Source organism: Leptodactylus fuscus, chromosome 5 (genome assembly GCF_031893055.1).
Source record: "Leptodactylus fuscus isolate aLepFus1 chromosome 5, aLepFus1.hap2, whole genome shotgun sequence".
NCBI classification, from domain to species: Eukaryota; Metazoa; Chordata; class Amphibia; order Anura; family Leptodactylidae; genus Leptodactylus; species Leptodactylus fuscus.
Window position 1 is genome coordinate 80,119,603 of NC_134269.1, and position 113,257 is coordinate 80,232,859.

Sequence of the window (113,257 nt, forward strand, 5' to 3'; positions counted from 1 at the left end):
AAATAAACTTAATTTCTTCCTGCTGTAATATTCTCATGTAAGAGAATAAGAAATATAAATATCTCACTGAGATTAATGCACATTGCTACATAAGACAATTGTCATTTTTTATGACATTCCGCATTGTTTTCTTAATATAATGAAGTTTATAATTTTTTTGTTTTTCTTTTTTTCTGGGGCAAAATAGTTGCATTTATCCAAAAAGAGGTGCCGTGCCACAGGTTCAAAAGAAGTTTAGTGCAAGAAGTGAACCTGAGAACTTCTTTGTAATGAATCCTCCTCTTTTCAGGAACTGTTCCTCTAGGGACAGGATGCATGAAACCTCTTTTTAAGTAGTTTACAGGCAATACGAACAGGCACTGCTCCGAGAAAATGCCTTCCAGCAAAATGGAAAGAGTTTGCTGCAATACTGTACATATAACGCACTGCCAAATTTTACTTATTTTTAATAGTATCTCAAGTTTAGCAAATTGAGCTTTCACCGCAACAACAGCCTACCTTACGTATTCGGCAAACAGTGCAAAATGGTCAAGCGGTAACTAGATCAGAAAGCATTTTTTTAAAATATTTTTTATTATAGAATAAACAGTAAATTACTAGCTATGGTCCAAATGCCCTTGACGATTTTCAATTCACAAGTTGCCTTAGAAATGGCTGCTTAGACCAAAAGAATTCAAATTACCCTTTGGGTTATTTTCTTCCACTTTTTTTTTTGTCTTTTAATACTTTGGTACGCAATAGTGCTCCATCTCAATGTACAATAGTGAAAAGTACTGAGAGCAGGTACTGAAAAAAAAATTTAAAATACCAGCAAACACATATAGAACAGCCAAGTAAACTCACTATCACAATCAGGTTTACAGAGCTCTGAGTTGGCCGTAGCACCTTTTGGTAAAATGATATACAACGTTAATTGTCTATTTTGCATTTTTTTCTAGTTTTTTTCTTTATATATTTATATATAAATTTTTTTTTTTAAAACAACGAAAGCTGGCGAAGATAAAACACAATCAATATTTAATATTCTATACAACTACAACTTCCATTAGACTATGAATTGGGCCAACACTGTAGTCAGTGGGAGTTTTGCAATTTACTCTGCAAAAAAAGTATATTTATGAAGTGCTGCCAAAGATAAAACAATAGTTTTGGAAATGTGAGCATATCCAAGCTTGTACACTGAGCTAAAACGCCTTAACATGCAAAAAGAGGAAAAAAAAAAAAAAAAAAAAAAAAAAAAAAAAAAGAAAAACAGCTTACTCTCAAATGGCATGTTTGGTTATAAAATCCATAGAAGAAAGCTTCTCAAGCATACAGCAATCTTGGATAATTAAGAAAGTGACTAATGCAAAATAAAAGAAAAAAAATCCTCATAGGAAATACACTTTCCTATGTCTTGTATCTGATGTTCAGGAATAACCTCCTTACTCCCCAATTATCAATGTAGGTTAGCCACTGCTCGGCATGCAAGCATCTTTAAGTAAAACGGAGTAAGAAATGAAATGTCATTTGTAGTCCATAGTAACTTTTCTGGGAAATTGAACACATGCGACAAAGACACAGTTTCTAATATGTACAAATATTAGAAATCTCAAAGCTTAACATTGGTTCCAGTTCAGAAGAGTGTGCCCCAAGAAGCACCTTCTCGGACGAGACTGGCATTTCCCAGAAACTCGCACTACACACCATTTATACCGTCACCAGATATTTCTTTTTTTTTTTTTCTCCACTCTAGTTTTCTTTGTTATATATTTTTTTTGCTTACTGTATGTGGACAGATCAATAAAAAAAAAAGTGTAAAAGGTCATGTGAGGTCATGTGTTAAAATAATAAAAATGAAAAATGTACATCTTAGTGCATTTTTTTTTCTTAATTTACAGCTGTCCAAAATGAGTTGTCCTCAATGAAATAAATAACTTTTTTTTTTCCATTAAAATACATATGCCACAAGTGATATGGTATTTTCATAGGCATTCAGGTCACCATATTTCTACAAATCGGGCAGTTGTTGTTCCTTGCCTTTAACCTATGTGTAAGCAGTAGCATGTTCAAAGTTTATCTAAAAATTTTTAATTAGTGTAGCAAAAAAAACAAAACAAAAACCCCAAACAAACATAAAATGGACTTAATACTGGCTCATCAACTGCCCAATGCACTGCAGATTAGATGATGGTCATGTTAAGAACAGATGAAATCGAGAACCTGTGCAGCAAACTTTTTGAAAACCTCATAATTATAAATGTTTCTGCTGCGGGAGGCACTTCCAATAAGACAAATACAACGTCTGCCTTTTGTTTGATACAGTGTGCTACATTATAGTACAAGTTTAACCCAACATTTCGACTGTAGGATGGTCTTTACTTTCTATCCATTCAAATCCAGTTGAGGTCATAGAGTTAATAGATTCATTACAGATCTGCTGGAACAAAGGATCATTGTTCAGCTCCTCCAGTGTAGCTTCATCGTCCTGTACATGCTGCCGTCCTGGATCAAACAACAAGTTTGGATCTAAAGTGTTCAGATCATTGATGCTGCCTGAGAGATCAGAAGACAACCGGATGTCGCTGGAGAAATCAGAGGCATTGTTCAAATCTGAAGCCACTTGAACGACAAGTTGCTGGTTGGTTTGGAGACTTTCCCCATCTAATAGGTCTTTAACAGTGCTGTTGAAATCAAGTTGCTGCTCTCCAATTTCGGATTGTGCTTGGTTGTCTCCAGTAGTAAAACCAATTGGATCAGTACTGCTGTTCTTTGTGAGGTAAGCTGGCGTTTGGAATTCATAAGCTGAAGTGCTGGAATTCATCATATTTTGTTGATTGGCACCAGAAAACACGGGAGATGTTTCCAAAATCTGAGTGAGATTCATTCTTGCAGTATAGTTAGAAGGCATATTATTTATTCCTAACCCTCGCACTGCATCATCACGGTCAGAATCCAGTTTGTTTAATAAAACGTGAGTGATGTTCTGGGTGTTAGTTTGTTTTTGTAGTGACGGGAAAGCAGTCTGCATCATTACGGTTAAAGGGACTGACTGACTTCTTTGCGCTATGCTGTTGGCACTGCTGTCTGTTTGGACATTTGCAAGTATGTTTTGAACTTCCGGGGTTACTATGGATCCAAAAGTAGTTGCGTTAGATCGAGAAGCATTCGTAATGGGGCAATTTGTATTCCCACTTAAGTTACGTTGGCGGTGAACAGCTGGACTTACACTACGACACCTAAAATTGCTATTTCCGGCTGAACCTGTTCCTTTGTTATCTAGAGGAGCAGGAACTGCAAAGCCCTCCTGTTTGCTGGTACTGCTTATCGAAGGAAGCTGATGCTGAACCGGAGACACAGGAGTCAAACGTCCAAAATGATTGTCATGATGTCTCGACTGAGACTGATATGACTGACCAGGCACAGCAAAAGCATGTGGCTTTCTGAAACTGTCTTCAACCAGTTCTTTATAACTTGGAAGAATACCGTGAGAAGAAACGGAAGAATTACCAACAGAGCTATATCCATTATTCATCCATTCCAGCTTCGTCTTATCTGGATGAGTAGCCATGGGCCTCTGCATTGGTTTAACAGGGCTACTTGAAACAATGCTAGCATCGTGGTAGGAGATACTGGAGTTTATAGGGGTAAAAGCAAAAGGATTCCTGCATTCAACTGGGCTTGGAGGAACACTACTGCTGCAGTTAGAATGTGGGGTCCCCACTGGTGTATGCCGACTACTTCCCAAAGCACTATCTACAGGTGTTGTCTGAGCTAGTCGAGAGCACGGACTCTCTCTTGACAAACTCTGAGTTCCAGAAATCATCTCTGAAGTAGGTGTTGGAGTCAAAGTTGGAGTGGGTGTTGGAGTCGGTGTGTGAACTGGAGTTCCACTGCTATGTACTGAATGATAGAAGTGGGCACTATTTGAATGTGTGGGTACTGGGGTACCATGGGCAGCTGACGCTTGGCTTTGGAGCACCATTCCCAAACTACCATAGTTCTGAGAGTTATTGTTCATTGACATTTGCTCCTCCATAAGTACTAACTCCTCGACAATGCTGTCCTGCGTGAGATCATCATCAAATGAAAAGAAACTGTCAGTGGTAGGAGGGTCTGTGAGATCAGAGCGCTGAGGTAACTGGTTAGAAGAATGTGCTTGAAGCTGATTCAAAGATGAATCCTCAAGTTGCTGGCTGTAAGCGTCTTGTGGTAGTCCTTCAAAGTCTACAGGTTCCCACACAGTTTTTTGCAGGTTATCAGCACCAGAAGTTCCTGGCATGTCCAGGACGCCAATAGTTTGAGCCTGCTCACAATTACCAGATGTGAAGTTTGAACTTTCAGCAATCTCCTGCCAAGTATTTTGATCAAAAGGGATCTCAGCCTTTGAATCATTCACAAACTTAAACACACTTCCTTCTAGTTTCACCTTGACGTCCTGGGATGTGGCTATTAACTCTTGGGGAGGATCAGTGGTCTTTTCAACACAGCTCAAGGAATAATTCGTTACCATCTCTGTACTACTTCCTTGCTGTGGACCATCACTAGGTACTAAAGCAACAGTTACTGCATTATCAATTTTCGATGTCAGTGCTTTTTGTACTTTCTTAACGCCGCTAGCTACTACTGGTCTCTGACATTCTGCACTGGCTGAAGACAGCTGACCAATAAGTGATTTTTTCGCTGGTGGTAGCTGAGAGTCCTGCACTGCTGCAGTCAAGCGTTTTCTGGGACTCTTATTGGACAATCTGATGTCTTTTCCAGCTGGATCGTTACTAATGTTTGGACTGGGGCCATTGCTGAATAAACTGTGGGATGCAACACATAAAGTCACAGTACCTTGACTGCTGCTGGCTGAGGAAACAGAAGTGCCTTCCACAGAGCGACTTTTACATTTGGTCCTTGTTCCCTCCACCCTTTGATCAAGGACCTTAACAATTTGAGTGTCACAAACGACATCTGGAGATTGTTTATCTTGAATGACTTTGGGTGTAAATAACATGACAGGAGTAGCTTTCCTAGATTTAGAACCATCTGTGTTCTCTTGGCACTGCACTTGGTTTTCTTCTGTCAGTGTTTCAGGCTCAGTTTTTACCTCCACTGAAGAAGCCACAGGAGTACCCATCCGAGGTACAGGAGATTGCAAAGAGACTACAGAGCCATTCTTAATTTGTGGCACAGTCCTGCTGTCTTCTGTTGAGCTCCCACAACTGTTAACAGGCTGAGTTTGTTTCACAGAAGTACTAGCATTACTAGGAGCAAGCGATATTGTGGTCATTTTCACAACATTCAGAGCGCTGACATGTGATGCTGGCACCACATTTTTAATTGGGCTACTGGTGATAACCACAGTGGTGGGTGAACGGATCGTCAAAGGATTAGAACTGGCTGGCTTAGGCAAAATCTGAGCATAGCGATGTCTAGCAGATCGATCACCAACAGGACTTGCTGGAACATTTTGGGGAGTCTTTGGTGACTGCTTTACAGACTGCATGTGCTGTGTGACTACTTGAACATTAAGCGGTAAGACCTTCCCCTCCGAGGATCCAATGGGACTAGGCGAGGTCACAAGTGGCCGTGTCCTTTGAACCTATTAGAAAGAAATGTTGCAGTTTAGTACAAAGAATCTACAATAAATATTGAAATACAGGGCTGTGAAGTCAGAACCAATTTTGGGCAAAGTCTCAGTCAGAAAAAATTTACACTCTAGATCAGGGGTGGGCATTTAATTTTCCCATGGGGCCACATAAGAAATTGAACCTATGCTAGAGGGCCACATCATGGCTAATTTAGCTCTACCCACTTCTACATTGACTCCGCCCATCCCCAATCATCTTTCCATGTGCCCCCACAAAGTATAATCCTCCTACAGTCACCGGTACATTATATGTCCCCACATTATAATGTTCCCTTCCAACTGCCCCACAGTATTAAGTCCCTCTCCTGGTGCCCCAGTATAAACTGGGTGAAACTAGAGGGGACATGAAACTGGAGCAGCTGGAGGGGGACATTAAACAGTGGGGGTAGTTGGAGGGGGGCAATAAATTGACAGCTGGAGCGGGACATGAAACTGGGGGCAACTAGAAGGGGACATTAAAATCGGGAAGCTGGAAGCAGACATTAAACTGTAGGGGTAGCTGGAGGGTGACATTAAACTGGGGGCAACTAGAGGCAGACAGGTTCCCCTACAGCTACCTCCATGGTTTAATGCTCCTCCAGTTGTCCCCAGTTTAATGTCCCCCCAGTTTAAGTGCCCTCTTCATCTACCCCCAGTTTCATGTCCCCCATCCATTTCTACCTCAGTTTCATATCCCCCTTCATTTGCCCCATTTCATGTCCCCTCTCCATCTCTCCCCCAGTTTCATGCCCCCCGCCATCTGCCATCTCTGCCCTAGTATAACATTCCCCTTCCATCTCTGCCCCTAGGTTACTGAGACACACACACACAGACGTACAGACAGACAGACACATACAGACACACACACAGAGACAGACAGACACACACATACAGACAGACACACACTCCACCCTGCATCTCACATTCCCCTCTCAGTACCTTATGACACACACCACATGTCTCCATCTTCTTGCACTGTCCTGCCGGCACTAAAACACGCCTCCCTAGACACGCCTCCCTAGACACGCCTCCCTAGACACGCCTCCCTAGACAAGCTGTGCGGGCCAGTCTGAATCAGTCAGAGGGCCGGATATGGCCCGCGGGCCGGGCTTTGCCCAGGTCTGCTCTAGATGAAAAATAAAATGATTCAGGGTTTTTAATTATATTACACTATTTTTAATATTGTGTGTTGAAACGTATAGTTGATTGTATATTTGCTTTAAAGGTAATCCAATCACTGGCTTTTTAATGGATTAGACAACCTACACTGCAGCAGACTGACCATGGATGCCAGTTGTGAAAAAATAAAGAAATCTTGAGTCCGTGTTTGGCCTACCGACTCCACAGCTCTGTTAAACAGCACTAAAACAACTCACATCTGACTGTTTACTATATCAATTCATGAATATCATTTCTGTATTAAAGGGGTTTTGCCATGAACACAACCATATTTAAAATGGTGGACTATGAAAAGTTAAACAATTTTGTATTTTGAGTATTAAAGATGTTCTCCAACCATCTTAGTGATGACAGTCTTGTCTCTTGCCAATGGATACAACCATGTCTGTAGGAACTTTCTGGAACTTGTCAGAAACCCTGCCATGATTTCCTTATTGTGGACAGGATATCTTCTCATACATTTAGTGTCCCGGCCTCATAACCTATTCACATTAAGAAAATCATGCCTGGATTCCTGACAAGTTCCTGTATTTATGATCGTATCTACTGGCAACTGATCAAGACATCAGACTGGTACCACTAAGATCTTTAAAGGGGCTCTATCATTGGGAAAAATCATTTTTAACTAAGCACATCCTTGCATAGCCCTTAGAAAGTCTATTCCACATATACCTTTTGTATGTAAATCGCCTCAGTAGTTTTTGAATGAGACTGCTTTTATCCATATGCTAATTAGGCAACAGCGTGCACAGCAAGTTCTAAGCGAACACTCCTTTCTCTCTGCTGTGTGCTATATATGAGAGCAGGGAGAGGAGTCAGCAGCAGCAGCCTGTGCTATACACACAGGAGAAAGAGTGCACAATGAGACTTACGGTGCTCGCTGGAAGCTAATTGTCATATGAATAAAAACGGTCTCATTCAAAAACTACTGAGGCGCTTCACATACAGTGGTATAGCCTTTCTAAAGGCTATGCATGTATGTGCTTAGTTACAAATGACTTTTCACAATGATAGAGTCCCTTTAACTCCTTCCCGACATGCGCCGTAATAGTACGGCGCATGTCGGGTCTGTAACTATGGCGACCGCCCGGGAGTAGACAAGCGGCTCTAATACCTCCAATTGGTCCCCGGACCGATCGGAGGCATTAACCCCTCCGGCGCTACGGTCAAAGGCACCGGAGGCGCAATTTTCCCGGCGGCGCATGGGCGCCGCCATTTGGCCGGTGATCGCCGGCTCCTGCAGCATGCTCCAGGGCCGACGTCACGTTGCCATGACAGCCGGGAGCCTTTACAAGGCTCCCAGGCTTGTCTGCAAATTCTCTCTTTTGCAGGCTGGTCTATGCAGCCTGCAAAAGAAAGGATGATTTTTTGCAATGCATTGCAATGCATTAGCATTGTAATGCATTGCATTAGTTATCAGACCCCCTGGGGTTCAACACCCCTAGGGGGTCTAATAAATGCAAAAAAAAAAAAAAAAAAAAGTAACAAAAAAAAAAAATATATAAAAAAAAATATAGTAAGTATTAAAAGTTCAAATCACCCCCCTTTCCCTAGAACACATATAAAAGTAGTTAAAAACTGTGAAACATATACATGTTAGGTATCCCCGCGTCTGAAATCGTCCGCTCTACAAATCTATAAAAATATTTTTCCTGTTCGGTAAACGCCGTAGCGGGAAAAATAGTCAAAAGTGCCAAACCACTGTTTTTTCACTGTTTTGATTCTGATAAAAATTTGAATAAAAAGTGATCAAAGCAATAACATTTCCCGAAAATGGTAGAACTAAAAAGTACACCCGGCCCCGCAAAAAAAAGACGCCCTATGCATCCCCGTACACTTAGGTATAAAAAAGTTACGGCCGTCGGAATATGGCGACTTTTAGAAAAAAAAAACGTTAACACAGTTTTGGATTTTTTTTAAGGGGTCAAAATGTAAATAAAACCATATAAATTTGGTATCCCTGGAACCGTACCGAAACACAGAATACAGGGGACATGTCATTTTGGCTGCACAGTGAACGCCGGAAAACCAAAGCCCGTAAGAAAGTCGCAGAAATGCATTTTTTCTTCAAATCCACCCCATTCTGAATTTTTTTTCCAGCTTCCCAGTACCGTATTTTACGGACTATAAGGCGCACTGGACTATAAGCCGCATTGCCCATGAGCGCCTTATAGTCCGTCTCGGTTCATATATAAGGCGCACCGGACTATAAGCCGAAGTCCGGTGCGCATTATATGTTATTGAAAGCGGCGGCAGGCAGACTTTGCCAGCGGCCGCTTAACCCCCCGCGTGCCAGCCGCTTCTATTGGAAGTGCTCGGCAGGCGAGGAGGGGCTCTATCAGCAAAATCATGCTGATAGAGCCCAACTGTAAAAGTTAGATTAAACTACCCCCCCCCCCCCCCTTTTTTAAAATAAAAGCCTGAAACAGAATGTGAAACTTACCGAGCGGTGCAGGGTGGGCGGGCATTCAGGCCTCCTCTTCCTCCGATGTTCCGTCCTCCTCCTCCGCCGCTCGCTAGCTGATAATGGCCTGGGCGCATGCGCAGTAGTAGAAGTATTATGATATTGCGCATGTGCCCAGGCCATTAGTTCGCGAGCGCCGGAGGTAGTGGTCAGGACATCGGAGTAAGAGGAGGCCTGAATGCCCGCCCTGCACCGCTCGGTAAGTTTCACGTTCTGTTTCAGGCCGGCGTGACAGCAGGGCTGCCGGACACTTCCCATTCATTTCTATGGGAGCCGGCATGCGAGCGCTCCCCATAGAAATGAATGGGAAGTGTCTGTCCATTCATTTCTATGGGGAGCGCTTGCATGCCGGCTCCCATAGAAATGAATAGGAAGTGTCCGGCAGCCCTGCTGTAACGCCGGAGTGTACGGCTGTGATACACGCCGGCGTTCCGTATTGTGAATGCACCCTTACGGTGCCTTTTATGTATGTATGGAAGCGGCACGCAGACTTTGCCGCCGCTTCCATCCATATATAAGGCGCACCGGACTATAAGCCGCACTTACGATTTCTGAGGAAATCGTAGGTTTTTATGTGCGCCTTATAGTCCGGAAAATACGGTACATTATATAGAATAATTAATGGTGGTATCATGAAGAAAAATTTGTCCTGCAAAAATTAAGACCTCATATGGCTCTGGGAGCAGAGAAATAAAAAAGTTATGGGATTTAGAAGGAGGGGAGTAAAAAACGAAAATCAAACAATGCCATGGGCGGGAAGGGGTTAAAAGTATGCAAAATGATTCACTCTTTACATTTGCAAAAACATATAAATATCTACAAATCTAAATATGTTTAGGTTCATGGGAAAACCCCTTTACTTTCCACACCCACTCAAATATTTAGTGGGGGGGAAATGCAGCGTTATGGGTGCCAGAATATAGCGACTCCAAGAAATGCCATTTTGGCTGGACAGTGAATGCTGTAAAAATAAGACCCATAAAAAATAGGCACAAATGCAGTTTTTCCTAAAACATCCCCCCAGTAGGTTCCCAGTACATCATCCTAAATATTAAACGGTATCAATAACATTCTGTTCTGCAAAAAAGAAGCTCTGAAACTCTGAATGAAAGAAAAAAAAAATCATGGCTCTTGAAAAAAAAAAAAAAAAAATGGCTGCGTTGGGAAGGGTTAAAATTGCAACATGCTTGCACTTCTATGTGCTTCAAACAGGGATCTATCAGCAGGTAAAGACAGAATTGAGAATGGGAGCTGAAGATACAACTCTCATTCCTGTGACACTGACTGCCTGTATCTGCGTATCTGTAGCATGTAGAAGTCTGAGCCCGATGCAGTTTAGAAGCCAAGATTCAGAAGCATGGTTCTAAGTGCTACAAAGCCCAACATATCAGTATCTGAAATTATCACCTATCAGATACCTCTTTTACTTAGTAAATAGGTCAGGGTGAGTTCTCTACCTACATACAGCTTCTGACGTGATTTTTAATAAGTAAATGAACAATCTGTATCTTAACAGAAAAAGCTCTAACAAAAAACTGATGTAAGACATGCTACCTTGATGTAAGTATATATAAAAAAACGAAAAATAATTATAATTTGTAAGCAATAGACGTTACCGGAATCGGGCTAGGAACAGCCGCCACAACAATTCCAATAGGCTGAGGAGAAAGGATCGCAGGGCTTCCATTACAAATGCTAGTTATTCCATTGGGTGCAGGCCCATCTTGTTTTTTCATTTGCAATTCTCCTGGTAAAGGCGACTGTAGCTTTTGTTCTTGCTGCTTTTTCTGGATTTTCCTCTGTAACTGTTGTTTGGCATCTACAGGGGAAGCAAGAGTCTTCACTTGAGGGTGGAAAGCATTGCTTTCAGACATAGGCACAAATGCAGATGTCTGTGTTATTCCTTTCAATCCTGCAAGAAAATATGGACACTGTTATTAAACTATAGACAGGAAGAGACAGAAAACGGGTTCCCTGGAACTAAAATATTGATGAACTATACTTAGGATAAGTCATAGATATTAGATCGGCAGAGATCTGACACCAGGGACACATGCAGTGTGACATCATGTCCATTGGTTGCATAGGCTGTTTTCAGATCAGTCCCACTTAAGCTCAGACACTAAACCTGAATGGTGCTGTCCTCAGTAAATAGTGAAAAGGCAGCCGAACACTTCAATCTCTTCTTAAAGCTAAGGGGTAACAATTCCAGGTGTTAGAACCCCATTGATCTGGTACTGACAACCAATCCTAAGGATAGCTCATCAATATTTCAGTGCCGGAAAACTACTTTAGGTTGAAGCCCTAAGCGGTATAAATGCCACTGTTTGGCAACAACATTTTACAGTCCCTGCAACCCCATCCATAACTCCCAGAAAAATATCTGCAGCAGCAATGTTGCGATTTCCAAAACTGTTGCGTTTTTGGAAATTGCAGCATGTCAATTATAGCTACAGAAACACTGGCAGTTTCCATATAGGTATAATAGAAGCAGAAAATCCACAGAGGAAAACTTGGCGGACTTTCTGTGAAAAGCGCTGGAGGAAAAAAAACCACAATGTGATTCTGCTGCGTTTTTTTCCCCTGCGGCTTGCTCCGTGGGGAGTTAGTCTTAATAAGGGGTTGTCAGAAGTGGAGATTTAAAGGGAAAAAAAAAAGCTCAGAAATGTTTAAAACCTAAAAGAAGCAGTGATGATCACACCATTTCTCTGACTCTCTTCCCAATACTGTCTTGTTCCGAATGTGCCTCTATCTCCTAGTCCAAATCCTTTAAGGTACATGGTTAATAGTAACAACCTCATATTGCACATGGTAACAAAATTCACCTATACACTAAAATATTGAAACATAACCTTTAATTGTGAATAATGAAAGAGAAAAATATAAATTCAGATTAGACCCTGAATTTAGCAGCCCAAGAATTGTTAGTGATGCCTACCCCTTTACCTATTCGGCTGGGGAAGAAAGTTTGTTCAGACAAAACCTTTTAATGGCTTTAAAGACAAAATCTGTGAGGTTGTTTGGAGACTAGATAAACTTTCCCACTAGAAGTACAAGTATATATTATGGTAATATAGCATAGGAATCTGAATAGAGTGGCGGACAAGCATGAGTCTAAGTGCTAAATTCAAGCTCTTCCTTATTGCATGACTACAGAGGACTATGGATTCCAGTTCTTGTGATTGTGGTGATGCGGTGGAGCTCCCAGGAAACTTACTTCTATCATATTTAAAGTGGATTTTTTTTCCCCCTTTTGTTGTTTGTACAGTGCACTGAACCTTTTGTTTTTTCTTTGAAAAAATTTAAAAAGCAGTCATATCATGTTTTACAGAGAAAAAAAACACAAAAAACCCACAATAGTGCAGATTTATGAAAGCTCAGAATACTTAAAAGTAACAAAATAAAATAAATTAAAAAGAATGATTCAAATATTTTTTGTATTGTACGACAATTTTGGTTAAAAGGTAACTTTTGATTTTCTAGCAGCATTTTGACATTGATAAATACTGTAATATACTTTAGTAACAGAATTTAAGTACCTACTCTTAAATCTCAAACTGAAATACACATTCTTACATTACTTCTCTGTTGGTAGCTGAAACCTGTAGCATGCTTCTTACGCTGGGTATACACCAGCGTCTGCACTCCGTTCTCAGGTTTCCGTCTTCTGCATGCAGAAGACAGAAACCTGTCATGCCGAGTCCGGCCATGAGCGCCGGTGAGCGGTTTTATCTCTCCACGGCGAAACCGGTTTTTTTAAACCGGACACAGAGTGCTGCATGTCCGACTCTTCAAATGAATGGGCTTGAAAGATGCTGGCAGGTTTCCGTCTCCTGCCCTGTTTTGTGCAGGAAACGGAAACCTGCAGAACGGAGTGCCGGGCGCAGATGTGAACGAGCCCTTACTGTGTACAGATATGCAGGGTTATGTTTAATGCAGGAAAGCTGAGGCTAGAGGGAAAGTTCACATCAAACATATGCCTCGAGCATTTTATCACCCAAAGAACTGAAATATAAGATTCCTGGCTTCCATAGGACACCAAGATTGCAGACCTACCAGTATTATTTCTAGAAATATCATGAGTGAGGACTGGGAGCAGCTGCATACACATACGCCAATCCTGACCGTTTTTTCAACTGGTGATATCTCTAGACTTAAGAGATAGAACTACTATCTTGGTGTCACATGAAAGGTGAAAATCTCATCTTTCATATGACAAATGCCAATATTGTAGGTTTTAAAATGCCCCAGATACATCTGTTTGAAGTGCCCTCCCTGCATGATACATATGCCCATTCAACTGTACTCCAATGAGAAGCATTCTACAGATTTCAACAAGCAATAGAAAAACAGGGAAGGACTCTGTCAATACTTCTGTCAATAAAGAATATTACAATATTTATTAACATTACAAATGCTGCCAGGAGATCGAAAGCTATCCAAAAGTTTAGTTACACTTTTTTTTTTTCTTTTTAAGCAAAATGGATGAAATAATGTCACAGCGGACAAGAATGCAAAAGATTACCTGCAGAATCACCTGCCATTACAGTTAATGCTGCCATTGATTTAGTACCAATGTAGTGGCTTTTAACCAGAAAACGAGCCAAGTCCAAGACTGAATCAAATGGCTGACTTAGGACCTTGTGAGCCCATTCACAAACAAGGCGACAGGCTGCAGACACAACCTCTTCATCGGCATTCTGCAGCTGAGCCGATACTTCCATTCCATCCAGCTGAAAACAAGAACAATGGATGAGCACACTAGTAGAAGCAACCTGAAAACCAACACAAATGGGCTGTTAAAAGCCTTGTCCAGTTGTTAAATATATATGTGCATGTGTGTGTGTTTTACTAAAAACTATGTAAATTCATTACTTATTTCGGTAACTAAAATTCCTAAAACATAAACCACTGGAACCAACCAGCAAAAAATACTGAAACCAGCAGAATAGTGCATGCAGCCCTGGCCATTCACATAGGCTATAAATAAAGGGGTATTGATATCTGTACGTTCACACTCAAAATGATAGCTGAAGCGAACTGAAGTGTTTTCCCCAATACACTGTTATCTATCTTGCAGTGTTTGCCGATACTGCTCATCATGCCTCCCCAGTGTCTACAGCTCATTGGCTAGGATACAGGTTGCCACTTTGGTTGGGTTGGTGACAGAGTCCCTGTTACCAGCAGACTATATTCTCTTCTATTTCTCTGCAAAGTACTTTTGAAAAAAAAACCAGGGTACACACTCCTGGACAGAACTGAAAGTTACAAAGCCGAAGGGAGAAGAAACATTAAGGCAGTTGAAACCCCGAGATGGGAAGACTTCAAGGTAAGTAATACAGAACGTCAAACTTTTGCAAGTTATTGGTCTTGCTTTCTGGTCTGATTATTGTTACATTTGGATATATATTTTTTCATTCTATGCTCTGTATGTGATTATAGGGTGGCCACCTTGCCTGAGCTTCTATTAACAGCATTTAGAGATATGCTTTAGGCTGTGGAGAAGATGCTTTTTTGTTGCAGATTTTGCTGCAGATTTTTTGAGTCAAAGTCAAGAGTGGCTTGAGAAGTCATGGGAAATATATAGGAATTTTCAAAAACCGCAGCAAAATATGCAATAGAAAAAGCAGCTTTCCGCAATGTGGCGCCTTACAGCTGACACATCAACCATAAAAACGTGTAGGGGAGGATTTATCAAAAGTGGGGTTTCATATGCCAGTGCTTATCTCCTCTGTGCTGGAGTGAGATGTCCCTAATTTATGAAGAGCCATAGCTTTTTAATACATTAGATACACTGCTTGCTGCTAGGAGATACAGTGGATTTGAGTTATAAATGACACCAGCTCACAACATAAATTAATTCCAGCCCAGACCAATATTTATTAAAGTGGCAGGGGCAATGAAATACAAAACTGACAATTTTTTGTACAGAAATGGACTTGCGCAAAAAATTTATTTCGTAGCTTCAGTCAGACTTGGTAACTTTTTCCCTGCACAGACTTCGCCCAAAACTGGCCCTGTCTCCATCTCCACAACCCTGGCTGTGACCATAACATATCTGATATGTGATTTGTATGTTCCTCAATTATCTGTATATAGGTGTTACCTTTCAGTGTAATCAGTCTATTGTAAGTGCTAAGTGGCTAGTAGAAAAACTGAACACGTTCAATACTTTTACTAAATGCAGATATGGATATTTTGTAAACCATCCCAATAAAAATCTCGATTCAAACACTAGAGTAATTTTCTGTCAATGCAAATCGAGATCTGTTCCCTCATCTGCAGCAAGAGGGTGTAATTTTAATAAAGCTCATTCACATGTATGGTGATGGCCCTCAGTTGAAGAAATTTCTGAAATTATTTAGCCATATTTTTTTTCTTTCAGTGTGGCTTTTCAACCATAAACAAATAATCCTAAATAAAAGAAAAACGGAAATTACCCCATCTCCTGTTTTGTTAAAATCCAGATTAGGCAGTGATGGCATGTGCACAAAAGCTTTCTTCCTCAATCCACTGTAGCAATACGTAATTTAGTTAAGGTTAACTTCCCAAAGTCCACAGAGCACACAAAATACAAAAAAAGGTTAACAAATCAAAGAAGTACATTACTCGTAATACATATAAATACATTATGTCATACAGTGAATTACATGGTAGATTATTGCCTCAATTTTCTTCTCAAAAATTGTGTCCCTCCTGTATGAACCAGAACAGACAACAGCTCTTTATGAGTGAATTTTCTGCTGATGATTCAACTGCTCAATAAACTCTATGGTTGGTTATTCAGCTTAATGGAGTTTGTTCCCTGTTCACCCCTCAAAACTCATGAGTAAAAGTGAAACAGCTTTTATGACCAAGAAATCCACATTTTTAATATGTCAGTGGTGTCCCCATGGGCAGTGCACAAAGCTCTCCTTGAATACTTCCTAGCGATCCTCTCTAACCTAAATGACAGCTCTATTGTCCGATCAGGAGACCACTAGAGTTGTCAATCATAGCAAACACGTGGGCCATGGAGCGTTCAGTGTAGGGAGCTCTGTGAACTGCACATGAAGGGGGCCAAGTCCTAGGCAACTGCAAAGATGGTGTCCGGAGGGCATTACAATGTGAAATTTCTCAGTCATGCAACTTGGGTAATCACCCCCATGGCTATGTGTCCGCTGCTTTTCCATCCTCAATATAACCCTAACAGTAGTTTTGAGAGTCTCCATATAATAGAAAAGGTGGTAATGGGCACACTGGACCAAAGGATTATCTTTATTTATCACACAACACGTTTCGGGAATACAGATCCCCTTCTCAAGTAGATAATCCTTTGGACCAGCGCACCCATTGCCTTTTTTTTCTACTATATGGATGTTCCTGACACCGAATCGTGGTTTGAAGCGTTCCTGAGGCCGTCTGCTGCCCATCATTTTACAGATTTTATTCTGTTACATGCCTAAATAGTGGCTGTGAACTAATTTTCACAACCGCACAAGGTGAGCATTCTACCTTTGTTTTTTGCATTATTCACCGTTCCACCCACAGTATTACGCTATTAGCACTTGGAGCTGTTTTGTATGTTTTTTTTCTTCTCAGTACTCAGTTTTGAGGTCACAGATATAAATAATCCTGCAAGGGTATAGATAAACTACTCCTATTCTTTGCCAAAATGGAAGGACTAATACCTTGACAAAGGTGATTTCATACAGAAGAAAGCTGAAGAATTAACTCTTATGTGGCTTATGGCCATTATCCCAATCCTTTCATACACATGTTCAGTTTGGATAATCACTCATGTGTTCAAAAGACTTGGCCATGTTGAAATCCAATATGTTCAACTCTCCTCTATACTGATTTCTGCCATGAAGGAAACGTGAGAGGCCCCCATAAATGGTTGCCCAGTCCTGTTGAAATGGTGGGGTTCAGCGGACATGCATATAATCAATATCACCAATCTAAAAGTATATGGAAAACCTGATCTTGGTCTTTATTCTTATCTATATTGCTAGCACGCTAGGATATAAAACAGAGACTAAAGGAAAATAAATAGTATAGTTCACTTTGAGGAATAACTTATCCTTGAAGAGTCCTGTAAGGCCCGGTTCACATCAGCGTTCGGGTTTCTGTTCGAGGAGTCCACTTGGGGACCCCCCAAACAGAAACCAATACACATTAAAAAGCAGTTACCCAAGAAACCACATGGACCCCTTGAACTATAATGAGGTCCGCGTGGTTTCCACACGAAACATGCGGAGAGAAAAGTGCTGCTTGCAGGACTTTTCTCTCCGCATGTTTTGTATGGAAACCAAATGGACCTCATTAGTCTATAGGGTCTGTGTGGTTTCTTAGTTAACGGCTTTTTAATGCATATAAGTTTCCGTTCGGGGGTCCCCAAGCCGACTCCTCCAACGGAAACCCAAACGCTGATGTGAACCGGGCCTAAGAAATACTGCCTTCAGATATCATTCTCTATATTTAGTTGCAAGTTAAATTACAACATAAAATACTTAGTGAAGGAACCTGTGCACTTTTGGACACACTTAAAGTAAAGGATATTTTGATTTCCCTCTTGTGCCCAGGCGACGTGCCTTCATGTTTGGAAATACATTTTTCATTATCTTTCCAAAGTCAGCAGCACTTAGTGGGTGATAGCCAAGATTGTCACAATAGCTCCTGAAAGACAAAGATGATAACACTGATGGGACCCTTCAACTCAAAGAGGACCCCTCACTATCTCCATTGACTCCAGATATTTTCATCCTGTAATATTTGATGATCAACTGATTTCAGCATAGTTGGAACTATCTCTCTAGTCCCCTCCATTCCTCAGCAATCAGTGCAGTTAGTTTTGATGCCCAATATTATGTTGAGGATTGGATTTCTACTGTTGTGTGGGTGGTCTTGGGCCTGAGCAGATAATGGGGTAGGATTCTGAGCTGTGACACTAGCCACTTCTGATTGGTCAGTGTCAAAGAGCCTGCTCCTACCAAAACCACCCATTTGACAATACAGAGATTGATTAACGTATTAGTCATCAGTACTAAACAGAACTTATTGCTGGGGTACAGTGGAGCCAAAGAAAAAAAAAAATCAATTGCATAGGAATCAGAGGAGATGACCTATTAAAGAATGCAAAGAACTGGCGAAGATGGTAAAAGGTCCTCTTTAAAGTAAACGTGTCAGTTTGATGTAACCCCCAAACCACCATCAACACCTTACAAGGCATCTGGTGTCTTTTCCAGTGATGTCATTATAATGCCCAAGTGCTGCCTCTATCATTCAACAATTTAAGGGATTGTCTAGTTTCACAAATACACTTTGTTGATTGTACAATAAAAAGTTATACAATTTTCCAATATACTTTATTAATTCCACACAGTTTTCTAGATCTCTGCTTGCTAACATTTAATGTTTACTTCTAGTAGATAAAAATGAGTCCACGGTCATGGGATGGACACCGATGCACCGCTGTCCTGTAATGACCTGTGTACCTGTATGTCCATCCCATGACCATGCACTGATTTTTATCCACTGGAAGTTCAAAACAAAAAGTATGACAGTAAGCAGAGATCTAGAAAACTGCAAGAAGTTAGCAGACACAGTATATTGGAAAACTGTATAACTTTTCTTTATATTTGCTGAACCACACAACCTCTTTAAAGTGGAATTAAACTTTTTATTTTTTCTAGCGGCATTTTGTATATGCTTTATTAGCAAACTTTGGCTCCTTTCTCCTCTCCCTTGCTTCACTATAGAGATCTGAACACTGCTTTCACCAGGCACATGGGGAAGGTCAATTCAAACAGTTAAAGGGGTTGGCCACTTTCAGACCAATATTAAGAGACCAATGTTATTGTTTGTATAATAAAAGTTATACAATTTTCAAATATACTTTGTGTATCAATACCTCACAGGGTTCTAGATCTTTTCTTGCTGTCATTCATTCTGCTTACTCCCAGTGGAAAAAATTCAGTCCATGGTCATGTGATTTACGGTCCATGGTCATGTGATAGACATACAGGTGCACAGCTGGTTACCAGGCAGGTGTCTGATTACTATGCTGTGACTGTAACAAGCTGTGCACCTGTGTGAGCATCACATGACCATGGACTGTATATAACATGACCATGGACTACATCACATGACCATGGACTGTTTTTATCCACTGCGAGTAAGCAGAATGAATGAAAGCAAACAGAGATTTAGAAAATTGCAAGGAATTGATACAAAAAGTAAATTAGAAAAATGTACAACTTTTTATTATAAATACAATAAGATTTGTCTCTCAATATTGGTCTATAAGTGGGCAGACCCTTTAAGTATTGGGCGTTATAAAATGTATTTCCAGAAATGTTATCATTTGAGAACCCAGTTGGGATTGGGCTACTGATATGCTGTTGCTTCCTATCCCTTCTGAAAGCAGAAAAAAGTTTCTGCATTTTTATAATGCCTGAGATATAACTGTTTGTAGTAACCCTCCCCCACCCTCATTTTCTCTACATTACACAGAAGCCTATGCACTGTAGACAGTAAGGGTATGTTCACATGGAGCTTTTTGGCAGCGGATTTTGACACGGAATCCGCCTCAAAATCCACTTCCAGAATCAGCTCCCATTGACTTCAACGGAAGCTGCACATTTCTTTTTTCTGCTAGCTAGTAGCAGAAAAAAGAAACAACATGCCCTATCTTGCCGTGGATTCCACGGCTGACTCAGCCACTGTCTCTGCGGCGGGACACTCCCTCCCGATTAGGCGCATTCATTCGGGCCTAATCCGGAGCGGAATGCCACAACGGGATGCCGGTGTACTGCATCTGCATTCCGTCGTCACGAGCCGCAGGGTATGTTCATACGTGGAATCCATTTTCCGCCATGTGAACATACCCTTAGAAGCAGAATATACAGCTCTCCGTAGAGAAACAAGGGAAGGAATACGTAAATTCAGGATTTTACAGAAAGGAGCCAACATTTGTTAATAAAGTAGATTAGAAAATTTACTAATATCAAAAATTCTGTCAGAAAATGAAAAGTTGTTCAATTTAACCCTTTCTTTTATACCCAAATTTCAAGTAAACGGGGTAGAAAGCTAATGCAACAAGTCTAAAAATGGTCACAGCTCCTATGAGTTAGCAGGCCAAAATTATTTCAATCGCTGCATAGAGGATGTGCTGGGATGTGGAGGGCTTGGCTTGTTCCATTATTTCTGCACACGTCATTTGAATATGAAAGAAAACATACCATAATTTTCAGAGGATCGAGGTGGCATTCAGCCATTCTAAGGACACCAGAGGAAAGCATGAGATGCACAGTGAGGTAATGAAGGCGGGTTTTGTGGGTTAAATTCAGCTGACAAGTTCCCTTTAAAACCATCAAATGACAAACTCTACTGAGCAGCAAAGGCAGTCAGAGTCTCAAGTCACAACAAGATTAACAGTTGCAGTTTTGATGCACAGCTCAAACTAATAACTAGGCAAATCTTCCTTTGCATCTTCTTACATTTTCTAAACGAGGTTTTAGTTAAAGGGTATGCCATTAATTTCAAGAAATAAAAAAAAAAAAAAAAAGAAAAATGGAAAAAAAAAGAAAAAAACAAAACAAAACAGCAGTGAAAGGAGCCCCCCAAGGGGCCTGCAGTCATAAAAATCTCTAGTACTGCTAGTAATGTTAAAATAGAGGATCTGAATCTCATTTAAAAAAAAAAAAAAAACAAACCCAAAAACAACAACTTTATTTTGGTATAGATACTGTCACACTACTGCTGTTAGTGTCCACTGTTAGCATTCGTCTGAAAATGTTAACAATGGACAATAACAGATCCATCTTATCAGACTAATTCCACTGGGATTTGTTATGTTAATGCCCGTTTTCATCAAATCCATCACCGAGCTATTATTTTGATATAGAAAATAACGCAGGGTGGATGTTAAGTGTCCATTACTTTTTTAAACATTAAAGTCTATGGCTAAAAGACGTTATACCATCCGTTACTTCTGTCCATTTTTCTGTGCATGTGCAGAAAGCAGGGGAAAAAAAACAAAAAACAAAACGCAAAGAAGAGATTCGGGGAGCGTTCACACTTGCACCTGCTGTCTGCCCATCGAAATTGCAGAAAAACAGATTGGGGACTTGCATATAGACAGTTTAAATACCCCTTAATGTCAATGGGTTTTTAAAGTAATCCGCAAGGATCCGTATGGAACCTCTCCGCCATGAAACCCTTTTTTTTTTCACAAACACAAAGTCCTGCATGTCCAACTTTGTGTCCATGCAAAAAAAACAGTTTCACATGATTGCCCTAGGGATATGGGTAACTATAAATTTTTGATAATCAATGTAATGTCGAACGTGGGAGGGGGAGAGAGTGTTTAGATTACTGTAGGGATTTTAGGTTATCCCGGCCAATCCCTTTAAGTTAAAATTCCTGACTCAGTTTTTAACGATACCTTCTATAATAATTCTGTTACAGCTATTTCGTAAATCTCATCTTTTTTATGATACCAGAACCATTTTTCTAGATGGTAAAAAAAAAAACGAAGATACAGCCATTGGAAGAAACATCCCCATTTGGAAATGCTTCACTTCTGTATATTAACAATATAACTGTGTAGAGACTTTTCCTAGCAACAACACAGTTAGAGGGTTGCTAAGTAGAAGGTTACCATATTTTTATATATATATATATATATATATATATATATATATATATATATATATATATATTAATTTATTTTTTAATAATATTTTTGAAAGCAACTTAGATAGGGTAATAAAGAATATTACAAAAATGGTCACCAATCTCTCCCTGACACAATAGCGATAGATAGATAGATAGATAGATAGATAGATAGATAGATAGATAGATGTTACACTTTAAGTACCAGTATGATTGATAACTACACCTCAATGTGTAGCGTACAGTGAGCATTTTGACACCATTGATGTGTCACAGAATTTATTACCAGTGGTCTGTGAAAACAAAAAATAATTTTGCAATAAATCATTGCTTTGGGAACCAAATTTTTCATTTTCACAAAGGGTTTAAAAATAAAATGCACCTATAATGTTTTAAGCAATAACTTCAGGGAAGTATGCCACATAACAGGGCACAAAATGGCAAGAGAGCCAGTAGACTTTTGGTGGACAGATTTTGGAGGAATCCTTCTCCAAATGCCATGAACAGAGCCAGTGCAGTAAAAGGTACAAAAAAGTGTTACCTCATTTTGAAATGTATAAATAAAAGAATAGGGTGAACTTTTTGACCCCAGAGATGCCTTTCAAAAATGCAAGTGCCAAAATAGTCCAATTTTCAGTGACATGATTTTGGAGTAAATATACATTACAGACTACATTTTATCAACTCTAGATTCACCCTACTGCTCAGCTTCCATTCTTCGGGTCTGTTTGGGAACCAAAAATCGGAACCCCCTATCTGCTTAAAAAGTTGCTACCCACGGAACACAGTATAATGGAGTCTGCCATGATTCCGCCTGAAATCGGCAGAGAGAATACACTGTTATCTATCTTGCAGTGTTTGCCGATACTGCTCATCACTGCTCCCCAGTGTCTACAGTTCATTGCCTAATATACAGGCCGCCACTCTGGTTGGGTTGGTGACAGAGTCCCTGTTACCAGCCGACTATATTCTCTTCTATTTCTCTGCAATGTGCTTTCAAACTCTGATAAAGGCTAGAACAGTGCCATGAACAGATTCTTTGTTATCTCTAGCTGTAATTCGAAAGATAACTGAGCAATTTTGAAAATACTCAGAGTACACACTACAGGACAGAACTGAAAGTTAGAAAGCCAAAGGGAGAAGAAACATTAAGGCAGTTGAAACCCTGAGATGGGAGAACCTCTTCAAGGTAAGTAATACAGAACTTCAAACTTTGCAAGTTATTGGTCTTGCTTTCTGTTCTGATTATTATGTTACATTTCATTCTATGCTCTGTATGTGATTATGGGGTGGCCATCTTGCCTGGGCTTCTATTAACAGCATTTAGAGATATGCTTTAGGCTAAGCCCCACATTGTGGAAACGATGATTTTCACACTAGTGTGACCGCAGCCTCACCCTTTCTGAGGAGGAGGATTTAAAGAGGACCTTTCATGTCCTCTAGGAACATGCGGTGTGATACACCGCTAGAAAGTAGACAGAGCTCTCAATTCAGCACACAATTGGCTTTCCCATTCTGTGCCCCCGCTGAAGAGCTATCGGTGCCAGTGCCGTAGCTCTTCACTGTCAGAAGGGGGTGTCAGTCAGGAATGCCCTTCCTCACAGCAGCGTCCATTGCACTGTACTGTGAGAGGGGGCGTTCCTTACCGCCCAGGGATGACACTGAACGGTGAGGAACAGGAGTAGGGGGGGGATGTTCCTTATCACTCAGACTGTCAGAAACGCCATTCTGACACTGAACAGCTACAGTAATGGCACCGATAGCTCTTGCATTAGCACAACTACAGCATAGCTAATTTACATATATATGTTTTATGTTTTAATTATTTTTCTGAACGAAAACCCATTTTAGAAAAAAATGTATTGTTTTTTTCATCACTATCTTGAGGCGCACAATATTTAAATTTTTCACTGGATAACTTTTGCAAGATGTGCTGTAAAACACAACTTTTGGATTATTTTTTATTCCATTTTGTGTTAGGCAAGGTAAAAAAAATAAATAAAAAAAATTAACAGCATTCACTCTGATGCTTCAATAATGTTTAAGTTTAATTGTATGGGTTGTCACAGGTCACAATGCTAAATATGTATAGATTTTTATTATTTTTAAGGTTATAAAGAATTTTATATGATAAAGGGGCATTTTGGGGATTTTTATTTAAATTATACTTATGAGTTATTGTTACTTTTTTTTTCCGGTCCAACTATGGGACATCAGTGAGCCATCACCTGATTGCTTTGGTCTTATACACTGTAGTACTTACAAAGTAGAGTGTATAATGTCTGCACAGTCTATCTAGCAGGAAATGAATGAAGGCACTTTTATTAGAACCCAGGCTGCAGCCTGAATGGAGCACAATGTGTAAAACCCCTTGTACGTTGCAGTATCTATGGGCTTAACACCTACACTCACAGTGCTGACACCTGCTGTCTATGGCACTTGCTCGGTTACTGAGCCAGCTCCATGTCAGCACTGTACATGTACAGAACAGAATGGGAATTAGCTAAAAGGTATTAAAACATAAAAACAATATAACTTTGCTATGACTGTGACTGCACTGACTCACAGAATAAAGGTGTATTATTTTTAACAAACAGCAAACCTCAAAAAAAAAAAACAAAAAAAAAAAAATGCTACCACTGAGTTTCCTTTCCAATTTCACCCCATTATGAAATTTCTCCAGGTTCCCAGGACATGATATAAAAAAATTAAATGGTTCCATTTGTTCTACAAAAAAAGCCCTCATATGACTATGTGAATGGAAAAAAAAAGTTATGGGTTTTGGATGGCAGGGGCGAAAAAAATTAAATCACAAAAAGTGAAAAAAAGCTCTGCATGTTAAAAATCAGATTTAGAAAAGTTGGATACAGGAATCAAGCAGCAAACACGATGGTCTGCTGCAAAATATGACAGCCCTATGGTACAATAAAATAAGAACCCCACAAGAGTAATACATATTCAGTGTACTTACTTATACTCATCATAAACCTCCTGCTTTGGCAGAGAAGTCTCTGGGTGCTCCTCTAAGGTATTCCGAATCCAGGAAAATGCGTGCGTTTGCTGAGCTCGACTAGATGATAATGAGCTCTGATCACTGAGAATAGCAAAAAGGAAAAAGAAGAAAAATCATCAAACTTTTTTTTTTCCCTTTGGCCAAATCCAAATATTGGTCAACTCATTCACTCCTAAAGTCAGTTTAGGCAAACAATGCAATCCCTCTAGCAGTCTGGCTAGTCCTAGGACTTGCTTATTAAAATGCTGGAAATAATACTGGAGTTGACTGCTGCCAAGATATCGTTCTCAATAACTTTGCCAGTGACTTTAAAATAACAAAGAAAGACTTTCAGATGTGCTTCTTACATTTTAATACAGGTGATTTGGAAGGCTGCTTCACATGCACCAATAATTTTTTGGGGAGAAAAATAAACCTATTTTTGGCACATAACCATTAAGTGTAGCCAAGTCGACAGGCCGGATATTTAAAAAATATAATAACGCATCCGTCTGCTTCAGGGGAAAACGCCACGTTCAAACCACATTCATAGAGGAGGGAGATGCCTATAGGCTTTGAATATGAAGAGGCAAAAGTAGAAGATGTGAAGTCAAAAACTAGAATCTACAACTGTGACAGCATTTACAAAATCGCTTTATAGCAAATGCCAGAGGTGTAACTTACATTTCCAGGGCCCCAATACAAAATCTATAATGGGCACCCACTTGTCATATCCCATCTAAAATACTGAAGTCTTCTTAAATAAAGGAGAGGCTTTTAAGTCCTCCCATGTTCTTCCAGGGCCATTAGGGATTGCAGCCACTACAGCTATACCCCTGGCATATGCAATACAGAAAACTGCCAAACAAGGCATGATAAATCAAACCCATTATTCTCTTCTTGAATTAGGCTGCTTATGTGAGGGTGACATTTCAAGCCGAATTCACACGGCCATAATACGCCCATATTATAGCTGAAAATCATGCCATGACTGTCGGTCTAATGACCTGAACTTAGAGTACTGTAAGAACCCTATAAAGCTGCAAGTTGGGGTGATTAAACCTGTGACCAAGACTGAATTTACGGCTGAGAAACAGCCCAGTCATATTAGGCTGTCTGAATACAGCCTTACAGCTATGGGTCCATAGTGCTACTAGTTAAAATAGAACAAAATTTTTGCTATGTGACTTTTCGTAACACGAAAATAAAAAAAAAAATACTTGACCGTCCAGCTGCATTATACAAGCAGAGCATTCAGCCCCCTCCCCTGCTAAACATATTAGGCATCCCAGCAATGCCTAAACTATCAATAGACTCACTGAAAAGACACCAAGATAGAAACACCAGAGTGCTGCAGTACTCAGCACCCAGTTACATCCCAGGCAGATATGTAGAGGATTACAGGTGTGGTCTGATTAAGCACTGGGTATTGTCACAACAGGGTGTAAAAGTGCTTCCGCTGCTGCGCAATGAAAAGTCCCTCAGAGGCTACTTTTGGGTAGTAATTCTCTTGGTGAGAGATTGTTGATGGCTATATATGCCTCTGTGGCACATTCAAAGACATTTCACCAAGTTAGCAGACATTTAGATATTTTACAGTGAGTGAAATAGGCAGGATGGTTGTTATAATGAATAGTCTACAATCTAGGCCAGGAGTCAGCAACCTTTTTGTTTAGTCTTGGGTGCCAATTTGGGGGGGGGGGGGGGGGGGGAATCTAAAGATGAAGTACTCCATGTGCCATGTAACAGTTGTAAGAGTGTTGCCATCCTACATTGGTGATTACCAACAGGGAGCCTCAACGCTCTAGAAGTAGTTAGAAGGATGATCCCATGCCTTTATGCAATGTTTTCTGCATCCTTAGGATTTTTATTGAGTTATAGTAAATATTATTTGGTAGGGGTGCTCCAAGGAAAATTTTTTTTCCAGGTGGACCCCCGAGTCTGCAAAGGTTGGGAAACACTGTCTTACATGAAAGTCAGATAACACAAACCATAACTGCAACCAGTTAGTTAGTCAATTGAGCTTAGATTTCAATGTGATTCTTTAGCAATATGATACATATGTGAACTGGACATGGGACTAAGTGTAATCTGCAGTAACTCTGCCTTGTGGGGAAAGAGGGTGCCAATCACAGAGCCTAGTCTTTTTGTTGTCTTTTTACATTTTTACAGTCTTATTGAAATGAATGAAGGCAAATTTAGCTGCAATATTATACTTTGCACAGGTAACTGCTGACCTATGGCTAGGTTACTGGCCTGGACACTTAGACATTGTGCCTCATGTTCCCACCACCTCCCAGTGCATCCTCCGATCCATCTGCATTTATAGGGACGATTAGAGAAAGTTGCCACCTGGAGCAGCACTGCCATTTGTTTAAAACAGGAGAGTGTCCTGTGCCAGGTAGATATGTCTTGGGTGCTGACTCCAGCACCAGTGCTGACCCCTGATCTAGGCTATTGTGACCTAGCTGCTAGGAAGCATTGGAAGCAGTGGTTACACATAGCAAACAGGCTCCAGATGCCTAAAACAGACCACCGGGAGTGAAGACAGTTTGATCCACCAACGAGCATAAGCAGCTCACATAGTTTCTTTGTAGATCATCCAGACAACTGGCATCTTCATTATTTTTAGTCAATTTTTGGGGCGATTCCCTCCTTATAGTGTTTACTCTATGGGATAAATGTAGAGGATATATTGAAATGGATATATACCTTTTCTCCACATTGCTAGGACCAGAAGGCAGTTGGAGGTAGAGGTAGAGTTTCTCAAGATCTGTAAACTTCTCAACTTCTTGCTATAAAATATAAAAAGTAAGAGTTCAAAACAAAATCAAAAACCTAGATTGTACACCAAATACAAAGACACACATTCATAATTAATTAATTCATACTATTAAAAAGAACATCAAAACTTGGAAACCATTATTATTCTGTACAATGTACTGTGAAGATATAAAAAAAATTCAGAATGTGGTGGAATTGGAGAAAAAGTGCATTTGTGTGACTGTCTTAGTGCCAGGTCTATTTAAATATCCGATATCCGCCGGCAGATGTTGAGGAAGGCAATAAATGCCTATCTATTAAAGAAAAAATAAAGATAGGTTCAATATGTGCCCATTTTGATGATTCCAAAAATGGACAATCGAATACTCCCAGAGAGTTTCACGGTTTTTAAAATGGCAGTGTGTTGGCTGTTCTGTAAAAAACGTCCTGTAACATCTGGGCCAGATGTCCAGGAAAAATCAAACTGCTGTGTGAATAAGGCCTAAGGCTAATCATACACTTTAGTCATACTCTAAAGGAGTAGAAGTCTACACCTGCCAAACATCTTTAGAGGTGGATTATTTCCCTGAGAAAAGAAGGATACTATGCTCATCTTTCTTGCGAAAACATCTGCCTTTGTGTTGAAATCAGAAATCCCATTGAAGTCAGTGGTTTTGGTAAGCACCATTCTAATGTATGGTCAATGGGAGCTCAGTTGCAGCAATGGCTTTCTACTCCTCTATAGGGCACAAAGCTATCTTTGCACTGTATAATACAGAAAACAGACAGACATATTCCTGAACAACTAATTCGTATGTATTCCAGCAGTCGATCTTCCATTGATCAGCTTTTTATGGTCTATCCTTAAGATAGGCCATAAATAAAAATAAATAATCCTGAAAAAACTCTTTAATATGAAATCTGGTGATGCAATCAAAGGGTTAACATACACAATTATCCAATCAACACAATCCACCATGCCCATGCCACTAACACACTGACAAGCAAAAGGGTAACAATGTTTTGAACTTTTGACTTTCAGGCTCAATATCTCACCATACAGCTTCAATCGTGACTTCCATCATTTTATCATCATAACTAATCACCTTGGCTATCACATATATAGATTTGACCTGTAGCTATTTTTATTATTATTATTATTTATATAGCACCATTAATTCCATAGTGCTTTACATTTGGGGGTTACATACAATACACAAAATATACTAACAGATATAAAACTAAAAGCGACCCACTGGCACAGTGCGGTAGAGGGCCCTGCCCGCGAGGGCTTCCAATCTATGAGGGGAGAGGGGTAGAGACAGAAGGAGAGGGGGAGAATGTTCAGATGGTGTGGTGATAGTGTTATTGGAGGTTGTAGGCCTTCCTGAATAGGTGAGTCTTCAGGGCCTTCTTGAAGCCTGTGATTGTGGGATCAGTCTTCTGTGTCTTGGTAATGAGTTCCAGAGTATGGGAGATGTACGGGAGAAATCTTTGGAGACGGTTGTGTGAGGAGCAGATGAGAGCAGAGCAGAGTAGGAGGTCATTGGAGAATCTGAGGTTGCGTGTGGGCAGGTAGCGGGAGATTAGTTCAGAGGTATATGGAGGGACAGGTTGTGGATGGCTTTGTATGTTAACGTTAGTAGCTTGAACTCAATTCGCTGAGCTATGGGTAGCCAGTGGAGGGACTGGCAGAGGGGAGTAGCCGATGAAGATCGAGGGGTGAGGTGAATTAAGCGAGCAGCACAGTTTAAGGTGGACTGGAGGGGGGCGCAAGGGTGTTTGCTGGGAGTCCATGGAGAAGGGTGTTGCAGTAATCTAGGCGGGAGATTATGAGGGCCTGGACGAGCATCTTTGTAACATATTGAAAAATGCCTGCGACTTTGTCTGCGTGTTGTTGGTATCGATGATCCGCCTGCTCTGGCGTTTCGACAGCTATCAAAAGCTGGCCTGCCATTGAACTTGTTCATCATGCCGTGCCTGTGATTGTTCCGGCAAATCACCAGCTCGCTGGGACACCATATAATGAGCGTGCTGTTGGTGTCCATGATCCGCCTGCTCCGGCGTTTCGGATGCTCTAAGAGTCACTTGACGCCTAGCTTGCTCAATCCTCCTCAGCTCCAATTGAGGAGAAGTGTGTTGACCTCTGGCTAACTTTTCACAGTACAAAATAGTTTTCACTAGTGTCCTACTATTCAAATATCATTCACTGAAGAGATTGATCAGACCTCACAAATAGGACTAAAAAGATAAAATGTAACTTTTATTTAACTATGCTATTAAAACTTTTTCAGCACAAACAACACACACCCAATCGTGAGAATTTTACACTTAGTGCCTGGGAGACTGTCTGAAACAATGTGTCTTGTCTATATCACACTGACTCCCTAAACACTTTCAACCGGTATTACTCTTAGTGCAGATACTGAATAGGACTCAAATATGCTCAGCATAGCGTTCCCCAGCCTTCTGGAGTGCCGGCCTCATGCCACGCCAACCGCCGCTGGCGGTCAGAATATCAACCGCTGATGAGAATAGCGGCGGTCCTGCTGGCGGTCAGAATATCAACCGCCCTTGTTCTCAATAATGAAAGCAGTTTTTACTGCTATTAGTCTGAGAATTTTTTGAATGACCCCTGATGAGTCTAACGAAACGCGTAGGGTCTAAAAATACGCATTTTTTACGGTAGTCTGCTTAAGTATGTCTGAACTTGGACCTAGCCAGCATTTGATCTTTCCCCCCCCTGGTTGGCGTGGCATAAGGCCGGCACTCCAGAAGGCTGGGGAACGCTATGCTGAGCATATTTGAGTCCTATTCAGTATCTGCACTAAGAGTAATACCGGTTGAAAGTGTTAGGGAGTCAGTGTGATATAGACAAGACACATTGTTTCAGACAGTCTCCCAGGCACTAAGTGTAAAATTCTCACGATTGGGTGTGTGTTGTTTGTGCTGAAAAAGTTTTAATAGCATAATTAAATAAAAGTTACATTTTATCTTTTTAGTCCTATTTGTGAGGTTTGACCTCTGGCTACCTTCATAGCTCTCGTTTTTTGAGAATTTTGCGACAAATTAGACTTTCATTTTCCCAGCATGTTTAAAATTGGGAAACTGCCTATTAGGATTAAAGCGGTTTTGCCATTTCAGTGCTTCAGCACTCTGCCTGCAGTGTCTGTTCTCACTTCCTGTATTTCTCTCCCCTCTCCTCCCTCTGACTGAACAGGATACAAAACACTTATGCAGTTGAGTCAATATGCAGATGCTTGTACAGAATGGACTCAGTGTTATCTGTGTATTTACATAGAGAAACAACAGACCAGGCTTTATCAGCAAACTGCAATTCGCTGAACAATTGTCCTACCGGCAACAGCAGTTTAATATTAGCAGGATACATAAATTGATAAGTCGTGTAGCCATGTCATTTATAGGGATAACAAGTATCCTATGTGTTAATCCAGTTTACAAACTATGTGCCAAATTTCATCCAAATCCGTTCAGCCATTTTTGCATTACTGAGTGACAAACATCCAAACTTTCACCTTTATAATATTAGTAGGATCAAGCGGATCCTTGACCTCATCAACCTTAAACTTCCAGTACATCTGACCATCAGAGTGAAGCCATCTAACTATAGGCATTGGCCTCAAATATCATAACTGTTTAAGAGAAAAAAGTGACAGACTTCAAGCAAACATACAGATGAGATACTGGTTTGCTAAAGATTCATAACGTCTAAGGCCCCACGTCACGGAACACAGCAGAAATGCAATGTGTTATTTCCTGCAGTGTTTTCCTTGCATTTTTGCTGAGTTTTTATCTGCCTTTTTTCTTCCCTTAAGAAATCTATAGGGAAAATGTGAGCATTTCCACAGATATAACTGACATGCTCTGTCTTTCTAAGACGTATTTGTTTTTGAAAATGCAACATTTTCGCATTTTATTTTTTTTTTTTTTTTGGGGGGGGGGGTTAATGTGTGGAAGGGATAAGATAGAATCTCATTCACTATGCTGGTAACATAAAACGTAGTATTTTTTTTTTTCAGCTGCATTTCCACAACATGGAACCTTGGCCTAAGTCTATCTGAATATGCGTGATTATTTTAATAGGGAGAGGTGAAGAAGCTCTGCCAAACACCACTTGCAGCAGCTCATATCACAGGAAACAAAAGGCTGCTTATGTTTTATAACTTTTTATAGTTTCTTTTTTATATAGTTATCAAAATAGAAAACTAAGACATATGTTATAGGTGTCATTAACCCAACATTCACAATTTCATGAGTAAGGCAGCATAAAGAGACTTCAGAATGCTTCATTGCGCAAAGATTGGTTAAGTTAAAATCCAATATAACTGGCCCTTGTTTCCTGTAATGTCTGCAGGGCTTGTTTGCAGTCTGTAACCATGAAGACACATTGCTTTGTGGTTAAATTTGTGGGCTCTAGAAATTTGTAGAGATGCTTCATTTTTTTATTGATATGTTAGATACACTAGAGAAGGGGAAGAAGGTAGTAAGCAAAATTTGCAAGAATTGTTTTAGATAATTTTATAACTTGTACAAGAGACTTTTTTGGGGGAAGTGGCTTTTTCTTTTTTGTGGAAAGTAGGTGTGTCCAAAGTTGCAAAAGTTAAAAACAGGTCAGTCTAAATCCGGTTGCACACGACCGTGTGCTAACCGTCTGCCATGAACGAACAACACGGGTGCAGCATGGGGGATATATGGATTTCATCCATGTGTCATCCGCGCACCAGCGGAAGAATAGGAGCTGCAGAAGAAGGGCCGCAAAATCAGACAGGAATAGGACCTGTTTCATATTTTGCAGCCTAGACTATCTGCCCGCACACATGACTGTGTAATTCACAATCAGGTGTACGGGCCCATAGAAATGAATGGGTCATTGTGCTATCCAGGAAAAATCCAGATAGCACAATGACCATTCATATGGTTATGTGCAAGGGGGCTAAGGCCCCATGCAGACATTGGAAAATTAAGATGAATTTCTGAGCAGTCAGTTCTCACCAATCTGCAAATTATCCTCTATTTTTCATGCTGAGAGGGGAGCGGAATCCCCGAGCGCAGCGCAAGCACTGGTGTAAACCCAGCGTAAGTCACTAAGCACGCCCCTGTGACTAGATACATTTCTAGGCATTGAAACTGCAAAGATATAAATGAAAAAGTGACAATCTATACTGAATCTTTTCCTACAAAACTTGATAGAAATCTGCTCAGCTGTTTTATAACATGACTACAGATTGGAGTGCTTTTTCCATGTGACAGGATAATTTTTAAAAACCTACCAAAATGTATATGAAAATGGACAAAGACCTTACAATTCCCAAGGTCCAGGTGTGTATATACCCTGACTTAATGTGCAGGAATAAACATTACATCTGAAAAACACTAGCTAAAACACTAGTTGTAGTTCTATTCTGTTTAAACAACTGCAATACTTTTTTTTTTTTTAGATAATAAGCTTTCAGTCATTGCAAACTATCTGGTAACAGATTTATTACACTGCTGACTGTTTATGTATTTGGCAGGAAGACATCAAATATTGTCCAAATCCAATGAATGGGATGTTCAAGTATAACAAAGCAGCACGTCCTACACAGGCTTTATTTTCCTGAAATGCATATTCATAATGTCTTCTTATTTGCAGAAAACAAGACACTGACTTGCTCTTAAATTTCCGCTCTCCAAAGCTAAATGAAGTCACAGATAATGCACAATGAAGGCTGAAAGACTCAAGATAAACCAAATCTTGCTTGGAAAAAAGGATTTTTTTTCAGGTGGAGGAAAGCAGAAAAAAATGTGTTTGTATGGGGGGATATATGTACATTATTTACTCAGACATAAGGCAGCGATTCCTCCAATAATAGTGTCACAACTTGCGCCCCCATTGCTCTGTTGTGCACCTCACAGAAGAGTCATACAAACCCTATATGATACACATGTCTGTACAGACCATTTACTGTACTGCAGCCATTCATGTGAAAGCTTCTGCTTTACTGGCATATTAGAAATGCGATACTCATAATTACAATTAAAAACGGCATGTGTTATTTCAGGGGGAAAAAACAAACAAACGGTATACTAACATATTGGCAGCCACATGTGGAAGAAACTCACCTGCATGCCAACAATTGCAGAATAAAAACCTGTATTATAATCCTGCGACTATCAGTAGCCACATGCCAGAGGAGCTTAGACTGCTGAGACTTTAAAACACAGCCTTATCTTGTTGCCACACACCTAAGAACCTTACTGTGTTCAGGGCCTGTTTGTCAATGTTTGCAAGGCTCTAGCCAAGCCCATTGCTGACTAGCTAATAGAGAATACTTTGTTACGCTCTACTTCACGGGCTACTTTGCTATATAGCTGGTCTAACTCTTACATGCCTGGCCCAGCTACATCAAAGAATACGCTGCTATACTGCTGGTTCAACTCTGATGCTTTCAGAGGCTACTCTGCTCTAGCACTAGGCCAGACCTACTCCATCAGTCAGGGGTGTAGCAGAAGAAAAAGAAAATAGGGCATGTGCAAGCCAATTTTATGTATTTGGTTACAGAGTAAGGATAGTCATTGCCTGTGCATAACCTGTATATGATTCCAAGGGGAAGGGTAGCATGAAATTCTGTCCATGTTATTCCTTCTCCTATCAATCACAGAGCATACTATATTTTTGCTCTCCGATTGTCATAGAAGGACAATGTAATACCCCTCTGAGCCTAATCAGAGGGGTATTCTTCTGTAATACCCCTCTGAACATAAACAGGACATGTCTTGGCACTGTAATCCAGATGTTTACCATCATCTAGGTCACAGCGCCAAAACAGTTACAGTTATTATAGGGGTATAGAAAATTATATTCTAAGCCCATATTTAATTTGCATACACAAAATTTGCCGCATTTCTGGAATTTTGGTGCTTCTGTAACACTGCATCTGTAAATATTTAAGTATATGGTATGTATGAATACCTCACATCTTGTAGTTTTTTGGAAAGTATGTTTTGTTTGCAGAAAGGGATTGCTTGAGTGGCAAATTTGAATTTGTCTGCAATTTCTGCTTGTAATCTCTGTTTGTTGCAAAGATACAAAAAGGTGGTTGTATATATGAAATACTAAGTTTTGCTTTTATATATGGTGTGCTGTGCAATCTCAAGTTAGATTTTGGCATCACAGTCTGCTATGTACAGTATATATTTTTAACAAATTAGTGAATGACAGCCAAATATTGCTTGTGTTCTGTATCAGTGTATTTGAGAGTACAAGCTCTTTCTGTAGTTGATGTTTACAGTATAAATTGTGAATGCATTGATCTATTATTTAATATATGTTTTGTGTGTGTGACTGTAGAATTGAATATGAGTTTTAGGTGCAGATGTACCGTATATACTCGAGTATAAGCCGACTTTTTCAGCACATTTTTCATGCTGAAAAAGCTCTCCTCGGCTTATACACGAGTCAGAGTACACGGAGCACAGAAAACTGGAAGGACCTGGAAGGGGGAGGTCCTTTAGTGCTACTGCTCTGTGATTGGCTTGTCATGAGGTCACGTGGCTGTGAGGTCATCAAAGGTCCTGTAGCCACTGGTATGTAACATCTGCAGATAAGGTTGAGTCTAAATCCTAGTAGCTCCGCTCACACCAGAGTCCGATCACATGGTCATGACGTCATCAGAGGTCCTTTAGCACACTAGGATTTAGCATCTACCCTGCAGATGAGTGGCCAGGATTCATTGTGTCTTATGGAAGATGTCTGTTGTATGGAGGAGAGGAAGCTACAGTAAAGTGACACACACAGGGACCTTCCTTTAGTTACTCTGCCTAGTAACGTCAGGCATTTGGGGTTATTAATTTAGTTTCAGTAACTCCATGTACCTCACATTAATAGCAGTTAACCCCATCATGTCCCTCATATGAACCCTTGTGTGCCCCATATAAGGGTTACTAATATGTGAGACACATGGGGGTACTAATGAAGGACCTTAGTTATGAAGATACCTAATTATTACCTCCATATGTCCCACATATCAGTAACTCTTATGTGAGGCACACAGGGGGTTAATGTGAGGGACATAATGGGGTTAACTGCTATTACTATGATCCCCATGGAGTTACTAACCTGCAATGCACATGACCAGACATTTTATCTGCAATGGTGGATTTCCCCCCCTCGGTTTATACTCGAGTCAATAAATTTTCCCAGTTTTTTGTGGTAAAATTAGGGGTCTCGGCTTATATTTGGGTCAGCTTATACTCGAGTATATATGGTAAATTTTAATTCAATTTTTTCAAAAACTAATTTGTGTTTGTCACAAAGTTACATGAAGGTGGATGTGGCTACTGATAACTCAGACACATGTAATCTTCAGGTTGTCTATTTTCAAGGGATATATAAGGTTCATTGTAGTCCAGTATATAGTGTTTAAATGTAAGCCATACATTTTATAGGATGATACATTTTAACATTTCCAAATTCAAAGCAGATTTTTGTTATACAGTTCTGGTGATTTTATGAAGATATGTGCATGCAGGTGTAGGTCTTAGTGATATGAATGAACTCTGCACATGTTGATCTCTTATTTTTAGGAGGTTTGGTGCATATAACTTTTGTTTGGTTTCCACTTTTAGCAACTAATATAAATTTGCATTAAAAAAAAAAAAAAAAAAAAGAAACATACAATTTAAGGGCTCGTTCACATCTGCGCCTGGGGCCTCCATTCTGCAGGCTTCCGTTTCCTGCACGAAACTGGGCAGGAAACGGAAACCTGCAGGCATCTTTCAAACCCATTCATTTGAATAGGTTTGAAAAGTGTCCGGCCGTGAGCGCCAGTGAGTGTTTAATGCTCTCCGCGGCAAAACCGTTTTTTTTTTAACTGGACACAGAGTCAAACATGCAGGACTTTGTGTCCGGTTTTAAAAAACTGGTTTCGCCGCGGAGAGCATAAAACGCTCACCCGCGCTCACGGCTGGGCTCGATCTGACAGGTTTCCGTCTTCTACATGCAGAAAACGGAAACCTCAGAACGGAGATCCGAACGCTGGTGTGAACCCAGCGTAAAGAGGACCTTTCACATCCTCAGGGCATTTGCTCACCGCTAGAAAGCCGAGAGTGCGCTGAGGAACGCCACCCCCCCTTCCCAACTCCTGACAGTATTCATCCATAGACGAGTAGTGGGGGTGTTCATCACTGCTCAGCGTCATGGCTGGGTGGTAAGTAACATCCCCTCTCACAGCACAGCGCAATAGGCTTTGCTGTGAGGAAGGGCTTTTCTGACAGACTGTCAGAAATGCCCTTCTGACACTGAAGAGCTACGGTACCGGCACCGATAGCTCTTCAGCGCGGGCTCAGAACGAGAAAGCCGATAGTGCTCTGAATTCAGAGCACTGTCGGCTTTCTAGCGGTGTATAACACCGCATGTGCCCTGAGGACGTGAAAAGTCCTCTTTAAATCAAAATTGCATGAAGGTGCCTTTTCGTATAAAGTACCAAGTGGCATTTTGACAATGTTGCAGGTGTCTACTTAATTATTTAATGTTGCAATTTAAGTTTTATTTGCCCATCATAAAACTGTGAAAACTGACCTAGCAGCCAGAGGAGCAAAATATCTGAAAACCCCCTAGCAGCGAGAGGGTTAGCATAAGGAAAAATAAATGCTGTTTATTTTTTAACAAATATTTCTTTAAATAAAAACATTCTAATCATGAAAGAAAAAAGTACATAAAACGCAACAAAAAGCTGTTTTTACATAGGTTTGCTGAAACAACTGTATCACTATTTTCATGCAAAGCTGTTGTGTGTTCAAAGATTTACAGATTGGTTTAAATAAAGAAGTTTTCAGTATGTACCTTTTCTTCCAACCAATTAGATTTCATCTGCTGAGAATCTTCAGTTAGACTGCTCAGCACATTACAAGTTACAGGCACTACGTTATTATAAAATAGAAGGTTTATAATCTAACTGGATAATCCTGCATACATGTAGGATAGCTTAATCTCTGTCTAGACTGAGATTATGGTGGTTAAAGCCAGTGTTAGAGAAATTAGAAATATAGGCAGGGTAAATAAATATACTAATATGACATTGATAACAAAACATATAATAATGCTGAAAGGGGTTTAATAATATGGGAAACCACACACAAATATGGTGTGATCTTTTCCATTAGAACCTACAAACATCAACTTCTCAAGCGTACAGGTACAGTGTTGAAGTCGTATATGGTTACGTTCTGCATCCCCTGCCACTCCAGGGTTAACGCTGCTACTTGCCACTGCATGTTCATGAGCTGGGGAAGTGCCATCACACGACTGCTTCAGCCCATCTCTTCACTGGCCTTTAGGGTACGATCACACAGCAGAAAATGAAGAGTAATTCCTCTTCATTTTTCACCACAATATATTTGGCTACGGTCTAGCCATGATGGGATGCTGATGCAAGTCATTGGCAATCCGTTGCGATTTCTGCGGCTGAGCAGCATAGAGTCTTGAGACGCGAAATCCACAGAAAGATCAAGCAGGACGCTTACTTTTTCAATGTCCTGCTTCGATCTCTGCCTTTCATTGTTTTCAATGGAAAGAAGAGATTGAAGCAGGACACAGAAAAATCAGCATCCTGCTCGATCTTGCCACAAATTCTGTAGCTAGAGACTCCCTCCTGATTAGGCCCATTCATCCAGGCCTAAGCAGTAGAGGAAAGCCGCAAAGAAGTGCCAATATCTTGCATCGGCAATACATCACGGCAATCTTGCAGACGAATATGGCAGTGGAAAATAAAGAGGAATTTCTCTTCATTTTCCACCATGTGAGCCTAGCCTAACAGTACAATAGTAAAGCCAGTTATTGGCTGAAGCCCCATCAACAAACACTGGTGGAGAAGAGACTAAGAACATAACTTAGGTGCTGTTCTGGAGGTAAGCACTGTTTGTTTGCTTTTGGGTTTTTTCACCTCTCCCATGCCTGTGGCTGCTTTTTGACTGAAACTGGAAAACCCCTTCATTTGACAGAAAGGGGTTATTTATTTTGCTTATTTGTCTTATATCCCAAATCTTAACAGTATAAAGGAACAAGGAATGACAACACAAACCATGTGTGACTTTCACAGCATACAGAAAACACTGAACACCATAAAGGAACAATAATTATTAGCAAAGACTTTGTTACTACTAGATGGATTATCATGGCAAAGGATTTTACTCACCAAAATGCAGTCCACTTTTGACTGTATGGATTTACTACAGGAAAGAAAAAAAAAACCTAAATGTTAGACAATAATCACAGCAAACTTTATAAACCCAACTAAAAATATTTCATCATATGAAATGTGAGATCTATGGCAAGCACATAAAATGAGGAAAACACCACCATAAACATTAGGGGCTGTTCACACTTAGGAATTTAGGGTGAGCCTTAGCTTCCTGCTACTGATTCCATTAATAAAATGTGTGTTTACCCAAAGCACTGAAAATGTATGTCTTTTGAAAAACATGGCCTGATAAACATAATCTGAACTTATCTTTAATAGAAAAAATACATAGTTGTCATCAATTTTTTTCATGCACCTATAGTTTCATTGATGTAATGCATCATTATCCATAAAAAGAACGCAAAAAAATTAATGTACCACTGCAAAAGAAGCCTGGACATCTGAATAAACACACTGAAATGAATTGGGCACGTATGTCGTCCGTGAAAAAATGCAACAACCATAACAATATTCAGTATAACAAAGACTGCAATAGCGATCATTGTTCCCCAAATAAGATCTGATGAACGTCTTACAGCTGTGATCGAAGATGAAAAAATGCAACAACCATACATATGGTGAAATATGGACTAACACAATAGTTAGTCTAATAAAGAGAGGCATGTTGTCACCATCACTGACTGTTTTACAACATACGTATTCTGATAATACACATGAGAAGAGAGAAGATATAGAGAGAAATTCATCTCTTCCAAGCTTTCCTGTGAGGCAGTTCATTAGCATATTATTACGACATCTAGCATGTGTCCTCTGGATACCTCTATTCTAATTATAGGAGGTGATAGTTACAATATGTGCATGCGTGGGTTGCTTTCATATACATACATACATACATACATACATACATACAATGAACTAAAACAACATTTGGAGATTCTATGCTTCACCTACAAACTAAAGGGAACTCAGGCTTTCCACATTCTTTTTTGCCTTGGGTATACAACTGGTTTCCTTCAGACTTGCTGACCTCTTTTCACTGCAAAAAACAGCCCGAGGACGGCTGTGACGGGATACTGAGGCCAATTCAAAGATGGCCAAGTCTACATAAGCTGATCACATTGCAACCTCTACTTTTCTGCATCTATTTAATCTGACTTGTTAACGTATATTCATGGCAAAATTAGATATCAAACATGACACTAGAATTTCTATGTAAAAATCAGAAGCTACCATATATTTGTGCCCACCTCCCTTTCTATTCATTTCTGACTGCAACAGCTGCAGCTAGAACCCATGCATCTAAAAACAGACACAGACAATAATATGTACAGCACGTGATTCGACAACTAGACATGTTATAAACAGCTTTATTGTGCAATAACGTTCCTTGATTTCAGGAACAGAAGTATGTATGGAAGCAAATGTATACGGGAAATTTCCCAAAATAAAAGTAACAGAATTATGCTGTGACTTGTCATGTCTGACACACTTAAATCTACCCTTATGGCATGTGTTAGACATTTTAGACATCTCAGTCGACAAGAAGGGGTGACTTAGCAGGAATGTTGTGGCTCAAGATGCTCTAATATATGGATATATTTTGGAACAAAGTAAAGGCCTCTTTACACGGCCCTATTAGGACGTCACTTACTTGAAACCAATGTTTATATGAAAGATGCTCCTAACAACTGCCCCCTTCACATCAGCAGAATGTTACCCCGTATACATAGGGATGTGCTACCAATATTCAGTACAACAAAGACTGCAATAGCGATCATTGTTCCCCAAATAAGAGCTGATGAACGTCTTACATCTGTGATCTGCTTAAGTGCATAGTCAGGCAAACGTGCTATGCACTAGGCCGCGTGTAAAGTACTTTTGTCACTGCAGAGTGTACATGTGAGGGTTATCGCTTCACACAGATCCCTCATACACCGGAGTCTATTGAAAGATCTGTCAAAGCTGCTCAGGAAATGGCAGATTCTAATTTTTCTCAAATCAGTCATAGGGTCCATTAAGACAACGGTGGTGTAAATTGATCCATTAATATCTATGGGATCATGTGTTCGCTTTTAATATAAAAGCAAGCACATGGCCGTTGAATTCGGTCATGTGAATGGACACTTAGCTGTCAAACACAATTTATTCTGTTAGCCCTAATTTCTTACAGAGCAGAGTAATAATACTACCTTATAATACCTAAATACAGAATATCATTTTCATAGCAGCTTGAAAAGCACCTCCTATAACACTTGGCATGAACTCAGAGGGGGTTTGGGGTGATGAACAGGTAGAGTTTGGGTGAAGATAGATGCCAGATGGGTAATTCACCTGTAGTTATAGCTTGTCCGTTTAATAACGGAATACAGACAGCAGGACCCAGTCTCTTCTAAGAGATTCCAAGAACACATTGATTGTAGCAAATACTACATGACGCACATACCTATTATAAAGGAACCACCAGCCTACATCACATCCAATGCCAGCATCACTACTTTTCCTCTTGGCAAATCATTATTAAGGGGGGGGGGGGGGGGGCGGAGAGGAATATTTACACCACAGGCAACTATGCTGGAGTAAAAGTATGGGAGCTGATAAAGTGCACACAGGGGTTTTATAATACACACAATGTATCTAACTAGAAGTCTAATGTGTGAAAGCTATCAGGAAGTCTCTGATGTAGCGACACCTGCTGGTTGCAGATCAGTACTACAGTAAATAGTAGCTCGACAAACTAGAAAATCCACCACTTTATTATTCAAATAAAGAGTGTCAAAATGTAAGTTCATCGTACGCTTCTTCACACTTTATACATCATCTATACAAGTTTATTCATTTTGTATCTCGGGAAAATTAGTTATTTTTAGCTGCATTCTGACACATGGCCCATGTGCTTCAAAAAGATGCACAAAATGTCAATTCCTCACTTAATTTGCTACTGGTCTGAAACAAAAAAATAAAACAAAAAAACACCACAAAGTAAAGGCACCTTAAAAGGGGATGTCCAATTTCCACAAATAAATGTTACTGTTAGTATAATAAAAAAAAGTTATACAATTTTCCAATAAACGTATGTTTCCTAGATCTCTGCTGGCTATCATTCGGTTTACTTCCAGTGGATAATCCTCAGTCCATGGTCATGTGATGGACACAAAGGTGCACCGCTCGTTTCAGTCGCACCACAGTAATCAGACGTGTTCAGACGAGCTGTGCACCTGTGTGTCCATCACATGACCATGGACTGATTTTTGTCGATGAAGTAAGCAGAATGAATGACAGCAAGCAGAGATCTAGAAAACTTTGAGGAATTGATAGAGAAAGTATATTGGAAAATTGTATAACTTTTCATTATACAAAGAACATTTAGTAGCAGAAACTGGACATACCCTTTAAAGGGAGTCTCATCAGAAGGCTAAGTAACAAACTTGCCACATTGGACTGTAGGGAACAGTATGCAAAGTACCATAGCTGTACCATTATCTTGTTTTGTAAATATGCAAATCAGTCTCAAGTGCAATGGTGCAAGCATTAAAACACTGGACCCATTGTATTTGAACCTCATTCACACAGACCTTAAGGCTAAGGCCCTACGGGACGATCCGCAGCAGAACCGCTGAAGGAACATATTGTGATTCTTTCCGCAGCGCTTTAAAAAGAACGCTCTCGGAGTTTTACGAGGAAGCCACCGGCGTTTCCCTGGATAACTGACATGCTGTGATTTCCAAAACTGTGCTGGTTTTGGAAATCGCAGCGTGTCCGCGCTGCAGTTTCTACCGCAAAGTGGGCATGGGATTCACAATAATCCCATCCACTTTGCAATTACTGTAAAATGGTGCAATTTTTCCTGCGGCATTTCCAACCCGTGGGGCTCCAGCTTAGAGACTTTTTTTTTTTTTTTTTTTAATGGTGCATTTATTGGACGATCTAAAGTTATTATGGTATGTTACTCAGTTTAATGTCCTCTACAATGCAATGAAAGTCCAGAGGAGAATTTGCTGCTGTAAACTCATGCCTGTGTGAATTTGGCCCTCGTTTTGTGTAAGATTACTTTTGATTCTCCACATTGGAACTAACACAAGACATGTTACAAGATATGCACAAAGCTCAGTGAAGGCCTACGAAAAGTTGTGCCCAAACCAGGCCTGAGCTGGTGTGTATTAAGACAAAAAGAGGATAAAATCCATCAACGATAGATATCAAATGATAATTATCTGCTTGCAATTAATGAGAAAGGGCATGCAACCATTTATTGTTTAAGGGAGCAGTTTCGTCATGGGCGATATGTGCTTTATATGACCTTCACCTAACAATTCATAACCCATCAACTGGGTTAGATCAATGCTATCTCATATGTGGCAATTCATTTGACTTCTAAAGATCATCATCTGTTTTTAAAAGCAGCCCACTATGGAGAATGTATGTGTTGGAAAGTGTGCACATTCCCTGTTCCAGATTCTGCTATTTCCCATCTGATGCTTAATAATGAGTGCCCTGCAGTCATCACCATCACAGACATTGTTATTATTCAACCAGAAAGCCTTTGGCGATGGTACTGACTTTACTCAACATGTCTAGACATGTGTCTCCTGTATGTAAGCATTAGATTTGGTCTTTATTTTGGTAAAAAGTAGAATTATCCTCGAAAGATACTCTTGTCCTGGGTTTTCTTTTTACAGCGTTCACTGTGCAGCCAAAATGATATTATCTTTATTCTACTATTGGTCCGCAAGCATTTTCACACACAGTGATGCATAGTGTGTTTTTGTTATTCTTATGATTTTTTCTCTTTTTTTTAAACTACGAAAAAAAAAAGTTATAACATTTTTCCTTTCTGCCCCTAGCGGAGGCTTGAACCTGCAACCATTAGATCACTTATCCCTGCAATACAACTGTTATAGCGTAATGAATAGCATGTTATGAAGGAGCCACGGGATAAGTCAAGGTCACTAGAGCAGTTGCAAATAATTGACATTTTGAGTATATGATGGCTATCCTCCACCCCACATATCCTGGTTTTAGGAATTTTTAAAATAGAGGACAACCCCTTAAAGAACATGGTGACATTGCCCACTTTTCTCATATGCAAAAACCCATTTTTTATTATTATATATTTTTTTTCTTGGCGGGGGGGGGGGGGGGGGGGGGGGGGCGGGGGGGGCAAGACAAGGTGTATTTTTTATTACCTCTTTTTTGGAGACATAAAAAAAAAAAAAAAAAAAGACAAAAAAACCCCCCAAACACTGGATGCAATGGAGGGAAAAAGAGGAGGGCGTCACGGTGGTGGCCATGTTCAGTTTCAATGGCGAGAAGGCTATTGGTAGCTTGAGTTGAGGGTGGCTGGAACAGGTGTCGGATACCATGGGATTTTGAGACTACATTAGGACATTCTTAATCTTCCTTTACCAAAATCCCAAAACAAGTGTTTGTACAACACAATCATTTTCAATTGAAAAGGTGAAATTGAGGGGATTTCCCTGGCCCCCTTCACTTTTTGATTTGACCCAAGAGCCACTACCAAGACTGTTGTGCGCTTAGCAATTGTTTCAGGGAACAGAGTGTACATACTGTGCTGCATAGAAGCCTTTTTACGGGCTATATTTTTTTCCCATGTCCTAGCTCAAAGTGTTTGTCAGGGCTTTTCCATCAGTTGGGTGACATTCGGTGAGATTTCTCCATTTCAGATGAACATGGCATAATTTGAGGAAAAGAGGTCACAACATGGAATTGGTAGATCATCTCAACTATCCTCTGCTTTTTGCCAAGAGAGTTCAGGAACGCCAACGTTGGCACAATTTAATTTCATCTCTTTTGGGAAGATGATGAACATGTTCAAACTATTGTATTCCCCTACAGATAACACCTTTAATGTTGAATCATGAAGATGTCATGTGGCTTACTAAGGCTTCACACAAAAAACTCACAGCTAGCAGGGAGACAGGAGGCATCAATTTACCAAACATCAGGAGGTGCCATCTGTGGTACTTAGCATGATAAACTAATGAATGAGTAAAGCAGATTAGCTTTAACTAAGATTATGACCTACTGTCCAGCGTCTGATCTAGCAAGGACCCTTTTTTGTTGCCACTTTCCTTTCTGGCACTTTTTACATACTAGTTGCTTAATAATAAGTAGAGACAATATTATGGATTAGAGGGGAATCAAAAAAAAAAATAGGGGGTATTCTTTCAAATCTCCTAGTATCCCTTTGTGGTCATATCCTTGTTTCTCTGAGCAGAGGAAACATTTAAAAATGAGGCTGTCAGCAGGAAAATCCGTAGTACCTTGTAGAGCATCCACGACACTTACCAAAAATGGTCTTTTTTTATTCGGCATTGCAGCTCCAATAAGAAATGCATTTTTGGACCATGTAGAAGCATCTCTGCAAGGTACGGTCATCCGTTTACTCCTGACAGACTCTCTTTAATGTATGATGGGATTGTGAAGATCAGTTAGTCACATACTATGCAAAATGTCTCACTTCGGAGAAACTCATATCCAGTTTTGAACTCCATCCTTTTCAGCATGCTCAAATTAGGGACTTTTAGATGTAAGGAGAGGTAGCCTAATGAGTTGGACAAAGTTAGGTCTTAGAGTGTATCAGTCACCTCAATTTCTTATCTATACAGGGATTTGCAAAATAACTTCATCACAGTTCCCCATAGCAATTCCTCAATGCTTGAGAGAGACAATTGGAGGATGAAAGGGTGGGAGACAAGCAACAATGTGGCTGGGTCTCTATTGGGAAAACATAATCCCGGAATCTTGGGAGAGATGCTCATATCGAAATATTACAAGGGGCTTGTTGCTATCCAGTGAATAAAAATGAGTCCATGGTCTGCACTACTTGTTACAAATCAAGTTCAGTTGTGTATCCATCACATGACTAAAGACTGATTTTTATCCACTGGAAGTAAACAATGGATGATAGCAAGCAGAGATCTCGAAACCATGAGGTATTGGTATGAAAAGTAGACTGGAAAATATAACTTTACACTAGACAAACAATAACATTTATTTGCTGAAACACATCGTCTTTATTGTACAAAGATGTGGCACTAATATCCATGTGTAATATACTTTATAGTGAGGGCATTTTATAGCAGATCGTGACTAGCTTCAGTTACTGAGAATTTTATAGTGGCATGTCTGTGCCACTTTCCTGGCGCTAGTTCCAGATCACTACAGCTGCCCAGAGATTCTGTCAGCACAGTGTGCCGCCTGAGGCTGAAAGATTTCACTCCATCGTGTTTCAGGAATGATGTGGCAATGGTCTCAGTATCCTGCTTGTTATGTACATTCAACACCATAAATAAACTCCTCTCATAAACATGGAAAAGGATTTTAAAAGTATGTATAAAAATATTAAAATGCATAGCATCCACTTGGTTCCTTGATCTTCATTCTGCAAAGAAGTTCTTCTAGACGTATTCTTCTTCCAACATTGGCGCTGTTCTGGCATCAGCATCAATTTGTTGCCTTTTGCAATTCACAGTAAGACGATTAAGTACATCTTCACAATTGATAATGTCTTTACTTCAGGTTGTTGTAGTATTTTACCACAATGGTTAGAATGGTGGCGTAGTGGAAAACACTTCCTTGCAGCGCTAAAGATCTGATCCAGCCAAGGACAGCAGCAGCATGAAGTTGGTATGTTCTCAGTGTGTTTGTGTGGGTTTCCTCTTATTCTCAAAAGACATACTGACAGGGATTTTAGGTTGTGAACTCTATGTGGGACAGGGATCAATGACAATATCTACAGCACAGTACTGTGGAATATGTTGGCACTAAATAAAATAATGATCAGATATCTAATAAAACAAAATGTAAAATAAATTAAGTGTCCAAATCTTTCTTCTGATGCAGCAAGTATGAACTATCAACAGCTTATTCCCTTCTCCTTACAGAGAGTGAACCTTAAAAGAGGACCTTGCATGTCCTCGGGCACCTGCGGTTTTATATTCTGCTAGAAAGCAGACAGCGCGTTGAATTCAACTGTCAGCTTCCCCGTTGTGTGCCCCGGGGGACGAGACATCGGTGCCATTACCAATATCTCTTCACCGTCAGAAGAGTGTTCTTAACAATTTAGCTGGGCTTTGAGGAACACCGCCCCTGACAGTACTGTCCATAGCACTGTACTGTCAGAGGGGGGCATTCCTTAGCACCCAGCCATGACTTTGAGCGGTGAGGCGTCCCCTGTGCTGCCTGAAGACTCTCCAGCAACACCCTTCTTCTACAGCAGCACATGTCCTCCTGCGTCTTCTTCTGGCGAGACTGTATTCACTTGTGTAGCTGCCACAGAAAAAGAACTACACGAGCATAGTATGCATGCTCAGTAGCTCTGTACCTGTATCACTTATGCGTTGGATGTTGATACATAGCACCTGAGCATGCTAAGTACTGTAGCGGCCACAGAAAAATGTCTGACAAGATATGCACTCTCTGCTCTGCCCGATGGCAGAGCCATGTCTTGTCGGCCATTTTTCTGCAGATGTTACAAAGAGTGAACACAGTCTCCCTGGAAGAAGATGCAGGAGGGCGCATGCAGCTGTAGAAGAAGGGTGTCGCAGGAGAGTCTTCAGGAGGCACAGGGGACACCCAGGGTGCTGTCTGGAGACTCATTTATATACAGAGAAAATCAGGAATATCACCGAAATGGTGGCGCGGAGAAGAATTCTAAAGGTAGGGGAAGAATAGCCTTTCTTAGAGCTATTCTGATAGGGTAGTACGGAAAAAAAGGGATTCTAATGATATAATCCCTTTAAGCCTGATTATGTTGTTAAATAAATTAAAGTTTTGGGCTCCAGGAGTGAGTCTCCATTCAGTTTCTGTTCTTTGCTTATGGTTTAAACAGAACATCAGCACCCACCCACCGACTGACTGAATCTCTTGTGAGGGTCAAACGTCAGGGAGATTCTCTGCTGGTTCCCTGACCAAATGAACTAGAAAGTATTTTCTATTTTAAACCTAGCTAGGTCATAAAAATATTAACTAGATCACCCCTTTAAGCTCACTGAAGAGTTTTAAACACCACATTGCTTTATCTAGCTTGGTTCCACGTATAAACTCCTGTGGTACAGCTCACTGCCTCGGTACCAGTCCACCTCTCTAATCTAGCTGGAGTGTTCACTCTGATGACTCAGTCCGTGTTCATTTATATTTTCTCTTTCTGCAAAGTGCAGTTGTTGAGCCCTGATAAGGGCTAGTATGCCATGATCTGTGCCTATATTCCATCTTCATGTAATTCCAGAGATAACTGTGCAATTCGCAAGCACAAACACCCTACTGGCTTGAGCCGAAATGTATTAAGTAGGAGAATAGACAGTGGAGCAGCTAAAACCCACAGTAAGAGCGAGTTCACACTGAGTATACGCCAGCTTATTCTGAACGTAAAACACGTTCAGAATCAGCGGCGTATAAAGCAGTTCCCATTCATTTCTATGGGAGCCGGCCTACAAACTATCCCCATAGAAATGAATGGGCTGGTTTTTTTCACTACGAGCACGCCCATTGAAGTGAATGGAAAGTGCCCGCGTGTACGGCTCGGCATGAGCAGAGCTAGCTGTACACATGGGCACTTTCCATTCACTTCAATGGGACTGCTCGTAGTGAAAAAAAACAGCCCATTCATTTCTATGGGGATCGTTTGTATGCCGGCTCCCATAGAAATGAATGGGAACTGCTTTATACGCCGCTGATTCTGAACGTGTTTTACGTTCAGAATAAGCTGGCGTATACTCAGTGTGAACTCACCCTAAATATAGTATGGGGCAGGATGTCACTAAGAGGCAGGGACTTCTGGCATCATACATAAACTATTATGCAATGAGTCACTTTCACTGCAGGCAGTGAAATACAACAATCACACGGACCGTTTCACTGGTGAAACTAAGTCGTGTGAATCTAGACTTAGCCTTACAAAGTTACCAGATTTCAGATTATCACTAGATTTCACGTATTGGAAATTCCACAGCATGTTCACAATTTGTTCCCAGCCTAACAGCATATCCCTTTGATTCTTTTTGTTTGTTGCATTATATTGTGACTGGGGATTGCTAGCTTCACAACAGAGCTAACCTTTACAGGACAGTTGACTTTTTTTTATCCGCTCCTGGATTTGGCTTCAAAAACTTCATTAAAAAAAAACCCATCAACATGTGTCCTTACCCTTAGACCACTTTTTCATGGTAAGTATTTCAACAGTATCTTGCATCAGTATTTGCAAGTCAAAACCGGGAATGAAAAAAAAAAAAAAACACACCACACACACCACTATGTTGGAAAGATCTGTACCTCTTCTATGTTCATTTCCCACTCCTGGTTTAGCATCCAAATACTGATGCAGGATACTGACCAAAAGAAAGTGGCTAAAAGATATCGACTGAATCAGCCAAAGAGCAATCCACTGTGATATAAAAGGACATAAAACTAAACAATACTATATAAAAACACACACGGGCCGATTTTTATAAGACATTTGTCAGTCCTAATAAAGGGCCTGAGTGGTGCATAAACCAAGCAATTTGTGAAGAGGTTGTGCCAAAATGGAAGTTATGCCAGAAAACTGGCATGAGTTATAATTAGAGATGAGCGAACACTAAAATGTTCAAGGTTCGAAATTCGATTCGAACAGCCGCTCACTGTTCGAGTGTTCGAATGGGTTTCGAACCCCATTATAGTCTATGGAGAACATATACTCGTTAAGGGGGAAACCCAAATCCGTGTCTGGAGGGTCACCAAGTCCACTATGACACCCCAGGAAATGATACCAACACCCTGGAATGACACTAGGACAGCAGGGGAAGCATGTCTGGGGGCATAAAAGTCACTTTATTTCATGGAAATCCCTGTCAGCTTGCGATTTTCGCAAGCTAACTTTTTCCCATAGGAATGCATTGGACAGCGCTGATTGGTCGAATTCCGTACTCTGGCCAATCAGCGCTGGCTCTGCTGGAGGAGGCGGAGTCTAAGATCGCTCCACACCAGTCTCCATTCAGGTCCGACCTTAGACTCCGCCTCCTCCGGCAGAGCCAGCGCTGATTGGCCGAAGGCTGGCCAATGCATTCCTATGGGTATGCAGAGACTTAGCAGTGCTGAGCCAGTTCTGCTCAACTACACCGTGTGCCGGTCAGCCCATCTGATATAGCAGAGCCGAGGGTGCACTAGAACCCTTATGCACACTCGGCTCTGCTACATCAGATGTAGCAGAGCCGAGTGTGCATAAGGGTTCTAGTGCACCCTCGGCCCTGCTACATCTGATGGGCTGACCGGCACACGGTGTAGTTGAGCAGAACTGGCTCAACACTGCTAAGTCTCTGCATTCCCATAGGAATGCATTGGCCAGCCTTCGGCCAATCAGCGCTGGCTCTGCCGGAGGAGGAGGAGGCGGAGTCTAAGGTCGGACCTGAATGGAGACTGGTGTGGAGCGATCTTAGACTTCGCCTCCTCCAGCAGAGCCAGCGCTGATTGGTCGAATTCCGTTCTCTGGCCAATCAGCACTGGCCAATGCATTTTATTAGCCCGATGAAGTAGAGCTGAATGTGTGTGCTTAGCTCAACTACGCCGGTGGAGTAGTTGAGCTAAGCACACACATTCAGCTCTGCTTCATCAGGCTAATAGAATGCATTGGCCAATCAGCGCTGGCCAATGCATTCTATTAGCGTGAGCTGAGTGTGCACAGGGGTTCCAGTGCACCCTCGGCTCTGCTACATCTGATGTAGCAGAGCCGAGTGTGCATAAGGGTTCTAGTGCACCCTCGGCTCTGCTACATCTGATGGGCTGACCGGCACACGGTGTAGTTGAGCAGAACTGGCTCAACACTGCTAAGTCTCTGCATTTCCATAGAAATGCATTGGCCAGCCTTCGGCCAATCAGCGCTGGCTCTGCCGGAGGAGGTGGAGTCTAAGGTCGGACCTGAATGGAGACTGGTGTGGAGCGATCTTAGACTCCGCCTCCTCCAGCAGAGCCAGCGCTGATTGGCCAGAGTACGGAATTCGACCAATCAGCGCTGTCCAATGCATTCCTATGGGAAAAAGTTTATCTCACAAAAATCACAATTACACACCCGATAGAGCCCCAAAAAGTTATTTTTAATAACATTCCTACCTAAATAAAGGTTATCCCTAGCTATCCCTGCCTGTACAGCTATCCCTGTCTCATAGTCACAAAGTTCACATTCTCATATGACTCGGATTTGAAATCCACTATTCATCTAAAATGGAGGTCACCTGATTTCGGCAGCCAATGACTTTTTCCGATTTTTTTCAATGCCTCCGGTGTCGTAGTTCCTGTCCCACCTCCCCTGCGCTGTTATTGGTGCAAAAAAAAGAGCCAGGGAAGGTGGGAGGGGAATCAAATTTTTTGGGAGTTTGCCACGTGATGTTCGATTCAAACACATCGAACAGCCTGATATCCGATCGAACATGTGTTCGATAGTTATAATGAATTTGGTGGCCCGAGGCACCCCCCAAACAATGCACCCTGATTCCTGCCCTTCCACATTTGCACAATATGGAAAAAAACTGGAGTGGAGAAATTGATGAATTCCCCCCAAAGTGTCTGTTTTGAACCCGGAGCAGGTCACTTCTGACTCCTTTTCAAATCTATCTGGAACAATAAACCACCCACAGGGATAGGACCAACCTTTGTATGGGTAATAAAAGTTAGTCTGGGAGATGATGAATTTCAGACTTGAAATGTCACATTCCTCAGATACGGATTATCTGCAACTCATTTATATTTAAGTGAATGGGATTTACACTAAGTTCATACTAGTGTTTGACTCTCAGTGCACAACTCTGTCCCCCATTACACTTAAATAGACGAAATAGAGAAAAGTCCTGCAAGCAAGTACAGTGAAAACTGGCAGCAACCCATTATACTCTATGGGGTCTGCAGGTTAATGCTTTTTAATCAGATAGGGTTTCCATAGTTTGTTTTTTTTTGTCCCCAAGTGGACCCGAAGGACAGAAACCAGTAACATAAGTGTGAGCCTAGTGTCAGATGAAACACCAGGCACTATTTTCAACTGTTCTCACTGCACATTAAGACTGGCCAATCTTTGTAAGAGGGTAGCACTGGATGGCAATCACAGGTGGGAACAGGTGCTCCGGCACACTGTTACATTCTAGGTGCACCAAACAGCTAATTTCCATACAGATTAAAAATGTATTTTATCCAGAGCTGTTAAATTGGAATTATAAAAAAAATTATCAACTCCAGCTATTAAATTAAATGATACAGTTAATGGCATTGTATACCTACGATATGTATAACTGGATACATAGTTTGTTGCTTACTAACTTTAGCACTTTAAATCACAATCACTAGCTTTTAAAATGTATTGGAAGAATTTTACAGCTTCTGACTGACCATTTATGAAGGAGTCAGAGCAGATGGAGGTGGGGTGTTGTAGAAGTCCACAAAAAATTATTATTATGTTCACCACCCCTACAACAGCATATACCCTGTTTCCACGAAAATAAGACACCCCCCCTCTCCTTCACCACCTACAACCGGCAGTCATGCCGATGCTCCGCTAAGAAAACACCAGCATGACTGCCGATTATCCCCAGCCGCTGCATAAGACATCCCCCGAAAATAAGATAGGTCATATATTTCGGAAAAGAATTTAATATAAGACAGTCTTATTTTCGGGGAAACAGGGTAGGTATAGATGACATCTTGGGTGTGGTGTAACCCTTTTTTTGTTGCAGATTTTGCTGCATTTTTTGGGGTCAAAGTTAGGAGTGGAATGAGCAGAAGGGACGCTGCTTTCTATACAAGCGCTTTCTATATATTCCCCATTCCTTTTATAGCCATTCTTGGCTTTGACTAAAAAAAAACAAAAAAAAAAAACCCACTGCATTTCCACAACGTAGGGTCTTAGCCTGAAAGATGCCACCCCACACACGGTATGACTTTTAGCATACTCAATGCAACTTCACAATTCTGCTATTTTCAATGTGCTTATTTAAAATGGGCCTTCATGTCTCGCATATCAATGCATAAAAAGTTCAGAGGTCTTAAACACTCTCCATTTGGAATATATCATTCCATCACTCCTCCAAATGCAGTCAAAGGTCACATGAGTGAAAGGTAGGGGTTATTAGCCAGAATAACTCCCAAAGGTTATTCATTCATTTTAGTCATCAACATATGATACAAAGGATCCTTTATGACCCTGGTAGCAAGTGCTCATGACTAGTATTTCATTACACAAAGGCATTCTTCTCAGTGGGATGGTAAAATAAAAATGAAAGTCTGCTTAATACTGATTTAAAGTCGATTTGCAATGCCAATGTGTTCAGCTCTTTGTCTCAATGTGTCTTCTCTGTAAGACTTTGTGTTGCTGCCTTTTCACTTGCTTTAAAAGTGTAGCGAAAGAACATTGTGGGGGATAAGAAAGCTCCACATGATGGAGTGCAGCTCTATTACAGCCTAAATATAGCATAGCAACATGTAGACAGGCCACAACTTAACCCAGACAGACATTGGAGATGCTGCATTTCATAAAAAGGGTCATACAAAAGAAGGGGAATACTAAATTTCTTTAACCTCGTCAGACCTTGCGTACACTGTAGTGTACAACGGATTTAAACGATATCATTTCATTGTGGATCTCTTTTATCCGAGTAGGACCCACTGTGCACTATGGTACGGCTACATACCTAGTACATGGCTTCCAACAGTTGAAAGAGATGATCAGGACAGGTTCTGGATGTCAGTTTATAACAATGTAAATGAAAAGCATTAGGAGGAGAGTGGGTTGATTTACTGTTACTTCTACGCCAGAACACTGATGTAGAAGGGAATAGTTGTGGAGTATAGATGCCCTGACTCAACAAACTTACTAAGACTCAAGTCAGAAAACTGGTGTGAATTATATAGGAGTCATACGCTGGTTCCTGACTCTGAGTTCACACCAGCGTATGGACTCAGTTATCAGGTTTCTGCATGCAGAAGAAGGAAACCTGTCATGCAGAGTCTGGCCGTGAGCGCCGGTGAGCATTTTATGCTTTCCACGGCAAAACAGTCTTTTTTTTTTTTTTTAAACTGGACACAGAGTACTGCATGTCCGAGACCGTGTCACGGCCGAACACTTTTCAAACCCATTTGAATGAATGGATTTGAAAGATGCCGGCAGGAAATGGAAACCTGCATAACGGAGACTCTGGGGCGCAGATGTGAACGAGCCCCGACTCGTACTGAATGTAATGTTTATTGGTGGAATAACCATTTACATTACACAAATATATACATAGTCTCATTCTTCATACCGAAAGGAACTAAATATACCCAATTCTCATACAATCATGACTGTAAGTGTTGGCAACCCTCAAATATGTCAAGAAAATGAAGTATTTTGTATTTCCACAGAAAATTATTGCAATTACATGTTTTGTTATGTGCATTCATTTCCTTTGTGTGTATTGAAACAAAAAAAAAAAAAAAAAAAAATTGCATATAAACTTCACATAAAATTCCAAAAATAGGACAGACAAAATCTTGACACCCTTTCAAAATCGTGGATAAATAACGGTGTTTTAACTTTGTTTTTGATACTTGTTCAAACTCAACTGTGGCAAGTAACAGGTGTGGGAAATCTAAAAAGGAAAGAAGTTGATGCAGTCTTTGCATTGTGCGTCTGTGTGCCACACTAAGCATGGAGAACAGAAAGAGGAAAAGAACTGCCGGAGGACTTGAGAACCAAAATAGTGGAAAAATAGCAACAATCTCCAGAGATCTTTATTTCCCTTTGTCCACAGTGTGCAACATAATTTAAGAAGTTTACAATCAATGGCATAGTAGCTAATCTCCCTGGATGTGGATGGAAGACAAAAAAATGCTGAAAGGTTGCAACGCAGGATAATCCAGACAGTAGATAAGCAGCCCAACCCAAGTTCCAAAGAGATTCAATCTGTCCTGCAGGCTTAAGGTGTATCAGTGCCAGCAAAAACGGTTGACATTTGAATGAAGTAAACGCTATGGCAGGAGACCTAGAAGGACCCCACTGCTGATAAAGATATGAAAAAGGTAGACTGCAGTGAGTAAAAATGTACACTAGTAACCCAAAATCATTCTGGGAAAAAGTCTTGTGGACAGATGAGACCAAGATAGAGCTTTTTGGTAAAGCACCTCATTCTACTGTTTGCCCAAAACGGAATGGGGCCTACAAAGAAAAGAAAGAACACAGTACCAACAGTCAAATGCGGTGGAGGTTCAAAAACGTTTAGGGGGGGGCACACGGTGGCTCAGTGGTTAGCACTGCAGCCTTGCAGCACTGGAGTCCTGGTGTTCAAATCCCACCAAGGGCAAAAAACCATCTGCAAGGAGTTTGTATGTTCTCCCCGTGTTTGCATGGATTTCCATCCCATATTCCAAAAAAATACATACTGATAGGGAAAAAAATGTACATTGTGAGCTCTATGTGGGACTCACAATCTACATTAAAAAAAAAAAAAAAGTTTAGGGGTTGTTTTTATGCCTCCCAGATCTGAGGGCCTGCCTGTTCAAAAAGGAAACCTTGTGTGCATCAGATAAAGAGAGGTGCTCCACAGCTGAGCATATAACTGGACAATAAAACTGTCATCAAGTTATTCAGTAACGTTATTCTGCACATAAAGAAATTTGGAAAAAAGTGAAAGGGGGTATTTCTTTTAAACGCGCACTCAAATAAAAAAATGTAGATTAATGTGACTTTATTAGAGCCTTCTTCCAGTTGTCAGATTTCTGTTTTCTCATAAAGAAGAATGGACTGCCAGGAAAATAATATTTTCCAGAAAGGAACTAAAATATAAAGTGAAATACTCACACTAAGTTTACACCTGCGCTGGGCTCTCTGTTGTTCGGGTCAGCCAGGGAAACTGAACGATAGAGAGCCCGCTCACTAAAACAGCAGTTATTCATGGACCCCAATGAGTATAATGCGGTTCACCAGCTGTCTGTTGGGTTTCTGCCATTTCTATATTGAAACCTCTGTGCAGGACTTTTCTCCCCAACAGGGACTCCGGCGCGGATGTGAACCTATCCTCAGATGTACAAAAAAAAAAAAAAAAAATTTTTTTTTTTTTTTTTTTTTTTTTACAAACAATAGCTAAAATGCAAATGTTATAACCAAAATCAAAATGCAGTGTCATGCTATTGTATATATAAAAAAAATATCCATGTCACACAAAAGCAGAAGTGTCCCAAGATATTTGTTCATTAATCACAAACTAGGTAAAATGTTTAATTAATCTTGATATTAACTTTGGTTATAACCGTATAGCCCTAGATCAAACAAGAATCATCATAGTATAACCCCACCCCCCAATAAGTTGTAGCTTTACTTTTGGAGGACAACTCTCTTGAGATTTACTAACTTCCAAGTGTTACAGTTTGGCCCCTGAAGAAAAGAAGTCTCTTGAACGCTGTCGTTGAACACACAATATCCTTAATTCTGAGTTAAGCAGATCGTTAACGCTGGCCATGAAAAACCAAGAGGAATAAGAGGGTAATTTGTAAATGCAGCCCAAGTGACACTAATCAAGAAATCTTTAGCACAGTGACGGGTTTTTCCAAGTATACACTGGTAATCCATCCATGGGTAAAGACGTCTGGAGTTATTCCTGTATTTATTTATTTATTTTTTTGTCATCAAGGCTGAGGGATTGCATCCAAGTGTCAAGCAAGATATATTTGGACTTAGACAAATAAACAAAGTTTATAACTGACAATAAACTGCCCAGATTAGATCATGATCCAAATTTACTGCAAAAAAATAAAATGGGAACAAGCTGATAGCTGTCATGTGAGCTCTATATTCAATCACAACCCGGTTTTCCAGCACAATTCAACATTCATATCAATATATCATGCTGGTCAGTCTAATCTGAGAATGCACGCATCACACACATAATGAACGCTAAGGCAGAGCGTCACATTGTGGAAAAGCTGCAATTTTTGTTGCAGATTCTACTGTTTTTTTTGAGTAAAAGCTAGTAGAGAATTGAAAAAGTTGGAGAAAGTGTAGTCGATTGCTTTAGATTTCCATCCCTTTGTAATTACTCTTGGCTTTGGCTCAAAACAAAAAAAATAAGAAAAAAAAAATAAAAAATTCAGCTTTCTGCTTCTATCACCTCCAACAAGTTCAACTCTTAACATCATTTAATAGCTGCTTCTTCACTGACTCAGTAAAAGTTGGAGTGTTTTCTAGCTACCACAGTTCCTTAAAGAGGACCTTTCACCATTTTGCTCACAGGCAGTTCTATATACTGCCAGAAAGCTGACAGTGCGCTAAATTTAGCGCACTGTTGGCTTTCCCGATCTGGGTCCAGTGTGAAGAGCTTACGGTCCCGGTACCGTAGTTCTTCTATAGTCAGAAGAGCGTTTCTGACAGTTAGCCAGAGACGTCCTTCTTCACAGCACAGCCAATCGCGCTGTGCTGTGAGAGCCGGGAGGAACTGTGGAACGTTTGGCTGTGCTGTGAAGAAGGACGTCTCTGACTGAGTGTCAGAAACGCCCTTCTGACCATAGAAGAGCTGCGGTACCGGGACCGTAAGCTCTTCACACTGGGCCCAGATCGGGAAAGCCGTCAGCTTTCTGGCAGTATATAGAACTGCCTATGGGCAAAATGGTGAAAGGTCCTCTTTAAAGGGGTATTCCCATAACCCTTGTTCACCAACCTTCAGGCTCTGTACTCTGTTCACTTCCTGGTTTTCTGGGCACATTGGTGGACGGGGTTTCACTTGCTCTGCTATCTTTGCAGTTAGTAATGAGGGATTGGTTGTAAATGCATTACCAAAGTATGAAGCTGATGTAGATGCTGATGTAGCAGAGCTGGATTTGAGTCAGCTTGCATTACATACAGAGGTACGGGACTCCCTCTCTCAGCCCTTATCAGCCAAATTCAATTAAACCAGCTGATAAGTGGAATAGCTGAAGATAGCACAGTAATCCTGGAGCTCTCACCTCCCCCTCACCTATCTGAGGAGCTCCGTTACTTGTCAGACATAAGCAGCACTCAGCCCCTCCCTCCCTCCCTGAGAGCAGGCAGCTACATCACTTGAGAAATGAGCAGATAAGCCCAGTGGCCACAGAAACAGTGTCAACAATGAAGTGAACAAATTAAGATAGCGGCCAAACAAAGCAGTTTTGATAAAGCAATGTATTTAGGAAAAGTCTTAAATCCACATAAGCTAGCAGTATAGATAGGATCCTTGTTATGGGACAACCCCTTTAATGCTGACAGGCAAGAAGTGCAATTTTGAGCTCTGACATTGTCTGCCTCGGATTGAAGCTCTGAATCACAATCCCCTGACTGTTTCTGACCTTTGGACTTAAATAGCACATCTAGCATCAAAACTACCTGTGCTTATTGGTCAGGAATGGTGGGGGCTAGAGAGAAAATTTCAACTGCGCTGGAACCAATGGAGCAGCACCTATTAACTGATGCTAAAAACTTAAATTGGAGGAGGTGGTGAAAGGTTCTCTAAGTGATTCAATCAAAGAAAAATGCCATGGCAAGTTGGCAGCAGGTATGTTGCTACTTCGTAACAATCTGCCAGCTCACAAGTCTCAAGCTCCATCAGAAATTGCAGCTTCATGGAGCTTAACCATCCGTCCTACAGTCCAGACCTGGGTCCCAGTGATTACTTTCTCTTTCATAACCTGAAGAAATTTCTGCGTGGGCAACAATTTTCTGATGATAATGCAGTCAAAGAGGCAGTAACAGGGTTCCTGCAGCAGGAACAATGTGTAGAAAGACCGGTGGATGTAAAGGACACTATGCTACTCCATAGACGTTGAAAACACGCACACTTTATTGAGGTTTCTCAATAAAGTGCGTGTGTTTTCAACGTCTATGGAGTAGCGCAGTGTCCTTTCCATCCACCGGTCTTCCTACACATTTGCTTCTCCCCTTGGGGGTGTTGGATATTTCCGCTGCTGCTGTTTGTCTCCATTTTACAAGCTTCCGGACTGCCAATCTATTTTAGACCTTAAAAAGGTGACAGGAGTGTGTTGCTCGGTACTCCATTTATTGTATCATTTGCAGCAGCAAGAAGTCTCCTTTTATTCTGAGGGCATCTAATCACTAAAGGTGAAGAGGAATAAGTGTGTTGAAGTCAAGGTGGAATAAACTGAAAAGTAGTAAGTTCTCATTCAATTTTGTTCTCATATTCAGGTAAATAACTTATTGAACAATTACAGGAACATTAGTGATAAAAATTCTAGATAGGAGTTAGGGAGCACATCTGTGCTGCTGTATACAATGTTTTAATAAACTTTTTAGTGACAGACAGTCCCGCAGTTCGTGCTGTTTTTTTGGGAAGAGTTGACAATTTTTTCATTACATACATACACACTGCTATTCTGTTATAGAAATATGTTATTGGAGCATTTTGTACTTGTCTAAGAGCCTGCATTAATCTAAAATAAAAAAAAAATATATATATATATATATATATATATATAGCTAATTTTTTTGAAATTTAAAAAAAAAAAAAAAAAAAAAAAACACACAAGAATGTGGGTGGCAAAAGCAAAATCACTTCTGGTCTTCATAGTACCGCCAGTAGCCAGAAGATTGTTGCACGTACTGAGAATGAAGATGAATTTTTTTTTTTTTTTTATTTATTTATTTTTTTTTATTCCTTAGCTCATTCAGCTCAGTCACAGGAGGCTATTGCTTCCAAGAGTGATGGGATCTTGAGTCAGGCTTCTATGTGTTCCTCCTCTACATAACTTACCGCAGGGCCTTTCTGGACTGCCAACCATGACTTCTTCATAGCCTTCACTGACACAGATCCTTGCTAGCAATGTGGCACCTGTGAGAAATCTATTTCTCCTAGACAGAGCAGTTTTACTCCTCTTTTTGATGAGCTGGATGAGAACAGACATTGCATGCAGGCAGAGTAGAAAGACATGACTGTTGGAGGTGGTGGTAGTAGTGACATGGTGTAGTACTACTACTGGTAGTCGTTCTGGTAGGGGAACCAGGAGAAATCTGGGAGGTAGAAATTCTAAGGGTGTGTAGGAATCCCAGGGCCATGAAATGTCGGGGGGGAGGGGGGGTAAGAGGAGAAGACGATGACAATGCCAATGATGATTCTTTTAGAACCTGACATCAGATGAGGAAGGTAATGGCAGCAGTTATAGTAAAGATTCCAGTCATTAAGCAGGTCCAACATCTAAAAAAGCCTGGTAGACCTCTGGTAAGCTCACACAGTGGGTTTGGTGACCCTGATGGTGGTAGTGGCAGAAACATTTTTGCTGTTGCTTGTGTTGGCAGCAGCAACTACACAGTCATCTCCTGTGTGGGAATTTTATCTTGCACATTGCACAATGAGAAATCCATGGTAATTTGCAAGATCTGCAAGCAGAAACCTAGCCATCCCAATGCAGAAACTTTCACAACCCACTGGGTTAATGTTTTGAGCGACTGTGGCCACAATTCATGAACGTAAGAAGGTCATGTGCTAGTTCCACCAAGTTTGTGCAGGGCCAGATTCAACACCATTCAGGGCCAATCCATCTGCTCTGGATCCTCCAGTCTGAGCCAGTTCCCACCACCATCTTCAAAAGGGCAGGCAAGCCATCCGATCCTCCTCCTCCTCCCCCCCTCCCTTGTTTTACTGTTATGAGGTAAAGCGCTGCCATGCAGTTTTACATTTAATGAGCTTAGATTCAGAAAAACCACACAGTGGAAGAGCTGCTTTTCTGTTTACTGCTGGTTAGCTCCTCACAAACTCCAACTGGGCAATGTTGCCAGCAATAATGGCACCAATATTGTTGCTGCACTGCAGTTAGTATAAATGATGCATTGTCCCTGTATGGCGCAAGTTCTTTAATTTTTTTTTTACCTTTTCTCCAGTCTCACAAGGATACTTGACCTTGGAATCGGTCGATCCCCACTGCAATGTACTACGATATATTGTATTACAGTACATTGCACATAGGTTACTGAAGTGCAATAGGGATAGGCAAACAATGCTGCCATGGAAACCCCTCAGATCCCACAATTTCATGGCAGGAAATCCAAGATATGGCAATCTTGCCTCAAACCACCAAGATGCTGCAATCATTACTGATCACTGATGTGTTAAGCCGTCAGAGTCTGGTTATTTCACAACTACGGTGGTTAGTCTATGCAGCATGAATTCTTAGAATGTGGTATGCCCCAAGTGAATACCCAAACACTCAGTGAAGCCCTTAACTACTGGTATTCCAAAAAGTGGTAATAGTTGACCAGGGACCCCAGTATAAGATCTCATATTGAGAATAATTCAATCTACACCCAAAAAATCTCCCAAAGGTTTCCTGCTTTCCTTAACTGACATGCAATAAAGTTTCTAATAATTTTATACAGAGTTTTAAATTTGACCAAAAATATCATTTGACATCAACATTTGTTGCTTTTAGAGCCAAAGGAGACGAAAGGGGTATTCATAACTTCATATTACCGTATTTTTCGGACTATAAATAAAAATTTTGGGGGAAAAGAAGGGTGCGTCTTATAGTCTGAAGGTGGTGCCTGGCATCCGCTGTAATAGAGAGGCGGAAGCCGGCAAGTGATAGACGCCATTACAGGTGCCGGGGCCTGAGACATTGCTGCGCTCCTCTGCCCCGCATGAAGCCAGCAGCGGCAGGGGCTCCTCCGTCCCCCCGCCGCTGGCTTCATGCATGGCAGAGGATCGTAGCGATGTCTCAGGCCCCGGCGTCTATCCCTCCCCGGCATCTGCCTCTCTAGTACAGCGGATGCCGGGTCAGTATCCGTGGCCCCTTCTCCCCCGGGGCCGGTCCCCACCGGCCCCATACCTGTGAGGTTGCAGGCCGGCTCCTGCGCGGCGATATCGCAGGAGCCGACCTGTTCGGGTGACAGCCGGGAGCCTAATGAGGCTCCCAGGCCTGTCACTGCTGTATTAGTATTGCGGCTGGTCTCTATGACCAGCCGTAATACTAATAGACAGAATGTCCCATAGATGGCAATACAGTTGTATTGCCGTCTATGGGACTTGCGATCAAGTGACCGCAGGTTCAAGCCCCCGGGGGGGAATAAAATAGTAAAAAAAAAAAAAAAAAAGAGCTTTAAAAATATGAAATAAATAAAAGTTCTAAATCACCTCCTGTTTTTTTTCAATACAAGGTGATCTAAGCAATAGATATCCCCCAAAATGGTATAACTAAAAATTACAGCTGGCCCCGCAAAAAAAACGCTCTATGCATCCCCGTACAGCTGCAGGGTCACCTGTCAATGTGGCCTTGCAGCTGTTGCAAAACTACAACTCCCATATATTAAATATTTTTCCAGTTTTTGCTTCAAAATTTTTTTCCCCTATTTTCCTCCCCATTATCAGTTCGCGAGCACCGGAGGAAGTGGTCAGGACATCGGAGGAAGAGGAGGCCTGAATGCTCGCCCACCCTGCACCGTTCGGTAAGTTTCACGTTCTGTTTCAGGGTTTTATTTTAAAACGGGGGGGGGGGCAGCACGCAGACTTTGCCGCCGCTTCCATCCATATATAAGGCGCACCGGACTATAAGGCGCATTTACGATTTCTGAGGAAATCGTAGGTTTTTATGTGCGCCTTATAGTCCAGAAAATACGGTACTTGCAACAATCTATGGTTAAATCTGAAAAATCAGGCTACCTCCTATGCACTCTGAGGGTAATCAGCTGGAGTTCAGGATTTTGAACCCCTGCAAATTCCATATTGATGGTTTATCAAACGAATAGCATAATACCCCTAGAGTCTTGGAAAAACCCTTTAGAGGGGAAGGGGAAAAAAAGCCACACACACCTCAATCATCTATGAATGCTTCCTATTCCACTGCCACTCCTGTCATCGCCTGACCAGAAGCTGCAATGCTCCATTGGTTGTGATGTACCCACTGTATTACCGATATGGTCAGATAGATACAGCTATGTAATTGCCTCAGCAGTCACAGAGAACAGAGGATACGGGAGTGGCAGCACGGAAACAGGGAACAACAGAAGGTTGAGTAAAGTTTTCTTCAAGGTAATCCACCAACTCCTTCATATAAGGCAGACAGCCATGACACGATGGTCAGTTAGAAGCTGTAAAGATCCTCTAATTCTTTAAAGAGGACCTTTCACCACTTTTGGGCACATGCAGTGTTATATACTGCTGGAAAGCTGACAGTGCGCTGAATTCAGCGCACTGTCGGCTTTCCCGATCTGTGCCCGGTGTAAAGAGCTTACGGTGCCGGTACCGTAGTGCTTTATGGTCAGAAGGGCGTTTCTGACCATTAGCCAGAGACGTCCTTCTGTCTCGCGGCGCCTATCATGCTGTGCTGTGGAGCGGGGAGGAACTCCCCCCTCCCCCTCCTGATAATACTCGTCTATGGACGAGCGCTGTGAGCAGAGGGAGGGGGGCGTTCCTCCTCGCTCCACAGTACAGCGCGATAGGCGCCGCGAGGCAGAAGGACGTCTCTGGCTAATGGTCAGAAACGCCCTTCTGACCATAGAGCACTACGGTACCGGCACCGTAAGCTCTTTACACCGGGCACAGATCGGGAAAGCCGACAGTGCGCTGAATTCAGCGCAATGTCAGCTTTCCAGCAGTATATAACACTGCCTGTGCCCAAAAGTGGTGAAAGGTCCTCTTTAAGAGCTAGTGATTGAATTCCTTTGGACTGTAAATATGCAACACTATGCATCTAATCATACAGTAATAACCGTGTAATACAAATTATTTTGAAACTGGAATTAAAAGTAGGCTCCACCCAAAATTATTCCCAACTCCATAGCACTGTAGACAACCTTCTATAGCTCCTCCCCCAGAGACAACAGTGGAAAAGGAGATATGCTTTAGGCAGTGTTTACAGGATGTATTTATTACTTTTTTAAAATTTGAGAGGCTACCCTCACCAAATTCCTGAAAGGTGGAAGTGGCATGCAACGGGTGGAGTCATTAGGAATTCCAGATCTATTAACCCCTTCCCGCCGATGGCATTTTTTGATTTTCGTTTTTGACTCCCCTCCTTCTAAACCCCATAACCTTTTTATTTCTCCGCTCTCAGAGCCATATGAGGTCTTAATCTTTGCGGGACAAATTTCTCTTCGTGATGCCGCCATTAATTATTCTGTATAATGTACTGGGAAGCTGGAAAAAAAATTCAGAATGGGGTGAATTTGAAGAAAAAGTGCATTTCTGCAAATTTCTTACGGGCTTTGGTTTTACGGCGTTCACTGTGCAGCCAAAATGACATGTCCCCTGTATTCTGTTTCGGTACGATTCCGGGGATGCCAAATTTATACGGTTTTATTTACATTTTAACCCCCTTAAAAAAAAAATAAATCCAAAACTCTTAAAAAAAAAATTTTTTTTCCTAAAAGTCGACATATTCTGATAGTCGTAACTTTTTTATACGTCCATGTACGGGGATGCATAGGGCGTCTTTTTTTTGCGGGGCCGAGTGTACTTTTTAGTTCTACCATTTTCGGGAAATGCTATTGCTTTGATCACTTCTTATTCAAATTTTTATCAGAATCAAAACAGTGAAAAAACGGCAGCTTGGCACTTTTGACTATTTTTCTTGCTACGGTGTTTACGGTACAGGAAAAATATTTTTATAGATTTGTAGAGTGGGTGATTTTGGACACAGGGATACCTAACATGTATGTGTTTCACAGTATTTAACTACTTTTACATGTGTTCTATGGAAAGGGGGGTGTGATTTGAATTTTTAATACTTTTAAAAAATACATATATTTTTTTTTTTACTTTTTTTTTTTTTTTTTTTTTAATTTTGCATTTATTAAACCGCCTAGGGGTCTTGAACCCCAGTGGGTCTGATCACTAATGCAATGCTAATGCATTTCAAAAAATCATAATTTCTTTTGCAGGCTGCATAGACCAGCCTGCAAAAGCATATCACAGCAGACAAGGCTCCCGGCTGTCATGCCAACGTGACGTCGGCCCTGGAGCTTGCTCCAGGCGCCAGTGATCACTGGCAAAATGGCGGCGCCCATGCACCGCCAGGAAAATGGCTCCTCCAGCGCCTTTGATCGTGGCGCCGGAGGAGTTAATGTCTCCGATCAGTCCGGGGACCGATCTGAGACATAAGTGCGGGTTGTCTACTGCGGTCGCAATAGTTACACACCCGGCATGCGCCGTAATAGTACGGCGGATGTCGGGAAGGGGTTAAGAACAAAATCATTATATACCACGAACACAGACAATACAATAACGCTGAGCTATAAGGAACGGCCTTCGGACAGTGGGAAGATATTGGTGCTGAAACTAACGTACCGATATCTCCAGCCCTAGGGGCATATAACGGCAAAGCCAACAGTGCACTGAATTCAGCGCACAGTCAGTTTTCTAGCAATATATAAACACATACACCCCCCCACACACACACCACCACCACCTCAAATCGCCAATCTCCCCCTGCACACTCACTTTTTATTTTTTTTTTAAATGTAGATTGTGAGCCCCATATAGGGATGTCAATGTACAATTTTTATCCTTTCAGTATGTCTGTAGAATGGGAGGAAATCCACGCAAACATGGGGAGAACATACAAACTCCTTGCAGATGTTGTTCCTGGCAGAATTTGAACGTAGGACTCCAGCGCTGCAAGGCTGCAGTGCTAACCACTGAGCCATTTACATACTAAAGGTAGGTGTGGAATAGCCTAACGCCTATACAAGGATGTGTTTAGTTAAAAAAATGACTTCTCAATGATAGAGCCCCTTTAACCACTTCAGTACCGGGCCAATTTGTGGTCCAGGACCAGACACATTTTAGGTTTTTTTTGTATGTGCGGTTTTGAGGTCTGTAAAATTTTTCTCGTATCACTCAGTCAACTAATTTTTGCGTCTCTTTTCCGGGACACATAGGGCTTTATTTTTATGTTTATGTTTTATATTTTATTTTCGAATGTGTTTATATTTTCCTGGATATAAAAAAAATTAAAACAAAATAGGAGGGAAATTGTGTCTGGTTTTCAATTGCTGCTTGAGTGCAGGGGAATACCCCCAGTGCGGCGAAAAAACAAACAAAACTTAGTATATGGATGAAAACCAGGATATCTAAGGAACAGCAGCACGGAGAAGACATCTAAGGCAGCTTTCACACAGAGTTTACGCTCCGCTCATTCTGACACGTAAACTCGTTCAGAGTGAGCGGCGTAAAAAAGGCTATTTTGATGTGGGTTTAGTTAAAATGGGATTCTAATGATAGAGTCCCTTTAAATGGTTCCATCATGAAGTACAATCTGACCCACAAAAAATAAGCTTTCCTACAGTAAAGTGAACAATAAAAAAAAAAAGTTATGGTTTCAGCAGAAATGGGTTAAACATAATGGGTATTTTAAGCAGCAGAGGGGTAATACCTGCGATCAGAGCAGTCTCTGATCACAGGCATTAATTTCTCTGGTCTGTGTTCACCTCCCCCACCAACTGATTGAATTGTTTGTCACTCCCCAATATGGAATACAGAAATAAAAGTCCAATGAGCCTGATCGGACTTCTCTAGTGCTCCCAACGCCCGTGCTGTTCTTCACTGTGCAAGTGCCAGAGGAAAAGGGCATTCATACTGAAATAGAGGCGCACTCCTACGGCTTCATGAATGAACTGCGCTGGCGCAAGGAGCACAGCGGAGGAGTGAATATAAAGTTGGTTGGGTTTTTTGGGGGGTTTTTAATGCAGCCATAGACTGCATTATAACAGGGCAATTTGGGACACTAAACCCCAGGTCCATAAGGTGAGTGGTTTAGGGTCCCAAATTGCCCTGACAGATTCCCTTTAAGGGTATGTTCACAAAGTTTTTTTGCAGGCGGATTTTGACACGGAATCCACCTGCAAAAATGTCTCCAATTCATTTCAATTGGAGTCACTCGCTTATTTTTCTGCTAGCGATTTTTTTCAGCTAGTGATGGAAAAAAGCAGCATGCCCCATCTTCATGTGGATTCCGCGGCTGAGTCACCCTCCTGCTTAGGCCCACTCATTCGGGCCTAGTCAGGAGCAGGATGCCATCCCGTCGCAGCTAGCCACGCAAAAAAGTGACACGGCAGAAAAGGTTTCCGCCGTGTACGCTTACCCCAAGTGTGTAAACCCATCTCACTGAAATAAAAGGTAACAGCCCATCTGGACAACAAAAGCCAATTTACATATAACCTACAAGACATATCTTTTAAATGGGTGCTGCTGTGCCACATCAATAAAGCATTGGTAGGTAGTGTGAAACAGCACTTGGGTACATAAAATCTTCAAGGGAGATGAAGTAGGGACCCAACCCATCAACATAGCAATGACAGGGAGTTCAAACTCCAATAGCAATTTCAATTATAGATCCTTTATTTATCAACGATCCAGTGTAAAGAAAGTGATATGTACAAACAATATACATCCAATTAGAGTATAGATATGTATAATTGGATGTGTATTGTTTATACATATCACTTCCTTTACACTGGAATGGTAATAAAGGATCTATCATTGAAATTGCTATTGGAGTTTGAAGTCTCTGTCATTGCTACATCAATAAAGTAGGTTACTTACAGTGTTGGCCAAAAGTATTGGCCCCCCCTGCAATTCTGTCAAATAATTTTCTTCCAGAAAATCATTGCAAGCACAAACTCTTTGGTATTAATATCTTCATTTAATTTGTCTTCAATGGAAAACCACAAAAAGAATTGTCAAAAAGCCAAATTGGATATAATTCCACAGCAAACATAAAAAAGGGGGTGGACAAAAGTATTGGCACTGTTTGAAAAATCATGCGATACTTCTCTAATTTGTGTAATTAACAGCACCTGTTACTTACCTGAGGCACCTAACAGGTGGTGGCAATAACTAAATCACACTTGCAGCCAGTGGAAATGGATTAAAGTTGACTCAACCTCTGTCCTGTGTCCTTGTGTGTACCAGATTGAGCATGGAGAAAAGAAAGAAGACCAAAGAACTGTCTGAGGACTTGAGAAGCAAAATTGTGAGGAAGCATGAGCAATCTCAAGGCTACAAGTCCATCTCCAAAGACCTGAATGTTCCTGTGTCTACCGTGCGCAGTGTCATCAAGAAGTTTAAAGCCCATGGCACTGTGGCTAACCTCCCTAGATGTGGACGGAAAAGAAAAATTGACAAGAGATTTCAATGCAAGATTGTGCAGATGGCGGATAAAGAACCTCGACTAACATCCAAACAAGTTCAAGCTGCCCTGCAGTCGGAGGGTACAACAGTGTCAACCCGTACTATCCATCGGCGTCTGAATGAAAAGGGACTGTATGGTAGGATACCCAGGAAGACCCCACTTCTTACCCAGAGACATAAAAAAGTCAGGCTGGAGTTTGCCAAAACTTACCTGAGAAATCCAAAAAATGTTTTGGAAGAATGTTCTCTGGTCAGATGAGCTTTTTGGGAAAAGGCATCAACATAGAGTTTACAGGAAAAAAAAAAAAAAGAGGCCTTCAAAGAAAAGAACACAGTCCCTACAGTCAAACATGGCGGAGATTCCCTGATGTTTTGGGGTTGCTTTGCTGCCTCTGGCACTGGACTGCTTGACCGTGTGCATGGCATTATGAAGTCTGAAGACTACCAACAAATTTTGCAGCATAATGTAGGGCCCAGTGTGAGAAAGCTGGGTCTCCCTCAGAGGTCATGGGTCTTCCAGCAGGACAAACACCCAAAACACACTTCAAAAAGCACTAGAAAATGGTTTGAGAGAAAGCACTGGAGACTTCTAAAGTGGCCAGCAATGAGTCCAGACCTGAATCCCATAGAACCCCTGTGGAGAGATCTCAAAATGGCAGTTTGAGGAAGGCACCCTTCATATCTCAGGGACCTGGAGATGTTTGCCGAAGAAGAATGGTCTAAAATTCCAGCAGAGCATTGTAAGAAACTCATTGATGGTTACCGGAAGCGGTTGTTCGCAGTTATTTATGTCCAAAGGTTGTGCTACCAAGTATTAGGCTGAGGGGGCCAATACTTTTGTCCGGCCCATTTTTGGAGTTTTGTGTAAAATGATCAATGATTTGACTTTTTTTTCCCATTCTCTTTTGTGTTTTTTTCATTGCAAGCAAAATAAATGAAGATATTAATACCAAAGAGTTTGTGCTTGCAATCATTTTCTGGAAGAAACTGAGTATTATCTGACAATTGCAGGGGTGCCAATACTTTTGGCTAACACAGTAGCATCTTGTGCTTGGTGACCGGTCCTGTTTAAGGTGTACAGGTACCTTTAGGGTATGTTCACACAGTGGAATGTGCCACAGATTTGCTTTCAATAGGAGGCACGGATGGCAGGCTCAAGATAAGGCCTATTCATCTGGGCCTAACCAGCAGCGGAAAGCTGCAACGGAATGCCAATGCCCTGCATCAGGATCTTCCCGGCTAGACCATTGCCAAATATTCCTCTTCATTTTCCGCAATGTGAACATACACTTAGGCTAAGGCCCCATGGGGCGTAAATGCCGCTATTTGCAAATCCCATGCCCACTTTGCGATAAAAACCATGGTGCGGACACACCGCGATTTCCAAAACTGGTGCGGTTTTGGAAATTGCAGCATGTCAATTATACCTACAGAAACGCCGGCGGCTTCCCCATAGGTATAATTGAAACAAAGTCCACAGAGGAATCCTCTCGAAACTTTGTCTATAGCACTGTGGGAAGAACCACAAAACATTTCCCCCGCTTTTTTGCTGCGGGACGCCCCATGGAGCCTTAGACTGGAAAAACACATTGATTAAGGTATGTTTACACCATTAATGGCCGCACAGTTTTGTTGTTACCATTGATGTGGGGGCGAGATTCAGGACCAGTTTCAGGTGGATTTCTCATACACATTACCATTTGAGTGGTTTACTGGTGTATTTTGAAGATAATTTGTCCATTCCCCTGTATCTTTTGTATTATCTTTTTTTGGTTACACACTTCTTATGTATTAATAAAATGTATATGTTTTATATGTACGTTTGAGTGGATTTTGTCTTTATTTGTGGTTATTGATTATGGTAATTCACATAGCCTATTTTGTTGACTATATGATTACTTACCAGTTTTCGGTGGGGTCAAAAGATTAACTATTTTTAATTCTACAATTTTTATATTGAATAATTAGATACGTAATTTGTTAAATATTTACTAACATGAAAATTCATCACTAGCTTTGGGTGGCAACACAGTGGCTCAGTGGTTAGTACTGCAGCCTTGCAGCGCTGGAGTCCTAGCTTCGAATATCGCCAGGAATAACATCTGCAGGGAGTTTGTATGTTCTCCCCGTGTTTGCGTGGATTTCCTCCCATTCTACAAAGACATACTGATAGGGAAAAATAAAATTAAAAAAAAAAAAAAAAAAAGTACATTGTGAGCCCTATATGGGGCTCACAATCTACATTAAAAAATAAAAAAAATTCATCACTAGCTTTTTAATGAATTAGAAAATCTTTACCACGTCTGACTGACCATGGCTGTCATTTATAAAGGAATCAGACTGTAGAAAAAGAGAAGAGTCAGAAGTTTGGCCTACTAACTCCACAGCCCTGGTTACCTCAAGGCTTGTAATAATATTCAGCTGAAATTAATCTGTTTCATTTAGAGTAGTGAAAGCACTGACAACCCAGAGACTGGTGCAGCTATAGTCACAACAACATTATGTGGCACCACCCTACGTGAAACAGCTCTCTCTCACTATTGGCTATGTGGTTTTGCAGCTACTCGTAGTCAGTAATAAGATATAACTGAAATTAAATTGGTATTTCACTTAGAAGTGAAAGCATCAGTGGCCCCAGTACTGAACGTAACTATAGCCACATTCAGTACACTATCTGGCAACAGCCTTAAAGGGTTTGTACAAGATAATAAAACGAAAAGCATTCATACATACATACTGGTATCATACCTTCCATTCCTGCACTGGACCAGCCGCCACTCTGTACACAAAGCACACACTGACAACTACTGCAGTCAATCAATGTTCTCAGCTCATAATGCTGAGCACAGTGACTGGATGCAGTGGTCCCATCAATATGATGTCACCGCTGCAGCCGCTCTGTATACAAACAGTGGCAGCCAGCTCAGCACAGAAAGGGAAGGGGATACAGGGAAGAATAAATACAAATTCAGTTTTAGCCCTCCCCCTGCTGAATGCATTTCATTTACAATTTGGGACAACCCCATTAAGTAGGAGGCACAAACAATCTAATGCGGTGGCTGACAAGATGGGTCATACTGGGTGATCTCAATCACTGTGGGATAAAACTGGTTGGCTGCCTCTTTGTACCAACACATTTAGTTTTTATTAGCCAGACTAAAAAAAAAATTATATACATTCAAGTCCAACTATCATCTGCTTATATAATTCAGAGTGATGGCCAGATCACCTGCATGGCAGTCAATCAAGTCAGACAGTTTTGGTCAGATCCACTGCTATGACATCTTCATAGGTCAGGCAAATTGTTTGTGGATCCCAACAATACTATCCTGCAAATATTTTAGGATAAATGCTGTAATGATAAATGTGATTAAAGGCAGGGGCACATACTGTACCACCATCAATGTTCGATAAACTACCAGTGGCAATAGACTGCAAAAATCATCAATACTGAAAAAAAATAAAAAATAAAAAAAAGTATGGAATATCCCAAAGAGTACATCCCACACAACTGTGATGTCCAGAAATAAGCACCTCCTAAGCAAGACTTCACATGGAGTACTGGGGAATCTCAGCAGTACACAACTGCTCTAGGACAACATGTGTTCTTCATTTAATGCACCTTATATGACCTTGACATTGCTAGAATCAGTCACAGTTATGTTGAGACTAGCTACCAAAGCAAGTGTACAATTGCCATTTGTCACACCAATTTGGTGACATCCAAGCGAATGTGCCTTTATTATATTAAAACACTGCAGTCTGCACATCACATCCCTACTAGCTACAAGAGACGCGGCGCAGTCCAGGCAGATTATGTTTATTAATTATTAAATGGGTGTGGATGTGTGATCTGGTGTTAAGAGCATTGCACTTGAATCTACAAGGTCATAGGATCAAGTCCTCCGATCGTCACTAATCTTGTTCACATCAATTTAACCAGTTAGGTCCCAAAAGCAATGACAATTCTTTGTAGTATAATCTATTACCAGCCTGCACGACTAAATTTATTCTTCACATACAAAAACACCTTCATAATACAAACCTGATACTGGCAGATCTGCAGTGAATGCTCTGTGCTGCACAGCTGGCACCACAAACAATGCATATGTCTGTTACTAGTACAATAGAAGGAGCTTGCAAGAAAAATAAAATGTTTCCATGAACACGGCAACCACAGCCCAAAGCACACTACTACTATTACTACATGAGATGCCATTGTATGCAAAGACGACAACTTGATACGGCAGGTAGGCTGTAAATTGCATTTATTAAATCTGCTAGAATACACAGGGAATGTAAATTATGCATCGAAATGGTGTCTATATGTATTAAATCAAGGTCTGCACTCAGTAGCCATTTTGTTAGAAATATGACATGATACCAGCTGCAAGGGAATGTAAACAGCCTCTGCCGACCATTCCTCCCCAACCCAGTGCAGAGGAGAGGGGGTTTTTATTTTAAAAAAAAAAAAAATCTGTCTCATTTGACTAGCTTGGTGCTTCATGAGACACATTAATCATAAATGTATCCTAATGAAGAAACATGATGTGTATGGTATGGGTGCCGATCATGCCAATAAGCCATCTAAACAGGTGTGATTTTTATCCATCAGTATAAGACACTCCCACAATGCATCAGTCTAGTGACCTGATGCTAGAAAAAAAATAGCAGCCAGCCATTCAGCAAATGAGACTACATCTAACCACCTTTGTTATTCTGGTACAAATATCTCATCCCCGAGGAGACGAATGACCACATCCATTTTAGTATTATCTGCAGGGCGATACTGATTGTAATTATGAGGCACTAGATGACACTGTATACGCTGCCTGCACCCAGACCTGCAATCTGCTATATGCATCATCCTTCCCTGTAACAGCAAAATAAATATCTCACCTGCCCCTCCTCCACCACATATAACACACATCTAGAGCTGCCACTACCAACTTCTATTTATACACTGCACCAGGCTGCAAATGAACAATGAATGTGCCCAGGTGACCAGGGATTATTGTGCGGCACATGTACGAGATGACACCTCTGGTATACAGTTTACATACATATACACAAATGAAATGCACCTCAGGTATGCAGGCCACATAGGCTACATATATGTAAGATATGACATGAGAACAGGTCACTTAATGTCTAACAAATGATGACTACACTTGACACATGCATGATGGAAGATGTAAGCAAAGGTCACACTATGATATATACATGTATGAAATAACATGCTCTGGTCACATATCACGTGTATGTAAAAAAACGAAAAGAAAAAACAAAACACACACTGGTCAATCCATGGGTAAAAGATAATGAATGTACAGGACATACATATGTGTAAGGTCACATGACACACACATGGATGAGATTGTGTGTTTACAAGCCATCTCACATATATGAGATAATATGTGCAAAGTATGTTATGGCATGTGTGCAATAAAAGTGTACATATATGAAGAAAAAAAAAAAAAGCATCTGTATAGATTTACACACTTGTGTAGTATCCAGAGATATGTGCAGCAAACACACCTATGTATATACTGAGGTGTACACATAATATATATATATATATATATATATATATATATATATATATATATATATATTATAAAACAGTATTTGTGTACACAAGCAATGTATTCAGAATTTTACACGTGTAGCCCTGTGCATGACATATAGCTGGAGCTGATGACATCACTGTAACATACATGTAAAGTGTATATATGTGAGGATGGCATGTGCAGACTTAAAATGGTAGATGAATGAATGACAGGGCAGAGTGGCATGGGGCTGCTTACCAGATGGAGTTCTTGATCTTCTGTTGCAGTGCATTGGCCTCTGTCCCTTGCAGTCCTGTCACCAGAGCTGGCAGTGCCCCTGGTGAGGACGAGGGCAGCTGAGGCTGCTCGGGCCGCTGCTTCTTCGCCGCTTGTTGTTGTTGTTGCTCCTCTGCCATGATGATTGCTGATGCTGGGCTCGGTGTGTGTATGTGTGTGAGGGAGTGGGGAGGGGTGGAAGCAGGAGGACGGAAGGAGCTCTGCAGACTAGGCCTTTACCCCGACCTCGAGTATATCACCTCCGTTTGCTGGAGGGACATGACGGGGGCAGCTCGGCCAGGAGAGGGGTGGAGAGAGGGCAGCTAGTGCCGTAGAACGGCGTGGAGCGGGGTGAGGGGCATGGTAAGGCTGGAGGACGGGGAGGGGAGAGGGCTAGGAGCTAGTAGCAGGATGGGAGCTGGCGAGGAGGGCAGCTGGGGACGGGGGCATTAAGGTACACAAGGCAGAACTGCCCCCTTACAGCTGCGCTCCGGCTAAATCCAACACCTGGTCCCACTGCAGCCGCCAGCAGCCCGCACGGCGCTCACTGGAGAGGAGCGGAGGCTGCGCCCGGACTGCGCAGGCGCACTGCTCCTGACAACAACTACTACACACATCATGCCGCACTGACAAGAACTCCCGCTCCTCACCTCCATCATAACCGGCATTGTGCTGGCCACATGCTTAGAGATCTATACGTAACATGCTCGTCTATAGAACATACCAAGTGTTACTATAGAGATTCATACACATACATTGGGGGTGTTTAGCTTCAGCAGTTGTGCTTTGTTTATGACAATGTATACTGTACACCCGCCTAATGTACTAAGGCGGCACAATTGCATCATACATTTTGCACAATATTTACTTCATAGAAATTGTGATTCTAATTCTGTCAGATACGTAGGTTTTGGGTTTTCAATGCGCTCCATCAGGCGCCGGTCCAGCCAGGATCGGCAAGTGAATAGGGCCCATAACGGACTATTGAAAAAAAAACAACCCGCAGCGGTAGCGGCTGTCACCGGGCCCCCTAATGGCCCGGGCCCTATGGCAGCCGCCTCTGCGGTAGTTACGCCACTGCGCTCCATGTACTAGAATATATACATTTATTACGGTTTGACATCTTTGGGTCATTTTAGCTCATGGGATCACAGTTTCTTGGTCAGAATGGTTGTCACATCAGAAATTTACAATTCTCTACCACATTTCAGAACTAGACACATTCAGCTTTATCCTGGTCTTCCCAGCAAATAACTCATACACCTCAGCACAAACCCTCAGCCACCTGGCTATTAACTAGAAATTCAATGTCCCTCATTACGAGACCCTCGGCCTACTACCCAATATAACCAGAAACACAGACGTTCACACCAACGCATATTGTTCTGGCTCCCACAAGCCCTAACCCCAAGTACTCCTTCCTCAGACAGGGAACATTGCAGGGAGGGTTAATACACCACTTATAGAGCCCTTCTACCTGGCTGCTAATTAACCCTCATTAAAATTATGATTTATTTATATAGCACCATTAATTCCATGGTACTTTACATTTGAGGGTTTACATACAGTACACAAAATATACAAAACAAGTATAATACTAAGGGGATGTTCACACGGCCAAGAAGGTTGCGGAATCCTTTTCCACCTTGTGAACATTCCACACGGAAAGCCGTGACAGGATGCCAATACAGGATGAATGGGCCTAAACAGGAGCGCATCTCAAGCCGCAACTGAATTTGCAGCAAGATAGGGGATGTCAATTCTTTTTTCCGCTATTAGCTAAATGAAAAAAAAGTGAGTGGCTCCCATTGAACTCAAAGGGAGCCATTTTTGCAGGCGGATTTTGAGACGGATTCCACCTCAAAATCTGCGTGCAAAAAACTCTGTGAACATACCCTAACAGTGACTAACTGGGATAGTGGGATTAAGAGATCATTTGTGTGCAGACCTACATGAACCACCCAACTTTCCCAGACTTTCTCTTCCATTCTGCTTTCCTAGGGTGAAATTCACACTTGTTATAACCTTATGTGATAATTTGGGGTAATTTCGCCTCAAAGGTAAGCGGTTTTCCTGGATTTACAGAGGTGTTGGTGGCGCTGGGTGCCAAATAAACAGCAGATCAGATAATGTAAACCAAAATTCAACTTATAACAGGAACAAAAACAACAAACAACCTAGCCCACACACAGGGCACTACCTCACTTCTGGAACCCTGTCTATTCTACTGAGGCAAGATACTCTGAGGTTTCTTCTCACCAGTCTGGCTCAAATTCCTTTGTGGAGTCCAGTCCTCTTGGGACAGACCTCCTGTCTGTCTCTAACTGGTCCACTTTCCACCTGCTCCTGCAGGTCATCAGTAACAATTCCCCTCTGGAGATGGGCTCCTTTTGGATTCCAGTCTTCTTGGGACAGACCACCTGTCTGTCTCCAACTGGTTCACAGTGCACCTGCTCCTGCAGGCCACTAGCAGCACTCTCCTGCTGCGTACACTCCCTCTGGAGTTGAGCCCCTTTCTCTCCTATGGGTGTCTTCAGGGTCCTTTTAACCCTGTTTTTGGTCGCTCTACAGTGCCCTCTAGGTTCAAACCCTCACACTTAGCAGTGTAAATATGACACTCCAGCAGTCAGACTTCCACTAGCATTAAAGGGATTCTACCACTAAAACACATTTTTTTCTAGTTAACATGTCGGAATAGCCTTTAGAAAGGCTATTCGTCTCCTACCTTTGGAAGTGCTCTCCGCCGCGCCGTTCGTTCAAAATACCAGTTTGTACCGGTATGCTAATTAGTTCTCTCGCAGCGATGGGGGCGTCCCCCATCGCAGGAGCAGCGATGGGGGCGTCCCCATTGCAGCTCGAAAACCGACCTCAGCGCCGCCTCTATGGTCTTGGGTATCTTCCCCTTCCTTCTTCAGCGTCCTGACGGACGCCTGCGCAGTACGCTCTGTTCGGCGAAGATTGCCGAACGTACTGCGCATTGCGCAAAATTGCTGTCGGTTTTCGAGCTGCAATGGGGACGCCCCGTATCGCTGCTCCTGCGATGGGGGACTCCCCCATCGCTGCGAGAGAACTAATTAGCATACCGGTACAAACCGGTATTTTGAACGAACGGCGCGGCGGAGAGCACTTCCAAAGGTAGGAGACGAATAGCCTTTCTAAAGGCTATTCCGACATGTTAACTAGAAAAAAATGTGTTTTAGTGGTAGAATCCCTTTAACCCTAGTCCTATTTACAGTGCTGTTTATAATATATTTTGCCATCCTCCCCTTCAGAGAGGATTTGGGCCTATGTGTGATTATAAGCGCTGCATCCCCTATAGTTATGTCCCAATTTCTATATGTGCAGACCTCACCACAGTATTGCTTAAATTTTTGACCGGACAACTTTTATTTTTCTAAATAGGCCAAGGGAGTTGAAAAAAAATTACTTTACACAAAAAAATCATACCTGTAACGAGTCATTGGTAACCATATCCTAATCCGTTACATCAGTTTCCTCTGGACCCGGGCCAACGCATCATCCAGGGAAGGCTGCCTCCTCTTCTTTCTTTGGTGTGCCGGCTCCCCACACATGCGCAATAGTGCCTGGGAAGCCAGCTCACAATACTTATCCAGTTTCTTTTGCTTCCGATCCGGATCTGAGTTGTGACCTCACTTCCGAAAGTGACGTCAGTCCCAGCTCCAGGAAGCATTGGAGGCCTGCAGTGCCGAACCATCTCCTCCAAACCAGGCAAATATGAAGAAGAGGAGGAGATATGAAGACAGGTAAGTATAATGTGGCTAGTGTCTGTAGTTACTTAGTTGGGAAGGGTTAGTAGTGGGCAGGCTAGCTAGGGAGACAGGGAGGGGGTTTGAGAGGTGGGGAAGGGGGCAAACCGTTAAGTAGTTGTAGGGTAGAAGCACAGGAAGCTACACCAAATAAACAAATGCAGAAGATGCCAGGAGCTCCTAGAGAAAAACAGAAATCACTCATATTGCTAAGGGTGCACTTATGAACCCATTAATAGCACTACCAGACCTTTTTTTAAAAAAAAAAAATTTTGTCCGAAATAGTCCTTTATCGTAAATTTGATGTTTAACCTCAGGAAAAGAATGTGTAGATTCAGTGTGGTAATTTGTATTGCAAGCAAGCAAAGATCCACAATTATATGACAAATAAAACTTAACATTTAATAAATATCTAAAATATATTTACCTGGGTGTTCGTCTCTACGCTGCTGATTGGGCCCGCTGATTCCTTCTATCCCATAAGCTACTGCTACCATGCAGCAGGAGAAAAACTTTAAGATCCTGACCCACTGGTACCGTTGCCCAACTCTCCTCCATAAAATTTATCCTTCAGTTTCGGATCTCCGTTGGCGCTGTGGTTCCGCGGAGGGTTCCTTCTTCCACATCTGGTGGGAATGTGGTGATATCCAGCCCTTTTGGGCTTCTGTGTGAAGGTCTGTGGTCGACCTCTGGCCTCCTCCCCTCAACTGGCCCTTCTCTCTATCATCCCAGGCAAGCTCTCGAAGGTGAAGAATGATCACCTGCACCACTTCCTTACGGCCACCAGGAAGGTTATCCCCCAGCACTAGCGTCACTCTACGACCCCTTCTTTACTGGAGTGGCTCCAAGAATTCCTCCTGATCAGGAGAATGGAGAGCTTGGTTACGGAAGATTCTCTCAATCCGTCCAAGTTTGAAGTCCTCTGGCAGCCGTGAGTTGTGTGCCAGAAGTCCTCAGAGTTTTCCTCCCTGTTTGGATGAGCCCCTGTTTCATTGGCTACCTAGCCCTGGCACCCCTGCACTCCGTCCTTCTTCCCCCCTTTCTGCAACCCACTCGTTCCTTGCTGTGTCTTGTCTGTCTTGTCTTTTCCCTGCCTTGTGTCTCTCTTGTGTCTACTGTTCCTTGGTCCCTTCCCTTCCCCCTTTTGAATTTGTTGGTTGTTTTGACTTTGTTTTTGTTTATTCATTTGCCTTCCCCGGTCGGGTGATCAACTCTCTGGTCTCATTGAGGCCCAGTTGGACAGATAGACAGATATCGCACGGGCATAAAGCCCCTTTTGTTGAATGTTGTTCTGTTTTCACTATAAAAGTTTAATAAAAATTGATTACACCTAAAATATATTGAACCCCAATGATTGGATGTGAGACCGTCAGGAGCTCCCCCACACTCGGGCCAGGGCTGTGCTATGCCTGGTCATTTCGATTGATCTTCTAACAATCCCCTGAAGAGAATCCGTGTTTTGGATGTGAAATGCGTTGGTAAGGAAGAAGATATTATCAGGATCAGCATTGGGACCGCCCTTGTAAGGCCGTGAGTTAAGGGTGACAGGGTTATAACGCAGTCAATCTCCTGCACCCATCCTATTTACGTTTGGATAAATGTGGCCCTAAAGGTGGGGTAAGACAGCCTTCATCTGGAACAGGTAAGAATGTTCCAATTTTTCGATTTTTATACCATCCAATTAATGGGGTTAATTATATTTTATATGATTATTAAATGCTAAGGTTTATTTGTCATATAAATGTGGCTCTTTGCTTGTTTGTATTATGAATTTTTGATGCATGAGAAATTAGGAACCCTTTATCTCATTTGTGTTATTGTATAATTTGCATTGCAAGTTAAAATATCAATTAGGCCATAAATGGAGAGCATTTAGTAGGACAGGTGTGGCTATAAACTCAATTAATAAGCATCTCATCTCACGGTTCCTACATAAAAATGTAACAAGCAAAAAAAAAAAATTTCCATAGGCTCCATATGCAAGGTTGTTATTTCTTGAGATGGCACAGTTGTAAGACACAGACACCTGTATTAAATGAGCTTTTATGCCTGGGGCACATTTTTCAGTTGGCGTAACTTGTACCTTTTTGGGGGCTTGTTTATTCACTGAGATTTATTTATGAAGCATTTGCACATTTGTCCAAAAGTTTTTCTTCCCTCAACATTGTAGCTTTTTGGCAAGGAGAAGGGTGTGGCCAAAGTGGAGTTTCATTTCTTGCTGTGCGTATGACGTAAAAAAAAAAAAAAAGGGTACACTACAGTAAATGGGCAGCATACAAAAAAAAACAGGTGTACATGGCCAAAAAGGGGCACGCCTAAAATAACTACCGTATATACTCTAGTATAAGTCGACCTGAATATAATCGAATATATATAAACCGAATATAGATCCCTAATTTTACCACAAAAAACTGGGGAAACTTATTGACTCGAATATAAGCCGGGGGGGGGGGGGGGGGGAATTGCAGCAGCTACTGGAAAATTTCAAAAATTAAAATGGCCGGAGTTTTTTGGTGCAGTAGACGCTGGGGAAGGGGAGGGGGTGTTTTGGTTGTCTGTCTGCCCCTTCCCTGAGCTTGAGGACTGTTTTTTTTCCCCCACTTGGAATTCAGCCTGCCTGAATATAGCGTATCTATAGTGCTCCTATTAACCCCTTCTCGACGGAATAGGAGCACTGCAGATAACCTATATTTAGCCTGGCTGTAATCAGGCTAAATTCCAAGTGGGGGGGGGGAATAAAACTCAGCCTCAGGGAAGGGGCAGTTAGACAACTTTTTTTTTCCTGCTATGGCATTTACCGTACAGGAAAAATATATTTAAAGATTTGTAGAGCGGGCGTTTTCGGACACAGGAATACCTAACGTGTACACTCACCGGCCACTTTATTAGGTACACCATGCTAGTAACGGGTTGGACCCCCTTTTGCCTTCAGAACTGCCTCAATTCTTCGTGGCATAGATTCAACAAGGTGCTGGAAGCATTCCTCAGAGATTTTGGTCCATATTGACATGATGGCATCACACAGTTGCCGCAGATTTGTCGGCTGCACATCCATGATGCGAATTTCCCGTTCCACCACATCCCAAAGATGCTCTATTGGATTGAGATCTGGTGACTGTGGAGGCCATTGGAGTACAGTCAACTCATTGTCATGTTCAAGAAACCAGTCTGAGATGATTCCAGCTTTATGACATGGCGCATTATCCTGCTGAAAGTAGCCATCAGATGTTGGGTACATTGTGGTCATAAAGGGATGGACATGGTCAGCAACAATACTCAGGTAGGCTTTGGCGTTGCAACGATGCTCAATTGGTACCAAGGGGCCCAAAGAGTGCCAAGAAAATATTCCCCACACCATGACACCACCACCACCAGCCTGAACCGTTGATACAAGGCAGGATGGATCCATGCTTTCATGTTGTTGACGCCAAATTCTGACCCTACCATCCGAATGTCGCAGCAGAAATCAAGTCTCATCAGACCAGGCAACGTTTTTCCAATCTTCAATTGTCCAATTTTGATGAGCTTGTGCAAATTGTAGCCTCAGTTTCCTGTTCTTAGCTGAAAGGAGTGGCACCCGGTGTGGTCTTCTGCTGCTGTAGCCCATCTGCCTCAAAGTTCGACGTACTGTGCATTCAGAGATGCTCTTCTGGCTACCTTGGTTGTAACGGGTGGCTATTTGAGTCACTGTTGCCTTTCTATCAGCTCGAACCAGTCTGGCCATTCTCCTCTGACCTCTGGCATCAACAACGCATTTCCGCCCACAGAACTGCCGCTCACTGGATGTTTTTTCTTTTTCGGACCATTCTCTGTAAACCCTAGAGATGGTTGTGCGTGAAAATCCCAGTAGATCAGCAGTTTCTGAAATACTCAGACCAGCCCTTCTGGCACCAACAACCATGCCACGTTCAAAGGCACTCAAATCACCTTTCTTCCCCATACTGATGCTCGGTTTGAACTGCAGGAGATTGTCTTGACCATGTATACATGCCTAAATGCACTGAGTTGCCGCCATGTGATTGGCTGATTAGAAATTGTGTTAACGAGCAGTTGGACAGGTGTACCTAATAAAGTGGCCGGTGAGCGTATGTGTTTCACAGTTTTGACAGTATTAGTTTTCTATGTGTTCTAGGGAAAAGAGGGGGATTTGAATTTTTAATACTTATTTTTTTTTACTTTTCTTAATTCTTTTTTTGCATTTATTAGACTCCCTGGGGGTTTTGAACCCCAGGGGGTCTGATCACTAATGCAATGCATTGCAATGCTAATGCATTGCAATACATTGCAAATATTGTCATTTCCTTCGCAGCCTGCAAAAGAAAAGCACTGCCGGCCGGGGAGCCTTTACAGAAGCACTGAGGGGAATCCCCGGCAGGAGCGCTGGGGGGAATCCCTGGCAAGAGCGCTGGGGGGTGGACCTGACGGAGAACCTCAGCCGGCCGGACCTGAAGGGGAACTGCAGCCGGTCGGCGGCTGGAGCGCTGAGGAGAATCCCTGGCAGAAGCAAGTATGCCGGCGGCCGGCCGCAGTTCCTGTCTTCAGGATCGCCCTTGAGAGAGTGGTCGCCCCCACTCCCTCCAGCAGCATGGCGGCGCCTGCCAGTTCCCCTCAGACTGGGACATCATCAGAGAGCATCTCTGCTGTTACACTTATAGTGGAGATGTCAGAGCTCGTGCCTGCAAGCTCTGATTGCAGGGAGCTTGGGCATTACTGCTGTAAAAGTTACAGCAGAGGTGCCGGTTGGTATGGCGACCGCTCTGGAGCAGAGCAGTGCCATTATAGTTACAGACCTGGCATCCTGACCCGGCATACAGACATTGAGGCGGGTGTCGTGCCGAAGCATTGCCACGCTCATAGTAGGAGCGTGGCAATGATGCTCATTTCAAACTGCAGAAAGACTTACGGTACTTCTGCTAGCAGGCCCGGAACACAGATACAAGCCAGGTGCAGATCTGAGGCTACGTGGCCATGTCACCCGGCGTGTGGTGGAGTGGGGGGGCAGGGTCTGCGTTCCGGGTCTGCTAGCATAAGTACCGTAAATACTTATGCAGTTTGAAATGAGCAGCATCGCCATGCTCCTGCTATGAGTGTGGCAATGCTGCGGCCTGGCACCCATCCCAGTGTCTGTATGCCAGGTCCAGATGCTGGGTCTGTAACTAAATATTGCTGGATTACCGTAATGACTCGAGTATAAGCCGACGCGGATTTTTTCAGCACAAAAACTGTGCTGAAAAACTCGGCTTATACTCAAGTATATACAGTAACATATGCTCAACATTTATCAAAGAACTTCAGCTATTCAAAAAATATTGACTAGCACATTTTAGATAAAAAAGAAATAAATAAACCTGTCTGAGCAAAATTGGCATGGGATAGATGCTGCAAATTAACCAACCACTATCCCTCAGCAATTTAGAGTGGCAATATAATGGATGTCTACATCATGAATTAAAACACCAAAAAGGTGCTTTCAAACGGAGTTTACGCTCTGCTCATTCAGACACGTAAAAATGTGTCAAAGTGACCGCTTAAAAGACTTCAATGTGTGCCGGTCTTACGCGTGCTACACATTGAAATCAATGGGTTTAAAAGCCTCCCATTGATTTCAATGTGTAGCACGCATAAGACTGGCACACATTGAAGTCTATGGGATTCTGTTTTACAGCGGGCACTTTGACACATGTTTACGTGTCTGAATGAGCGGAGCGTAAACTCCGTGTGAAAGCACCCAAACAGTGCAAAGTGACTAGTGCAGATTTTGCTGCATTTCTTTTCTAATTTTCAGCAAAATCCTGACTTTGGCTCAATATTGCAGTAAAATCTACAACAATAGAATGCTGCATTTCAAGAACACGGGCCCTAGCCATCAATTCAATGTTAGTAAATGGGAGCTATTCATTATTATGATGGTCTGTTGTCATGTCCTATCTTTGTCCATTTTCACAGATTCCTCTATGCGTCTACATGGAGAATCCGTGAAAACGGATAACCCTCAGGTGCAAGACGTCCATGAAAAATGGATGTTTTCACAGCCGTTTTACCCCTTGGTCATATGTATCCTTACCCAAAGATTTAAAATGTTGCAGTATGCGTATTGAAAGTTTCTGGGTGAATGCAGAGAAATTGGCAGGTGACACAGGATAAAACTACCTGATTTCTTTTGGGTGTTTTTTGAAGCCAGGGACCCACATTCCAGAAACACAGCGTTTTGGCTGCGGCAGAAACACTGAAGGAAAAAAAATGCTGGGTTTTACATTACCAGTAAACTGTATGGGATTCTGCCTAATCCCATCCACACACTGCAGAAAAAAAAAAAAAAACTACAGCAGAAATGCTGCAATTTCGAAAATATTGTCACAGGACCAGGGGAAAAGTGGTAGAAGAAGTGTACAGTTCTCCCAGGTTCCTGTCATACATGTTCTAAATGCAGCTGAGAAAGCAGTGTTCTTTGCTGGAGGGTTTTATCAAAAACCCTGGTAGAAAGTTCTGGCTGCTGGAGTGGGGAATATTGGGTGTGGCTCTACTCCACTCAGCCACTCCAGGTTTTTGAGATGTATGGGGCTGAATCAGTGCATCCAGAGAACTGTGTATAAAAGGGTAGTCAGCCCACAGGTATAAGGCTCCCTCTGCTCCTGGGAAACTAAGTGTGAGTTTACCTGCTGTATTTTGTGTTTAGGGAGCTCTCTTAAACAGCTAGGATACCTGCTGTTTAAAGAGGACCTTTCATCAGATCGGGCACATGCAGTTTTATATACTGCTGGAAAGCTGACAGAGCGCTGAATTCAGCGCACTGTCGGCTTTCCCGATCCGTGCCCGGTGTAAAGCGCTATCGGTCCCAGGACCGTAGCACTTTAGTGTCAGAAGGGCGTTTCTGACAGTTAGCCAGGGACGCCCTTCTGCCCAGCAGCGCCTATCGCGCTGTACTGTGGAGCGGGGAGGAACGTCCCCTCCCGCTCCTGATAATACTAGTCTATGGACGAGCTGTGTGAGCAGAGGGAGAGGGCGTTCCTCCTCGCTCCACAGTACGGCGCGATAGGCGCTGCTGGGCAGAAGGACGTCCCTGGCTAAGTGTCAGAAACGCCCTTCTGACTGTAAAGCCCTACGGGACCGATAGCGCTTTACACCGGGCACAGATCGGGAAAGCCGACAGTGCGCTGAATTCAGCGCACTGTCAGCTTTCCAGCAGTATATAGAACTGCATGTGCCCGATCTGATGAAAGGTCCTCTTTAAGGTAGAAGCCGAACGGCTAGGATTTATTTTGTATTTTGCTTTTGTTTTGTCTGCACCACTTCCAATAAAACTGGTTGCAGCCAGTTGCACCATATTCTGCTGGACTGGACTTTTATTTTTGTGCCAAAAGTGCTAGTCTATCTGAGGAGACGACGATCTCCGAACTAATCCCGTTACAATATCCATAGTTTTTGTAAATCACAGCATGTCAATTATACCTACAGACATGCTTGCGCTTTCATTTCTGTGAAAAACGCTACGGAAAAAAAGTAATGTGTTTCGACATGGTCATTTCCGCAGTGTTTTTTTTTAAAATTATTATTATTATTTGCGTGGTGCCTGAGGTGGGAAAAGTCGCTAAATATCCTTCCATTTTGTCTTTATGCGATTTTGTGTGTATCAATCTTGAATTGTGCATCAACATCAGAGGAGGTGGAATATGGTAAGGTAGGAGACATCTACAGCTTACACATGGGGCATTTGTGTCAAGCAATATTGTGCTAACGTATTTGGCTGGCTGACACTTGTTCAGACCTCTGCAGTTACCACACACTGCTGTGTGGATGTGGCTGACAGATCCTGGTGTGGTCAGACATGTGACTGCCAGACAATGTTGGGCATATGGCACTGGAAGACAATATTATAGAGCCATCTGTAGCTTGCAGACACTTATGTTAAGATTCTTGGCAGACAACATATTGAACTTTTTTTTTTTTTTTTTTTACTTATCTGCCACTGGAGGAGAGTCAGGACAGGCATGGACATAACTAGCAAACACTGGGCCTCATACCAAACTTGTGACGTTCCCCCCTCACGGCAAAGTGCCCCCTTTCCTGGCCCCCACACAGTATAAGCATTTACGCACACAATGTTCCCTTCAGCAAGTATAATGTCACATAGCAGCCCCTCCACATGGTATAATCTCTGGTAGTGGCCTCCAAACAGTACAATGTCCCATAGTAGTCCCTTCATACAGTAAAATGTCCCATATTGACCTTTCCACACCATATAATGACCATTATTGGCTGTTTCACAGTATAATTCCTACAGTAGCCCCTATGTTGTTCGTTGCAAATATTACAATGCGGGTTCTTCAGACTCTTCAATGATGTCACAGGCATGGGTTCATTCCGAATGAAACCACAAGGCAAACTTCAGAGGTTCACCCAACAAATACTCTACCTGCTGCGACCGTACTTTACGATCCCGCTCCTGCCCACAGCCACCTCTGCTTCAGTAATCTAGGGGGCCCCAGGCTGAAGAGGAAGCAAAGATGGCTGTTGGCAGGAGTGGGGATCGGTAAGTAAATAGGGCCCATTAATAGAGATGAGCGCGTAGTATTCGATCGAATACTACGGTATTTGAAATATTCGTACTCAATCGAATACTACTAGCTATTTGCAGTAAATATTCAATTCAGAGCCAGCGTTGATTGGCCGAATGCTATACAGTGTATAGCATTCGGCAAATCAAAGCTGGTTCTGCAGCAGGCTCATCCTTGCTAGTCAGGAGAGCTGGCAGCTTGCTGTTACGAGCGAGCTTACTTTTTCTCATAGGAATGAATTGACCAGTGTTGATTGGCCAGTGTACAGCATTCGGCCAATCAACGCTGGTTCTTGCGGAGGCTCGACTTTGAGGAGGCGGAGTCTAAGATCAGACCACAGCAGTCTCCATTGTGATCCAATTTTAGACTCCGCCTCCTCACAGAAGAGCCTCCGGCAAGACCAGCGTTGATTGGCCGAATGCTGTACACTGGTCTATGTAGACCACCAGGCTTTTTTTTCTCCGCTAGCGGCAGCCCGCCGCTAGCGGAGAAAAGAAGCGACCCGCCCCCGGCAGCTCCCTCCTATGTCGGCTCATTCATTTGAGCCGACAGCGGAGGGGAAAGCCGCGACCACGATGGTCGCGGCAGGCGGGTTTTGACAAGAGAGAGATGCGGCGGTGTCAAAACCCGCGCGGGCAGTTCACGTGTGAACTGACCCTAACAGTGACAAATTGGCACAGTGGGATTGAGGGCTCTGCAGTGGTTTACAATCTATGAGGGAAGAGGGATAGAGATTAGAGATGAGCGAACATTGTTCGGATCAGCCGATCCGAACAGCACGCTCCCATAGAAATTAATGGAAGCCGGCCGCTTAACCCCCCGCGTGCCGGCCGCTTCTATTCATTTCTATGGGAGCATTCTGTGAGCGTGCTGTTCGGAACGGTTGTTCCAAACAGTGTTCGCTCATCTCTAATAGAGATAGTAGGTGAGGGTTTAGGATGTTCAGATGGTGGCAGTAGTGTTGTAGGCCTTCCTGAATAGGTGAGTCTTCTAGAAGCTAGTGATTGTGGGAGACAGTCTTATGTGTTGTGGTAGTGAGTTTCAGAGCATGTGGAATGTACGAGAGATGTCTTGGAGACAATTGTGTGATGAGCCGATAAGAGCAGAACTTAGTAGGAGGCCTTGAGAGGATCGGAGGTTACGTGTGGGTAGGTAGCAGGAGATTTGGTCAGAGATGTATGAGGGGACATGGCTTTGTATGTCAGCATTAAAATGTTGAACTCTATTCGCTGGACAACGGGTAGCCAGTGAAGAGACTGGCAGAGGGGAAGCAGCCAATGAAGAACAGAGAAAGAGATGGTATAAGTGAGCGGCACAGTTTAAGGTGGACTGGAGGGGGTGAGAGCATTTGCTGGAAGCTGTGGAGAAGGGGGATACAGTAGTATGAGTGGGAGAAAATGAGGATGTAGACTAGCATTTTTGTTGTTTCAGGGGTGAGAAAGCAGTGGATCTGTTGGATGTTCTTGATTTGGAGGTGGCAGGAGGTGTTGAGGGTTTGGATGTGTGGCTTGAAGGCAGTGGCGTAACTACCGCCGTAGCAGCAGAGGCAGCTGCCACTGGGCCCGGGACATTAGGGGCCCGGTGACAGCCGCTACCGGTGCTATCATTATACTCGGGGGTCTTTTTGGACCCCCGAGTATAATGATCGGCGGCCCCAGAGAGGTAAGAAACATAAAAAACACTGTTACTTACTTCTCCGGGCAGGCTTCGGCCTAGTCGTCTGACGTCTCATGACCCCGGCCTGCGTCCCGGGTCATGTGACGTCTGACGTCATTGAAGATGGACTACTTTGGAGGCCGACAGCATAGGAGATAGGTGAGTAACAGAGTTTTTATAATGTTTTTCTCCCCCTGGGTCTCCACAGGGTCTTATGGATGTCCACAGTGGGACATAATACTGTGTGCAGGGGCCACTATGGGGTACAATATTGTGTGCAGGGGCCACTATGGGGGATAATACTGTGTGGAGGGGCCAGTATGGGGGATAAAACTGTGTGCAGGGGCCACTATGGGAAATAATACTGTGTGGAGGGGCCACTATGGGGAATAATACTATGTGGAGGGCCACTATGGGAGATAATACTGTATGGAGGGGCCACTGAGGGACATAATACTGTGTGCAGGGGCCACTAAGGGGCATAATAGAGCGCACAGGAATGCGTAGGAGGGGGTCGGTCGAGGTCGTCGCTGTCATTCGGGGGGCCCATGTCAAAAGTTTGCCAGGGGCCCCGCCATTCCTAGTTACGCCACTGCTTGAAGGATAAGTCAGAGTTAAAAGTTATCTCAAGGCAGCAGGCCTGTGGGACTGTGGTAATTGTGGTCCCATTAACTTAGATAGATGAGTCAGGTAGGAGTTCTGTGCGGGGTAGAGCAAAGATGATTAATTCTGTTTTTTCCATGTTGTGTTTGAGAAAGCGGGAAGGAGGCTACTGCTGCTAGACACTCTGCATCTCTGAACCACAGAGCGGTAATGTCTGGTCCAGAAAGATATACTCAAGTTTCGTTGGCATACCAATGGTATTGAAATTCTATGAGTAGGCCGAGGGTATAGATGAAGAATAGGAGAGGTCCTAGAATACAACTTTGGGGAACACCTATAGAAAGAGGGCATGGTGTGTGAGTGGGAGATGCTGAATGTGTGGTTGGTTATGTATGAAGATATCATGGAAATGGCCAAGTCTGTGACGACAAGGGATGAGAAAGTTTGTAACAAGAAGGGGTGTTGTGGTCAACTGTGTCAAAGTCAAAGGAAAGGTCAAGGAGGAGAAGGACAGAGTAGTGACGTTTAGCTTTGGCAGTTAGCAGGTCGTTTGTGACTTTGGTTATTGTAATTTCTGTGGAGTGATGGGATCTGAAGCCTGACTAATCTGTCAAGGAGTAAGTTGGAGGAGAGCCAGGAGGATAATTCGGAGTGGATGTGTTGTTCAAATTCTTCAGGATAGGTGTGACAGTAGCGTGTTTGAAAGTGGAAGGTAAGGAACCTCTGGTTAGATATAGGTTGAAGAGATGGGTTAGGGCAGGAGTGAGGTTGGGGATGAGGTGCGTCTGGATCGGGTCAAGTGCGCAGATGGTGAGGTGGGATTTTGAAATTAGGGTAGAGAGTTTTTCATTGATAACAGTGGAGAAACAGATTAATTTAAGAATTATGTGCACCGAACAATTGAATAGAGTGGTTGTCAGTGGTGAAGGGTGAGATGGTCTCTGATGGTGTCAATTTTGTTTTTGAAATAAAAGGCAATTGCTTCAGCTGAGATAAGTGATGTCAGAGGGGGCACCGGAGGACAGAAAAGGGAGTTGAAGGTATCAAATTGCTGTTTGGGGTTGTATGATAGGGAAGATATATGTGGTGAAATAGACCTGTTTTGCAGAGGTGAGTGCGTTCTTGAAGTTGAGAACTGCCTCTCAGTTGTAAAACCTTCTAAGGACCAGATAATTTTTTTACATTCTGATACCTAGAAACTGTAGATTTCAAAGAGGGTTAAGGCTGGGGCCACATGTTTTGATTTGTTTTTTTACAATTAAACATTGCTTTTGCCCAAAATTTGCTATTGCAATTGCAAGGAGCAATAGAAGAAAAATGGAGCAAAGTATTTTATACAAAAATATGAAAATAAAAAATAAATGACAATACAGAAAAGTAAAAACATTTCCAGACCTATCCCTGAAATTCAATGAAATATTTTGCCGAATTCTAAAATTCCATCCATCTTGCCCAAATTCTCAGAAATGCTACTAAAAGCAGTTATAGTAAATCTTCCATTGGCATAATTTAATTCACCTCAAAGGATAAGATTTATACACCCTCACAGCAATATTACAGTGATGCAAAAGGAAGAAACCTGGTCCTACTTAATCTAATTTCTCAATCATTTTTTTTGTTATTATAATTATTTTTGGCCAAAAAGGTTTCAGTAACCTACAGTTACAAAATATATGAAAAATCTAGCCATTCTCATCCCCACATCTATAACAGTTAGATAGTGTGGGAGGATAGGCTCAGTAGTAGCAGCAGCAGACCCAGACAGGACAGTCAGAGACAGACACAAAAAGTCATGTACAAACAGGTACATCTATTTAGCATAAAGCGGCAAAACAAAATAAGCCTTAACTTCAAGCAAAGCAATAACAGAAATCCTGCTCGTCTTTGCTACTAACTATACAGAGAATACCCTAACTGTACGTGTGGCTTGCTTCAGGCACACAGTCAACACACATGGCAAAAACAATGTCAGCTGTACACAATGGACTCTTGCCAGTCTTCAGAGAGTTGAGACAGAACCCAGCTCCTCTTCACTCCCCCAGGAACTGCCCAGGACTGAGGTCTTAACCTTTTATAGGCCTTTTGAGAAAGGTAGCTCAGTAAAAGCAGTGATGCAGATTCATCCAGTCAGAGACAGGGAAACAAATCTTGCAGCACAAACCGATTTATTTAAAAACAAACAAACAAAACAGCAAAATAAATAAACCTTTACTTCAGGCACAGGATAAGCAAAATAAAATATAGCCTTACTTCAGGCATAAAGGCAAAACAAAACCTACTCGTCTGAGAGCTAACTAAACAGAAAATACTAACTGTATATGTGGTTTACTACCAGCCACACGAATCAACCCAAACAACACTGTACCATAACACAAGGCTCTCAGTGTCATAACAGACCCAACCACTTCCTCTCCTCCCAGGATCTGCACTGAAGTAATGAGCCTATGTTCCACATCGGGGCTTCAGCTTATTCAAGATCCACAGTGGACTACACATATATCAGGAATCTGGGAGAGATATACCGTCCCGTGACTTCAACACTCTGCCTGTCACCTTCTCAAAGCCTTTTAATGAGGCCTAGCTCCCACCTGTGCTTGAAGTCTCCCTCCAGCTATAGGACAAGAAATGGTTAACAGAAAGGCCTTCTCACAGCTGAGGTTTTTTTTAAAGATCTGTGTTGTGACCTCAATCACCACACATAAGTGAGGAATCTGGGGGAGATATAGCAACCTTCTAGAACTTTACCTGTCATCTTTTCACATTTGATAAAACTTATTAATTTTATAGACCTTCAAATCTGATACCACTAGGTTGTAACAATATAACATGTTTATTGCATCTTAATGCAAACAGAAGACCTATGTGAGAATATAACAATTCTCTGTCTTTGTAAATAAGACACCCAATCAATTTGAATCAATACTAGATGTAATCAGCAACTTATAAATACCAGACAATGAATGCTGTATTATAAGGTTTCTATTATCTTCATATCATATTTATTTCCCTCATAGAGAACAATCCCGAGACATAATGTACAAATATAGTGATTCTCCACTGTTCTAAGGACAAGGGTCTGTTTTATGCAGTATTTTATTTCTTGTCAACAAATTTTGTTCATCTCTAAAATGTAGACCTCGCAAATACCCCACTCTCCTCGATCTCAAAAAGATGGGATCCTCCTTCTAGTGGTACCCAGCATGGGGAGCATATGAGATGGCCAAGGAGAAACTTCTTTTACTGTAAATAATTTACCACAATCTGTCAAGGCAGGACCTATTGCAGAGTGCCTACTGGATTCTGTCATTTCTGGTCATCTTTAATATGACATTTCAGGATAAGCTGACGTGTGTACTTAAGGTATAACACTATTTATGGCCATCTTATGATTTGTATTTTGCATTTTTAGAACTTATACACTCTGCAGGAAGGCTGTAGCTCTAAATCTCAGCTTTGAGATAGTAGCTGACATCTAGCAGCCATGAAAGATTCTGCTCCCTATCTCTCACTCACTCTGAAGCAGCATGGAAGACATTATAGAGAATGACTGCAGAACCAATGTCAATAGGAGAAATAGAAAGTTTACTACTAGCTGAAGCAGCCACTTTTCCAGACACTCTCTCTGTGTTTCTTTTTTGTCTTCTTTCATATGACTTGAAGGTTGCAGTGCTATCAAAATTATTTCCAAAGATATTACTGGTTAAAAACACGGGCAGGATTAGGATATGTATCTGCAGCTGTATAATATATATGACATAAAAATCCCAATCTCCGACTGTGTTTTCAGCCAGTGATATCTCTGGAATTAATTTAGATGGCACTGAACCTTAGTGTCATATGAAAGGAGAGAATCTCCTTTTTAAAGGGATCCCATCATTAAAACTCTTTTTTTTTTTTCTGCCTAACACATAGGAATAGCCTTACAATACTGTGTAAGCGGCCATTTTCTTGTGGCGGGCAGGTATGCGCAGTCGTCTTTGCCCTAGGCCTGAGGCCTAGAAGTTTGAAGCCTCCGCTGGAAGAAGACGTGAAGAAGACCTGTTCCTGAAGAAGATGGAGGCGGCACTGGAGAGTTCTCTCGCAGCATTGGGGACACTCCCAGTGCTGTTTGAGCGCTAGGGACCGCCCCAGTGCTGCAAGAGAACTCATTTGCATACCAACGAAAACCGGATTATATACCGAACGGTGACACGGAGAAGACATCTACAGGTAGGAGAAGAATAGCCTTTCTTGAGGCTATTCCGACGTGTTAGGCAGAATAAAATGAGTTTTAATGATAGGATCCCTTTAAGTTTGTACATTTGATAATACGTAAAATGCAACTTTTTGAAGTGACACTCCCCTACCCCCATTTTCTCTACATTTTACAGTCCATACTCCATACACAGTAACATTTAGTGAGAGGCAGGGACAGCTCACAATATAGAAACAAAGAAAAGAGTGAAAAAAAATGCAGAATTTGACAGAAATCCGTGCAAACAAAAATTTGTGATGTTTCATTTGCAAGCTCACTCCCCCTCCGCCATGGGAGCAGCAAACACAGAGAGCAGGGAGAAGAATTTTGGGAAATATAAGAAATTCCTTTAAAAAACACATAACGTATAGAGATGAGCGAACACTAAAATGTTCGAGGTTCGAAATTCGATTCGAACAGCCGCTCACTGTTCGAGTGTTCGAATGGGTTTCGAACCCCATTATAGTCTATGGGGAACATAAACTCGTTAAGGGGGAAACCCAAATTCGTGTCTGGAGGGTCACCAAGTCCACTATGACACCCCAGGAAATGATACCAACACCCTGGAATGACACTGGGACAGCAGGGGAAGCATGTCTGGGGGCATAAAAGTCACTTTATTTCATGGAAATCCCTGTCAGTTTGCGATTTTCGCAAGCTAACTTTTCCCCATAGAAATGCATTGGCCAGTGCTGATTGGCCAGAGTACGGAACTCGACCAATCAGCGCTGGCTCTGCTGGAGGAGGCGGAGTCTAAGATAGCTCCACACCAGTCTCCATTCAGGTCCGACCTTAGACTCCGCCTCCTCCGGCAGAGCCAGCGCTGATTGGCCGAAGGCTGGCCAATGCATTCCTATGCGAATGCAGACTTAGCAGTGCTGAGTCAGTTTTGCTCAACTACACATCTGATGCACACTCGGCACTGCTACATCAGATGTAGCAATCTGATGTAGCAGAGCCGAGGGTGCACTAGAACCCCTGTGCAAACTCAGTTCACGCTAATAGAATGCATTGGCCAGCGCTGATTGGCCAATGCATTCTATTAGCCCGATGAAGTAGAGCTGAATGTGTGTGCTAAGCACACACATTCAGCACTGCTTCATCAAGCCAATACAATGCATTAGCCAGTGCTGATTGGCCAGAGTACGGAATTCGGCCAATCAGCGCTGGCCAATGCATTCTATTAGCCCGATGAAGTAGAGCTGAATGTGTGTGCTAAGCACACACATTCAGCACTGCTTCATCAAGCCAATACAATGCATTAGCCAGTGCTGATTGGCCAGAGTACGGAATTCGGCCAATCAGCGCTGGCTCTGCTGGAGGAGGCGGAGTCTAAGGTCGCTCCACACCAGTCTCCATTCAGGTCCGACCTTAGACTCCGCCTCCTCCGGCAGAGCCAGCGCTGATTGGCCGAAGGCTGGCCAATGCATTCCTATGCGAATGCAGACTTAGCAGTGCTGAGTCAGTTTTGCTCAACTACACATCTGATGCACACTCGGCACTGCTACATCAGATGTAGCAATCTGATGTAGCAGAGCCGAGGGTGCACTAGAACCCCTGTGCAAACTCAGTTCACGCTAATAGAATGCATTGGCCAGCGCTGATTGGCCAATGCATTCTATTAGCCCGATGAAGTAGAGCTGAATGTGTGTGCTAAGCACACACATTCAGCACTGCTTCATCAAGCCAATACAATGCATTAGCCAGTGCTGATTGGCCAGAGTACGGAATTCGGCCAATCAGCGCTGGCCAATGCATTCTATTAGCCCGATGAAGTAGAGCTGAATGTGTGTGCTAAGCACACACATTCAGCTCTACTTCATCGGGCTAATAGAATGCATTGGCCAGCGCTGATTGGCCAGAGTACGGAACTCGACCAATCAGCGCTGGCTCTGCTGGAGGAGGCGGAGTCTAAGGTCGGACCTGAATGGAGACTGGTGTGGAGCGATCTTAGACTCCGCCTCCTCCAGCAGAGCCAGCGCTGATTGGCCGAATTCCGTACTCTGGCCAATCAGCACTGGCTAATGCATTGTATTGGCGTGATGAAGCAGTGCTGAATGTGTGTGCTTAGCACACACATTCAGCTCTACTTCATCGGGCTAATAGAATGCATTGGCCAGCGCTGATTGGCCGAATTCCGTACTCTGGCCAATCAGTGCTGGCCAATGCATTCTATTAGCTTGATGAAGCAGAGTGTGCACAAGGGTTCAAGCGCACCCTCGGCTCTGATGTAGGAGAGCCGAGGGTGCACTTGAACCCTTGTGCACCCTCAGCTCTGCTACATCAGAGCCGAGGGTGCGCTTGAACCCTTGTGCACACTCTGCTTCATCAAGCTAATAGAATGCATTGGCCAGCGCTGATTGGCCAATGTATTCTATTAGCCTGATGAAGTAGAGCTGAATGTGTGTGCTAAGCACACACATTCAGCTCTACTTCATCGGGCTAATAGAATGCATTGGCCAGCGCTGATTGGCCAGAGTACGGAACTCGACCAATCAGCGCTGGCTCTGCTGGAGGAGGCGGAGTCTAAGATCGCTCCACACCAGTCTCCATTCAGGTCCGACCTTAGACTCCGCCTCCTCCAGCAGAGCCAGCGCTGATTGGCCGAATTCCGTACTCTGGCCAATCAGCACTGGCTAATGCATTGTATTGGCTTGATGAAGCAGTGCTGAATGTGTGTGCTTAGCACACACATTCAGCTCTACTTCATCGGGCTAATAGAATGCATTGGCCAATCAGCGCTGGCCAATGCATTCTATTAGCGTGAACTGAGTTTGCACAGGGGTTCTAGTGCACCCTCGGCTCTGCTACATCAGATTGCTACATCTGATGTAGCAGTGCCGAGTGTGCATCAGATGTGTAGTTGAGCAAAACTGACTCAGCACTGCTAAGTATGCATTCGCATAGGAATGCATTGGCCAGCCTTCGGCCAATCAGCGCTGGCTCTGCCGGAGGAGGCGGAGTCTAAGGTCGGACCTGAATGGAGACTGGTGTGGAGCGACCTTAGACTCCGCCTCCTCCAGCAGAGCCAGCGCTGATTGGCCGAATTCCGTACTCTGGCCAATCAGCACTGGCTAATGCATTGTATTGGCTTGATGAAGCAGTGCTGAATGTGTGTGCTTAGCACACACATTCAGCTCTACTTCATCGGGCTAATAGAATGCATTGGCCAATCAGCGCTGGCCAATGCATTCTATTAGCGTGAACTGAGTTTGCACAGGGGTTCTAGTGCACCCTCGGCTCTGCTACATCAGATTGCTACATCTGATGTAGCAGTGCCGAGTGTGCATCAGATGTGTAGTTGAGCAAAACTGACTCAGCACTGCTAAGTCTCTGCATTCGCATAGGAATGCATTGGCCAGCCTTCGGCCAATCAGCGCTGGCTCTGCCGGAGGAGGCGGAGTCTAAGGTCGGACCTGAATGGAGACTGGTGTGGAGCGATCTTAGACTCCGCCTCCTCCAGCAGAGCCAGCGCTGATTGGTCGAGTTCCGTACTCTGGCCAATCAGCGCTGGCCAATGCATTCTATTAGCCCGATGAAGTAGAGCTGAATGTGTGTGCTTAGCACACACATTCAGCTCTACTTCATCAGGCTAATAGAATACATTGGCCAATCAGCGCTGGCCAATGCATTCTATTAGCTTGATGAAGCAGAGTGTGCACAAGGGTTCAAGCGCACCCTCGGCTCTGATGTAGCAGAGCTGAGGGTGCACAAGGGTTCAAGTGCACCCTCGGCTCTCCTACATCAGAGCCGAGGGTGCGCTTGAACCCTTGTGCAGCCTCGGCTCTGCTACATCAGAGCCGAGGGTGCGCTTGAACCCTTGTGCACACTCTGCTTCATCAAGCTAATAGAATGCATTGGCCAGCACTGATTGGCCAGAGTACGGAATTCGGCCAATCAGCGCTGGCCAATGCATCCCTATGGGAAAAAGTTTATCTCACAAAAATCACAATTACACACCCGATAGAGCCCCAAAAAGTTATTTTTAATAACATTCCCCCCTAAATAAAGGTTATCCCTAGCTATCCCTGCCTGTACAGCTATCCCTGTCTCATAGTCACAAAGTTCACATTCTCATATGACCCGGATTTGAAATCCACTATTCGTCTAAAATGGAGGTCACCTGATTTCGGCAGCCAATGACTTTTTCCAATTTTTTTCAATGCCCCCAGTGTCGTAGTTCCTGTCCCACCTCCCCTGCGCTGTTATTGGTGCAAAAAAGGCGCCAGGGAAGGTGGGAGGGGAATCGAATTTTGGCGCACTTTACCACGTGGTGTTCGATTCGATTCGAACATGGCGAACACCCTGATATCCGATCGAACATGTGTTCGATAGAACACTGTTCGCTCATCTCTAATAACGTATAACACAATGTTGACATATTTCATTACACTGTGCAAAATGTAAAAAAATTAGAATACAATCATTTGGAAATGTCATATAACCATATTTTATTCACAGTAGATTATAGAATACCAAACACAATTTGAAAGTTAGACATTATTTCACTTGAGAAAATTAACTCAATTGGAAATCGATGGCAGCAACACATCTAACATACTTAGGCAATCCATGATGTACATTTATATGTGGATACGTTCAACATTAAACCCACTAATAGGATTATCTTCTCACAGTGGCACTTGTCAACATGCCAACTGTGGGATATATTATAGGAAAAAAATTCACAGATGGTAGATGAGTAATAAAACATAACTAGGTGACCACAGGAGAGAAACCACCAATGTTATTCTTATACGTCACTGGTTCTTTTTCTGTGCCCGCTGAGGCTGCTGATTGACCTCAGCAGTGATAACATGGCACAGGACCTCCACCATCAAAGGCACAGCAGCGGTGGACATAGAAGTGTTGGGGACAGGTGAGAATAATTTTTTTATGTTTCACATTCACCAGCTTCCTCCCTCACTTATGAAATTCCTGGTCAACCCCTTTAACCTAGAAACTGATGACAGTAACACATTTTTAAAAGCATTTTTCCATAGATTGGTGAATCCATGATCATCTTTGCTGCTGAGAGACTTTATCTCTTTAATATGCTCTTTTTATACACAGTCATGTGAGTTTTCTAACCTTTTGTTAACCCCGTCCTAACTAGGGGGCAACAAAAGTCTGGGACACTTGATAGAGACAGTAGATAAATTGTCCACTGATTCATGTTATAATTGGGTACTGCATGTTAGTAACATTACTTAGAAATTGATGGCACTTTTATTTACAGAGCTGTGGAGCAAGCAAAGCAAACTTCCAACTACAACTCTGACGCTAGGTTCACACTAGTGTTCGAGTCTCCGTTCTCAGCTTTCCGTCTTCTGCTGGCAGAAGACAGAAAGCTGTCAGACCGGGTCCAGCAGTGAGCGGCGGTAAGCGTTTTATGCTCTCCGGCGCAAAACCGTTTTTTTAAAACCGGACACAGAGTACTGCATGTCTGATTCTGTGTCCGATTTTAAAAAAACGGTTTTGTGGCGGAGAGCATAAAACGCTCACCGCCACTCACGGCCGGACATCTTTCAAACCCATTCAAATGAATAGGTATGAAAGAGTCCTGCAGGTTTCCGTCTCCTGCCTCTGTTTTGTGCAAGAAACGGAAACCTGCAGAACGGAGACCGGGCGCATATGTGAACGAGCCCTGACTCCCTCATACATAGCTCACGTATGATAGCTAGCAACTTTACTGGTAAAATGGAAACATTTAAAATAAACTATCACTAATGTTAAATATTATTAGATATGAAAATATATAATTTTAGTATTTAATACTATATCCAGAAATGGAGTTGATACATCTGCTGACTCTCATTTTCACTCCAACTCTGACTCGGACAGGCCCACTGGCGTACTGGTTAAGCCCCCGGAGGGCCCCATGAATTTTGTGGGCCCTATTGGATCCCCACTCCTTTTTTAATAGGCCGCTAAGGTTTGGTAACAGGTGGCGTAATGATTGTGGTTGCAGGAGATGCAACTGGTCCTGGAGTGGTATGGGGCCTGCTGGAGATGGCTGTGCCCAACAGAACCATGATAGCGATCAGGAAAAGCCTGGTTCTCCAGACCACTGTACATATTGTTAATGTAAAAGGCTTCGACGGCTCCCAGCATCTTCTTCAGGGTTCTGCCAGCCTGTGACTGAGGTCACGCGACCTAGACATTAATGCTGGGGTCTGTAGTGACGTCTGGAGCGCATGACCTCAATCACAGACAGAAGAGGTCCAAAGACAATGCTGTATAAGGTGAGTATAAGTGTTTGTTATTTTCCATCACCTCCCCTGGGCTCCGATTATTATACTCCAGATTCTGAGGTGACCCAAGTGTATAATAAGACTTTAAAACTAATTGGAGTGCCGAACTTCATGAATATTCATCAAATTTCATGGGATTTGCCTGAAGCGTCTCAAGGGGAAATCTTTTATACTGTTTGGGGCCACTGTGGAGAGCATATTAACCTGTTTGGGGGCCACTATAGAGCATATTAAACTGTGTGGGGGCTTCTGTGGAGCACAATATACTGTGTGATGGCCACTGTGAGGCACAATATACTGTATGTGGGCCACTGTGGAGCATATTGTACTGTTGTGGGGGCCACTGTGCAGCATATTATACTGTCTGAGGGCCACCATGAAGCATATTATACTGTGTGAGGGTCACCGTGAAGCAAATTATAATGTGTAGATGGTACTTCTCAGTATATTATACTGTGTGGGGGCACTTTATAGTGTATTATACTGTGTGGGGGCCACTGTACAGTATATTTGTTATGAACCAAATGCAGTATAGAAAGATAATTAGCTCCAGAAACTAGACACAGCACTGAGTGTCCAGCGCCCAACTAAACCGAAACCAGCCTCCAGAGGTCTTCACCAGAGCCCCTGATGGTGGAGATGGACTTAGCTGTTTCTTCGGCTGGAGTGGCAGCAGCCCCGAGAGTGCAGAATGCACAGCGCACCCCAAGTAAAAGCAGGCCCAGAATTCCAAAAACACTCACCTTAAAAAGTGCAGAGGTTGCAGGAGTAGCAGGAGCAGGTGCAGTGGCAAACAGGATCCAGGCAGTGGTAGAAGGTATATTCTCATAGTTGTTCAGTCCAGTCAGCAACAGGAGTTATTGCAGTACAGAGGGGTGTGATGAGAGAGTAGTCAGCAGGCCGGGTCGGTAACGGAAGATCAAGGCAGTACCAAAATGGAGATCAGTGAGGAGTGGTCTGGAAGGCAAGCGGCGGTCAGAACTGGGGGGAGCAGAGAAACAGAGTTGGCAGGCAGAAAATGAGGTTAATGAGTGAAAGCCATAAGTAAAACATCAGGATATTGCCAAAAAGGGAGGGTAGAAGCAAACGCCCAGAAGAAGACTGAATAGCCAGAGAAACAGGAGCGGCAGAAGAGCAGAGATATAGGATCGAGAGTGAAGGACCGTTAACTCCTTGAGTAACGAGTGCGCTGACACGTGTGAGGACCAGAGTGGCACCTCACAGTGCTAATGCAGAGGTAGTGCCTCCAGTCCTAACAATATTATATTGTGTGGATGTCAGTGTGAAGCATATTGTATTGTGTGGGGACCACTGTGGAGCATATTATACTGTGTGGGGACCACTATGGAGCATGTTGTATTGTTATGGGTGCACTGTGGAGCATATTATGCTATATGGGAGCCACTGCAACACATTATACCATGTGGGGGCCACTGTGGAGCATATTATACTGTGTGGAGCTAATTGTGAAGCATAATACACTGTGTGGGGCCCCTTCATTATTTATATCACACCCCATGTATTTTATAGCAGGCATGTGATATTATCACAGGCTGTAATTACATTGCACAGTCTCTATAAAACTGTGGGCCCTTTAAACAGTTAATCATCTCTGACCATGGGTCCTAGACCCCCACTGATGTTTTAGATTGTTCCCGGCAAATTAGATGTTCACTCACCATATTCTTGATAACTGCAGTTGTGGGTACTATAGTTGTATGGGCCATGTTAACGTTAACAATTCCAGGAGCCATGCTACTCACTTACCGTACATAGTGTAGAGGTGGGTTTAGGTAATGCAGTGAAGCACATCATATGGCAGTTGAGTAGCATCGCATTGCTATTACCTGTTGCCGCGCTGTGTCGGTATAGCTGATCTGCCGGGGTCCTGGCAGTGGGCAGTAGACATCCCAGTCCAACACTGCTACAATTCTACATCTCTGTTTGTTTGAGTACTTTATAAGGATTATTCGTCTAAGCTTGCCAGCATACAATCTCCCACAGCCACCGGGTTACCTCTACTACACACTGTGTGGGTCCTACCTGTGCTATATACTACTTCCTGCTGCTGATGCAGCTTAGGCCTGGTTCACATCTGCATCAGTAATCCATTTGGGGAGTCCGCATGGAGACCCCCCCAAATGGACTACCGAATGTACTGGCAAGCAGTGTGCACTGAAAGCACAAGGACCCCATAGACTATAATGGGGTCCGTGTGCTTTCCACACGGTCTTCGCACGGGTCCACATTTGTACTACATTATGTCAATTTTGCTGTGTACCAGCTTTGATTTCACCTGACTCTATCTCTGCCTGCTTATCCAGATCTGTCTATTTTGGATCTGTTCTGTATTGTTAACCAACTCCTGGTTTTGGCTCACTATCACTGGTGCAAATCGCTGCCCATAGCACTGACATGTGAAAAATGGACATGTGACGCCTGTATTTTAAGCATCCATTGCACATCCGTTTTAACAATACAGTACACTGTAATCAATGTGTCTATACACATTTCCATTTTGTTTTTATGTGTGTAAAAAAAAACTGATATAGGCCGGGGCCCCATCGGCCAGAAACTCCATGATTTGCCCGTGGTGTTTTACAGTACAGCCAAACTGGATGGGATTCTAGTCCCATGCCCACTTTGAGATAAAAACAGCATCGTGATTTCCAAGAAGAACTGCGATGTGTTGCCACGCAGTATTTCCAGCAGCGCTTTATTGCTGCGGGTCATCCCGTGGGTCCTTAGCCCTATACTATCTTTGACCTTTTTGACAGCCAAACGGACTCATTGCAAGTCTATGGGACCCGTTTTTAACGGACATGAAACAGATTGTCATCCATTAAAAATAGACTAATAAATAGACCAATAAAATGTATGTGTTTTTTTTCCATGACGGTTAAAAACTGATGCAAAACTGATGACACTTGGCCATTAAAAACAGAACAGAATGGATGCAAAACAGCTGTCAAAATTGGACATTTTTTTTTAAAAAAATTCACTGTTGTGTGCAAGAGGCCTTACAAAGTGGTGCTGAGTGTGACCAAGCTAAAGCAAAATGTGCACTAATATTTTCTTCCCAAGATTTCAATCCTGGATCCATACCTGTATAGAAGTTAATTCATGGTCATAAATAGTATCATTGCTCATGTGAACACATAACAGCTTATTGAGAAAAGTGACCTGAAATGACACTTGCACTTAAATGATGAGACTAATGTTGTCAAACATTAATTACTATTTACTATATCTTATAGCAAAGAGTGTATGAACCTTTTACTGAAAGGTGGTTGGTTTGGTGTGTCTGCAGAGTTTAACACTGAAATTCCCACTTTTCAATGGCACGCATTATTCTTTGTTTTCATTGGAAACCATTAAAACCATAACCCAGCTGTGTAATCACAGCGCCGGAAAAAAATACTTTTAAACACACTCAACGCTATGTTAGACCCATGGCTTCATTCACGAGAGAATCAGGTAATGCTCAATCTAGAAGGAGTGGACTTATTGACATTTCCGATACGTGGTCAAAATATAAACCTAAACCAACGTATTTAACATTAGCACAATCTATCATTTTCAGAGTCATTTAATGGTGTAAACACATGTATGTTGTCTGTACAAAAATACAACAATGAAATTGAAATGTTTGCAAAACTTCCAAAGAAGCTTAATCAACAACTGCAGCAATTATCTGAAATTGGCCGAGTTAATGTGTTTTATTTCCAATCATTTATGATGGCTTTTGGCATGTACTTCATCTTATGTATCCAGCGTACATTCACTGAACACATGCTGATCCTTTTTTGAGAGTGGCAGAGTATAAATATAAATTTTAGGCAATTCTGTTAGATTTGGCATATTTCATAAATAATACAATAATAGAAAATACGGCAATGATCGTAAATTTAGATTTGTAAATATACTGCAGTATTTTACACGAAAGAATGAGATATAAATAGATTAGATTTTATCAGTTTACATGTGATGGCTTTGTTTTTGCCATAATTTAATAATCATAAGATATAAGAGCAGTAGAATTGCAGGATAGTTGTTACACAGAGTGTCTTGCCATTTTTCCATATTTCTTTCTGGTGCCTGTTACTAACGCCGATAGAACAGATACAACCCGACAATCCCAGTAGATACTCAGTTAAGAGAAAAAATTACTATATTTTTAAAAAGGTAATACCCTTAACCCCAATGGTCTGAATGAGGCTCTGGAGTGCTCCTGAATAGCCCCTCCCCTTTTTTTTTTTTTACTAAATTTAAAATTACCCCCTCCTTTTGGCTTTTTACCCCCACCATTTATGCATGTTTACGAGTGTTCCACTTCTTGTTACCTATTATCCCTTAAGTTATGTCTTACCAGGTTTTCTTTCTTGCCCCTCACTAGGGAAGCGGAAAGGTGTTTTTAATATATATCTTAGACTCCCAGATACTGTCTGTACAGCTATGAGGAAAGTAGTATTTAATTTGTATATGGAGTGGCTTATATTGCATAGAATATGGAGCTCCAGTTGCCATCTCTATTGTAACAAGAACACTACGACTTTCCTAGACATGTTCATTACTGGGACCTCCCTCCCCGGGTGGCCTTGGCTATGGACATCAAGACATTCATATACACTGCTCGTGTGCCAAGCAGTGTGAATGTACTTGCAGAACACAGCATTCCTAGTTTAGCAGGGAGATTGTTCCAAGAGGTTGAGTAAAGCAAATATGTTGCATCTTATTAACTATGCACACAGTTTAGATAGAAGGAATCCCAACCAGGTGGTATTAGATGCAATTTTTTTTTAACTAGCACCACATTATGTTTTGCATTTGTATTTTTATGACACTGCATAAAGCAAATAATGAATTTTAATACGTTTTTTTGTATTCATATATTGAAATACGATATTGATAAACTTATATATCAATCTAAACACCTATCCATTTATTGCTTTATCTGCATGATACTATCTAGTACAATATGGGTATATATATATATATATATATATATTTTTATTTATTTTTGCTATATTCAATATATTGATAATCTTCAGGTTTTCAGTATACCTCATCATTAACTTTTTCATTTTTTGAATGGTCATAAGAATCTTATTATTATAGTGTCAAGGTGTGATTTGCCTGTTTTTATTTAGTATATGGATATATGTAGAGCATCCACATATATATATATATATATATATATATATATATATATATATATATATATATATTGTTCATTAAACTATATTTTTATCAGCTTATATATATTGGACATATTGAATCTGAAGAAAGGAGTGGTTCACTACAGAAACCCATCGTCCTATTTAGAGATGAGCGAGTACTATTCGAAACTCCCATTTCGAATAGCACGCACCCATAGGAATGAATGGACGCAGACTTTGCCCACAAACGGCCTTTTAACCCCCTGCGTGCCGGCCGCTTCCATTCATTCCTATGGGTGCGTGCTATTGGAAATGGCCATTTTGAATAGTACTCGCTCATCTCTAGTCCTATTATTAAATAATCTTGGAAATTTTCCTCATCACCACTCGGCTTATTTGATAGAGCATGGAAACCTGTTTTTACTCCTTTTTTGCACTGAACTCACTTCGGTCTGTGTCCTTGGTACACCTTTACCGATGCTCAAAGCTCTCCAGGTAGCACACATAAGCTCACTGCAAGGTGGAAGCTGAAAGAAGAAGCAGTATCTTGAGGAGGCATGATTTATGGTGGTAGTAGTTTCAGATGCACTGTGTGTAATGTAGTTATATGCAAGGGCACAGTATGAGATGCAAATATATTCAGAGGCATACCGTGTAATGAAGTTATATTCAGGAGCACTGTGTGTGGGTCTATTCGGAGTAGCTGTAGTGTAAAGTAATGTGTAATAAGTGTAAAGATGTGCTGCAAGTATGCAAGGAGTCAAAAACATCTGGATGGAAATTATAATTATTTCATTTCCTACCTTGCTGTTTTCTCACTAGTCGATGGGTTCTGCGTGCACATTTTTTTTTTTTCTTTTATAAATTCTTTATTTAAGTAAGAGCAACAACAAGTACAACATAGGGGTGAGCAAGGCCGGAAACACCAGCCCAGCCGGCCCAAAAAGACCATAAACTAGTAAATAAAACAAAACAATGCAATTACAAGCACATCCTAAATCAGATAGAGAAAAAGAAAGGGAACAGAAAGGAAAAAGAAGAGAGGATAACAGAGGAAAGAAAAGAAGAAAGAAAGAAAAAAAAAAAAAAAAAAAAAAAAAGGGGGGGGGGAAGGGAAGGGATAGGATAGGATACCAGGACTCCAGAGCAAAGACCACAACAAAGCAACCACCAAGGGGGGACTCAGCCAACCAGGGTTTTGTAAGACTGAGTGCCTTGAAAAAGAAACCACGGCATCCAAGCATCCATGAAAGCCTCATGCATGTTCCGGAGGGAGGCTGTGAGATCCTCCATGGTCCTAATGTCCTCCACTTTGTGAACCCAATGTCGGAGGGAAGGGGGGTTGGAGGATTTCCAAAGGGCCGGCACACAGGCCCTGGCCGCATTTAGCATATGGCGCAGGGAGGACTTGCGGTAAGAGCGTAAAGGAAGATCCGATAAATTAAGTAAGAAAAAGGCCAGAGTGAAAGGCAGAGAAGAGTGGAACACCTGGCAAAGGATCCTGTGTACTTCAGTCCAAAAGTCCTCGAGTGCAGCACAGTCCCAGAACACATGCAAAAGGGTCCCCTCCTCCGATCCACAGCGCCAGCATGTAGGGGAGGAGGAAGGGAACAACCTGTGCAGCCTAGAGGGCATGCAACCCCTACATGGTGCAGCACACACAGTGGCTCAAAGTAGTGGAATAAAATAATCACATCATTAATTCACAAAATACCAGTCTCATCTTAAAAAGTAAAAGCTCATCAATAAAAAAAAACAGACATTGGATAGAAATTGGAGAAAAGTTTTATGGCCTAAAGATCCTCAATCTGAGGTGTTTGAAGTAACATTTATGAGTACAGATCCAATAAAGTAATTCTAAATACCTTAGTGATTTAATCCACTTTAATTAACATTTTGAGGACATATGTGTGAAAAATAAATGCTAAATTCTGTCATTAATTTTTGTTTTTTATGGTGTTCACTCTGCATTAAAAATAACATAGCAACTTTGTTTAACGTATCATTTAGGTTATGACAATATTCTGACGTTCGTAAAGTCAAGTTTTTGTGGGTAAAGTTGTAGTTTTAATGGGTACCATTTTCTGGTATGTATGTTAGTAGTGATACAGCCCTACTTCTCGTCAAACTAAAAAATGACAGGTGCCACGCCCTTTTTTTATGTCACCACGCCCCCTTTTATTATATGACTATGCCTCCTTTTATCTGATTATTTTGACGTCATCACGTCCCAATTATTATGATAACCCACCTTTAATATGATTATTCTGCTGTCTCCACGCCCCCCTTTTATTATGATACCATGCCCCCTTTTTTTATACGATTTCTCCCTTCCTCCTGATTCATGTTCTATCAGGAGTATATTAATAACTAATCTTTAGCTATAGTTTTAACCTGATTTTATTTTTGCGTTGGCACAAATGATATTTCTTTGATAGAAAGGAATATCATTAATTTCAGCACAAAAGTGTCTATAGTTTATTTAAGATAAAATAATATAACTTTTTTATCGCAGTTGTAACCAAGCCATGCTCTTCAGCTCCTCAGCGTGGTGTCGTGAGTCATGTTTGTACACAGCCCCATGAAGACCACAAAACATGTTGTGACATGTCCGTACAAAACCCCTAAGACAACTACGCACCATGATTCTGCGCAGGCGTGCAGCACAAAACATGTCTTAACATGTAAGGACATGTCCGAACACATGTAGGAGCATGTCCGAACATGTCCAACATGTCTGAATGGCATGTCCGAACATGTCTTTTCAGCATAACTTACGGTATGGCCTGCATATGGGCAAAACCACACACACACACACAGCAATTATTTTAAAAAAAACTTTTATTCAGAATACCAAAAAACACTTTTATTCAGAGTACCAAAAAAGCATAATAGATATAATTACAATGTTAACCACGCTTGCTGTAATAGTGGAATAGTTCTCACTTTAGGTAATAAAGTTCCGTGTGTCAGCCCTGAGGGTGATGAGGGAAAAATGGGGACCTGGGCCTGTGGAGGTTCTGAAGTTGAGGGGTGAATCAGTTTCATTTTTAAACTGATCAGTTTTTCTCTTATGGTAGGATTACCTACCACACTGGATGGTATATTTAATGCAGAAGACGGAAAGCTGTCAGAGCGGGTCCAGCCGTGAGCGCCGGTGAGCGTTTTATGCTCTCCGCCGCGACACCGGTTTTTTAAAACTGGACACAGAGTACTGCATGTCCGACTCTGTGTCCGATTTTAAAAAAATGGTTTTGCGGCTGAGAGCATAAAACGCTCACCGGCGCTCACGGCCGGACATCTTTCAAACCCATTCAAATGAATGGGTGAGAGACTCCTGCAGGTTTCCGTCTCCTGCTCTGTTTTATGCAGGAAACGGAAACTTGCATGAACGGACTCGGGGCGCAAGTGTGAACCCAGCATAACTTGTACAGTTCAAGTCTGGCATAAGCGGTAGTAAAGCACGCTATAAAGATGTTTGTGTTTCTGTTGACCGTATAGTGATCTTTTTCAAATTTCCAATTGACAGTGGCCGTTTCATTGTCTATAAAATTTAGCTCTGAGACTTCATAGTAGTTATGAACGTCAGAATATTGTCATAACCTAAATGATACGTTAATGTTTTTAGCTCTTATTATGGTACTATTCCGTTATCGGGCCAGCAGCAGCGCAGTTCAGCAGCAGCTTTCGGGACAGCAGTTCAGCAGCGGGAATTACAATGACATCCGAGGACTGCTGGCCCGATGCTTGTGCCCAGTAACCAGTACATCGATGACCCCCCTCCCCCATCCTTCTCCTCCTGCCAGTGCTGCCCCCCAGCTCTCCTTACATCTTCCCCGTACCCTCTCCCCGCCACACGACTAGGCCTCACCTCAGCGCTAGTACCGAGACCGAAAGGAAAGACACCGGGGCTCAATCCAGGCCCTGACAAGAAACACGCCGACTATAGGAACGGTGAGCTACAGCGAGCCGGAGGGACAAACTTTCTGCAGCGTCCGGCGGCTATCTAGTAGCATTCATTGCTCAAGATTTACGGTGAGGCCTATTACAGGGAGAGGGTACGGGGCAGATGTAAGAAGAGCTGGGGGGCAGCACTGGAAGGAAGAGGAGGATGAGGGCATCGATCGATGTACTGCCTACTACACACAAGCACGGCCTCTATCATCGGGCCAGCATCGGCTTAGTCATGTGGCGGGGAGAGGGTACGGGGTAGATGTAAGGAGAGCTGGGGGGCAGCACTGGAAGGAGGAGGAGATGGAGGGGGGGTCATTGATGTACTGGCTACTGGGCACAAGCATCGGGCCAGCAGTCCTCGGATGTCATTGTAATTCCCGCTGCTGAACTGAACTGCTGTCCCGAAAGCTGGTGCTGAAATGCGCTGCTGCTGGCCCGATAACGGAATAGTACCCTTATTATTTATTTATTTAAAGGGGAAGGTAAGGTCACCAAAACACAATCATTTGTGCATTGTAGTATTTTTTACAGTATTCACCATATGGGATAAATACAATTATTAATATTAGTTTATTATATATAGTTCGCACTTAATATATAGACACAGTGACACCTAATATATTTGTTTATTTTTTTTAGACTATTTATTCTTTAAAATGGGAATTTGTAAAACTTTTTATCATGTATTTTTATCATCACCAATATTATTTTTTTTATACTTTTAACTTTTTAAACTTTTTTTTAATTTAATTTAACTGACCCACAGGGGTACTTGAACTTGGGATCCCTTGATCACCTGTACCATTTACTGCATTAATTCTTCTGCTTGTATATGTGTATTAGACCAAGACTGATTGCACATCTATTCATGGCAATTATTAGGCCATTGACTGGACTGCTGGCTGCCATGGCAACTCCCCAGAACTCTTTAATCTCAATGGAGAGATCCCCACCAACCACCCACATGCCTTGATCACTATCGATGTTTTCCAGCTCCGGTAGCTAGTCCTGGATTTTGGCTGTATAATACAGCTGGAACCTGGAAGCAATATAGTAGGCACAGCTCCCGTGCCTTCTAAAGATCTCTGTTGTTCCATTACAGCACTGAGCGTTAACATACAGTCACCACTAGTCCGGCGCTAAGAAAGAAGAGATTTGAAAATGCTGTTTGTGTATCATCGGAATGCACCATCATGTTTAGAAGTACACATGAAACCTAAAATAAAAAATATATATATTTTTTTAAAAGGAGAAATAAGATTTAGTTGAGTTTTGCACCTTCACCCTCTTCTCGGACATCTTGAATTAAAATTTTATATTTTATTTTGTTAAGATACATGAAATAGCAGATATGTTTTATTTCAGTAATAACACTCCTTGCTTGCACTGTGCCGACACCTGCAGGAATTGAAATAGCTGATCTTTGCTTACTCAGGCCACAGAACAGCAGCTGGTTGTGGTATCATGTAATCGCATAATGGAACTCTTGTTATGGACTTTACAAATACAGTCGTGGCCAAAAATGTACTAACTAAAACAGATTTTGTTGTTTTTTTTATCAAAGTTTGTATGATGACGGAACAATTAGAAAGAAATGGATATGTGGTACATTCAACTGTATAAAAAAAAAACTATTTCAGGGAAATAATACAGTTATGTAACTACAATAAAGAACAATGCTAGTTTAAAGTATTTAGATTCAGAGAGAATTTATTGAAGTCCTTTATGTGTTTTCTGAAAATAAACAGAAAAGTGCTTCTATTTTTAATTAAATAACAGAATTATACAAAGTGACCCCATTGTGTTCACTGGTACATTGTAGCATAATAGTAAGAGGAATAATGCAAAGGGAAGAAACAGCAATTGAAAAGAAAAGGGCTCTTCAATCACAGAAAATGTATATGACCTGAATAATTTCTGCAGATACTTGTTAGGATGGGCAGGGCCTCCACTGTTTTGCGTGGAGGCGCCCGACCCGATCCCTTTACAGCGCCGGGATCACTGCTGGTTCCAGCGCTGGGGTAGTCCGGAGGCCTCCGCTTGAATGTTCCAGTTTTTCCCTAGCGCAGGGACGCACTTCTGGAGTCAGGGGGGTCAGCGGAGCCTCATTCTGGCTTTGGCCCACCGCTGGTTATTCGTGTACCTGCGGTATCAGCTCCCCCAGCGACGAGCCTCCTGTCTTCTGTTCCCTGTCTGTTATCTCCTTCCTCCTGTCTCCTGTTACCTGCCTCCTTACCCTGTCCTTGGATTCTCTGGATGTGTATGACCCAGCTTGCTTTACAGACCTCTCCTCTGTGATCCTGACACCTTGGCACCTTCCTGACCTCCTGTGTATGACCTTTGGCTTCCACCTGACCTCCCTTTTGGATCCTGTTTTGGCTACTCCGTTTATCTCCAGTGTATGATCCGGCTTCCCCGACTACGCTTCTGCCTCTGTCTTCTGCTACCACATGACCTCCAGTTATCGACTCTGCTTGATTGACCACAAATTTGTTCCTCGAGTATCTGTGTGAATTCCCTGGATTACCCTCCTGCTCATCTACATCTCCAGTTCATCCTGCTCTCTTGGATTTCACTCTAAGGTTAGTGTCTGCCTCCTTCTGGGTCCTCCTACTTGGGGTTGCTGGGTGTGCGTCACTCTCTGGGCAGTTTCGGATCTGGGTCTCGGACTTTTACCAAGTCCAACTCCACCATCAGCAGCTCTGGTGAAGAATTCCGGGGCCTGGTTCTGCTCCAGTTAGGAGAGTGTAGCACACCCAGGACTGTTTTTGCCTCAGCGCTTGGAGATTCTAGTTGCCCAGGACTTACTGAGTTATTTGTTACATCAGGCTCCTAACACTATTTCTATAAATGTTGTAAGAAGGTGACCGGCAGAGTGCTGGAGTCCCAGTATATCTCTCCAGATTCCTGACATATGTGTGGTCCAGGGCGTCAGCCCCAGGTGTGGGTCATAGGCTCGTTACTGGGTCATAAAAGGCTGCAGAGCCTGCACTTCAGGACAAATCCTGGGAGAAGAGGAAATACCTGCGTCTGTCCTGACACTGTGAGATGATGTTGTGTTATTTTTGTTTGATTCATATAGCTGCTACTAAGCCCCACATACAGTTAGTGCTTAGTCTTAGCGCTCAGACAAGCATGAATTTTTTTCATACTTTTTTTTTGTCTGAAGTTAAAGCTGTATTTTATTTTGCTCATTTTGTGTCTGATGTGAAGCTTTATTTATTTTGCAGGTTTTTTTTTTTTAAATAAACCTGTTTGCCACAATTTGGTGCCCCTATCTCTGACTGGTTGGGTCCACATCATTGCTGCTACCGAGCAACCTTCCCCACAATGTGTATCTCTCTGATGCTGTATCTGCTCTGTGTATATAAAAGTATACACAAACATAAGGATAAATAGGTTTTTGCCAACTGACTATGTCAAAGTAGATATTATGGTTCATATAGAGGTGTATTAATAGATAATATTTTTATAACAACTTTTACCCTTTTTTTTCAACTGTAATTTTTAATGAAATAATTTTCAACATACATAAAATAACAAAAGAGAAGCCCAAAAGAATAACAAAGGGCATGGATAAAACAGTGAAGTAAAACAGTATTATAACAGATAAAAAAAATGAACAAAAAGAACAAGGGGAACACACAACACAAAAGAAAAGACAAAGGGGAAGGGGGATCAGAGAGGCCATTCAGTGCACAATAAGCGTCCCAGGATGACCATACTGCCTGAAATGCACCTAGGGTGTCATTAAGGGAAGCCATCAAAAACTCCATGCTACGCACGTTTTTCAGGTGGGGCCACTAAGTCAGGACCAGTGGGGGGTAAGGTACGCTTCCAGTGCAAGGCAATGAGAGTTTTGGCTGCCGTACGCAGATATAAGAGCAATTTAGATGTGTGTTTACCCAAATGAGGGGGAGATAGATTGAGCAGGTAGGTAAGAGAGTCCAACGGAACCCCTCGAATAAAGAGAGCTTCTGTGAGAGACTGCACTTCCCGCCAAAAGGGGCGGATATCCGGACAATCCCAAAATTTATGGCACAGGGTACCCACCCCTGCCTCACAATGCCAGCAAAAAGGTGGAACGCTGGGGTTGAGCGTATGAAGAAGGGCAGGGGTGAGATATCAGTGCATTAACAATTTGTATTGGGTCTCTCGGAAGGTAATGCACGTGGAGGACTTGGCTGCACAGGACCAAATAACCTGCCACTGGCCAGGGGAAATCTCCCTATTCAATGCCCTAGACCACCGGTCCATGTACTTATGAGAGGAAGGGCCACTCGTTCCCGAGGAAGCAAGAAGGCTATAGATACCCAAGATTAAACCAGCAGTGGAAGTACCCGCCTTACAAACCCTTTCAAAAACTGTGGGCAAGGAAACCTTCAGGGAGCCAAATTGAGAAACCATTAAGTGATCGATCTGCCTATTGTGTAGCCATTCAGAGGTAGGTAAGTGCAATACAGACGTGAAATAGTCAAAGGGCCTGAGCTCCAAAGTCAAAAGGATCAATCAGGTCCGCGATATGAAAAAGACCCAACTTACTCCACGGCTGTACCATCCCTGCGGAGAGTCCCTCCGGGAGGAAGAGATTATAGAGGAGAGAAATCATGGATGAACAGGGGGCCGCCAAAGAGAAAAGTTTTAAGCAAGTGGCCCAGATAGACCACGTAAAGTGGATGGGGCCAAGGGGGAGAACGGGACCACAGAAAAGCATTAGGGTGGACTGGGGCCAGCCAGAGTTTCTCGATCTCTGCCCATTTCGTGAACGCCCGAGACGCAGCCCAGCGCGGAATACACCATAAATGGGAAGCCCAGTAGTAGTGTAATAGATGCGGGACCGCTAGCCCCCCCCCCTTACCTGCAAGCATAACCGAGCGGGGAATTCGGTGACGTTTGCCATCCCATATAAATTGGAAGATCAATTTCTGAAAAGCACGAAGCTCCCCCCGAGGGACTGCAACAGGGAGTGTGTCAAAGAAATAAAGGAGCTTCCGGAGAAAGCACATCTTAATCGCGGCTATACGACCCAACAAAGAAATGCAAAGAGGACGCCACTTATCCAGAAGGGATAAGGGATCAGCGAATAGGCCAGGATAATTGACTGCATACAGTGTTGAATAGGAGGTGGACAACTGAATGCCCAAGTATCGGATAGAACGGTCCCTCCACTGGAAATCAAAATTAGACCTCAACATGCGCAAGTCGGAGACGGGGATGTTAAAGGGCAATGCCTCCGTCTCAGTCATATTAACCTTATAACCTGACAGATCACCGTAGGATTTCAGGACCCAAAGCAAATTAGGGA

The 113,257-nt window shown here is 42.2% G+C and overlaps 1 protein-coding gene across 1 annotated transcript; it reads right to left on the reverse strand.

Annotated features, from left to right (window-relative positions):
• Positions 1-307: 307 nt before the first annotated feature.
• On the reverse strand, positions 308-74,412 carry RFX7 (regulatory factor X7). The gene is made up of 9 exons (XM_075273486.1): positions 73,753-74,412; positions 38,847-38,880; positions 27,601-27,683; positions 24,868-24,990; positions 17,781-17,897; positions 15,680-15,764; positions 13,765-13,972; positions 10,856-11,151; positions 308-5,569 (listed from the first exon to the last, which is right to left on the reverse strand). Exons 1-9 carry the CDS (start codon positions 73,908-73,910, stop codon positions 2,327-2,329), a joined length of 4,347 nt encoding a protein of 1,448 aa, XP_075129587.1. The 5' UTR covers positions 73,911-74,412; the 3' UTR covers positions 308-2,326.
• Between the last annotated feature and the right edge of the window lie 38,845 nt (positions 74,413-113,257).

Bases quoted from the DNA above. Each gene is read 5' to 3' on its own strand.
- RFX7 (XM_075273486.1), bottom strand. From the start codon at position 73,910: ATGGCAGAGGAGCAACAACAACAACAAGCGGCGAAGAAGCAGCGGCCC. The intron at 38,881-73,752 runs GTAAGCAGCCCC...TCTTTCCTGTAG, and splicing joins AAGATCAAGAACTCCATCTG to TAAATCCATACAGTCAAAAG. The intron at 27,684-38,846 runs GTGAGTAAAATC...TATATTTTATAG, and splicing joins CAAAAGTGGACTGCATTTTG to CAAGAAGTTGAGAAGTTTAC.